The 144,179-nt window shown below is 37.7% G+C and overlaps 1 long non-coding RNA gene across 1 annotated transcript; it reads left to right on the top strand.

Moving 5' to 3' along the window:
• Nucleotides 1–63,503: 63,503 nt before the first annotated feature.
• LOC132010267 (uncharacterized) lies at nt 63,504–125,957 on the top strand. Its single transcript, XR_009402208.1, has 5 exons — nt 63,504–63,644; nt 119,311–119,401; nt 120,289–120,404; nt 123,929–124,103; nt 125,485–125,957. It is a non-coding gene; the product is annotated as an uncharacterized LOC132010267 (long non-coding RNA).
• The last annotated feature ends 18,222 nt before the right edge of the window (nt 125,958–144,179 follow it).

Here is a 144,179-nt window from a genome sequence, read left to right as displayed (position 1 = left end):
TTGCACCAAAGATGTCTTAGGAATTGTTTCTTGGTCATTGGCTCCGGACCTCAGCCCACGGAACCTCACCTAGGTTCTAGAACTTCATCAACTTCTTGGTGAGTTCTGGGTAGAGACTACACCAGGAGAGTTGTAACACAAAGGAGACTTTATCTGCAGCAAATAATGGAGGTCACAGGGAAAAACCTCCAAAGCTCTGACTACACAAGTGGCAGTGAGCAGGTTTCTTTTATTTAGGGTTAGGACCAATATTCAGAAAGGGGAGTTTTATCATTGCATGTGGAGGCAGACATTGAAGGTTGCACAGATGTACTTAGAAAACGTGCCTAAAGGTGTATCCTAGTTTATGTCAATGAACCTTTTGCTCCTCCTTGGGTGGAGATTTTAACATTATAATGAGGTAGAGCTAACTGTTGGATACTCCATGGTCCATCTGCACAGATGGGAGTTGGTGTGGAGTTCAAACTGGTCTAGACCACCCCAGAGCTCTTCCTGTTGTTTGCCTCTAAAAGATTAGGTTAATATTCCTGTGCAGAGAGGGGAGGTCAGTGGGGGAGGGGGGTTGCTGGTGACAGTTTTAACCTCATTAACCCTATGGGGAATGGTTCTGAATCTGGAACTCCTCTATACCATCACTCAAGTACTTCCCAAATCTTGGAGGATGTGTTTTCATTTCTTTTTTTTTTTTTTAAGACTTTATTTATTTATTTATTTGACAGACAGAGATCACAAGTAGGCAGAGAGGCAGGCAGGGAGAGAAGGGAGAAAGCAGGCTCCCTGCTGAGCAGAGAATTCAAATCAGGACTTGATCCCAGGACCCTGAGATCATGACCTGAGCCGAAGGAAGAGGCTTAACCCACTGAGCCACCCAGGCGCCCCTGTGTTTTCATTTCATATGAAGGCATTATTCTATGGGCTATGGGAAGCCTTGTACACAACTGCATCTTGCTTCAGCGCCTGTCTTAGCCTGTGCCTTCTGGCTACGGAAAACCCTCCCTCTACAATCCTCACTGCTTCTCTAAATCCTGTTTGTACTTCCCGTTCCACCTGCTTTGTGAGATCTCCTGATTGCCCTGGGGTTTCTTCCCTCCAGGCTTTGAAAACCCAAAGCACTCAGTACTAGTGCACTGAGTACTTTTCTGATGATAGCTCTTTCCCATCCTCCCTCTTCCTTCTTCTGTCTTCTCCCCTTCCTAATTTTTTCCTGTCTCGATTTCCCCCTTGTCCTTTGTCTCTCTCTTTTTAATCTACTTTTACTTCCATCTAAATACACATACTTAGTTTAAAACTAAGTATAACTCTCTTTTTAAAATATATTTTATTTATTTATTTGACACAGAAAGAGTGATCACAAGTAGGCAGAGAGGCAAGCAGAGATAGAGGGGAAAGCAGGCTTCCCGCTAAGCAGAGAGCCCCATGCGGGGCTTGATCCCAGGACCCTGGGATCATGACCTGAGCTGAAGGCAGAGGCTTTAACCCACTGAGCCACCCAGGCACCCCATGTTATAATGCTCTTAACTACAAAGAATAGTTTCATACTTCCATCCTTCAAGTTCTACAATTCACAGTGACAAATCCCTATTGCTTTGCTTGTTTCTTTGGCCATTTCCTTCCATGTTTCTATGCTTTTTGCTTATACTGTCTACACTGCTACTTCTAGACTTTCTTTTTCAAATTTATAAATTATTTCTTTCATTCCTTCTGAGAAAGAGTAGGACTTAGTACTTTTATGTCAATGCCAAGGTATATACTTCCCTTTCCCCCATCTTGCCATTGTAGTTCCATGATATTTTTAAAAATCAATATTTAGTGTGTTTTATCGTGTTTAAGATGAATTTTTGTTCACATTGAGTCTTGTAAACAACGTGGTCACGTTTCCTTTCTTGTATAATGTTTAGTTTTTCCTGGATTTAATCATTGTTTCATTTATTTGCTTTTATCTATCATTAATGTATCCATAATCTGTCTGATTGAACTCTAAATCTCAATAAATGCAGTCAGGCATACTGGTTTTATGGCTTTCTTGATGAAACCCCTCCTGGACCCTCTGTTTTCCTGTTCTGAACTGAACTGATTGCTCTATTAGCTTTAGCACACTTCTTTTCTTGGGACTTCCCTTCATCTCATCTTGGGAATTTCCTTAGCTTTTCTCCTACATTGACCCTAGTTGCTGATTCATTTGCTTCTCTTGATTTTTGTTCTGGATTTGGAACACATATGCCAGTATCCTCCCCAAAAAAGTGAGTGTGTCTGGTGCGTGTATGTGTGTATGTGGTGGGTGGGGGACATGGATAATTATTTAGAAATTGTGTTGCATGCCTGAAAATGTCTATTCTATCCTCATACCTGATTGATAATTTGGTTTGGTATAGAATTCCATGTTGTAAATCATTTTCCCTTAAAATTGTGAAGGTTTGGTCCTGCTGAATTCTAGTTTCCGGGGTGATTATGGGAAAGCTCAAAACTATTTGGATGCTGATCCTTTTCTGTAAGTTTTTAAGACACTCTCTAATCTCAGGCTTTCCTGATGAAGGTTCTTTTCATTCATTGCATTGTAGGTAAGTGGATTCTTTAGAATTTGTGTTCCAAACATTTATCAAGTTCTCACTCTGTGCGGGAGCTATTTTAGAATTCATGTCTGGAGTTCTATGAGGTTTTTCCTTTATAATAGTATGCATAACTATGTCCTACCTTCCACTTTCTAATTTTTTCAATTTCTGGAGCTCCTATTATCTGTCTATTGGAAGTTTGACTTAATTTTCTAATTGCCTTATCTTTTCTCTCCTGTTTCCGATATTTTTTTTCTTGTTTACTCTCCTAGTCAGGAGATGTTTTAAATTATTTTCAAATGCAGTTTCTTTTCTTAATTATCTGATTATATTAATTTAAAATTTTAAGGTTGTTTTTTTCCCCCCATTTTTCTTGTCTCCTCTAAGTTCTTTCTTTCTTTCTTTTTTTTTTTTTTTTTTTTTTTGGATTCCATATTTAATAACAGCTGCTTCTCTAATCACTGGCTATCACTCAATTTCAGAGTGAGGTTCTAAAGCATTGAGAACAAACTATGGGGACCAGGTGTGTGGATTTAAAGTGTTTTCTCTCAGACTGGTGAATTCTTCTAAAGCTGGTTCTCCCTTCTCCTGCCAGGTAGAATACAGTTCTGGCAGTCTGCAATCTGGGACCTCTAGGGGAAGGCATGGCCCAGGTATTTCACCATTTAGCATGCAAATGGTCACCTAATGCCTTCTTTCAGTGCTGGCCTCTCTTCCATGACCAGTGTGTCCGGTGTCCACCAGTTCCCAGCTTCATTTTGATGGGACTCTTCTTGACAACCTTCTCAGTTTCTTCCAGAGCGAGGGAGGGGCAACTGACCAGTTGTGTGAATGAGAAAAGGCATCTGGGGATTCGATCTCTTAGAGTGTTTCCGTTAATGCATCTGGGGTCAGCTGCATTCTCATCTCCTCCTCCTTCTGTGCTGCCTGATGCCTCCAGTCCCTGAAACTTCCCAGGGTCTGTGGTCGCTGTTGGCTTCTCTCCACCAGGCATTCCCAGAAATTCTCAGAATTCTCAAATCTCAATTCCCAGAAAGCTCAAATCTATGTGAGTTACCACTTACCCATGACTCATCTGCTTTTTTGTCTGTTCCTCTTCTCTTTGTTCTTATCATGTGGGAGCTTTGGAGAGATAAGATATGTGTTCAATCTGACATTTAATTTAATGTCTGCTGTATTGCTTCCTTCTAACCATTGGCCCTTTGGCCAAAGTACTTTCTCTTCCCCTTACTTCACTCTTCCTAGTATCCACTTACCCCACAGCAGTGGCTGTGGTCTGGTACAGGTTTGTGTAGGGGATAGGAGAGTCATGGCAGGCTTGTCAAAATGGCAAGGAATGAGGGAGAAGCTGAGAAGGGTGGCATGAGCTCAGGGACATCATTCTGTGCTCAGAGAGGCTGTGTGTATGGAGGATACACACATCTCCACTGAGAAGATACTGGACTGGGGTGGGGAATGGGAGGTAGCTAGTCAACAACGGTGACCCCAGGCTGGGGATTGCTCCAGCCTTCTTAGACAGGAACAGGTTAGAGATCGTCTGGACCTGGTCAGGGAAACATCTCAAAAACTCTAAGCAAATCCAGAGGTGGTCTAGAGCTCTGGGTTCACCACCAGTGGACATGCTGTCATGACACGTAAAACAACAAAAAGCAAGAGTGATCTCCAGAGTCTGTCTGCCACATTCACGTCAGAGCTCCATGGTCTGCTAGTCGCAGAGACCCTGGAAAACTTGCTTAACTCTGAGCCTCAGTTTTTACAACTGTGAGACGGGATCATTAGCCATACCCTCCTCCCAGGGTTGTTGTGAAGATTAAATCTGTTAATATACATAAAGGGCTTAAAATAGTTTCGGGTACTTAACAATGATCCAAGGAAAAATGAGGGGGTGGGGCTAATCCAGTCATGTTTCATGTCTGACACATTAACAGGTCCTCAACAAGTCTTTTTTGACTAAATAAGTGAAATATGTCTGGAGATAATCATATGGGACCATCTTTGGCTTTGAATTTTATTGTCAGTTTCTGTGCTTGGCAACAGAACTTTCAAACAACTATTTTCCTGGGTGCTTTTAGTTGGAATAATTAGCCTCATAGCACTGCAATTGAAGAGACATACACTTTCAAAGTCTCTTCCAATAACACCGCCAGATAGACAAATCATGACTGATTAACCAAGAGCTATGCTTTGTTTGGTCCAGTAACAACTCTGCCCCAGGCACGTCGGCACAGTCTTCCAGGACTCTGACTGATCAGCAAGGAACCAAATGGCTGGTAATTTCTAATTTATAAACACTGCTTGACGTAGGCAGTTGGGCACTCTGCCATACTGCTATGGCCTGAAATGGCCTGACCACTCTTCAAAGCACTAAAAGCAATTTCAAATGGCTTAATAACTCTTTACCCACCCCTCTGCTGGGGTCCACAAACACCATTGGATGGAGATGCATTTGAGTGGCCTCAGGACAAGGGGTTCAGGTTACAGCTTCATGGGGTTTCCAGCTGAACAATGAATATATTGTGAAGGCCCCATCTGTCAAAGTAATCAAAGTATAAAGAGGGAAATAATACAATTAAACCTTTAAGATGTGTACATTTATCTTTGGTTTTTCAAAACTGATCTCCATTTGGCAAGATTTCCTTTGGCAAAGAAGTCAGAAATCGGCATTCTTTAATATAAATTGAGATCTTGCCTAAAATGAGTCTCTGGGTACAAAGATGAAAATAAGGAGAAGCTGCTAGTACTATTGTGAGGGGCGAGCATATGTTTATAAACCAAGTGTACCAATAAGACAGATAACTAACTAGCTTAAATTAGACACAATTTTTATCATTAAAAACTATAAGACAACATTTCCTTTTGCGGATAGCATGAGAAAGCTACACATGGGGAGAAGAGGAAATAGAAATCATTCCTGATGATAGAAGAAAGCTGTCCTCTCTGGTTGCTGGGACCCCAACAGTATCACCACTGGAATCTAGGTTCCCCTAGTATTTCCCATCTGTTCTCAGGGCCTCACCTTCAGCCCAGTTGGCAGCTAGAGTCACCTCCTATACCCTTGCTGTCTGAGTCTGGTGGGATAGTCCTCTACCTTCTCTCTGGTCATTATCCATTTGTGTCATTATCCATTTATGCAGCAGCTACACACAAGTAACACTTCAGGGAAGCCATCCCACCTCTGTGACCTGAGCCCATGTGGCCACACTCAGATGAACGATCCTTGGACTCTGCCAGGGTCTCATGCTCTGGCCACATGATATGGGTTGTGATTTCCCCACACCTGATTTTCAGTGCATCGACAGCATCATTACCCTTCAGGCAGGAGAAGTTAACATCCTCTTCTATCTTCTCCATTCCCTTAGGCAAAACCACAGAAGGTATACCATCTAGGTGCTATGACCTCTTCTTGTTTCTCTGGCAAATGAATTATTGGGTATTCGGGGCACCTACAACCTTGTCTGGGTCTGGAAGGGTACTGAATGAAAGGCAGACACCCAGACATCCCTTAGCAACTCTGAATGTCATTAGACTGGTGTCCTTCCTTCAGCAAGGTACATTAGATCAAGGTCTTATGCTCATTTGTCTAGACAAGATCCTGATCTGTTTAATGAATCTAGTCTTACAAGAATCTCAGGTCCAAGCAAGGGTGCAACCCTAAGACCAACCCCCAAGAATGTGTGTTCAAGAATTCAAATGGAGTTTCTGGGCTGTGTTTTGTCTGGCCAATGTGGTGGCAAGTTGGTGACATGATATTGGCAGGATAACTCTAAATATGATTAGAGATATACAATAATCTGTGCAGTACATTCTTGATTACCATTGGCTTGTTTTCTATTTTTCTATATCTACAGGAGAAACAATCGCCTATAGATTGGGAAAGCAAAGGGTTTACCCAGTCCTGCTTCTGGCATTTAAAATCTGGGTTAGCACTACTGTGCTCTTGGTCTATTTTATCCTACCTAGAGAGAAACCAAGGCTTCTGACTCTGACGGAGGTAGGAAATTCCTTCCCAGCATTAAATGTCTTGAGGAGGCAACAATGGCCAAAGTCAATCACCTCACCCTGGAGTAGAACTTCCAATGATCAAGCCCTCTTTGGTCGCCTAGACTGACACCTCTTACAAGAGTTAAAGCAGACTTAGAAACTCAGGTTCCAAGGGATTAGGTCAACACTTTAAGGAACTTTATTTCTCCATCAGGTAAATTAGAAGCAGCCAACCAGGAAAATAGCATGTCTATCTAGGTGGACTATCTGGACAGGTTACTCCAATTCCAGAAATTTTCCATCCTTACATCTTTAAGCTATAGATGAATAAAATGACTCAGTAAAAGCAAATGATCATTATGCTCTGTCCCCGCTGGTCCCAGCCTTTTAAGTGAAACATCCACTCGCTCCTGGTTCAGAAATCATAGAAAGCACCTGTGAGCATCAAACCCATCTTAAATATTTTCCCATCACCCTCAGGCTTTCCTACTAGACCCACTATTCTCAGCTCTTCAATCTTCTGGTACTTCTGATTCCTAAAACCCGAAACTATAAGGCTTCTTGCTGTTTCTGTACTCCATGGGGACCTCTTTAATGTTTTTTTAACCTCAAGCTCCTCCCAAACTCTCGGGATCTCAGCAAGAATATTTCTTTATGAGTTTTGGCTTCATGGGGAGCCAACTACCACTCCTGTCCTCCCGTTATGGACTGATCAGCTCTCTTAGGCTTCTTTTTTCTTACTAGAGAAGAATGATTCTACATTTACTAAAACATATTAACATAAAATATCTTAATTTATTCTTTTTTACTTTTTGCTCTAACTGTATCCCCCCTCTCCCTACCTAAGCACACAGTGCTGTGAACTAACCTCACTTCGTTTTCAGAGACTTCATTTAGATGTGCTCTTGTAGTCTCTTATCTGTACATCCGTGGCCACATCCTCATGTTATTGGCCCTGAATTAAGCAATTCTTCAATATATGCAAACACAATCATAATTAAAAAAAAAAAACAAACCACACTGCTTTTCATCCTTAATTCCCTCTTGCCACTGTGTTGTCTTTGCCATATCTTGGTGATATGATTTTTGGCCATCAGTTTTTCCCAGGTTTTGTTAATTAGGTAACTTCTTCCCATTTCTATCATTTTCTCCCAGATGACTCCCTGGCCACTTTTACACAGCACTGAATTCTGCGACAATCCTAGGAACCAATATTGAAAATTCAGTGTTTGCTCTACAGGATAGAACCCAGGACAGATAAGGCAAAACTGTAGCAAAAACAATGGCATGTTACCATAAGGAAAATCTAGCCATGTAGGTAGGGTATCCTACCATGATAGTGGATGTTGCAGAGTGATGAACTCATCACCAATGAATATGTTTAAGTCTAGGCTGAATGACTAACACAACAGGAAGTTCTTTCTTTAGAAAGAGATACACTAGAGAGTATCAAAGAGATATACTAGAGAGCACTCTAATACTACATAAGAAAAATTCATTTAAATATTTAAGTATAACTGAGCATTAAACTCAGTTTTTTATGAGGTACCAACGGCTGAGAGTAAGCCGACCAAAGTGGGGCAAGAGGACAGACCACTTGCAAAGGACATGCTAAGGGAGTGAAACTGGTTAGGTCAGCAGATGGAATCACCACAGCCAGCCAGGAAAAGAGAAATGCTGATCAAGGAGAGATAATCAGAGTAGCCTGCTCCAACCTTCTCAAGCCAAGTCTGAGCCTTGAGTAGAGAGCTTGATTTATGTCCCTGGAGGTAGAGGGGAGCAGAGGAATGAGGAAAGGAAACAGACACAAACTTGAGACATTTAGACAAGAGTGACTAAGGCTATGCCCTTTACCCAACAGGCTTACTTTCCCCATGGGGCAAGTGAAGCTGGCCTTGAGCCATTCTGAAAGAGTCTCCATCCAAGAGGACTGCCCAAATAAAGAGCAAAGGATCATTAATAAAGAGAATCTGTATGTGAGGAAGTGCTGGGGTCCAGGAACTAAGAGAGGGAGGGAAACTGACAATAGGCCAAAACATCCATGTATCCAGTAATATTCAGTTGATAGACACACACCCCTATATGTGGAGGTCCTCAGTGTGGTTTGAAGATGAGTGGAATACATGGCCTGGAATGATGGTTGAGTTTGGGGAAAAATCATGAGGGTGTTATATATTAGGACCACACTTTGAAGAGCCCTGACTGCCAGCTTGAATCCACAGAACAAACCAGTAAGTGACGTTCAGTAGTTATTAGAGTGGAAAAGGTTTGAATGTGGATCATATTCTTCCTTGAGAACCACTTATTTCCCTATTATGGACCAGATTTCCCCAAACCTGAACTGGTTTCTATTGAGGTCTACTCTTCAATATTTTTTCCTGTATCCTTGTACTTAGCTTTCTCCCTTCCAAATATTTTGTTTGTTCATATGCAATGAAGTCATATTTAATCTTGTCTTCAGTGTCCGATGTTCGCATTATTTTGCCTGCTGAAATCATACCTACTTTCCAATACTATTATCAGTTTTATCAGGGATTCCTTGTCCACCTCTCATCCACCAACCCAAACTTCCTGTCTGATACCCTCACTCTCTTAAAACTTACTTGAGCCTTTGCAAACTCAACTCAAAACTTGGTTCTCCTATGATGCCTGTAAAGCTTCTGCAGAAATATGGACATTCTCCCAAAGGAAAAATTCCAAATTAAAGTTGTTGAAAATTACAACCATTCTAAAAAAAATTCGCTGTGATCCACCTCACTCCCAAATGCTATTTTTTCCATAGCTCAGCCTGGGCTCTTCTATGAAATTGGGCTATGTTTTGAAGATGTACAGTATACCTGAACAAATGTCTTACTATTTAAAATTGCTAACAATAAGGGTACCTGGGTGGCTCAGTTGGTTAAGCGTCTGCCTTTGGCTCAGTTCAGGATCCCGGGGTCCTGGATGGAACCCCAAAGTAGGGCTTTCTGCTCAACAGGGAGTCTGTTTCTCCCTCTGCCCCTCCCCCTACTCTCTCTCTTTCTTTATCTCTTTCTTTCAAATAAATAAATAAAATCTTCTTAAAAATTGCTAATGATAGTAGTAATTAGGTAAATGCTTTTGACAACTTTCTAGTTCCGAGGGTTTCTTAATAATAACAATTGATGATATTAATAGATAATCCTGAAAAGAATGAGCAACTTCTATATCTGTAAAACTTTATTTTTCAGTGCACATTACATTACCATGGTCTCTTGATACTACTTTGCATATTTTCATCTGTTTACTTGATGCTACAGTCCTGGAATTGCTCTTGCGGGACACATACAAGGAAAATGTCTCTGGTCTCTGAAGTCTTTCCTGATTCATCAAAATTTATTAGAGAAGTGACTATATTGGCAACGATCCACAGTATTGTGCCGTATTTGATTGGAGGTTTTTTTGTGGTTGTTGTTAAAACAACTCACATTTGAAATAAAACCTCCTATTTTATACAGTACTGTTTGTTACCCTCATTTCACCTAAGAACACCATGTAAGTGTATTTTAAAAATAAGTCTATAGAGAAAGATTTTATTTTTTGCTTTTTAGTTTTCATGGTTGAGGTTAGTATGTATTTGAATGTGTTTCTGTGTGTATTGTAATGATTCCTTTAGATTTATTCACCATATCCCTTTTTGTTGTTTGTTTGTTTGTATAACTATAAAAACCGATCATCATTTTCTGGCTTCATGGTAAAAAAGTTCAGAGAAAATGCAAAAGAAAGAAATTGCACCTGATACTTGGAGGTTGCTCTTTCTGACAGCATTTCATCTCCTCCCATGCCCATATTGGCTTTTCTCCTGGCCCATCCATTTCTTAATGTAAGTGTTATAAATTGCTCTAAAGTGCCATAAAGCATAATAAACACAAATCAATATTTCTTGGTTAAAAACTTAGAAATGCTGATCCAACCCAGGTTGGTTACAGAAGTCCTCAACCCATCACGTCCCCTGGTTATCTCAACCAGAAGCCACATCTGGGCACAAGAAGGCCTCTCTTTTTGTTTTTCTCTCTCCCTTAGTCACCCGGACACTTGCAGTGACACATCAGAACGGATTGTGGGGAAGATATCATCCGGCAGTCTTAGAAAAGCCCCATTCTTTTTCTTGTTGGCCTCTGATCTTGGCAACTTTGGAAGAACGGAGTGACATTCTCCGACAAAGTTAGACCACAGGCCGGCAATATGTCAAGCTCATCTGAGACAAATTCCAGTTTGTCGTGGGAAAAAAAAAAATGTTCATTTTCTTCTGAGACTCAGTGAATTAAGCAAAAGCCCACTTCTTCCGTTCTGGCTTGCAAATGTGGCATCTGATCTAAATGGAACACCTGCAGGCAGCTTAATGACAAAACCGACCCATTTGAATTTCTGCTATCTTTGGAATTTTTAAAACATGATCATATGCTGTACCCTCAGATATAAAACCACATCCCTCTCCTGGAAATGACAGCTTGCCCCCACAGCCAACTGATGCTGTTTATGTGGCATTGTTGTTATTTATTCTCATCTCAAAGGGAATGATTGAATGGCTTTGTGGTTTCTCCCAAGAAATTGTGGAGTTATGGAGTATGAAATCTGCAAGCTCAGGTGATCATCTTTCTTGAGGAGATTTTCACAGACAGCTCATTGGAAATTGCACGAAAATGTTGGTAGGACATTAGACAAAGTGGTTTTATTAGACTTCTTGACTCACAGCCTGCTTTTCATACAAATTGGGATCCAGGGCACACGGAAGGCAGACTGCCCTCTACCCCACACCTCGTCCTCCTCTGACCAATAGCAACACTCTTCCCACAACCCCCCGCACCCCCAACCCTGGAGATCTGAAAGCAGATTTTGCCCTAGGAAGAGGCAATTCCCTAGTTTGCTTATCATGGGGATCAAAGAGGGAGCATTAGATGGACCCCCTTTCCCTGATTATCTCTTTTCCACTTGCTTCAGGCTGAACAGCTGCCCTTAGCCATTCATTCCTTTCGATTCTGGAAACTTTGGGATCAATAGAAAAACAAAATTAATGACCTCTAAGTATATGAAAAGATGCCAAACTGTACACATAATAAAGGTAATATTAATTAAAAACATATTCAGGTAACATTTTTTACCAATGAGATTTGCAAAAACAAAATTTAGCACTTCTTTGGTGAATCTGTACAAATAGGCATTCTTACAGCATTATTCATATGTATAATCCTGGTGAAGGAGAATCCAAAACAGTTATCAAACTTACAAATGGAGTTACCCTTTGATTCCAGCAATCCCAATCTTGGCAACTGATTGCACAGTAAAAACCACACATATGAATGAAAAATGTATAAAGTTATAGATTGAGAAACACTAAATATCAAAATTTCAAAACAACTCAAATTCTATCACTATGGGACTAGTTAGATTGATCAGGGTGTATTACACAATGGAATTTTATAGAACAAGATACAAGAATGGGACAGCTCTTCGTATACTGGGGCGGAAATAAACCAGGGATGTCTTTTTAAATGGATAAATGAAGGCATAGAGCAATGCATATATGTTAATATATGTATGCATAGAAAGGGAGGAATAAAAATTCATTATTATTCTTGCTTGATATTTGCATAAAGATATACTGAAAACATATGCAAGAAACAAATACCAGTAGGTTATCTATCAAAAGTGGTAAACGGAAAGCAATGGATGGGATCAGAGAGAGGAATAGGAATTCTGGGCTTACTGATTCGGTTTTTGGGCCATGTGAATGTGTAACCTACTAAAATTTTCGTTTTTAATTAGAGGTCCTATATTTATGTACTTAAGTATTTATTTTGTATTTTATTTTTTATTGTGGTAAAATACAGATAACACAAAATTTTCCATTTTCACTATTTTTAAAGTGTCTGAGTCAATAGCATTACATTCATGATGTTGGGTCACCCTCAGTACTATCAATTTCCAAAACTTTGTCATCACCCCAAACAGAAACTCTGTTAGCCATTGTGCAGTATCTTTCTGTTCTTCCTTTCTCCCATTTTCTCGTTACCTTGAATTTTCTTTCTGTTTCCATGAATTTTCCTATTCTGGAAATTTCTTATTAGTGGAATTGTACAATACTTGTTCTTTTATGTCCTGTTTGTTTCATTTAGCATAATGTCTTCAAGGTTTATCCAAATTGGTCCATGTATCATAATTTCATTTGCTGTTATGCCTGAATAATATTCCATAAATATATATGTAACATTTTATTTACCCGTTCGTCTGTTGATAGACACTAAGGTTTTTTCCACCTATTAGCTGTTGTGTGTAACACTGCAATGAATGTTAGCATGTGAGTATCTGAGTCCCTGTTTTCAATCGTTTTGGCTATATAACTGCAAGTGCAATAGCTGGGTCATATGGGAATTCTGTATTTATCTTTTCAGGGAATTAATAAAGTTTTTTCTTAATGGCTGCATCCTTTAAAATTCCTACCAGTAATGTACAAGTGTTCCCGCTTCTCAACATGCCAACACTTGTTATTTTCCATTATTTTCATTGTAGCCATGTTAGTAGGTATGAAGTTATATCTCATTGGGATTTGACCTGATTAAAATTTTAAATTAATGAGAAAACTGTTTCATCAAAGTCTTCTACTAAAGTATAATAACTATGAAAAACACCACCTCAATTGTGTTATTAAGTCTAAAAGTTGGTTGACAGCTTGTAAGACTCTTAGCCCTCAGGGGCACGGACTGGGCAGACCTGTCTTCTGAATGTACATGAAAGCCACTCATAATTATGGTTATAATTATTGAATGTTTACCAAATGTTTACTGCTTTATGTAAAGTACATAGTACTGTGAGATAAATATTTTTATTCCCCTTTTTATAAAGGAGAGAACTGAGGGCCTTCTAGGATAAAGAACATAGCAAAAATCAGACCGTTAGTAAATGGCAGCACCAGATTTTGAATCAATATCTACTTGACTTCTGGTTCTATGCATTTTTCACCATAATCGGGCCTTGGAGGGGTGGAGGCCGCCAACAGGGGACAGAAGTTAATTGGTTACATTTTACCTGCTATAATTTTACGCACATCACTTTTTCTTGTCCAAATTTTGTTCCATTAAGCCAAGACTTTTCCTTTCTTTCCATGTCCATACTGTGGCATCTTTCTAACTTGCACCATTTTCTCTGGAATCTTAGACACACAAAATACTTTCAAAGAACACAGGTCTTCCTGCCAACCTGGCACCTGAGGTTCTCTCATTTCTCTGGTACCTGTGAATGTCCCAGGCCTCATACTTCTATTTCAAATATGCTTCCGGCCAAATGGCAGATTCCTCCAAAGAGAGGAGTGAGGTATAACGCAGAAGAGACAGGCTGCACTTCAGGCTAATCTGAACTGGGGCCTGACAGAGGGAGATAGGAGAAGCGTCCAACGGCCAGGCATTCCATCCATGATCTGATAAGTGGAATGAATGATCAACACCTTTGAGTGATATCATACCCTGCTCTGGGCATAGGGCCCTCATCTGTGAATAGCGACTGCCAAAGGCCTCCTCGGAGGGGCCCACCCTACCCGAGAGAGTTCACTGCAGAGCTAACCAATCACTTCTACACAGGTCCCTGTGTGGGTGTTGGCTGTTAGCAAGGCTGAAGCAGCCCATTACCACACAGAGAAATGCCTTGAACCCTGGGAAAATCTGGCCCATTATGCTAAGCTCTTTTCCTATAGAAACACAATGCAGTTTTTACCAATTCCTCTCAACACCAAGAAGCTTTTAATGGGATATATTACAATGGAAGCATTTCACCTGGAGGGGAGTACTCCAAAATGGATTTGTGTCCTTTGAATGATTATGTAAAAATAAACTTAAAAAAAAAATGACCCAATTTATGAGAAAGTCTTTTTGTATATTTTAAAACTACCCATTTAGGAAAAAAAAAATTCTGAACAAGTTGTGTAGGTTATAGATTTGGGCTCAAAGGGAAGGTCAAAAGAAAGTGAGATCTGAAGCTTCTTGGAAAGATGCGGAATACGTATGCCCCACAATTTCTTTCTTTGTGCTACTTGTAGCATAAAACCCAGGACTCTGCCATGACTCTGTTCTCACTGCCCCCCCCCTTTTTTTCAGGTTTAAGTATTTTTAAATTACTTTTAAATAAGAAAAGTAAAATGTGAGTTTATTTTCACTGTAAACTTTACGTAGAGAAAAAAATGAATCCTTCTTAATTCCGTCTCATGCCCACACAAGCATTGTCTATAACCAAGTTAGTGTGTATCCTTCTGGGTCTTTTATAAACATTTGCACTGACGTAAGTACATTGTGCCCCAGCTCTTTAATCAATGAACATCTATTCAACAGGGTTTTTTTTTTGTTTTTTTTTTTTTTAAATCACTTACTCTTTAGAAGGCTTTGTGTAGGCACAGGAGATGTGGAAAAATTGAGTCATAATGTATTAAACCCTTAATTACCTTATGGCAGGAATTTACATTTGGTGTTGGATTTAATCAGCACAAGACCTCCTGAAAAAATGTACTATCATTTGTCTTATAAGTGAGAAAACTGAAGTTCAGAGAAGCTAGGTAATACATCCGAGATCCCAGATGACAGAGTTCAGATTCAAACTAGCACTGGCTGTTTCGAATCCGTACCTTAACGTAACACGACAGTGCTCTGAAATGGGAGTTGGCATTCCTTCAGTGTGCAAGGCACACTTCTCGGGGTTTACCTTATATTGGCTCATTCAATTTCCACAATGACATGAGTACAGACTGTTATCACCCCCATTTTACAGATGAGAATCAGCGAAGTTAATTAACTTCCCTAGATCATGTCAGTGATAAGTGGTAGACCTGGGATTGGAATCCAGATTGCCTGGTTGCGTGGCTTCCGATCCTTCGTTATGTCACCAATCCCAATATTTTGTGCACAGAGGCAGACTCATGTTTACACACTATGTGGCTCTTAATCATGTTTGCTTAGAGTTTTAAACAACATGGAAAAATGCTTAGTTGTAATGTAAATAAAATAATAGAATTCAGAAGTGCATGCACAGTGTGATCCTAATGATATCAAACATATATGGCCTAAAAATTAAGCAAGAAATTAATCTGTTTGGGTTCCTCCTGCTTATGGGTGTTTTGTTTTGTTTTTTTCCTTGCAATTTCAAAAAGGTCACCAAGTCTCTGTGCTCTCTTTACTCAGTTTAGATTTTATGGGCCAAAAACAAAGTTGCTAGACACTCAGCAGCTCCCACACCCACTTTCCACTCACCCTCCTAGAGGAGATGATGCCAGGTTGTGGGGTCGCTGAAAAGCAAGTTTTTGGAAAGGAGAGGAGGTGGAAATAGGAGAATTGGCAGAACTTCTCATCACAGGAAAGCAGCTGTTTTTCCTTTTGTTTTGTTTTCTGGGTGGAGCCCAGTCCTCACATCCATGGTGACACCCAACCCACCAATAACATGACTGGAAGGATAGTGCAAGTGCATGGTGAGGGGCGGGGGGGAAAAGATGGGGGTTGGGGGTTAAGCATTAAGAACTGTGGACAAGGAGGCCATATCAAAGATCTCTGTTCCTGGCTTTAAAAAGTTGGATAACTATAGTCACCAGTATAGAATGACTAAAAGAATACCTTTCCAGAATATTCTTGACTGCAAAAGATTACATAAAACTTCTTTGGAAGACATCTCTCCACCTAGCTTCCACACATAGTATAGGGGTTAATAATCACTGAGATTTTCCTCCGACTTTGCTGATGGGGCCTTAGATTAAATTTGACTTGAAGACAAAAAGGAGCATGAGATTTTACACAGAGAAAAGAAACAGGAAAACCTCAACAGTTGTCTTTGGGTAGTGGAACTGTTGGTGACTTTTTTCTTTATAATTTTCTGTATTTTCAAGTTTTCTATGATTCTCACTTGTTACTTACAAACTCATAAAACCAATTACTTTTTTTAAACTCTTATTAATTATGTCACTTCCCCGTCCATCTGGCTTAGTCATGCTTTATTTTCATCTAGACATTTTTACACTGCAAATGTTTGTTACAAGTAGGACAGCTAGGATTTTTCTCTAAGATCCAGTCCTAGAATTTGCATTTAGATATATGTAAATTAAAGCAATTTAGGCCAACATTATTCTATATCCTACTTGAAAAGAATTTTTAAAGTGTTGAGGAAAACTAGAGGGATTTAATCAGTTTGCTCCACACGAAACTTTAAGTCTAGGATCAGGCACATAAGTGATGGCAGGGGCCAGGCCAGTGTCATGAATGAGAGAAGCAACACTTCAACTAATACTCCTGAGTGTTTATTTTGGCATCTAATCCAAACTTCTAAAAAAAGGGAAATTGGGCCAAGTATACCGCTCTAAGAGAAAACCTCTAAGGCTGCTTGCATAATGGGAGAAACCACTTTGCAACTTCTTGAGTCAATCAACTGGTTTACAGTTATAGTTATTCACTTCAATTAGATGTGAACTGATGCTAAAAATAAACACACTGTGTCAAGTTACTTTATCCCAGACTTTAGCAAGTCTATTATAAAGCTCTAGAAACTAGTGAGTTTTAAAAGACCATCTTGAGACAGATCCATCTTTAGCCAGACCCCCAAATGCAAACTGGATCCTTGTGCCTCAGATCAGCACCAGGTCAAGGTCAGGCTTCCCAGGTGCTCCCTACACTGATTTCATGTATCTGAGATTGTCGGAAAGATTCCAGTTGTTTGTTACCAATACATTCTTCTGGGTCACATAGTCTCACCTATAATTTACCTTCCAGTGTTTGCAAGAACTTCTCTCCAGAGCACTGTTTCCCATTGAGCCATGCTGGTGTTTTTAAGTTTATTGTCTCCTTGTAAGCTAGCTGCATACATACAAACTGGGTCCCACTGCTCAGCTTTGTGTCATTTCTTTGAGCCTACTAGCCTGCTTCCCCAACCTGCCAGACAGACCTTAGAGGTTTGCTTGGGTATGTGCTTGCCAAACATGGCCATGAACCTGGACCCTGCCTGCTAAAATATCTTGCCCTTGGTATCTCCTCCTATTCCATCTGTTTTGGTAATGAAAGATTCCTTCCTTCTACCCTTATCTCTCTGCACTCCAACACTCAAATCAGTTTTGTGTCTTGTGATTCTCACCTCTCATATAATTAAGTTCAATAAACCATTTCTTGAGTAACACCCTCATGTGAGTGCTACTTTAGGTATACAAAGATTAGAATTAGAACTTCGCTCCTGAGAGATTTAGACTTTAGCAGGTGTAATAGCTTCCTAGGGCTGCCTTAACAAAGTCCCCCCAAACTGGGTAGCTTAGAAAAATAGAAATTTATTGTTGCACAGTTCTGGTGGCTACTTCACAGCGTTGACAGAGATGGGTCTGTCTCGGGGCTGTGGGGGAGCATCTGTTCTTTATCTCTCTTCTAGTTTCTGACAGCGCGGACATTTCTTGGTTTGTAGATGGCATTCCCTGTCTTCACTTTGCCCTCCCTCTATATCTGCCTGTGTCCAAATTTTCCCATTTATAAGGAAACCCATCATATCGGATTCAGTCCCTAACCTACTTGTCTTAACTTAGCTAGGCTAAGTTACTTCATCCTAACTTAGCTAATCACATCAAGACAACCCTATTTCTAAATAAGGTCATAGTGAGAGACAGTAGAGGTTAGTATTTCAACACATGGATTTTGGGGGGCCACGATGCAACCTGTAACAGTAGGAAAAATGCACACAAATGAAATTAACTGAAATAAAGCCTGAGAAACTGAGGAGTAATGATAAGGGCTACGTGCTAGCAAAGCACAGAGGAGAGGTGTACATTGTGACTGGGATTGACTGGTCGACCATCTCTCTGCCAGAGATGGCTCACGGCAGAATGAAGCTGTCATTTGAGCAGTATGACCAAGGATTCTCCTGGTGGTGCTGCCACAGAGCAGAGAAGAATGTCCAGCTGCAGCTGAGCATATGAAAGCCTCCCGCTTCTGTGGGCAGCAGGCCAGAGTGGCTGGGCTCCTCAGGGCACACCTTTGACTTGGCTCCGAGTCCACCACAGAGCAAATGGTCTCCCCACAGCATACGCTGTACATCTAATATCTGGGTGTCAGAGTCTACTGCACTTACCAGATTTATTAGATGGAATTGCAGAGGGCGGAAGTACCAAAAAGTATGAGTAATTAAAACACTGAGCAGCAATATTATTAAAGGTATATTAAAATCAATGACATCCATTTGAAAAGATATATTTCACACCCTGTCCTCCACAGTGGGAGATGTGGCTGAGCAGAAACAGGTCAAGCAGGGAGTATTGTTAATGAAGGTCCTTGTGGAAAAGGCTGCCGGAGACAAAATGAGTTAAAATCTTTATTGTGTCTTGACAGCCCACATGAATCTATGATGATGATAAATGTTCTCATTTAGAACTTTTTCTTTTCCTGAGACATTTTACATGCTATCTCCAATTTGCTTTGAATTTCTCAAAAGACATATGTTCTCAAAAGAAAGTCTCTGCTTGCTTTTCATTAAGTAAGATCTTATCAGGGTGTTTGCATGTGGCATCACGTTTAAACTATTAATCTTATGACAAGATATTAAAAAGGGGGGAGGGGGATTCCTTAACAGGTTGAGGGCCATTACACTTGAGAAATAGCTCTCAGCACCCAACAACAAGCACCGGTCCAGAAACTCAAGTGCAATGATTAATAAGTGCTTTCCTGAAGCTAACGTTCCCAGCGAGAAGGTTGCTCCTCAAAAAGGGGCACAGTGGACAGTGGAAGCAAAAATGGCTTGTGTGCCACTGGGCTGGAACTTGGTGTTGCTGGATCATTGACATGTAGAATCCTGGCTGGGCTCCAGGGAACAATTGTTAATTCTCGGCAACATTAAGGCTTCTCTGGTATCAAGACATAAGCCAATGGGGTAACACAAGTTTGGGGGTAAGGAAAAAGATGATAATTCCCTACTTCTACTATAACACTTCCATAAAATACACAAACACATACACACCTATGAACACACACACACACACACACATCCTAACAGACCAACAGAAACATTGGCTTAAGAAACAGCTTTGAAAAAGAAAAGAAAGAAGAGAAAAGAAAGAAAGGAATAGCTTTAGAGTAAGTCTAGACTTGCTGGGCCATAATACACTATGATAAGGCCTTTGACATTTGTCCTAAGACCGTTGGGAAGTCCTTAGTGGATTTTAAGCCAGAAAATACACAATCATATTTGTACTCTTCAAAGGTCATTTTGACTGCAGTATGGGTAACAGATTTCAAACAGAGAAAGAAGACAGAAGCTATTGAAGGAGTGCGGGAGACTACCTTGGCCTAAGGCAGGCTGATGGAATTAAGCAAAGTGTGTAAATCCCAGCAATACTTTGGATGTCAAATCAAAGGACTTGATGGTGGCTTGAATACTGGGGAGAGAGGATTTCTGGGCATGCAACCAGATGGGTGGTATGGCATTTTCAAAGACAAGGAAGAATGGGGATATTTCAGATGTGATGGAGCAGGTCATGAGTTGGCTTTGGTGCGTTTGAGTTTACAGTGCTTCTAAAATATTTAAGTACTGATGTTAAATTGGGGATGCCCATGCTTAATGTAACCTGACATCTAATCTAGTCAGTATTATCTCATGACCATCTAGATAGCTTTCATTTGTTTTTTGAAGTCAGTCTTAAGTTTTTTTGTTTTAAAATTCAAACGTTTTTGTAACTGGAGAAAATAGGAGATCTTAGTTTGCATCATATTTGTAAATTAAATGTACACAAAATGTCCCTGGAACTGCTTTTCTCCCCACCCCTCTTTTTTTTTAGCCTGAAGAGGTGCTGTCATTTAAAGTAGTAAAAATCATACAGGGGTCAAAGGTCTACCAGAGCATAGGAAAACAAAAACAAAAACAAAACAAAAACCAACCCAGGTAAGAGAAATGAAGTTTGTCATAGTATGGAATCTGTGTCTTCTACTCAATCTTAACCAGCGTTTTCTATTCTTCTCCAGATCATATACGTTTGGTGTGTCTACTCAGCAAATACAGAGTATGGCCACATGGTACTGATCTGGCCAATATGTCAGGGTGAAGCCTGCATTTAGACTACCCACTGGGGGTTCAGAAATATGTCCACTCCATGTTCCCTCCAACTAGCTTGAGAAATGTCTCAGAATTTTCCGTGATATTATTCCGAATCACTCCATGAAATAAATGTCAAGTATTTTATCTCCATTTCCCTAAAAGAGAGAACGGGTTGCTAGGGGAAATGCCCAAGTCAGCCATAAAGCATTTCCAAAGGGAAGACATATTGAATGAAAATGATAATTCTTGTCTTGTTTAACAAGCTCTCATGGCAGCTCCTGGGGGTAGTAAAATTTATACCCCTACCAGGACAGCCCCAGAATACGGCATCAGCACACAATGGAGGGCAGTCCTGGGAAACTGAGAACAATGCTGTTGTCAGCTTCCCTGTACTCAACTGAATAATTTGTCTCTGTCGGATCTGGGAGGTTTGCACCTCATGGGGTAGGAGAGGGTGCGGTCAGTAAGAAATGTTTTACCTAGGCTTTTCTCAAGAAAAAGGATGACCGAGTATGGGTCAAAGTGAAGCAGAACTGAGTTTAAAATTTACAGTACCCTAAAACTGAAGCTGGGTACTGATAATGGATTTGTACTCTTTGAGATGCCCTGGGCTGAGAGAAACGGGGCAGCTAGAGAGATCCCAGAGGGACTTGAGGGAAGGAGGTGCAAGTCATCTTATGGCCTCACAGAACACAGAAGTGGGAAGGAACACGAGGTTGCAGTAAACGCTGGGTTTACTCCCATTCCATACTTGTGCTTTATGATTTTCGACTTTCTCATGAGTCACATGGAATCACTAAGACTTACCTTATAAGGTACTTGTGACGAAGAAATGAGTGAATGATGCCAGGGTTAGAGCGGCACCTGACACCTGGCAGGAGGGCTATACATAGTGGATGATTAATATGGAAGTAAAAGTTCAAGTGTTATTATTAGGAAATTATTTTGGAGCATAATTTGTATTTGTTATTGCACATGAGATTCTCATATAAAGAAAAAGATCCATTTAAAATGAAAAAAAAAGTGACACTTCCGCCTTTTGTCATGAGAGGCAATTCATGTTTAGAGAAAAATAAATCAGAATATTCTCTCATGCCCACAAAAACCAGTGGGTACGCAGGCTATGCCTAAGAATTTGTGATGATGTTTAAGGCAAGGCTACCATGTTCAGACCTTGAATACTGCCTTTTTTCTGACAAGCCCTTGCTGATCATTTCTGATTGGGTCAAGAAGAGTCCCAGCGTGGTATTTTGGAAAATTCTCTTTTAAAAAGGGAAAGTATCATCTTTTATATATTTTTCCTCCACCCCTTCCTGCTGCGTGAAATTTACATCTAATGGTGGGTGCTTATAGAACCATTTTGGGTCACAAGTCATGTCTTTAATGGAAATCAAGTGAAGTAAATCAACAGTATTGAAAGGTTTGTGATTTCAGATACCCGACTAGTACTATGCTAGCTTTGGACTGCTGTATTAATTGTGATAAAAGCCATGCTTCTTTAGAAAAAAGAGCCCCTCACTCTGATGACTAAAACAAATTAGAAATTGATTTCCTTTTCCTGGTTTGGAAAAGACCGAGCGCCTCAAAAATCACCCAGGGACCCAGACTGTTAGGGCACTCTGCCGTTCTAAATATGCGGTTTCTAGCTTGCTTAATTTTTATTATTTCAAGCCAGTGGAAAGAAAAGAGCACAAGGAGCACACACCCAGTGACAGAAGGCACATATCACTTCTGCTCCCGTGGTTTGGGTGAGACCATAGCCTTTCAGCCACACCTGCATGCCGGGAAAGCTAAGAAATTCTCAGCTGGACAATCAGCTCCTGTGCCCAGCGACCATTTTATTACAATAGAAGAAGGGTATAGTGTTTTAGTGAGCAAATTACGGTCTCCACTAAGACCGCTAATCCTCATATTCTGTCCAGATAGTAGAAAAATATCATCCATCTTGTTTAAGATGCATTTGGGGCTTTTGTTTTTCGCAGTTGTACATAATCTTAATCGATACTCTCTTTTCTCATTTCATGGTTTATTCAATGAACTTCTTATCTGTAAATCATATATTTGGATTGGTAGATAAATGTTACATTACATTCCAGCTCTAAAATTCTAAGAATCATCAATCCTTTCTTTCCCAATGTTCTTAATGAACAACTTACAGGTTAAAAAACAAGCATTTAATTTTTCCCCCCACCCTATGGCATTGTAGCAGTCACTTGCAGAGGGGCCCACGGTAAGCTCGTTTGTGTGAAGGTGAGAAGGCAAGCATGGCTGCGAGCTGATTCCACCAGAAGCTGGAAAGGATAAGTCTTTCACTGATGGAGGATGTGGATGGAAGATTTTCAACTACGGTGAAGAATAGCAGTTAGAATATCAGGTTGGAGAGTCTCTTGTTCTAGAAGGCTTCATCTTCTCAGCCTTCCTAGCAAAAGTCACTCCCACAGGATAAGGGGGTTATATTAGTGAGAACACTTTTGTTTGAAAGCGACTGAAAACGTTAGCCAAAAGGATTTAATAAGATATGACTGATGTTATCTGGAGATATATTTGTTTGGGGAGAGAATTATTTCGAGGAGAGCTTGAGTCCTGGTTCAGATGATGTCACCAGATATATTTCTTGGTTCTGTTTCTTTGGAGTTGGCTTCTCTCTTTCTGTCTCTCTCAAACTCTCTCTCGGTCTCTCTCATCACCACACCTCCTTCCCTAGAAGATTCGGGTTTACAACCACACAAAAGAGAGAGTCTGCCTCCCCATTCAGTAGTTTGAGAATTGAGTCTCACTGCCCTGATTAGGCAGCCTTGGTTTGTATCCCTGTCTATGGCCCATGCACTATGACCAGGAAAGTGGAACGAACAGATGACTTAGCTTTGTTTCCACACTGCACCCCTGAAGGACAGGCAGAGTAAGCTTGAAGCCAAGCACACAAGCTGAATGTGGGACAGTCAGGGCATTGTGGCCATAAAAAGAGAAAATAGAATAGTGAGTGTCAAGAACTCCATACATTCCTTTCATTTTTGTCCCAGACGTGAAACTTCAAAGGGACAGAGTTCAAGGTCTCTATCTAGTTAATGTTTCCATCTTCAAGTGCAACATCTCTGAGTAATGTACAGCCCTCCCAAGTCATGTTAAGATGTTGGTGCTCGTGGTTGGTTGACCCATGGTTAATGAGTAAGTTTAACTAGCCCAAGATACTCAGTGCACAATGGTAGTCTGTTGTCCATGACTAACTAGTAAGTTTAACCATCTCAACACATGCAGTGAACAATGGTGGAAAAAGGACAAGGTAACTGTAACCAAAACGTTTATTTAGAAAGCAGGGTGGGTGGAAAACAATGCACACTGAATTCCAGGTCATGGTATGCATGCATCTTAGTCTAGGGGCAGGGAAAGCAGTGACTCATTGCCTTGACAGGGAAAATTTTGTTCACTCGGTCTGGTTGACCTTGGTTTTATTCTCTGACATCATTGCCCATCATCATTTTTTTTTTTTTTTCTTATTGCTCCTGTTTCCAGTCTGTGGAAGGATCTCCTTTGTGCCTTGTCTTGCTCAAGAATTGGGTACTGGGGAAGATGCTCTTTCAAGATGCTTTTTTGGAACCCACTTCATTTTCGTATTTTCAGAGGTCTGGGAATTATTTTACATGTTAGCCAGAAATTTTTATTGACCTATCTCCTTACCTCAGTCAATGTCACATTCTAGCTACTAGCTTTTGCAAAACATCATTGAAGGAATTAACTTTAATATAACATTACTCTTTTACTTGAAAATGATTAGAAGCTCAACTCAAACTGGTTTAAGCAAAAGGAGAAATTTATTGATGTAGATAATTGAGAAGTCCAGGAATAGCATTGGCTTCAGGTAGAACTTATTATGTTCAGATGTACACTTATCTATCCATCTACTTCTTCTAGGTCCATTCCATTCTCAGACTTCATATGGGGGCTTCCAACAGCTTCAAAATCATACCAGAATATCTTGGAGGTCTTTCTCTTTCCAAGCCAATTAAGATAATTTGGCTAAATAAAAAAGGAACAGATTCTGAGTAACATAGACACTTGCATGCACACAAAACCCCACCATACAAATCTACTTAAAATGTGGGTGGAAATGTGGAGCTTACTGGTGTTTCCTCATATTCCCCATTTGAGAAGAAATCTGAAAGCCTGGATTCTCTACATGGGGGACTGAGTCTTAGAAAACATGTCGTTTAACCTAGATGTCACCAGCCCGGTGGAGAATGCCGTGTGAGAAAAGTTGCTTAAATAATTTATTTTTGATTTTGTTGTTCTAAGTACTTTTTGTCCCTGAGACTCCTGAAGAACAAACATTTACATCAGGGCAGCAACAATAACATAGTGACTGAGATGATAGTAGCTATGTAGCATTCTTTCTGACCTGATGGTTAATTTGTGTCAACTTGGTTAGGCCATATACCTAGGTATTCTTTCTAAACATGGCTTTGAATGTTGCCTGAAAGTTTTTATTTAGATGAGATTAACATTTAAATCCATAGACTTTGAGTCAAACAGATTCATGTCATAATGTGGGTGGGCCTCATCCAATCACGTGAAGGCCTTAGGGGAAAAAAAAGACTCAGGATCCCCTAGGAAGAGGGAATTCTACCTACAGAAAGTCTTTAGAATCAAGTTGCTGCATCAGTTCTTCCCCAGGGTCTCCAACTTGCTCGTCAACCCTACAGATTCTGGGCATGCTAGTCTCCACAATCACATGAGCCTGTTCCTTAAAATAACTTTTTCTTTTTGTCTCTGTCATTCTTCTTACACACACACACACACACACACACACACACAGACACACACCCTGCTAGTTCTATTTCTTTGGAGAATCCTACTACAGAGAATCCTACTACGTAGAGCTAATGTAGGTATGGTACTAATACATTGGGCAGGGTCAACTCAGTTTCCTATCGCTGCTGTAACAAATGACCCTCAATTTAATAACTTCCAACTGCATACATGTAGTTTCAGAGGTCAGAAGTCTGACACAGGTCTTGTGTGGCTAAATCAAGGTGTCGGTAGGCCTTCATTCCCTCTGGAGGCTCTAGGAAAGAATCGGTCTCCTTGCCTTTTTCAGCCCTAGAAGTGACTTGAATTCTTTGGTTGGTAGCAACTTCCTCCATCTGCAAAGCCTATGGTGAGGTATCTTCCAATCTCTTTGAGTTTGATTCGCCCGACTCTATCTTATAGAGACCCTTGTGATCACCTTGGCCCCACCATATCTCCCTCAAAATCCTTCATTTAATCACACCTGCAAAGTCCCCTTTGCCATAAATGACACACTCACAGGTTCTGGGGATGAGGACATGGACATTTTAGAGAATCATTATTCTACCTACCACAGCTCTTAAAAAAAGATTGGCATTTTGGGATGCCTCCAGTCACCCATTCAACAAGTACTTACTGAAGGCCTACTACAGGCTGTGATCTGGGACAACTTTGTGCTGTTCTGGAAGTTGGAATTTCAGCCAGCAGTACACAAGATAGATGCGGTTTTCACCCTGTTGGAGACCATACCTAGTAGGCCCTGACACACACAGATATGAAAATAAGCACATATAATCAGGCAATTTTAAATACGGATAAGAACCTGCAAAAAGAAAGAAAAAAGAAAAATAATAATATGGAGCAGTGGGATGTCTAGAGGTTGGCTGGATGATTTCTGAGGTGCAAGTTTTTGAGCTGCAACTTAAAATATAAGAAGCTGCCAGCCACGCCAAGATATGTGAGAACATCTCAGGTGGAGAAAAGAGCCATGGCACAGGCCTCAGTTAGTAATACATGTGGTATGTTTGAGAAAAACGTCATGCTAGTGCATAGGGAAAGCACGATACAAGAGAGTGTCCAGATAGAAGTAGAGACAGGTCCTGTAGGGCGGGGCAAGGAGTTCGGATTTACTAAAGGCCTCAGCAGGCAACATGTCTTCCCTCACAGAATGTTCCTTGGTAGAGAAACATGATACCAAGAAGGACCTGCTCACCAGGTGAGCTGTCAGTGACTCTTTTCTGGCTGAGGAAAAATTGGTCAAAAATCTTCTCTTCAGCACCTTATCCCTGATAGCAATTTTACTTTTTCCCAGAGAATATTTCTTAACCACACCAGCAGTTTGCCACAATCAGTACACGGGCAAAACTTAAGCAGAGAGCAACAACTCTTTGAGCTTACATATAAATATCTGAATTTGCTGATCCTTTTTCAAATGTGTTTTACTTGTGTGGAAATAACCCCTGAATATTCACAGAAAAAGAGAAAATTAGGTGTGTTATCTTTTAGCTGAATGATTTGGTATTAGTTTCTTTTCACTACCCAATAAAAAAGCACGGATGACTTCCCGGCTCTCCTGGACTCCAATTTCAACTATGTTTCAAGAAACTCTATTTTAAGTTTCTGCTCTTCACAACCGGAGAAATTCTCTGTGTTTCTCAACACATATAAACCTGGCATGGAAAGAGGGGAAAGGAAAGGGGAAAATTGCTTTGGTAATCCTGTAGGGTAATTCAGCTTGAGGGGGAAAAAAGAGTCACAACCTTATTTTTCAAATTCAAATAAAAAGAAATGTATCCTTTGCTGTGGTGGCAGGGAGGCCAGGATGAAAAACGGAGTTAAATAGCCACTGGAGAACCAGAGGCAGCAAAGAGCAATTAAACGAAAAGCATCATAAGAAAAACAAACAAACATGCAAACAACACACAAGGGCTAGCTTGATCCATGGTAAGAATATCAACCTTTGTCCCAGTTCTATCTAGAGTGCTGTCCGTACTAGACCTTTCTCTTGCCCCACAGCCACCCAGTTCATTAATTTATGGTTTATTCTTCCTAAATTTCTTGTAGCAAAAATAAGCAAACAGATTTGTATCCTTATTGTCTGTTCTCTCTCACCGAAAAAGGAAGCATGTTACCCTATGCTTTGCTTTTTGTCTACATAGCTTTTAATAACTCCCTATCAGTTTCTCTCTCTCTCTCTCTCTCTCTCTCTCACTGTGTGTGATTTCACACTCCATTGTTTCATGGTTCTACTGTCATTACTCGGTCTCCTATGAATGAATGGTCTTTTGGGTCATTTCCTATATTGCTATCGTGTATAATGATGAATATGTAACTTTGGTTTTGTATCTGTGGGACAGCAGCTTCAGGCAAATTCCTAGAAGTGGGGTGGTTGTGTCAAAGGGTAAACATGTGTGTAGTTTTGCAAGACATTGCCAAAGTCCTTCAAGTGAGATTGTACAGTGTTGCACTCCCACGAGCAATTTGTGAATGCCAGTTTCTCCACAGCCTCACCAAGAATGGGGTGGTAGTCTTTAAAAATTGTGCCAGTCTGATACTTAAGAAATTGTGTCACACAGCAGACTTAATTAGCGTTTCTCTTATTGTAAGTAAAGTTGAATACTTATTAACACCAGAGTTAAGTCCTTTTTCTGGAATTATGTTTCTGTGGTTTTTTGTCCATTTATCTCTAAGCTTTTGATATTTTTTCCTTTTTAGTGAAACATGTGTTCTGTATCTCTGTGACACCTGAGTTTGTTTTTTTTTTCTTTTGCAGTGTTTTCTTTTGTTTATTTGTTTATTTTAGGTTTGGCTTATGGTTTCTTTGATATGTGATTTGTTTCTGCTTAGTAAGATTTACCAGTCTTTTCTTTTATTGCAATTGGATTGTGAATCTAGTTGAAAAGGCTTCCTCTGCTCCAAGATTATAAAAAATTCACCCGTGTTTTCTGTTAATAGTTACATGGTCTCATTATGTACACTTCCATTTCAGATTCATTCGGTATTTTTCCTGGTGCATTGTGGGAGGTAGGAATCCATTTTTATCTTTTTTCCAAATGGCCATCCTGGTGACTTTTTCTTTATTTTTCTTCTTTTCCAGAAATTTCCAAGCTATTCTTTCATGTTTATTTTTTCATATGATCTTCAAAAACATCTTGATGAGGAGTGTGTTTGTGGAGGAATGGGGGGAATTGCACAGAATTTATACATTCAATTGAAAAAAATGATATCTTTATGATAATGGAAAGCATTCTATCCAAGGACAAGTACCTCCTCCCATTTATTTAAATCTCTGTCTTTATCAGAAATGTTTTTAAGTTTTTATCATATATATTCCGCCCATGTCTTGTTAAGTTTATTCCTAAATATTGGGACAGAGGGGGAAAAATTGTAAGAGAAATTTCCTATGGCAACTGTTATTAGTCATTGTCTATACATATAGAGGTTATCGGTTTGTAGGTAAATTTTATATTCTCTACCAATGTTGTTTGTGTTAGTTTTGTTTAGATTTTGAATTTTTAAAGCTTTCTTTGAGATATAGCTCATGAGTAAATTTGGTAAAAAATATATGTTAGAAAAAGAGGCATGTTCAATTTTTTAAAGTAGAAATTTCAATATACCTATAAACTGATGTTTAATAATTCTAATAGTCAATGATCTATGTTAATTTCTCTGTATTTGAATGGACAAAGCCTATTGATCTCTTTTAATATTTCCCAAACTAAAAAATTATATTTCTCTAAATTTCCTCCTTTTTTAAAATGAATTTTGTTCTGGTACTTTGAATCTGTTATTTGTCTCTACTGAAACTTCATTGTGCACTGTATTGTTGTCAAGGTAAATACATGGTTCATATTTTTTCTCAAATAAGGTTACCATTCTAATTTAATTTTTGTTTCAATAAACAAATTTTTGCACTTTTTTGTTTAAGTTCTCCACTTACTATTTGTTTTAAGTATTTTTCTTCTAAGGATACATTTATTTTTGTGGCTATCATATAATTTTACTACATGTTTTCAAACTTAATAGCTATCACTAAATTTTTCCCCAAGGTGGATGTAGTGTTTATTCCTACCAGCAGCCAAGGATAGCTCCAAGTGTATCATGTTTTTATAAAACTCTATAATTTATTCCCATCTGATGACCATTAAATAGATTCTCATTGTGAGGGGTTTTGGTTTTTTTCTTTCATTTTTGAACACATTTTTTAATATTTTCTTGGGAATATGTATGTCTTTCACTTCTGCAAACAACTTGTTCAGAGACTTGTTTCTATTTTCCTTATTAATATTTAAGACCTCTTGAAATATCCTAGATGCTAGTTCTTTGCTAATCCTATTCATCAGGAATATTTTCTACCAGTTTTTGGGTTCCATTTTTTTTTTCATCAATCTTTTCTTTTATGGCTTATGTTTTTGTTTGTTTGTTTGTTTGTTTTGGCTTATGCTTTTTTATATCTTGTTTAAAAATCCTTCCCTGAGGTTCTTAAAGATAATCTCCAATATTTTCTTCTGAAATTTTGCAGTTTCTTTCTGCTTTTAAGTTTTTGGTAGATCTGGGATTGACTTTTTTTGCATGGTGTGGAATAGGCATAAACTTTAATGTTTTCCTATAAGACTAACCAGTTTTTCCTGCACTCTGTACTTAATAATCAATATTTTGCCTACTGATCTAAAATGGCACTTCTCTTTTATATTAAATTTCCTTTAATGGTTTATTTATGCACTTTCTATTTTGCTTTATTGGCTTCTTTGTTTTAGCCCATCTTAAAATTATAGAGTGTTATATTTTATTGCTTTATAATAAAGCCTGATTTCTGGTGGGAAATTTATTTCACTTTTCTTGACTATTGACTATTCATTACTTTTCATGTAAATTTTAGCAACTTGTCAAGACATAAAAACACTTGTTGGGCTTTGTATTTGAATTTTCTTGTTTTTATATGTTAATTTGTGCAAAATAAACATCTCAACTGTATGAGCTTATCTTATCCATGAATATGGTCAATCCCTCCCTTAATTTAGGTTGTCTTTAATGTAATTTTCCCACAGGTCCTATGATTTTTTCTTAGTTGTGCTATTTGTCCTTATTTTGGTATGAATAGTCAGTTACCTTTTAAAGAAATTTAAAAAGAAATAAAATACCATATATACAAGCATATTTAACATTTCTGGTGTACTTCTTTTTGGGTTATTTAGTTTCCCACCTATTATTATTTTTCTCCAGCCTGAAGAATTTGTTTTTAATATTCCTTAAGATGGTGTTGTATGGGCAATGAATAAAATTGTTCATAATATTTTTAAAATTTTTTCCCATGAGTATAGGATTTTAGTGATTCCTCTGCTTTCACTACTAGTATAGATAACTTCTGTTTTCTGTTATTTTGTTCATCAGTCCAGCTAGACGTTTGTTAACTTGATTGATCTTTGCAGAGAACCAACTTTTGCTTTTGATGACTTACTATATTGTATTCTTTTTTACATTTCTTTGATTTTATTGTTATCCTTATGATTTCATTTTCTTCATTGTACTTACCTTATGTTTCTTTTGATTTTCTTTTTCCAATTTAAGTTAGAAGCTTAGATCATTTAGACTTTTCTACTTTATTTATGTAGATATTTAAGCTATAAATTTACCTCTAGGCCCTGTACTAGATGCATCTTATAAAGTTTGTATGTTGTATTTTCATTATCTTTCTGTTTAGAATTTTTTTTAATTTCTCTTGTTATTTTTTTTTTTGACTCATGAGTTATTTAGAATTCATTTAGCTATTTTTTTCTGAAAATCTTTTAAATTTTAATTATTGTGGACTATATTTGATTGCTGGATATAGTATTTAATTATAATGATACATTTTTTTCCTTTCAGCATTTTAAAAATATCATTTTGTCATTTCTTAGTTTGCTGTGTTTCCGGTAAGAAATTTTTTCTGTTTCCCTCTGTTTGTAATCTCTTCCTCACCCTCCCAACCTCCCTGCTACCCTGCCTCTGGCTACTTTTAAGATTTTCTCTTTGTCAGTGTTTTTAAGAAATTTTATTTTGATATGGCTTGTGGCTTTTCTTGTGTTTATTTTCTTGTGATTCAATGATATTCTTGATTCGATATATTGATATTTTTCATCAAATACAAAAAATGTTTGCTCAGTCTTTATGTTTTCTGACCCCTGAATACTTCATGATCTGATTACATGCTTGTTAGTTTGCTTCATATTATCCTACAGGGCATAAGTCTCTGCTTTTGCTTGTTCAGTTGTTTGTTTCAGCATTTCTTTTTCTATTTTCTTAGATTAGTTTCTATTGTTCTATCATCAAATGCTCTCCTCTTTTCTCTCACAGTATGTAGTTTGTTTTTACTATCTAGAAATATTTTCATTTCAGAAAAATATTTTCATTTAATTTCAATATCTGAAATGAACTTTTCAGCTCTAGATGTTCTAATTTTAATATACAATTTCAATTTCTGCCTTCTTTTCCTTTAAGGCTTGATTATACATATGAAATCTATTTCAACTTCAGCAGGCAATTCACTTATAGAACAGCTTGACCTTTTCAAGTTTTAAAAGAATGCTTTGCTATGGTGAGTCTAGTATAGTTTTTACTAATGTACTCCTTTAATTCTATATCTAACACATAAGCTTTCTGGTATCCCTACTGGATGCCCAGCATATTCAGTGAGCTCGCACCACTCTGGCTGGTTGGAACTCCAATGTCTCCATGTGCTTCTGGTCTGCAAGTTTCAATTGTCATTCAGTGCTATGGTGTTAATGTTTGTGTCCCCTCAAATTCATATGTTGAAATCCTAATAGCCAATATAATGGTATTAGGATGTGGGACTTTGGGACTGGGTCATGGGAACAGAGCCCTCATGAATGAGATTAATGCCTTATTAAAAGAGGCTCTAGAGAGATCCTTTGCCCTTTCCATCATGAAAGGACTCAATGAGAAGTCATTGCCCATGAATTAGGAAGAAAGCCTTCACTGGAATATGACCATGCTGGTACCTTGATCTTGGACTTGCCTAGCCTCTGGGACTGCAAGAAATAAATATCTGTTGTTTGTAAGCCACTCAGTCTGAGGTATTTTGTGATAGTATTTCAAATGGACTAAGAAAGAAAATTGGTATCAAGAAGTGGGCTTGCTTCTGTAACAAATATCGAATAATGGGGAAGTGGCTTTGGACTGGGTAATGGATAGAGGCTGGATGGGTTTGGAGGTACAAGCTGGAGCAAACCCTTGTTGTCATGAATGGAAGCCTAAATTCAATTCTCTTCAGAGCCCAAAAGGAAAAGAGACATATAGAGAAAGCCCAAATTTTCTTAAAGAATATGTAAGTGGTTGTGAACAAAATGTTGGTAGAAGTATAGATGGTAAAGGTCATTCTAATGAGGTCTCAGACAGAAATGAGGAATATGTTATTGAACATGGCAGAAATGCCATCCTTGTTACAAAGTGACAAAGGGCTTGGTTTAATTGTGTTGGTGTCCTAGTGTCTTGTAGAAGATAGAACTTGTGAGGGATGAAATTGGATATTTGGCTGAAGCTATTTTTTAAGCAAAGTGTTGAAGGTGCAGCTTGGCTTCTCTTGAATGCTAATAGTAAAATGAGGACAAAAAATGACTTGAAGATGGAATTACCAAAAAGGAAGCAGAATTTAAAATTTTAGAAATTTTTCAGCCTATCCCTATTGCATGAAATAAGAAAGTGTATTTGGAAGAGGACACTAAAAGTGTGACCAAGTGACCCTCTGATAAGGAGATGCATATGTGTGTGAACAGCAAACTTAATCAGTCACCCCAGCAGAAAAACAGCCAATATAAACTCAGGAGAAAGGAGACAGAAAGGACTGAAGGAACGTTGTCAGACTCATTAGGTTTTATAGGACAGAACCACAAAGCTACTGAGCTGTGAATGTGCAAAATTCTTTATGACAGAAGAAGAAGGATCCCAAAGGTGAATTAGAGGTCATTAGAGCTGCCTCATCAATTTCAAAAATGGGGGTCATTGCCTGGGTTTCAACAGACCAGAGAAATCACGCCCAAAGTTGTGGGGGTAAAACACCCACCCAGCAGAGTCATCGGGACAATGACTATCTCCACCTAGCTTTTGAAAGACATGTCTGCTTGGAACTGTGGGTAAGGGGGAGACCACTGCACAGAGGCGATACTCTGGGATGGGGCCACCCCCGGAATCCCACCTGGGAGAGCCATAGGCATGTGATCAATCCATGAGAGCTGCAAAGTGCAATAGAAGTTGTGCCCTGGAAAGCTGTTGGGGCAGGACAGTCTGTCTAATGGGTTTAAAAGGCTGAACCTTTGTCCCAGTGGGCCATAAAGTTTAGGATTTGCTAAGGACCTGTTACCTCTTTCTTCTTTTCTAATGTTCCCCTTTGGAATAGAATAGGAGTATTTATCCTGTGTCTTTGCTGCACCTGTATTTTGGAAGCACACAACTTTTTTGACTTCATACCTTCACAACTGGAAAGCAATTTGCTTCAGGATGAATCCTATTACTGGTATCTGACTTAGATAATATTCAGATAAGACTTTGACTTAGACTTTTGATTTGATGCTGGTGTAAGTTGAGACACTCAAAACTATTAGAACTGTAAGAAATAAGTTTCTAGAAACCATAGAAAATAAGTTTCTTTTATTTATAAGCTACCTAGTTCCTAGTTTTGTTATCATTCCCCAAATGGACGAAGACTTTCAGTTTATCATTACCTAATGAGTTTTCTTTCTCCAGGAGTTCTTTGTTTTGACTGTAGCACCTCACTGTACACAGTGCAAACTTTTTTTTTTTCTTTTAACATTTACCAAAAACTTGAGACTCCTTGCAGATTTGGGGGGAAATTTCTCTGAATAGTTTTTTTTTTTTTCTTTCCACTTAGCTCCACAGATTCTAGTTACCTAACCCTCCCCAAGTGCTGCTTTATGTTTCCTCAATTTAGGGAGGCTGCTGTGGTTCTCATTGGATTCCCCCCCTTTGCACCACAGCCTAGAGAATGCCTCCAGGAGAAACCTGGGGAAATCACAGGGCTCATCTCATCATTTCACTCCTTTCAGAAATCACAGTCTTGCAATGTTTTTTTGCTGTTGTTGTTTATTTGCTTGTTTGTTTGTTTTTGTCCAAAGTCTAAAATTAGTTGGTTTGTGTATTTTGTTCACTCTAAATTATTCGAATCTTGGGGCACCTGGGTGGTTCAGTGGGTTAAGCCTCTGTCTTCGACTCAGGTCATGATCCCAGGGTCCTGGGATTGAGCCCCGCATCGGGCTCCTTGCTCAGCAGGGATCCTGCTTCCCCCCCTTTTCCCTCTGCCTGCCTCTCTGCCTACTTGTGATCTCTGTCTCTCTATCAAATAAATAAATAAGATCTTTAAAAATAAATAAATAAATAAATAAATAGTTCATATCAGAAGGGCTGATCCAGTACTAGTTACTCCACCATGACCTGAAGCAAAAGTTTTCTGCCTAGCACTTTACTCTTCAAAGAAATAGAGACTATTATTGTTAGGAAAAAAGTCTAAGGAACAATAGGTCAACATGCCCTACTCCCATAGGAGTTTCCTTTTTGAAATATTCAATAAGTGGCTGTTTAGACAATATTGAATCCCCTCCAGTAATGAGGAGACCACAATTTCCAAAGGAAGCGTACATCTCAGGCTGGTAGGAAAGTCTTCTGCATCATAAGAACTCTGTCTCTCTGTAACTCCTCCATCATTCCTGTTTTATTTCTCAAGCGTGCACACAGAGGGTCTACCCTGTCTTCCACCAAACAGTCCTGCACACAGTTGGCAATAGTACCATGTCCCTGCAAGGCCAACACTTCTCCAAGACTAAGCCTGCCTGGTTTCCTCTTCCACATGCTTCCAGATTGAGCAGGTAAGGTGGAAAACCAACTGTTCATTATTCTCCTCCTTGCCCTTAAGTCTAGGCCCCAAGACTTTTGAAATCTCAGGAGAAAATGCCCTCCGAAGCCCTCTTGCACTCTTAACTTGAATCGGAGATGCCTAACTTGATCTACAGATCCCTCAGCTGTTGCAAACACGCTGTGTCCTTAGCATCTTTCAGCATCTCCGAGGACCATGTGAAAAGAGCCCTTTCTTAGCTGTGTGACCCAGAAAAACCACTCCTGACCAAGCTTTCAAATGGAGCTACAGAACAAGGAAATAACTGCTTCCTTAACTAAGAATTGGGAACTTGAGGAACAGGAAGAAATTATAATTCTATTGAAGTATAGGTTTCTGTTTCCTAAATGATAACTTAAGAATAAAATTGGAGATAAAATTTCAGTCCTCTAAAAGTCAGTAAACAAAGAGGAGTGATACTTAATGATTCTAATGTTATTTGTTGCTTTAGTTTATCCTAATATTGAGATTTCAGCACTTTGATTTTATTCTGAAGTTAGGATTAATCTTACTTAATAAATGTCTCATAGTCAAGTTGAAAAAATACATTGTCTTGCAAAACATGTTCACCTGCTTCTCTTCATTTCTAATAAGGACGTGTCTGGGGGCAGTGGGCTTCATAGCCCAAACCTGACAGTGGTTTTAATTGGTTTCTAATTCATTTCTTTAGGCTACGCCTTATTTCTTTTGGTCCCTAGGTCTGTACTAATCTGCATAACAGCATTAACAGAACATTGTGAAACATAATTCTCACTCATTAAAGAAATGCAGATGCTAAATGTCACACATTTACATTTTGAAACAGTGACTTCCTTCAATCTACTTTATCTTATTTAACTTTTAAAAAATGATTTCCCAAGGGCTAAAGTGTAGGAAAACCTTAGTAAGTAACTTTACCTCAGGCACTTTAAAAAAAATTTTTTTTTTTTAAATCACACATAGCAGTTCTGCCCAAGTGTCTCCTTATTAGCATGGGATGTTTACATGACTGCAATGGATTCTGCAACTGACTAGAACCCATACACATACTCTGTTTTCTAAGACAGAATAGTTGATGGCTGATCCTTGCTTTCTCTTCACGGGCTCTTTATTTGCCCAATTAAACTTGTCTCATAAACTCACTGCTTCTTTATGTAATGATTAGGCTTCAGGATTAGATCTGATGTTGGAGTCCGATCTTTGGTTATTCAGCTTTACTACACATAGAGAAGAAACATTTTTCAGTGGCTTATGGTGAAGAAAAGGAGAGAGAAGATTTGAAGTGTCTGATATTTTCTTGTCACTGCAAGCCATGAATGGATTTAAGCACACAAGCACACACACTTGTCACTGCAAGCCATGAATGGATTTAAGCACACAAGCACACACACACAAAACAATTGATCACAAGATGGGCCGGGGAGTTATCCTGAAAGAGAACTTGGCTAGATACTACAGGTTTCAACTGCAAGGGACCAGAAAATGAACAGCAAGGAGTAACCTGCAACTTCTATCCTCTGATCTTTGCCTTATTTTCCTAATACTGGCTGACTGTAAGTGACTGTGAATCCACAGGCACTTACCATCACCAGCTAGAGTTCAAGAGCTTTCTAAGTTCAGTGAATTTTCATTAGCTTCTTTGGCTCCGTTCTACTTTCAGCTTTTCCTTTTTCAACTTGCAAAATATATTGCATTCCTACCATGGGCCAAACCCCATGGTAGGTGTGGAAGATGCAAAGATAAATGTCAAAATCCCTTCCTTGAAAGAGCTCATAAGACAATACAACTGGGAGTTGAAACAGAGTTTAATAAGCCTTAGAATTGAGCTTTACTGGGTCCAAACCTAAATTTTGTTGCATCAGAGAGCTCCTGAAAGAGGTACTACGTGCACTGAATCTTAACAGATGGACAATTAGCAGGCAACGCCACTGGTGTAGGCTTCAGAAGAGTGAGAAAGGAGGCATCAGGTACAAGCATGTGGAAATCCAAGGAAATAAGATGAGCTCAGGTAATGCTGAGTGGTTTTGTGTGGCGGGGCCACTGGGCATTTGCACGTACATTTTAAGTGGTTTGTTCGGTGTCCTGAGGTGGTGACTGAGGCTGGGTTTAAACCGTATCTTCCTGAATCTAAAATCTGTTTTTAACCATGGCTATCCATACCATAAGATTTAAAAGCATACAGCCACAATTAGATATTTGGTAATATAAAGTTTATTATTGTCTCAATGGATCTTCTTTTGCAAATTGTCTCAGGCAATTTCATCTTGGAGAAGTAGGCTTAATTTTGCTGTTTATTACAAAGTTTTTTACTTTCATTCCTATAAAAAGTATTATTTGTCTAAAATTTCATGCTTAGCATTTAAAAATAATAAAAGGTCTCACTCAGTTTTATATCAATGACAGTTTAATTGCAAGGATCTACTTAAACTAGAGTAATAATAGGATTCAACTCAAGTAAAGAATGGAGAATTTGAGCTTTCACTCATCAATACAACTCTATTCTGTAAGGAAATAATTTTGTCATCAACTGCCTTAATCTTTTCTCAGATTACCTCAATTACATTTTGTTCATTCTATTATTGGGTTCTTCAGAGACTGAAAGGCACAATTTTGTTATCATATTTTATTTTAAGTAGATCAGGTTTGTAGACAATTTGGTTGCAGGAAACATCAACAGGATTATCTTCCCTATCAAATAAAGGGTGCTAATCTCAGATCTTTGAAGTGTGTAGTTCTGGAAGAATAGTTCTGAAAGCAGTAATAGAGTCTAGGGCGGGGTGAGGTGGTGATGGCAAAAGGCCATTGCTTTCCCAGAAGTTTTCTTCCAATATCTTAGACCTTGCACAGATATCCAAATACCATTAACCACAAGCAATTGGATTATTTGCAGTCTGAGCTGTATTTCAGCCAAGTTATTTGCTAATTTGCTTGTTCATTTTCGGATCAGTGTTTCATAAATTAAATCATGTTTATGCTAAGACAAAAGTTAAATTTATACTACTACTACAGAGCTGAAAATTTCTACAAAACCAGCTTTGAATTACTTTTTAGAAAATAGCAACAAAAAATATTTGTATGGCACTAGCCTCATACTTATCAGAGCCCAGACATGACTTCCGGTCAGTATAGCTCCATGAAAGAACACTATAGTGAATTAGGAGAGGTAGGTGCTAGTATCGAGTCTTTCAACTCTAACTGTAGGAAGTTGGAACAGATATTCACCTTCTGGGTTTTTGTTTTTTATGACAAAGACACTGACTAGGCAAGATGTCCCTGGGATCCATTCTAACCTTAAATGTTTACATTTCTGATCCAAAAGGAAGGGATTTAGGTATGACACTTCTATTTTGCTACATCCAACATCAAATGACACCCACTTACCTTGCAATGCTTAGGGGGTTCCATTAACTTCATGTTGTTTCACGGACTTTGGTGGTTTTCTTATCTAGTTAATTTATAAAAGGATGGGTTTGACATATATTTTGGAGATTGATTTGGCAAGATTTGTTGGTATTCTGACTGTGGGCAGGAAGGAGAAGGAAACATCAGAGATGCATGTCCACAATGTTTATGTTTCTGGTATAAACCACTGGGGGGATGTTGAAATCAGAAACACTGGAAGGAAACCATATTGAAGGACACTATCAAAAATTTAACTTTTGAGAATTTAAGTTTAAGATGCTTCCAGGAACTGAGTGTACATGCAGCTAAATATAAAAATCTACTGTTTAAAAGACGGATCAGGCAGAGAGATGATAAGTATGGAAGTCATCAGCATCATGACATCTTAAAATGTTATTTTAAACTGGAGATATCGATGAGATGGACTAGGGAAAGAGTGTAGATCGTAAAGATCTGGGTTTGGGATTAAGCCCCAAGAAATTCACACATTTAGAGTTCTAGGAGAGGAAGATAACTTGCAAGGGGCCAAAGAAATATCCAGACAGGCAGAAAGAAATCAGGAAAGTGAGTGTAATAAAAACCACTGTCAGAGAAGTATTCAAGAAGGGAAAAGCCAAATGTATTGAATGCTTACAAAAGGTACAAGCCAAGAGATCAAGGTAGAGAGTAAGCTTACTCTTTGGCATATCTCTTCTGATCCAAATGCATACGGAGATAAAATATAAGATGAAAGCTAAATACAGAGCCAGGCTCACAAACAAGGCAAATATGTACAAGTGAAAGACAATGCCAAGTGATGAGTGGGAAAAAAGCCGTGAGGAAGCAAATGGGCTAGAAGTCTAAGAGAGCTTATATGAAATGTCTGAAGTTTTGGAAGATTTATCAGGCTCACTTAAGTCAGGAGCAGGGGTGGGGTTGGAAATGTTACTCACTCACATAGTCTGAGACTCTGACATATTAAGCATTTAATCTAGGGTGGTTTAAGGACACCTAAGTTGAATAAGTGACTAAGGTTAAACCAGTATCTTATTATGAAATAGAAAATCCTGTCTACCACTATAAAACCCAGCTCTGGACTGACTTGCAGGAGCTAGGTGAACCTCCAAACACTGGAGTGCCCCAGGGCCCAGTCTTCCAACCTCTTGTCCGGAAGCATTTATTCTGATGACCTGGTCATGTTCATATTTTAAAATACCATCCATGTCCTGGTGACTCCCAAGTTTACACTGTCAGCCTGGACACTACCCTTTACTTCAGATTCACATATCTAGTTGCCTGCTTGTTATCTCTATCTGGATATTTCAAAACAGAACTCCTCATTTCCCCCTAAACCGTGTTCTACTCACGGTATTCCCCATCTGGTTTAATGGCAAATCTGTCCTTTTCAACATGGAGACTGAAACCTTTGGTGTGATCTTTTGCTCTTCTCTTTCTCTGAGCCCACATCCCATCTGCCAGCAAATCCTGACTTCTCTGCTTTTGAAACATATCCAAAATATGACCACCTCTCATTATCTCCACAATGGCTCCCTTGGCCCAAGTGCGCAATCTCTCACCCAGATCACTGCAATTTCTTTGGGGCCCCCTGGGTTGTACTGTTACCCTCCTATTGTCTGATAAGGATATGGCGACCTGAGGGAGACTTTAAAATATGTCAGTCATTTCATACCACATTTTGGCTTAAAATGTTTGAAAAGTTTTCTGTCTCTCCAGAATAAAATCTGAAGTCTTGATAATGCCTCATGTTCTAAAATGAAGAATGATGGTACCTATTATTAGGTACACATGTGTAAGTAGTAATAATATAAAGCCATACATAGGAATGAGGAGCTTGAATTGTTACCTGTAGTGAGGGAGAGAGGGTCCTGAGTTTCTAGACAAATATACAGGGCTTCAGTTTGCGCGGAAGGCTCGGTAAGGGGATAAGTGTAATGGGGCCTGTGCAATCTCAACTGAAATTGCCCTGAAGAGAAAGAGACATGGGGCTGATAGATGGGAGGGACCTGTGGCTCCAAGGCGTTGCAAGCCTGACCACTTGAGCTGGATGGATGGGGGTTGTGGTTGATTCACAGCTCTTTTTGTGAAGGTCTCCTCCCTCAAACAGGTGCACAAATTCTGTGGGACACTATCAGTGTTGCTAAGTTCTGGCCTTTGCACTTTCAAAGTACACACCTGACTTCTCCCAGGTTCTATAATCATCCTGGGGCCTGAGTAGGGAGAATTTCCACAGCAGCTGAGTACCTACCTGGAAAGTGTCTCATCTGTGTCTTGGTGATGAATCCAGTCTTTTGATCCACAATCTGTATTCCCTTAGAGTGAATTTTCTACCAGTCGTTATTGTCCTTTCTGCCTTTGGCCTGGTTTGGGGCCTTGTGTTTCAAAGTTTGCTAGACATACAATTGTTTCATCTACCTTTTAGATTTAAAAAAAAAAAGAAGTTGAAATGTACTTTGGGGAGACTATGATAAAAATATGTTCATGGAAGCAGCGTGAAAGCAGGAACCATACCTAGCAGATAGTCCAAGTGCAGTGACTTCTTACAGGCTTGTGGCTCGGCCACCACTGGAATGGCTGTCCCCTCCCATTGCAATAAAGGAGTTCCCTTTGCCTGTGGAGAGTGAAGATGTCTTAAATTACTAAGCAGGAATAGCTGTACCATGGACAAAACATCCCAGTACACTTTCATGTCTTTTCTTTCTTTAACTAAGACTCTCTTTTTTGCATTTCTGAAGTAAATTCTTATCCTCCAAAAATCAATATAAATGTCTTAAAGTTGCTACTACCTATCTTGCAGAGTTATTAGGTTATAGAAAATATACACCTACTTACCATATAATAGATAAATACATAATATATATAATATATATTATCATATAATGATAAATAGTATCATTTCCTAGAGAGCTTGTGATCTTTTTGAGTTATATATAGAGAGAGAAGTATATAGAGTGCATATATACATATGTATATCATAGGTATATGTATATTGTATATGTATACATACACATATATATGGATATGTACCTCATACACATATCTATATATGGGTGTATATATCCATATCTAGATATACCCATATCTAGAGATATATCCATATCTAGATATATATCCATATCTAGATATACAAGGATATATATGGGTGTATATATCCATATCTAGACATGGATATATCTAGATATGGATATATACACCCATATTTATCCTATATTTATGCACTTTCTTTACCACTTGGCACAATGCCAAGAAAATGCCAGAGCCTGGACAAATTTGGATGATTAATCTGAATATTTTCAATAGAGTACCTACAGACTATGCAACAAGAGACTAAGAGAGGTACTCAAGAGACCATTTGTAAGTTCACAAAGAATGAAAATAAAGTCCTAGTATCAAGTTGACCCTGACCTTTAGAGAATGTAGAGGGTAATGTGTCTTAAATAATGAGCTGTATTTGCACAATATCTGCAATGTGTCGGTCCCAGCCCTTCAACATATGGCACATTCCAGACCTCCTTGTTCTCACTGCCTTGTTCCTACGTGTTTGTTCTGTAATTAACCTTGGAAAAGTCCCCTCTCCATCTTTACTTCTCTCTATCCTTCCTAATAATCATTTTGCCAGCTCAGAGTTGTGGCTTGATCAACGTCTAAGGTTTTGATTTCTCAGACTCATTACCGGCTGGCGATATGCCATGGTCATCAACATTAACCATTTCTAGTGAGTAGGAAATTAATTTATCTACTTAAGAAATTCACGTTTGTTTTTTTTTTTTCTTAATTGAGTTCTGTTGCTCTGTTTGCCTGAGAAAGATTCAACATAAAAATCTCACTTCTTAAAATAGGAATTTTGATTTCAAAGTCTAAATCATTTCAACTCAGTCATAAAGATTTAAAGAGTGGAAGAATTTGGATGTCAGGAAAACATAGGCTTTGGAATGACAGGTGGATTTGAATTCCAGCTCTTCTACTCAGTGGCTCTTTTCTTTGGGTATATCCAGTGCTTTAAAACCTCTGTATCTCACTGTCCTTGTCTGATAAGCTCAGATAATAATAATGTTTGCATCCTAAAATTGTATAATTAAGTGATCTAAATAATCCATGTAAAACAATGTGCCTACTTTGAAGTTAGTTCTACATTAAAGTGTGAGTCCCTGCCATCATGGAAGTTACAATTTACTTAGGAGATAAATGAACATATTTAAAGCTGAAGAAAGATTTCTGGAGAACGGAGCTTGAGTGAGCACCTTTACTCAAGGAAAAAGATAAGGGCTGACATCTGTGATAAGGACTTAAGTTTTACCAGGAGGGCAGAAGAGGAAAGATCAGTGAGTGCCTTTGTAGTGAGCTTTATCACTCAGAGAACCTTAAAAGAGTAATCAACACTACAATGAAGGATTTGAGATTTCATCTGAACTCTGAGCTAGGGATCTAACTTGGGTAGATCCCTATTAGGCGAGCAGTGGAAGGGATGTCATGAGCTGCTATATTATAGCAATAGGAATAATTTTTTATCTATCTGGGAAGGAATGAGATAATCAACTGACTAGAACTGAAAGTTTGCTCAGGGACCAGCATAAAAAATTTGGAGAGATAGGTTACATCTATTTGGGGAAGATTTAAAATATGCAAAGTTACTTTTACTTTATCCTAATGGAATTTTGGAGAACTGGCAGGTTAATGATGTGATGGGACAAGGCTTTAGTCTGATTATCTCTGGCTGTTGTGTATGCAGGATGACATCAGATGTAGGAAACACTGGGGCAAAGCAGCTTGTTAGATGATGGCAGTGACACGGTTTGTGAGACCAGTGTAGTGGCAAATGTGAATAGAGGAGAAATGGCGTTCCCTGGAGCCACTCTCAGTAGAGCACTGGTGGTAGATTCCAAGCAGGAAATTAACAAGAGGTAACTGTCAAAGATGATCTACATAAGCATTTTTTCATCAAACCCAGAAGGTTTATTCCATTCACCAAAGAAATCTTTGAAAATGTCCTTTGGGAAAGCATTCACTGAAATCTGAATGACCAATGAGACAAAACAAAATAGTATGTTATTTTTAAGTAACCTATGTGTTGACTGGTTTATCCAGAGAGACCAAGTAAATATCAATGCCAGTATGCTTTGCCCGATACCCAATAACCTACAGAATTAAAATGGGAAGACAAAGATACCTTGTGTCTTATTTGCACCTTATGCTCTTTTGGATGGTGGAGTCAAACTTAGCAGAGATCCTAAGAGTTCCTGCTCTTCTCCAAATGTGGCTATGGCTTCTCTAACAAGAAACAGCTTGTTGGACTGTGTCAATTATCCTGTGACCTGAAAGTTCCTCCTGTGGTTGGCTTTCACCCCTTGTGCATATCTGACTTTACTCTTTCCCTTTCCTCGATGGTGGTTAATGCATTCACTCCTCATCATTGACAACAGGATCACATTAGGGGATGCACCCCAATGAGGAAGTAAAAGTAACACAAGGTCACAAAAAATTGAACTGAATTAAAAACGTAGTAAGGGGGCGCCTGAGTGGCTCTCTGCTCAGCAGGGAGCCTGCTTCCTCCTCTCTCCGTGCCTGCCTCTGCCTACTTGTGATCTCTGTCAAATAAATTTTTTAAAAATCTTAAAAAAAATAAAATAAAAATAAAAACGTGGTAAGTGGGAAAGTGTGCACATAAAATTACATCTTTTAGCACAACCTTTAAAAAATAAATTGCATCAAGAGAACAGACCTAGAGAGATCATTTAATCCATTCGAATGGCTTCTGGTAGAGCAATGGTTCTTGACCTTGACTGTATACGACAGTTATGTGGGGGAACTTCTAAAAGATACCAATTGCCAGATCTCGTTCCCATAGATTTTTTTTTTCCTAAAAAAATTTTTCCTTGTGATGAGAACTTGTAAGATCTCTTAGCAACGTCTAAATATATAATACTGTATTATTAACTATAGTCACCACGCTGTACATTACATCCTCAGAACTTATTTTATAATTGGAGGTTTGTATATTTAATGTTATATAGTGGGGTCCCTGCTATCCATAATGTTTTGAAGTTTCTCCAGGATCACTATCAAGTGCAGTCAGATTTTAGAGATAGCCTCCAGGAGGGTCAAAAACACCAATGCCTGAATTCAACTCTCAAGATTCTCAATTAAGTGCTTTTGGGTGGAACCCAGGCCTTTGGAAATTCAAAAGCTCTGCAGGTGATTCTTATGTAAAACCAGCTTGAGCATCAATGGGCTGATCTGTGGCTCTCAAACCTCAGAATCCTTTGGAGAGGTTGTTGACAAAAAGTTGCTGGAGCCCATCCCCAGAGACTGACTCAGTAGGCGTGGGTGGGGACAGAGAATTTACGTGCCTAGTAAGTTCCCAGGTTAGGTTGCTGCTGATCACACGTAAAGAAACACTGAAGCAAAAGTTACTCATGTTAAAAGTATCTCCAAGCAGTTATGGGGGCAGGGTTTGTTGGGTGGGGTTTGGTTAAATAGGCAACGGGGACTAAGGAGGGCAAGTGTTAGGATGAGCACTGGTGGTGTATAGAGGTGCGGATCATTATATTGTACACCTGTAACTACTATTAATTACACTTTATGTTAACTAACTGGAGTTTAAATTAAAACTTAAAAAATATGTATCTCTAAGCAGAAGATTATATAATATGTTTATAAATATGTTCTAATAACTTCTGTCTTGCCCTCATATAATCTAACTGCTTTCCTCTCTTTTTTAGAAGACTTTATATTTACTTATTTGAGAGAGAGAGAGAGCACGCACTTGGGTGTGTGCATAAGTGAATGGGGGGAGGGAGTAGACAGAGGGAGAAGCAGCTCCCTGCTGAGCATGGAGCAGGATGAGGGACTCCTTCATCCTAGGACCCTGGGATCATGACCCGAGTTGAAGGCAGTCATTTAACCAACTGAGGCACCCAGGTGTGATGAAGTTCTAGAACCTAGGTGAGGTTTGGTGGGCTGAGGTCCGGAGCCGATGACCAAGAAAGAATTCTTGAGATCTCTTTGGTGCAAAATGGTGGTTTATTAAAACACAGGGACGGGACCCGTGGGCAGGAAGAGCTGCTGCCCCGGGTTGTGAGGGTCGGCATGTTATATACCTTGCAGTTGGGGGAAGGTGAGGAGAAGGGAGGTTTCAACGGGAGTTTTCATATGCTAAAGAGGGCCTACAAGGTGCCAGGAAGTCGGAGGCCTACCGGAGGCCTTGCCCTTGCAGGCCTTGCCCTTGCGGCTTGATCAATGTTGCCTTCAGACCAGCCATTAACATTAAGATACTTGGGAGACTTTTTGGTGGGATGTCAGAATCCTGCGATCAATCGTCTTTGTTAGTGAGATTTAGGACATTTGTAAGCCAAGGGAGACTCCTGTCTAGCAGGATTGTGAGCTCTGCAAGTTAACTATTTGCTTATTGTTCATGGCAGTCCGGGCTGCTTGAGGGATGCTACACATAGGACTGAGGGGAAGTGGATGGAGGGGGTGTGTACAAGGCGCCAGCTTTTGCTTTGTCCTCAGCCAGCCTCGTGCTCCCTCATCAGGTGTCCCTCTAACTGGTTTCCTTAGCAATATTGTGATACAGTCAGGTTTTCGTTTTTTGCAGTTAAGAGGCTATTTAAAGTTGACATGATCAGTGAATCCATATTTACCCTACTTGTTAATTTCTTCACTTTCTATCCTAACCCCCTTTCAGAAGAGTGATTAATTATTTCATAATTTCAGTTCAGAAGAATCTAAATAAATAATTGCTAAGAATTCATAATTTGATTTCCTGCTAGCAAGGGTTAAGGTCCACTAATCCACATTAATTCTTTAAAAATTGTATAAACACCAAAGAGTAGGAGGCACTGATAAGACACAATTATAGATATCATATAATAAAACTAAGTTAAGGTCATGTTGACCCATAGTGTGAAAGAATGGCCATCCACTAAGCACAAAAGGAAACAAATTGTCATATTTTATTCCTTCAGTGGTTGTAAAGGGAAGAGGGTATTTGGAGGAACAGGATTAATAAAATATTAAAATAACTAGGAAGAAAGACCAATAATTAAAGATGATATGTAATTCAGACCCAGTCTGAGCAATAGCTCTTCTCTTTTGATTCTGCATCTTTAATTACAGAAATAACAGAAATAACAGTTCTCCCTAGATCAACCCTCCCCTGTCATCTCCAACAGGTATAAAGACAGTTTAAACAAACAAACAAACAAACAAAAAAACCCTTAAAAAACGATTCATGCTTTTGCTTCCCTTTTTTGCTTTTTTTCCACCTACTTACTCTGGAGAATGTAAAAGGGTAGCTGAAACATTGAGTGCACTGACTTCTACATGGCAGGTCCCTATCACATCCCAGTTGTCCGATTATTCCACAAATGATTCTCTCGACCACTGGCAGTGGTCTTAGAGGTAAACAAATCAGAGAGAGGCGAGGGGCGTGGCTGAAAAGCATGAGGCAGATGGAAATCTTTCCTCTTCCTTCCAAAGGCGGATTATGATGAGAAGGTAAGGGCTGCTCAATCCAAGAAGAGTTTAAACAAAAAAAAAAAAAAAAAAAAGGATTTTGTAAAAAAATACAAAAAAAAAACTGGCTCCATGACTCTAGTTTTTAATTATACAGAGACTTTATTCAGGGGACCAAAATGTGGACAGGGCAGCCAGGAGGAGGATATTTTCAAACAGGCCAGTGAGATTGACACCTTTTATATTAACACATATATACTAGTAGACTTGAAATTTGAAGTCAGGAATTTTGCTCAGTCAAGCCTCTATGTTTTGTTTGTATATTAAGGTCAGGTTATTAAATGAAAGAGCTCTCCATCCTGAAGTACTCTATTACACCACTGCACTTAATTAATCATGGACATTTTACATTGAGTTCCTTTGGGATATAAGAAAATTCCATAAAAAATATTTGGAAGAATAAATAATACATATCTTAGAAAACAAGGAGTAAAATGCAAGGAAATTTAGATGAGTAAGAAAGTTTTCATGATTCTTTAAATAAACAAATACATATAATAATAATAATTGTGGTACCCTACAATTGCACAGCACATTTACATTTCCAAATATCTTGTTTTATCATTAAAATAACCATGTGAATCAGGTAAATACACAACATTGACATGTATAAACTGGGGCCAGGAGAAGTTAAGTATGTATTAAAGTCAAAAAAAGCTTGTTGGTATTGTAACTGAGACTTGAAAACACATATTCTAAATCCCGGCATTAGTCATCTCTTTTCTGAAGATAGTGTCAGAATATAGAAGTAGATCTCAAACTGTAGACACTGGTCTGATGAGGGAGCACGAGGCTGGCTGAGGACAAAGCAAAAGCTGGCGCCTTGTACCCCCCCTCCATCCGCTCCCCCTCTGTCATATGTGTAGCATCCCTGCCATGAACAATAAGCAAACAGTTAACTTGCAGAGCTCACAATCCTGCTAGACAGGAGTCTCCCTTGGCTTACAAATGTCCTAAATCTCATCCTAAATCTCACTAACAAAGACAATTGATAGCAGGATTGTGACACCCCACCAAAAAGTCTCCCAAGTATCTTAATGTTAATGGCTGGTCTGAAGACAACATTGATCAAGCCGCAAGGGCAAGGCTTCCGGCAGGCCTGGGACATCCTGGCACCTGGTAGGCCCTCTTTAGCATATGAAAACTCCACTGACACCTCCCTTCCCCTCACCTTCCCCCAACCCCAGGGTACATAACCTGCCATCCCTCACAACACGGGGCCTGTCCCTGTGTTCTAATAAACCACCTTTTTGCACCAGAGACTTCTTAAGAATTCTTTCTTTAGCCCTCGGCTCTGAACCTCACCCCACCGAACCCGACCCAGGTTCTGGGACTTCATCAATTCTGCATTCCAATTAATTTTCCCCAAAAGGTGATTAAAATAAACCACTTAAAGATAATGCAAATAAAGCACTTTGTAAATGCCTGACACATAGCAGCATTTACTCTCACATTCAGTAGTCATTTTTTTTCTGACTTGACTAAACTTTTTCATATTCTATTAACTCACATTTATAATCAAGATTTAACATGAATGTTTCTGGGTCTCAAATGAGGCTTTGTTTGATTCAACAGCTATTTATTGAGAATCTCCTACCTCCAGGGCAAGGTTCTCCATGCCACAGATAGAAGCGTTAACAAAAGAGATGAGGGTTCAATTCTCTTGTCACATTCTTAAGACTAAAGGAGGAAACAAACAAACATATAATTAGAGATCATGATAAAGCTTTGAAGAAAATATAATGCTGATATTATAATTTAGAAATGTAATAGTGAATGATAGGGGAGGAACTTGAGAATCAAATTAGATGTGTGGGACGCCTGGGTGGCTCAGTGGGTTAAGCCTCTGCCTTCGGCTCAGGTCATGATCTCAGGGTCCTGGGATCAAGTTCCGTGTCGAGCTCTCTGCTCGGTGGGGAACCTGCTTCCTCCTCTCTCTCTGCCTGCCTCTCTGCCTACTTGTGATCTCTCTCTGTCAAATAAATAAATAAAATCTTAAAAAAAATTAGATGAGGGTCAGGTAAGGATCCTCTGAGAAGGTGACATTTGACATAAAACTAGAGGGCATGAAGGAGGTAGCTGGGTGCATATCACTGGGAGGAGAGCATTTCAAGCAGAAGACTTATAGAGATGAGGTACAAAGGCCTGGGGGACGGGGTAGTGAGGGTGGTCCTCAGCAAGAGAAGGATTCTGTAGTAGTCAATTAGAAAAATTCATGTTAAAAATAAGAAAAATTACTTAGAATTATTTATTGGGCTGTGTCAAAGTTCCGTCTATTATACATATACATGAAGGTTAATAGGTTGATAAAATTATCTCTACTGTAAAATTTTATAAGCCAATCTCCTTCAAGACAAAGGGGAATGCTGTTTGACCATTCACTCTGGAGCCTGCAACACTTTGAAAGTCAAGTACCCTGGGTTCCGTGAAGCAACAGAGGGCAAAAAAAAAAAAATGTAAAGGCTTTCAAATACCCCAATTAAAAAATGGGCAAAAGGGGGCACCTGGGTGGCTCAGTGGGTTAAAGCCTCTGCCTTCAGCTCAGGTAATGATCCCAGGGTCCTGGGATCGAGCCCCGCATCAGGCTCTCTGCTCAGTAGGGAGCCTGCTTCCCTGTCTCTCTCTCTCTCTCTCTGCCTGCCTCTCTGCCTACTTGTGATCTTCGTCTGTCAAATAAATAAACAAAATCTTTAAAAAAAAAAAATTGGCAAAGGATCTAAATAGACATTTCTCCAAAGAAGATATGCAGTGACTTATAAACATCTGAAAAGATGCTCAACATTATTAGCTATCATAGAAATGCAAATTAAAACCACAATGAGGTAGCACTTTACTCTCACTAGGATGACTGTTAATAAAGCAAAACAAAACAACAACAGACAGATAATAAGAAATTGGTGAGGATGTGGAGGTTTGAACCCTCATACATGTCTTCTTGGAATGTAAAATGATGTAGCCATTTTGAAAAACAATCTGATAGCTCCTTAAAAGTTTGAACATAGAATTACCATATGAACCAGCAACTCCATTCTAGGTATAGATACAAGAGAAATGAAAATCTATGACCACATAAAACCTTGTACATGATTGTTCATAGCAGCAATACTCATAATAGCCTGGAAAGGGAAACAACTCAAATCAATGATGATATATATATATGTTTATAAAATGTGTTACATCCATACAATGGAATATTTTTTGGCAATAAAAAGAAATGAAGTACTGATACATGTTATAACATGGATGAAATTTGAAAACATTATACTAAGAGAAAGAAGCCATAAAAGACCACATAACTTTCTGATACCATTTATAAGAAACGTCCATGATAGGCAAATCTATAGAGATAGAAAGTAGATTGGTGGTTAACTAGGTCTGGGGAATACCAAGGGATTGGGGAGTAATGGCTAAGAGATGCCGTGTTTCTTTTTGTGGTGATGAAAATGTTCTAAAATTGATTGTGGTTCTGGTTGCACAACTCTGTGAATATACTAAAAACCATTGAATTGTATACTTTCAATTAGTAGACTGCAAGTAGGTGAATTATATCTCAATAAAGCTGTTAAAAAACCAAACAAGCAAAACAAAACAAAACAAAAACAAACAAACAAAAACAAACAAGCATACTTTGTTTTGCGTGATCAGTCTAGGATCATTTATGCATCCTGAAGAGACAGGAGAAAATCTCTTCCATCTCCTTTACTTGTTTTATAGTTGATCTTCCCAGTTCTTAGGACCTGGAACTCAGGTTATTTTGAAGAGTGATTTGGAAAGTTCAAAAGATTTCCATCATTTACCTGACTTTCCATCATTTCCATCTAAATCCAGATGGAACTTTGATGGGTCAGAGTATTCTAAGTTTTCAACACCATATTGACATAAGGGCTTTGGACACAATCCTTTTACATAAAAGTAGAATTTATTTTATTTTTGTCCTCTTACCTGGATTCTTGTGCCACATCATCCCACAAGCAATTCATGACTTCAACTCCAGGCCACCTGATTGGTGGATTGAAAAACACTATAAGTGCTATTTATTTGACTCCTCCTCTTTTCTTTTTCTATTTTATTAAGGAAATGGCTCTTAGTATCTCTCCAATCCATCTAATTATTAGCTTAACTAGATATGCTGAAATTTATTTGAAACCATTCCCATACTAAATATACACAGACTTAGGTACAATTGCTCTCCAGTTTTAAAAAGTAACTATTATCTTAGTTGCAAAGACAAGCCAAAGAAGAGAGTACAATTTTATAAAACATACTTAAATAAATGTACTCAGGCATATTAAATGGTAAGAGGAAGTAATTTCATCAATTACAAGGCTGCCTCTTTTAAATTTAATTAATCAAAGATTACAAACTCTTTATTGGAAAGGTCTGATTTTTAATTCATATTTCTATATCCAGAATACCTTGAATATCTTGAATAATGCCTAGCCTACAACAGGGCTCAATGTGAATGAATGAGTAAACAAATGATTGAATGAAAGACTGAATTAGTCACGTCTTGTCTTGACTGGAGTCAAATAGGATCTGGATCCAAGACATGATTCTTTACTATTTGTGTGACTGTGTATCTAATGCAGTATATCTAAACTTTTTTCTCACCAGTTACAGGGGTTTGCTGATGTTGCAGTGAGGGTTAAAAGAACACACTTCCTGGAAAAGAGGCAACATTAAAAGCCACTCTAGATTATAGGTTCATAGGCGTTACTTCCAGTAATACTTGGATTACAAAAGAAATATAGAATTCACAGGTAGTCAGGAGAGAAAAGAGTAGAAGACAAAAACCAAGGCATTTTGCCAGTTAAACATATTTGTGATCAGCCTGAAATTTTTTAAAAAATTGAATGGTATTGAAAAAACCATGAGTAAAGAAGCCCCCAAATCATTGCAAACCGTCATCATGGCATCATGTCTTCTGCCATGTAAAACAGAAATGTTTTTCTTGCTGCCCTGACAACTTTGATGATGGCAATTTGCAAAGATATCAATTATGATTTAAAGAAAGGTCAAAAATAATAATTCCAGCTGTGGTTTGAGGAAGCTAATTTGAATTTAAAAGTAGAGCAAAGTCCTTTCTCATTTCCCTCTTGCCATACAAACCTTTTAATACTGCTGATTCCTAACAGATATAATTGCAAGGCATCAATGGAACACCCCAAAGAAATATTCAAAGAGGGGAAAATCTACCAGTAGCGTGAGGAAGACTCCCTGACTGACTGACACATCAGGAAAACAGATGAGGTATGATGGGTTCCCAAGCCCAAAGATTGTTCCTCTTCCAACATGGCACCCACACTTCCTTTTCTGCTTCCACTGCTTCATCCCGTCTCCCATGGTGGTTACCTATGGTTTTGAGTAACAGACTGTTCTGTTGTTCTGTCAGTCCTCTGGGGTCCACTGAGGACTCCAATCTGCTCAAGAAAAAATATCCTTTCATTTACTATTCATCATTTCTTCCCATATCTCCCATTTTATCCTTGAAGTTTTTGGGAGTCTACTAGAATGTTCACTCAACCTCCAACTGTTGTTACTTTTTGGTCATTTTGGCAAAGTAGGAATTTTCAGTTACATGATTGATGATTTTGCTAAAAATTTTTCTTGACAAGGAAAGAATCTTGGTGGAGATTATATGAAATAAACATATTTGGTCAACTCCCAACTTTTCTGGTTTGATTAGCTTCCTCTTGGGCTTATATGTCTGAACTTTCTGCCTAATGTTCGGAATACTTTTTAGAAAGAGTTATAGGAAAGACAGGTTATTTGGTAAAGTAATAATATTACTTAAAGATGTGAGAACGAAATTATATAGCCTACAGAAAAATAGTCAATACATTTGAATATGAGATTAGACATAGGAAGTCAATTTTGTTAATTTCTTAAAATTATGAGATAAATCTCCAAATATTTATCATGTGATGCTATTTACAGACGAATTTCTTATTCCTAGAATTATTATGTATGCTTCTGAAGAAATTTTAACTTCATACTCTTATTTGATAACTGGTATTTAAGATTGAAACAAGTAAACATCCTGTAAAGTTAAAGAAGTATTGAGATTTCTCTGTTTCTGATAGCCTTTTCGTTCTAGGATAGCATTCACCAAATAGATTATATATAGGAGCATAAAATGGCTTAATATTTCAAACAATTAATCCCATTTGGGTGTGTTTTCCAACTATAACAAAATTAAACTAGAAATCTAGATGAAAAAGATCTCTGGAATTATCCCCAAATACCTGGGGACCTAAAAAAATTAACCATTACAGAAGCTATGAGTCAAAGAAGAAATTAAGCATTAACTAACTAACTAACGAAATAAATAAATAAATAAAAAGAAAACATCAACTTTTAAGAGATATAGCTTAAGTGTTGCTTAGAGTTTTTGCCAAAACTTCTAGAATAAATATAGGACACACAATCTTTATATCATTGGGTAAGCAAAAATTCTTAGGACATGAAGAACATGAGTTTTAAGAGGAAAAAAATGATGAATTAGACTTCACCAAATTAAAAACTTGGTCTTTAAAGACACCATTTAGAAATTAAAAGGCAAGCCACAGATTGGACAAAAATATTGACAACACATATTTCTGACAAATAATTTATATCCAGAATACATAAAGAACTCTTACAACTCAATAAGACAAACAATTTTTAAAATGAAAAAAGATACAAACTTAAAACTCACCAAAGAAAATGTATAAATGGCCAATAAGCCCATGAAAAGATGTTCAGCATCATTAGTCATCAGAGAAATGCAAATTAAAAAGCAGCAATAAAATAGTATACACCTAATAGAATAGCTAAAATTGAAATAATGGCAGTGCCGAATGTTGCCAAGGATTTGGAACAACTGAAACTGTTATCATCATTATAGGAAAAGTAAAATTTACAATCACTTTGAAAAAACAATTTGGCAGTTTTTCTGTTTTTTTAATAAGGTTCAACATCCATTATCATACAAGCCTGCAACTCAGCTCCTAAGTATTTTTTCCAAAAGAAATGAAAACACATGTCTACCTGAAGACTGGTGATGAGTGTTTGTGATAGCAGGAAACTAAAAAACAAACATCTATCAGGAGGCGAATAAATATATTATAGTATATCCATGCCACAGAATACTTCTTAGAAGCAAGAAGGAACATGTCTCTGATATTTGCTACAACGTAAGTGAGTATCAAAAACATGCTGAGTAAAAGATGCATACATAAAGAAATATATACTCTATGATGCTATTTATATGAAATTCTGCAAAAGGGAAACCAGTTTATGACAGAAACCACACTGGTGATTGCCCAGGGCCAGGATGAGTAAGATGAGTTGAATTCCGAGAAATTTAAGGGAACTTTTTGACTTGATGGTGTTTGCTTTGGTGCATATGTTTCTCAAAACTCACTGAATTGTACACTTAATAAGGGTGCATTTTATTGTATGCAAATTAAGCCCCCATAATATCGATTTTTTAAGAAAGTGACCAAAACAAAAAAATCACCAAGACTGATTTTATGTTGATGGGCTAGAGTATGGGGAGTTTATATATTTGTTCTTCTCATTCATATATATATGTTTATATATATATATATATATCTCCAAGTATTTCTTCTATGATAGAAAAGGATCAATATATTCTAAATCTTTTATACAAATTTCCATACAGACTTACTCTATGTCATTTTATTCTGCCTATAATTACTTTGCTTTAAAAAACTGGAGCTCTAACAGAATCTTAGAGAGAATATTCAACATCTTTCCCATCTTTAGACTGGGAAAGTAAAAAACAATCCCTCCCACACAAGGTCCCCTGGATACATTACTCGCTAGAGAATGGTCCGAGCTGGAGGGCTCAGCAGAAAAATTGTTTACCATCACTCAGCGGGCTCATCCTGACCTCTCCTAATGAAAGTTCAGTGTCTTTGGAACATAAGGGATACTGTTTCTTTTAAGCATTTCCACAGGGAACTGCTGACCTCTCCTTGTTCTCTTTGTTCCTCTGGTCTAAAGGACACTTTAGCAAGGTTAATATTTGAAGACCAACTTTTATAGGCAGGCTGATTCAGTAAATTGTTGAAATGGTGCAAGAATAATTTTGGGTACATTAATTTCAAAAATTAAAAAAAGAATATCCAGGCACAGGGCCATGTTGCCCTTCACTACTTGGTAAATTGAAATTGGTCATTCCTAGGAGATATTTTGTGCTTGGGTTTGGAAAGATGGTCCAAGGAAGGCAGACAAAGGTCTGTTTGGATAAGTGCTCAATTAGATTTTCCTGTTGAGGTTGCACTGAGCTGATACACATTTTTGAGTGATTTAGTGCATTTTGATTTTCAATTTTCTGGGTCATGTTTTCAAGTGCTACAGAAGGCAAAAGAACAAACTTGATGAATGAGTGACATCAAAGGGGAAACAAAGCATTCCTAACAGATTGCAAGAACCCCAAGAAACATTCAAGGTTTCTTTTCATTTATCTTTCACTGGCAATTCTTACCGTGGCCATTCATTCCCTTTCTCATTCTTCTGTGTTCTGTCGTTTATTCACCTATCCATTTATTCCTTCATTTGTTGGCAAATTGACAAATATTTACTGAGTGTGTGGAACGTGCCCTCGCCTTGAGGATATGAGAGGAACAATAAGAGCTACCAGTACCTCAACTTCTTAGGTTTGTGGCAGTAGACACGTGTCATGGCTAATCTGGAGATGAGATATGATGTTATTTATTTTCTAGATGAAGAAAATGAGACTAACTCAGAATTTAAACTTGAATTACCACTGATTCAAAAACCGAGACTCATTTCACTCAACTATGCTGCCTCCCAAATTCCATCTTAAGGACAAACGAGAAAGGTCACCTAATGATCAGGACAGTTTAACAAGCTGGAAAGTAAGGGTTCTAGTCCTGGCGCTGACAAACTAGACTTATGATTTTGCAGAAGACACTTTATTTGTAAGAGATTTATGTATAAATCCTCTGTAAAGGGGAAGATGTGTTACATTATTTTTATGATCTCTTCCCTTCCAGTTATAAACATTTCTAATCCTATTATTTTTGCTTCAAAAATTATAAACAGTTGACTTAATAGTTCAAGTTTCAGAGATTCTGTAACTTTCTGAATTATGATTTTGCTTTCCATTTTGTCTCCTTTCTAAGCAGCTCATCAGTTAAGTTCCAAAATAAAAATGAGAGGTATTGGGCAGCTAGTCCGGGGAAGTCAGACATTGAATGGCCAACCGAGTCCAAATAATATCAAGCCACTTAGGAGACTGATGACTTTCAGGCTCCAGTTTTTAACTTTCTAGTTGGCACTGGTCTTTGAACATGCCAATATCATGACTTTCTCAACTGGGTGATTTTTACATATTTTAAACTTAATTACAGAATAAAGAAAAAGTTGTGTTTGCTGAGCCGGAATGCTCGCCAAGTGTGAAAGAACTATATCTCAGCTGTATGTCCTGTTACACAGTGTTCTTGGAACTTCTCATATGTCGTTCTGTCTGTTCATGTGCAATCTGAAAACTCACTACAATTAGCAAATGAAATATTTATATATGCTGCCACACAGTCAGTCCATATGTGCAAACTATTGCAAGTTCCTCCGTAGCATTTAGCATCACCCACTGGTATGTTAGTTTCTTAAAATAGCCCTTCTGGTGCCTTATAGGAAATAGACCCCGAAATCATGCATTTTTCTTGCTTCCCATGTTTACAGGCCCGCCTTGCTGAAGTAACCTGTCTGTTCTCCAACAAAATTCAGCACCACCGATGTGAAGTTCTCTCTTTCTACCCTCTGCGTTAGGCATTGAACTCACAAGCAACGTCGTGCTCCAAAGAGCGGAATTCATCCCCTTGGGCTAGCTGGTTAAGATTTTGTTTTTAAAAATTCCAGTCATTGGGGCACCTAGGTGGCTCAGTGGGTTGAACCCTCTGCCTTTGGCTCAGGTCATGGTCCCAGGGTTCTGGGATGGAGCCCCGCATCGGGCTCTCTGCTCAGCAGGGAACCTACTTCCTCCTCTCTCTCTCTCTCTGCCTACTTGTGATCTCTGTCAAACAAATTAAAAAAAAAAAAATTCCAGTAATTGTCTGAGCACAACGGATTGAGAGCACACACTGAGAGTCCCATAATGAAAATGTAAACCTTCAACAGATACACACTCTATAATCAGCACATGAACAGTAAGAAAATCTTGTTGACTCCTGAAAGCCTTTCCCGAAGCTGAAAACCCATAAATGGAAGGGAGGCAAGCCTCTGATTCACTTCTGAATTAAATCAAGGGACAGCCAGCAGTTGAAGGAATACAGGGCAGTTGCCCTCAATAAAATACTAGTAGGTAGGCTCCCGCCCCTCCTAACACGGATTGCATTACACTGAGTCAATGAAACGGAAAGGAAGTGAGTTCTACCTGCAGGCTTAGGTTTGTGTGCAGCTTCATCTGCCAGAAAACCTCAGGTCAATGAAATCACAATAAGAGGAAGAGAAAGACAGAGGGACAGAGGGAGAGAAGTGAAATAGGACAGGAGATGAGTGGTGAACCCCAGGGGCTGGGTTCTGGTACTCCACGCTCCTGGACTGATGATCGAGTCCATCCGAGTTGCTGAAGCGCGATGAGTGGAGAAAGTCCTGATTATTAGACCAATACAAATAAGATGGTCTCTAACCAAAACACAGCTCATGTCTAGTTCCAGGAGATATCGATGCCATCAATTTATGACCACTATGTTTTTTAATAATACGAACCTTGTTAACAATGCAAAATCTCTCGTAAGGTATAATTCCACAGCTCTTAAGAACAACCTTGAAAAGAAGGTGTCTCTAGTACAGCAATGGTGTTGCGTTGCTAGCGTTGGAAGCAGGGAGGGATGCATGATTTCCTGCATGTGTGGTGGCATGGTTGAAGCGGCTCCCGCTGTCTCGAATTGTTCCCTTCAAGCCCTGACCATGAACTGGGCACTGGCATGATTTGGACACTCAGCAGCCTCAAGGACACAAATTTCTCCCAACGTGGTAGGGAGAACGGGAAGGGAAGAGAAGAGAATTTTGTCATTGTGCATTACTACCACCAAGGCAAACCCAGAGCCCCGAAAAAGACTAAAAAGTGGAGATTCCAAGACTCAGTTTGCCGTGCTTAATTGTGTCCGTCTAAGTTAATGGCATCAGTTCCTACAAAGGAATAAAAATATGCAGCGCTATTTAAGCAATGGTTTAAACAAATATAGCTTATTGTCAGGGAAAAGTGCTAAGTTGGCCGTTCACAGCCAAATCTCTTTGCAGGGCCTGTCGGCTGCACTGTTTTCCCCACCATGACAGATTGGATTTAATTGAAAAGTTGCTAGTTTAGAGCTGTCGCTGAAAACTTGCATGGTGAAATGAAAACAGCCTGGTGATGGATGGTCCTTCAGTCTTTTTTTATGTATCTTCTTTATCCCGGTCATCGTTTTTTTTTTTTTTTTTTCTTTTAAGAACCCAGTATGAATATTTCCTAAAGCCATCAAAAATCTTGAACGAGGGGAAGTACTCTCTTCTTTTCTTGAAGTTCAAAGTCTCAAAGATTTTTACTGTTCCTTTATCTTGCCCCCCTCATTAATGAACTTCGTGTGCCCTGTTTATAATAGAGGAGGATTTTTTTTTTTTAAGATTTTATTTATTCATTTGACAGACAGAGATCACAAGTAGGCAGAGAGAGAGGGGGAAGCAGGCTCCCTGCTAAGCAGAAAGCCTGATGCAGGGCTGGATCCCAGGACCCTGGGATCATGACCTGAACTGAAGACAGGGGCTTTAACCCACGGAGCCACCCAGGCGCCCCTAGAGGAGGATTTTTTAAAAACTGTGTGAAGCCTAGTTAACTTGCAGTCTTAACGAGGTGAGCTGCGCAAACTGGAATGAATATTCTGTGGGACAGTCAGATAATGGAAGCTAAGGTTTGAAAGGCTGCAAATATTGGAGTCAACGCATTTATTTTCCCTAAATTTCTATTTCAATATACACTACTGTTAAAAGATAAGCGGAGGCATATTAAAAATGTTAAGGGTTTATTTGAGCAAAAATGAATTCAAATCGGACAGCTTCCAGTCTAGCAGATAGAAAGGGGTTGCTGCCCCAAATTAAAGACTTGTAGAGGCAGATGGGAACAGGAAGTTACGGCAGGCCATACAACGAGTTGGTTGTTGCAACTAACTTTACAACAGGAAAAACAAGGGTCTAGCGCGCAGTTTGCCTACTAGGCTGCTCAGGCAAGTCCTGATTGGCTGGTTTAAGATTCCATTTCTGTGAGTCTCTGTTGGGTAATGTGGGACTAGCATAAGTAACTCCGTTTGGGCCCTGTTTTCTTGTTTTTAACACAGGTACATGTGATTTTGAGTCTTTATGGACAAAAGAGGTCTCAGTAAATTATCATCTAATGATCAAAATTCCTTCACAAAATTAATAGGCGATTTCTGTGGTCAGAGCCACACTATATGCAATCTCTGTGAGCTCATTCAAGGTAAATAGAAAGCATGGCTGCTAGCGGGAGAACAGTAACTTGCCTGGATTTTCAGCAAATATCAGTGAGTAATTATGATGAATGAGATGCCAAGGAACCCAATGCCTTGCTGCTCAAATCTTCTTCCATGAACCAACATCATCAGCATGACGGGGGCGCCTGTTGGAAATGTGGATCATCAGACCCCTCCTCAGATTGATGGAGTCAGAATCTTCAGTTTAACAAGACACCCTCTCCCGCCCCCGCTACGCACGCGCACGTGCCACACACACACACACACACACACACACACAGTGATTTGGATGCTCTGAAAATTCCAGAAGCATCTCCCCAATGGATAGGTGAAGGACACCTAGTGAATTTCCTTCAAAAATTTAGGAAAGTATCCCTGACTTCAATTATTCTAGTTTTTAACCACATAGTTAAACATACAGAACAGATGGTTACATTTAGAAAACAAGGAAAGAGGAAGGAAGGATGGATGGAAAGGAAAGAGAGAGAGGGAAAGAAAAGGAAGAAAGAAAGAGAGGGAAGGACGAAGGGGGGAGGAAGGAAGGAAAGGAAAGAAGGAAGGAAGGAAGAAAGAAAAGAAAGAGAAAGAGAAAGAAAAGAAAGAAAAACCCGGAGAGCAGGGACTAAGGACCGTGTGGCATGATGACAAAGACAGCTGCACACAGGTGGAGAGGACACGTTAAGTAGCTATCACACTGACACGTATTAGCATCAGCTATGTAAGCATAATTATTGGTCAAGGGAAGATTGTTGTAAAACAGCTAATAAACAGGAAACATTAACTTCCCTCGCACAGGGCCTTTGCAAAACCAATATTAGGCCTATGTGCTCTGTACATGTATTTTCTCTGAAGCCAATTAACCTCTTTATTGGAAAACAAGGGCTTCGTTATTGTTGAACGTGGCAGCTAATCCTTCACAGTAGATAACTTTCATTGAGCATGAGTGGAATGAGCTGTATTTACTCCACTGACTGACATTCCTGTACAATTAAAAGATTAATTGTTTAATTTCCTCAGGATTGGTGCTCATGAAGGCGAGCAGATCCATAAAACTAAAAACTATGGTTTTTCTCTCCTCCAAGGCCAGGGGAGCCATGGAAATTTATATTTGGATGGTATATATATTTTTATGATCCTGCCCATGTAAGGATAGATGAGGGCTTGAGTATCTTTGTAGAATCAATTTTTATGCTATTTCTTCCACATAACTTTGAAGGTTCAGACTGAGATAAGATATGGGACCATAGATTTGTCACATCACTTTGATTTTTCAGACTTGGATTTTTTTGGCTGATACACAGCACATGGAGGAAGCCGACAGAGAAGAATAATGAACATGTAGGCAGTGACCACTTCAGTAGATATAAAACGCTGGAAATACGTTTAATAACAGCTTATATCATTCAAGTGGGTGCCCACCTGGAGTTTCAGGAAGACATTTCATGAGCAAGGGTGCCAAAGTCCATGACCTTGATGAACTTGCCTGGAAATCAGGTAAGAGACAGGTGGGCAGACCAGGGGGACAAAGCCTGAGGATGGCAGCCCTCTGTGTGGAGTGTCTATGTATATCCATGTGTGTGTGTGTGTGTGTGTGTGTGTGTGTGTGTGTGTGTCCTCACATGCTGCGGTATTTTTTGGTATTTCATATTCGTGTTTCATCACCTTCCCCAGTTCCCCTGACTCCTCCAACCTTTCTGGATCCCCTAACTCTACTTTCCCACTTCTCTCTTGATTTTCGTCTCCACATATCCAAGTTAAACTCTATTCATCTTTGTTTCACCTTGAGGGTTGAAATTTCTTTTGTTTCCTTTATTTTTTTTTTTTAAAGCCACTTCAGTGTGTGCAGTTGTAGGGATACAAATATCCAGGACAGGCCTCTAGGTCAGGGCTGCTCAGTACAAGGGTCATGTGAGCCACCCCTGTAATTTTAAATTTAATCGTCATCTGACATTTTCTAATAGCTGAGTTAAAAAGTGAAACAAATTTATTTTAATAATATTTGTACTAACCCAATATGCCCGAATTACTGCCATTGTAACATGGAATCCATATAAAAATATATTTTTTTGCAATTTGAAGTCCTCTGCCTATTTTATTTTAGATTTACAGCATCTCTCAATTCAGACTAGCCACATTTCCAATGGTCAGTAGCCACATGTAACTGGGGACTATCACTATCATCAGATGTTAAACGTTATGTCAAAGCGAGAGACTTAAACTTTTTTGCCATGAATGAGAATTGCTATTTACAAACAAGTTTGCATTTCAGGCCCAGAGAAGAGCCATCTTCAACGATTTTCATCAATGACTGTAACACGCAGGATGTTAGTGTATATGCTGAATGACTGTCAATGGAAAAGCTATTTTTTGGTGGAAGCTTTTTCTTACTATCTCTTATTCCAAAGACACAATTGTGTAGATACAACTATATATTTTGTTCCTCATTCATTTTTGGGGTGAGGATAGTTTCAGAATACATTGAAGCTGCTTTATTGGCTTTACTTCTCTCAAAAGGCTCCTGTACACACAACTTCTCATGTATGTTCTCCCAGAAAAATCAAGGGACTGGGACAATTCATCCTGAAAAAAATTAAAAAAAAAAAAAGCAACTTTCACCATTTATATGGTGCATTTCATTATAGGTTAAAAAATTCAGTTTTGTCTATGCTTAGAATGTTGTGATAGTTCTAAAATATTGGTGCTACCCATACCCTGTCTTCTTTTCAAAGCTCTCTTCTGTCTCCTGAGAAGAGATGTGCACAGCACACCTTATTAGGCAGAAAAGCCCATGGGATATCTTCTCTTTCAAGTACTTTTAAAAATCTCCTACTTTTGTTCTGGCATTTCTGGCTACCTTTATCAAGGGAGAGAACATAATTCTCAATGTCAACTCTGTGATCTAGATCACAGAACAAAGTCTGAAGTTGGTTCATCAATGACAGCTCATACTATCTGTTGGACACAAGTTAGGGAAACTCTAAGGGAATGGACAGAACCCCCATTTAAGAAGGCCTGGAGTATGAAAACCCAAACCCATTACACAGCTCCATTAGAGGGGCTTTCTCTAGAGGCAAAATGTTTCTTCTTTTTACCACAGGATTGCTTTCAACCAAAGTCTCTCCATCTTCCTTGCACTTATGTATTTGTTTATAAATCAATAACTACTTGAAAGAGAGACAGGAGAAATGAGAAAATGAAGAATAAGTGTTGGGGACCAGTGCCAAATTGAGAGCCATCAAAAATGAAGATAAACCATTTCTAAGGGGAAAATAAGGCTTACCGTTTAAAGCTTCAGTTTCTGTTTACTTGCCCCTTAATGGCTATCTGCACAAATTATGAAATGAAATTCTATAGTGACCTTATACTCCATAATGGCCTTCTTAAAATTAATGTTCATGAGCACCCCTACACACCCACCATTACATACAAACACAGAGAGGCATGTTTGCAGCTTCTTTCCAGACAACTCCACAATGCCCCCAGGAGGTGGTGACCAACTGATTAATGTTTGTCTGAGGAGCGCCACTGCACGTTTCCAGAGCTGCTGGAAAGCCAGTTCTTACCAAAACAGCTGCGAAGCCAGACTGACTTCTAACCTCCCCTGTTGAATACAGGAACTCTTGGCACAATTACAGTGCAAGTAGCACAGAACCTATGGGGTTACCATTATAGAAACAGACTTGGCCAGCAGGAAATGTTTACATCCTGCATGGAACCCTGATGTTCGACATGAAACCAGAGCGACTCATCATGGTTAGAGAAAACAAAAGCCTCCATCTTTGAACTTGCCTTGTAGCCCAAACAAACAAATATTCTCACTTCCTTATTGTCAAATGCCTCACTTCCAGCTACTTTCATTGAACTTTGGATGCTCCTGAGATGCAGGAAATTAACAATCCTGCTGAAATACAAGCCACTTCCACCAGGGAGAACAGTAAACGACACAGCCAAGAGAGATGGACCCTGGTTGATCTTTGCAATTCCTCAAACATCTCCTAGGTAAGTCCATTATCCATTAATAAAAATGAGCTAGGCTTCTTACTACAAAAGCAAGATAGCCAGGTTGTACTACAACTTACCAAATTTGAACCTTAGAACTCAAGAGGTAGTATTAACATGCTGCCTTATACTTGATTCTCCATGATCTAGATCTAGCCTTGGGAAGGAGGCTTAGGAGGACTAAAAGAAACATGGGTTGAAAGGTTGAGGATCTGGAAGAGAGGGGAGTTAAAGTCTTTTTCCAAGTTCCAGCAGCCCTTGGCAAAGGGATAGTACCAGAAAACCACCTGGTCACCCAGTTTCCTTCCAGTAACTGGACAGAAGACAGAGGCTTCTGTCTTCTTCATACTCAGAGAGTGTGGCTCTCTGAAGGACTGTTAATTAGTTTTATGAGAAACTTACGCCTGATGCCTTGATCATTTCCCCTCCTCCACTAGCCAAAAATAAAGGGACAGGAAATATAGAAGATTGTTTTGATTGTCATCTTTCAACATGGCTGATATGTGGTTTTTTTTTTTTTAACAGCAAATCATTGGTTTTACTCTTTCCTTAAAATTTTTTGCTTATGAAATGCAGAAGCTCTCAGAAGCCAAACAATTTTTTTTTTTTACTTCAGCAGGCTACTATGATTAGACTATATTTGTTTGTTCCTTTCTTGTGTTAAGATGACCACGCAAATGTACCCACTTCCTAATTGCAGAAGGCCAAGAGGAAATCAGGCAGTCAAAAAGAAATTGTGAATAACCATTCCACTTCCAGGCTTATTTGAATTTTATAAGCATATATGGACAAGGGAATATTGAAAAGCCTTTAAAGCAATGTGCAGGGGTGGGTTGCAGATGGGTTTTAGGACTGGGAACATTCTGATTACTTGGGTGAGTTTATGAATGTATTTCATCTCTGAGCTTCTGTTCCTTCTTCTACAAGATAAATATCTCTGTCTTAGGACAGTAGGGTATAGTGGATAAGAGTTCAGGCTGTTGCTGACACATCTGCACTTGAATATGAGGAAGGAAACTGCTTCTCAATTTAAAAAAAAATCTTAAAATTCACCATTGTGGTTGTTTCTTCATTCAAACGACATGATAAAATTTATTTAAATCATGACATTATGTATTAGATTTTCTATTACTGCTGTAACAAATTGCCACCAACTTCATAACTTGAGATGATGCAAATTAAATATCTTACATTTCTATATTACATATTACATATTTACATAATGTAAATATCTTACATTAGGTTAAAAGTTTGACACAGATATCATTAGGATAAAACAAGTTGTTGGTATGGCTTTATTACTTTCTGAAGACTCTAGGAAAGAATCTATTTCCTTCCCTTTTCTAGCTTCTACACTCCCTGACTCAGGACCCACTTTCTCCATGTTCATAGTCAGCAAGTTTTTTTTGTTTGTTTGTTTGTTTGTTTTAGTAAGCTCCATACCTAGCATGGAGCCCAACCTGGGGTTTTACTTCAAAGTCAGCAACTTTACGTCTCTCTGACTATAGCCAGAAAAGTTCTGTGATTTTTAAGGACTCATAATGATTCCACTGAGTTCACTTGGATAATTCAGGATATCCCCCCTCATCTCAAAGTCCTTAACTTATTCATATCTGAAAAGTCCCTTTTGCTATTATGTAAGGTAGTCTGTTCATAGTTTCCTAGGAGTACAGCGTGAATATCTTTAAAGGCTATTATTCTGCTTATCATATCCTGGGAAGTGGCAGAATCTTATAAATGCTCTTTGTTACTTACAAGAAAATATCTTTGCAACCTTTATTCTGTTTTAAGGATACACGTGAACAATTTTAGAACTAGTCCTCTGAATAGTTTCCTATTGTCAAAAGTGGTAAGTAATATGAACGTAAATTAATTAGTAAATGAAAGTAAATACATACATACAGTTTTGGGGTCAGGTTATGTTTAAGATATTTTCTTGATCAAACTGTTTTTCAAAAATTACGTAAAAAGTGTTGAATAATCAACAAATAATGTAATATAATATAATGTAGTAATAACAACTAACGAGTATACTATTCAAAAATAATAATACCAAAGTTATGTCCTAATCACCACCCAAATGTCATCAGATATATTTCTACCCCTTTTAAATTTTCCCACAATAATGAAATATATCAGTGACTCTCATATTCTGATTTTTTCTCACTATAAGTGTAGGCTTTTTTTTCGACTCAAATTGTTTTCAACTTATACCATCCAATTATACTCAATGCACAATGGAATCCTTTTGTAACATATTCTTCTCAGTGTTCTTTGCTGGATGCTCCCTGCATTACTAAAATTTAAATGCTAGTATTACCTAGGAGTCAGCGCTAGGGTACTGTTATTCAGTTATGCTTAATCAACAAAGAGGCTGATCACACCTGGTCCCATAGCTTTATATAACTTCTATTTCTGACCAATGACAACATTATATTCCTAGATCCAACCTCCTTCAAGTTCCCATATGACATTTCTATTGAGATGCCTAAGAACCTTCTGAAACCTACAACTTCTGAAGTCTTTCACATCTTGATAAATGGCAACTCTATTCTATCTGTCACCAACTCTGGAGTCCTCCTTGATGATCCGCTCTTCCTCTCGCAATCAACATAAATAAACTATGACAGTTCAACTTTCCAAATGCATGCAGAGTCTGACCCTAGTCATACCACCACGTTCACAGTTCCTCTAGTGTAAGCCACCACCATCTCTCACCTGGATTATTGCAACAGTTCCCCAATGGTCTTCCTGTTTGTATCCTTGACATCTCCTCTGCTCAGAAGCATGCCGTGGCTTCACAGATCACTCAGAAGAAACTACAACATCCATATTATGGATACAAGACCCTACATGATTTGGTGCTGTACTTCACTGTTCTTATTTCCTGCTGTTTCCCCATTTACACTACAAATTCCAGACACACTGGCCTTCTTGGGTCCTTCAAACTTGTTGTGCTGCCTACCTTCCATTGATCCTCCAGATCCACTCTTTACATTTCTCCCCTCTACTCTGTGCCCAAAGAGACAGGCATCTCTCTTCAATCTTTCTTCTACATCTCCTTGAACTCTACTTGCATAAAAGAAATGAAAGAAAAAACTGCGAAAGGTATAAATATTGCTTAAAGGTAGAATGAGAACTGAATCAAGTCGAAGACCTAGACAAACAAAATTTGAGTTGAGAAAGGCTGAAAGTTCAAGTAGCAGAATTTGACAAGCAGAATGAGGGCAAATCTAGATTTAGCAGAAGAAAAGCATTGTGCTCCAGAAACACCTGGAATTGATAACTGATCCATTTTTCCTCATCCATTTTCAGGGACAAAATAATAGGCTGGATTGATAAACAAAAGATATGTGTGTTCATAAATATTATTTATTCATTACAAAGTATATTTAAGACATAAATAGTGTTTATTGAGTAGTTTGTTTTCAAAATTGTGGAGCCAAAGCAGAGAGAGCATAAAATAGAAGTCAGTCAAGTTGCAAGAGCCAAAATCACCTTTCTGTCCTTATAATTATTAAGAGTTACAAACAGACAAAATGAGCAATACCACCTCAAATCACTGTGTAGCTTAATGGCAGTTGTGAGTTTCAGGAACTATACATGAATTTTTTTTTTTTTGTCAATTTCCCCTTACTTTTATAAATAGCATTCCCAAACATTTTTGCATTAAAATTGAAATTGAGGGGATGAATAAGAATTACCTAGTATTATTAAAAAAAAAACAAAACTGTTCAGGTCTTTAAATATTAAGACTACAGTTTCGGGATACCTGGGTGACTCAGTTGCGTAAGTCCCTTACTCTTGATTGCAGCTCAGGTCGTGATCTCAGGGTTGTGAGACAGAGCCCTGTGTAGGGCTCTGCAGGGGGCATGGAGACTGCTTAAGATTCTCTCTTCTCTCTCCCTCTGCTCTCCACCAACCCCCAGCACTTGTGTATGCTCTCTCTCTCTCTAGAAAAATAAAAGAGAAAAGAATAAAATAAAATAAATTGAATTTAAAAAAATAAAAGAGAGCAGTTTAATCCCTTCCCAAATTTATTGAGTATCTTCTATGTGTTACTCACTTATCTATATTCTAAAGATACATAGATGAGTAAGATTTCTGGTTCCTGATCTGAAGGATTTTATGGTCTAATAAAAAATAACAAGTATTTTGCAAATAGTGATTATTAACAAAGGTTTACTAATAACATGAATAAAACACCGTGGAAACCAGAAGAAGAGAATTGATAATAATATTTCATGGAGGAGAATCAGACTAGGAAAAGATCAGTGAAAGTTTTAAAGGAAGAAACATTTTAATTGAAACTTGGAAATGATTTTTGTGTTCAGACTTTGTTAAGAAACATCACTCAGGTAGAGAAAACAATGGATGCAAAAATGGGTTTTCAGAAAATAGTGAGAATAAGCAAAAGAGTGGATAGGCATAAAAAATAAGTGGCATTGAGGCTCATTAAGGCTAGCCTGACTCACATGAAAGATGGAGAAGGTCATTTGTGTTCTATACATAAAAATATGGAGGAATGGGTAAAAACTGACAGATTTGAAAGATTTCAGAGTTAGACTTGACAAGACGTAATGATTGATTGGATTTGGATGGAGAAAATGAGAGAAGTCAAAGCTGGCTCCTAAATTTCTAGCTTGAGGAACTAAATGAGTGATGGCATTCATGGATAAAATATTAATAGAGTATGAGGATCAAGTATGAAGACTTAGATGGTGGGGACAGCTTGGAATATGATCTAAATGAGAAGCTCTACAATTTCCAGGTGGAGGTGTCTGGTAGAAAACTAGAAACACAAATCTGGAACTTTGGAGTTTTCAGGACTGGAGAAATAGGTTTGAGTGTGATTATATAGGTAAAACTGAACACGTGGCTAATTCATGCAACTGAAGAAATCCACCATGGCAAGAAATCAGGAAAGAAGACTGGAGTCCCTAGACCAGAGACATATTGCTAGTAGGTGTTCAGCCACACAGACTTTGCCCTGTACAATGCTAGAGACATCATTCACTTGGACTGTGAAATGAATGGTGCCTACTGGAGTTATTCGGGGAGCTACCCTGACACTGGAGAAAATATACCAAGTATAATATTTCAAGAGGAGGGGGAGGGCACAGGAAAATCACAAAGAACACCAAATATCCGGAGCAGAAAGAAAAAAAAAATCAAAACATAGGACTGAATGGAAATTGTCAGAGAGATTAATAGGGAAACCAGAAGTACAGTGTTTAGAAACAGAGGAACCATTTTCAAAAAGAACATAATCTACAATATGAAATTCTGTGAAAAAGATCCAATAAAATGCAGGATTTAAAGATTTTATTTATTTATTTTTTGGTACCTGGAAATAGTAGGTGATTGCTGGTGCCAGCAAGACTGAGATCCAAGTATAAGTCACAAGTCAGAGTGTGGTAGCATTAAATAATGACTTGGAAAAGAGAAAATGGAAGTAATAAATGGAGACTGTACCTACAAGGGTATTCATTGTGTACTCCTGTTGCTCAGATAAGCATTTTATCTCCTTTTCTAAATTCTTCATCTTTCTAGCCAGAGACTATTTCTTTGACTCGCGCACAGAATCTAATGGTGCTCTTCAAAAACTGTATGTTTTAAATTAATGAGTAGGCATTAAAGTTTTGCTCTGATACTATTTACCTGACTCTACAACTGACATTTTACTAATTATTTGTTTACATGTCTGTCTGTTTAATTATAGTGGAAATATCTACCTCTAAGCCCTCTCTAATAGATTGCTAGTAGTTGTTTGAAGATCTGTGTTCAGAAGGATTCTGAGGTATTATATAAGCTCGACTCAAAAGTTGAAAAGTATCTGTCCCAGAAGGGGAATTGGGAGTGCAGCCTGCTTGTGTTGAGAATGGGGAATTTTTCCATCTGCCTTTATAGCCCTAAAACCCTGTACACTGTCTGGTCTAAGCAATGAATAAATCGTCAGTGAATGAATACACAAATGAATGGATATATTCTGCATTACAGTGGATTTGACTTGGGTCTCAGTAAGTAAGCAGGATTGAATTTGACTGGGTCAGTGCTTTCCAGCCAACCAACGTCATGATGCCCTACTTATGACATGGGCTACAAATGATTTGCTGTTAAAAATAATTTACAAAACCTTGCCAGTTGTCTCATCAAAAGCAATAGATTGAATTTATGGTGTGTAATAACTACATTCTCATTCGTATTCCGACTTGATTTCCTGAGTAAAAGATAAATGAGGAGGTTTAGAGCTGAATTTCTGGAAGCATAAGAAACTCTGTTTACATGCAGCTATGGTGGTGTTTCCCAACATAGGCTTTGTCCATCATGATAATGAGGTACAAAGAAAATCAGGAAAACTGTTGAATATCTACAGATAGCAGAGAGGAAAATGTCAGGGGGAAAGAAGATATCCTAGGATAGAGAATGATAGGAACCCAGAGGCCAGAATGTGCTTGGCATAAGAGAAGGTCGGACACTAGCCTCGTTAAGTGAGTTGAAATGTTCTGTGGAGATCCTGTCGAGATATGAGAAGATAAGGTCTCTGTACTGTCCCTCACTGGGTAAAAATATCAGAAAATAATGCTTTTCCTTTACCTGGAGAAAAGGAATTGTATTTCTACGTAATGAAAGATTCAGTGTGCCTTATTACCAAGCAAAAACATAATAGAAATAGAAATAATAGAAATAAAAAGCAGTTCGGTAAGGTGGGAGATTCTGGTTCAAGGAGGACAATGTCAGAGAAACATTTACTGGTCAGGTTTTTCAGTCTAGCCTCCTTCATAAATGAAATAGCCATTATCCTAACAGTGCATGAAATGCATACAATATCAGTAAGTAATATCGTTTTGCTATTCGAGGTCATGTTAACCTCCTTGAAGATAAAGCCAAGCACTCCCTAAGTTAATCATCACTTACTTTGGAGTTTGGTGGCTGTTTCAGCTTGAAGTTCTGTCCAGAAGAGGCGTGTGAAAGGCTGTTGAAATGCTATATTTATTTATGTAAGGTCAGACTAACCCAGAGTATTATGAAGTGAGAAAAGTTTAGATTGGTCCACAGTTGTGTGTGATTGTGCAAAAGATAAGCCATTCTTTGCCACCCTACGAGGTCACACTACTCTTAAATGCTGAGTGCACTTTACTGAAATAGTAACCATTCAACTGAATGTGAAATAGACTTGATGCCTAACATGTCTTGAAAGTTATATTTCAAAACATTCTTTTCAGTGTTTAAAAGAGTAAACTTATATACTGAGAGTAGTATCAAATCTTGAGAATTACTTCAGGGCATCACAGAGAGACCTCAATTATGAAGTTTAGTATTTCACTGACTCATGTCTAAACAATCAGCATATATCTTGCTGAAGAGCAGGCCACTGGCCTGAAAATTAACAATTAATTTTATATTAAGTTTGGCAGAATGGGAACGGCACAGTCAATACTGCTAGCAAACAGCATGATTTATATATCACTTTTAATTAAACATGAATTCTTTAAAGTTTTTATAAAAATGAACACATTAAATTTACTTCCCTTATCATTAATGTTTTAATAGGTATATAATGGGTGCATTTTTATACATGTGTATTTTTTTTAAGATATTGTCCATCTCTCGCACCTGTCTAAATGCCAATATATAGATCCAAGCAATGATCCCAAAGATGAATGACTCAAAGGAGACTTTCAGATCCACTGATAATGGAGCTGAAATAAATTTGATATTTTAAGTGATCTTTCCCAAAGAACAGTGTGCTATTTGGAAACAGCCATTCATATTTTTCTCAGCATTAAATGTTTGTCAGCTCTTATAATCGAAACTCAAGCTAAAAACTTATGACTAAGTAAAATTCAGAGGGAGAGAGGATATTTCTATATGTCTAGCTTGGATGAAGAATCTTCAATAGGAAGACTGCCATTTTTTCTTTTTCTTCAGATATGCACTTTTTTTTCTTAGTGAAAGTTCAGGTTAGAAATCTATAGAAGAAATTTAAGATGATTGGCTTTAAAATGAGAAACATAAAGTGAAAATACATGATCTCAAACATTGCTTTCTGTGAGAAACCCACAGTGCAAGATTTAATGTGGCAAAGGAAGCATGAATGAGAGCACAGATGACAGGAAAACATTTACTTCTAGAAATCTAACAATAAGCCACGAAACTTATTAAAGGAGAATCCTCTCACAAAGGAATACCATACTATATATATATACCATAGATATGACTTTAGAAATATAATAATGGCCCTCTAAAATCTAAGTCATATTCAATGTATTGTTTGATGAACATTTTATGTAAGCTGTAGTAATAGACCATTTATTAGTTTCCACGCACTGTGCTGGATACTGGACACACGGACACACAGAGGAGGTAAAAATAGACATGACTGTTGATCATCCAAAGCTTTACAGACCAGTGAAGGTGACAGACCATCATAAAATCACACTGGAGAGTGTACAATTACAAATGTTGCCTATAGGCTCTCAAGAAAAAGAACAGGGGTTTATGACAAAGAAAACTGGCTTGCACTGAGGAGTGAAAGAATGTTTGATTTTAAGGTTGAGTAGAAATTAACTAGGGGAAAAGGGCACTCTCAAATATTTATTGAGTGAATGAGAATAAATTCCAGGTAATTGTCCTGTGGCAGGAGGCAGCATGATTCACCTAAAAACTGAAAGTCAGGGAGGTTGGAGCACAGAGAGTAAAGTGTTAAATTGGTACAGGAGAAGTAGGTTAGAGAACAAACTATGCTGGGATTTGGTCTTTAACTCAAGAAGAAGAAGAAGCCTTTGGAGGCTGTGAGCAGAGTGAAATGATCAGTTTATGATTTCAAGAGTTCCCTCCAGCCACAGTATGGAAAATGGAGTCCAAAAGGCTTGACTATGGCTAAAAAGTTAGAAAGAGGGGCGCCTGGGTTGTTCAGTGGGTTAAAGCCTCTGCCTTCAGCTGGGGTCATGATCTCAGGTCCTGGGATCCAGCCCCACATCGGGCTCTCTGCTCAGTGGGGAGCTTGCACCCTAAACTGCTGGACTGAATAGAGTTAGTAGAAGGGAGCAAGACAATGAGGGGTAACTGTGGCATGCTCCTTCCTGGAAAAGTGATGCATCTCATTGGCCTTAGGTCTTTTCTGGGTAAAGGAAAGAACCAATATGTGGACAGGTAGGTAGATACCCTTGGGTCAGAATTTGAGCTAAGTTTTACCATCTTCCAACTTTTACCCCAATACATTTAACTATTGATGTCTCTAAGTAAGAAACTCTACCTTAGTTAAAATGAGTAAAGTTGAGTTACTATTACTAATCATTATTTATCTTTTACATCTTAATTGTTTAAAACTTTTTTCTTTTCTTTTTATAATATCTTTAGGAATTCAAAATGTGAATCTCTTTCTTAATCAAATGGGAGAAAATGACAGGTTTCCTCTCATCCCATCACTATGTAGGACTCTTATTTTCATAGCGCCTTTGGTAACTAACTAGATAAGAAACATTTTACTGCAAATCATTTAGGCACTTATCAATAACAGTTCAGAAAAATAAATACTTAGATACTTAGAATCACTGAATTTTTAAAAGGAAGTGTACATATATCTGTGGCATCTTTAAAGAACTAGGAGTCTATATGAGAAGGAGATTGAAAAGCTGTTCTCTGAAAATGAAAAATGAGACTGTAGGGAGTTGGTTTTAAGTAGTGTGTTTGAGAAAGGGCCATTCTTAAAAATAAAAGGGTACTCTAGCTCTTAAGTAACTTATAATAGTAATAGACATAGTGAAGGAAGGTGTAAATAATTGTACAACACAAATTAATCATATTTTAAAAGTTTTTTAAACTGATATAAATCACATAACACAAAATTCACAATTTAAATATTTTCAGCCCAATCCCTACATTGTATAATCACCATTATCTAATTCCAGAACATTTTTAACAGCCCCCCAAAACCCTATATCTATTAGACTTCCATCCCAATCACACCTCACCCACACATAAACAATTCTCTGACAACCATTAATCTATTTTCCATGTGTGAGGATTTGTTTGTTCTCACATGTGGCCTTTTGCACCTAGCGGATTCTGCTTTGCATAAAGTTTTCAAGGTTCATCTGTATCGTACCATTTAATAGTACCGTGTTCCTTTTTTGTGGTTGAATAATATTCCATCGTAGACACATATTATATTTGTTGATTCGTTCATCAGCCGATAAACACTTAGGCTATTTTTACTTTGTGGTTATTATGAATAATGCTACAAACATTGTACACAAGTTTTGGGGAGAACATATGTTTTCACTTTCCTTGGGTATATACTTAGGAGTGGAAATGTTGGAGCATCTGCTAATTCTGTGTTTAACTTTCTGAGCAACTACAAAATTATTTTCCACAATAACTGCATTATTTTATATTCCTGCCAGCAGTGTATTAGCATTTGACTTTCTCTAAATTTTTATTAACACTTGTGGTTTTTTTTTCTTTTTAAAAAAATTATCATTGCCAATCCTAGAGTGTGTGGAGTAGTATCTCATTGTGTTTTGATTAGTGATGAATTATACTGAGTATCTTTTCATGTGCTTATTCATTCCTTTCATATATTCTTTCTACAAATGTCTATGCAGATGCTTTGCCCATTTTTGGTTGAATTCTTTGTCTTTTTTATTGTTAATTATAAACATTCTTTATATATTCTAATTACTAGACCTTTACCAGATATATGATTTGCAGATATTTTCTTCCAACCTGTGGATTGTTTTTTCACATTCTTGGTAGTGTCACTTCAGCCTCAAAAGTATTTAATTTAATGAAGTACAATTTATCTATTGTATTGTTGCTGCTCATACTTTTGGTGGCCTATCTAAGAAACCATAGCCTAATCCAAGGTGATGTAAATTTATACCCATTTTTACTTGTAAGACAAGACAGACAGATGTAATCAAATGATAGATTTTGATAGAGATTGAGAGAGATAGGATCAGTGGATATTAATAGAGTAAAAAAGACGTATAAGAAGTTGAAACTCTCAAATCAAAAGGCAGATTCTCAGATTGTATTTTTAAAAAGCATATTCAGTAAAATGCTATCAATAAGAGATATACTTGGAAAAATATGCAAAAAAAGACTGAAAATAAAGGGATTGGAACAGATATAATGGTCAAATATGAACAAAAAGTAAAGATAACAAATTTTAATTAAAAAAGGTGTATATAAAGATATAATTTAATAAAAAATTTCAACTAAATCACAAAGATACTGGCGAAGGAAAAGTAGTTAAGAACATATAATGATCATCAAAATATATGTACCTAACAATATAAACATACTGCCCCCTTCTATATACATAATATAATTTATATGAGTTTATATATATATGTATATATATATATATATATAGTATAGAAGTCCGATATACTGAAGTAGATAAATGAGCAATTGCAGTTAGAATTAATGTCTCACTCAGAAATGCATAGATCTATAGGTAAAAATAAACAATTTATAAAGGATTTAAACTAAATAATCTATGAGCTTGAACTAAAATATATTGTGCAAAATATGTAAAACGTTCACACAAATGAACAATGCCGGTGGAATTTTGATTGGGATGGCTTTGAAAGTATAGATTGCTCTAGACAGTATAGATATTTTAACAAGCAATCTTAAAATTTGTATGGAACCAGAAGAGACTTGGAATTGCTAAGGAAATGTTGAAAAAGAAAAGCAAAACTGGGGCATCACGTTGCCTGATTTCAAGCTTTACTACAAATCTGTGATCACCAAGACAGCATGATACTGGCACAAAAACAGACACATAGACCGGGGTAACAGAGTACAGAGCCCAGATATGGACCCTCAACTCTATGGTCAAAATATCTTCAACAAAGCAGGAAAAAATGTGCAGTGGAAAAAAGACAGTCTCTTCAATAAATGGTGTTGGGAAAATTGGACAGCTATGTGTAGAAGAATGAAACTTGACTGTTCTCTTACACCAGACACAAAGATAATGGATACATGGATAAAGACATGGATGAAAGACCTCAATGTGAGGCAGGAACCTATCAAAATCTTAAAGAACAACATTGGCAGTAGCCTCTTTGACATTGGTCACAGCAACTTTTTCAAGACATGTCCCCAAAGACAAAGGAAACAAAAGGGAAAATGAACTTTTGGGACTTCATCAAGATCAAAAGTTTCTGCACAGCAAAGGAAACAGTCAACAAAACAAAGCGGCAACCCAGGGAATGGGAGAAGATATTCGCAAATGACACTATCGACAAAGGGCTGATATCCAAAATCTAAAAAAAACTCCTCAAACTCACAAACACACACAAAGAGGATAATCACATAAAAAAAAATTGGGCAGAGGACATGAACAGACACTTCGCCAAAGAAGACATAGAAATGGCTAACAGACACATGAAAAATATTCATCATCATTAGCCATCAGAGAGATTCAAATCAAAACCACATTGAGATACCACCTTACACCAGTTAGAATGGCCAAAATTAACAAGACAATAAACAAGTGTGTTGGAGAGGATTTGCAGAAAGGGGAACCCTCTTCCACTGTTTGTGGGTAACATGCATGAAAGACTTTGGACTCTGAGAAACAAACTGAGGGTTTTGGAGGGGAGGCGGGTGGGGGGGTTGGATGAGCCTGGTGGTGGGTATTGAGGGCATGTATTGCATGGAGCACTGGCTGAGGTGCATAAACAGTGAATTCTGGAACACTGAAAAGAAATTAAATTAAATTAAACTTTTTAAAATAAGAAAAATGCACAGTTCTCTTCAAATAGAAAAATAGTCCATGCATTATTTTCCAAGAAAAGGGTATCTTTGGGGCGCCTGGATGGCTCAGTCGGTTAAGTGTCTACCTTTGGCTCAGGTCATGGGACCTATCTCTGCATCGGGATCCTTGGTCAGTGGCGAACCTGGTTCTCCCTCTCTCTCTGCCTGCTACTCCACCTGCTTGTGCTCTCTTTCTCTCTCCGCCAAATAAATAAAAATGCTTTAAAAAAAAAGAAAAACTGTATCATTTAGTTCTGATTAACCACCACTTCAGATGTTATATTCCCTGATCACAATGTAATACATTAAAAATATGTAATTGAAGAATATCTTTTTGGGTGCCTGGGTCGCTCAGTGGGTTAAGCCGCTGCCTTCGGCTCAGGTCATGATCTCAGGGTCCTGGGATCGAGTCCCACATCGGGCTTTCTGCTCAGCAGGGAGCCTGCTTCCTCCTCTCTCTCTCTCTCTCTCTGCCTACTTGTGATCTCTCTCTGTCAAATAAATAAATAAGATCTTTAAAAACAAAACAAAACAAACAAACAAACTAACTAACAAAGAAAAGAATATCTTTTAAAACCACATATCTGCGGGGTGCTTGGGTGGCTCAGTTGGTTGAGCAACTGCCTTCGGCTCAGGTCACCGTCCTGGAGTCGCGGGATGGAGTCCCGCATCGGGCTCCCAGCTCCATGGGGAGTCTGCTTCTCCCTCTGACCTTCTCGCCTCTCATGTTCTCTCTCACTGTCTCTCTCTCAAATAAATAAATAAAATCTTTAAAAATAAATAAATAAATAAAAATAAAAATAAAACCACATATCTGCAAAGCTGAAAGACACCAATAAATAATCCATAGGTTAAAGAATAACCTATAAGGAATTTTTTTAATGCAAAGAAGAAAATGTCAATAAAAATACAGAACAAAGACAGAGCAGTAATTAGCAGAAAATTTAATGCTAAGTAAGCTATCATAAAATAATAGTCACTAAAAACCGAATAGGCAAATGACTAGCTGAACAATTTGGAAAAATAAAAAGAGCAACAGATCATACCCATAAAATAGGAAGAAAGGGGGGTGCCTGGGTGGCTCAGGGGGTTAAGCTTCTGCCTTGGGCTCAGGTCATGATCTCAGAGTCCTGGGATGGAGCCCCGCATCAGGCTCTCTGCTCAGCAGGGAGCCTGCTTCCCCCACTCTCTGCCTGCCTCTCTGCCTACTTGTGATCTCTGTCTGTCAAATAAATAAATACAATCTTAAAAAAAAAAATAAGGAGAAAGGGACAGAAAACTATGACATTGAAACAAACCAAAAGAATGAAGGAAAAATGAAGAGGAAAATAAAACCAGAAGTGATTTTTTTACTTGCATTTAAACTATAGACAATGGTATGATGGAGAGGTTAAAAATCAAAATAAGATACACATGAAACTAGTACTATACTGCATGTTAAAATAAAGATTGAAAGAGGATAAACAACTACAAATCAAAAAAGAAATTTACAATATGATAAAATGCCAGAAAGAATTATAAACTAATACATTTGGAATCACATAATAAACAGACTTTTGCATATTATAACATGTGAAAACTAGCAGAAAAGTAATACAATCTTGAATAAATTAATAACGAATTGAACAATAATCAATTTCCCTTTCTTCCCATTGAAATAAAGAAACCCTGGCCAAGAGAATTCTACAGGCAAATTTGATCAAAATTTTAAGGCACAAATAATCCATATTTTATTACAAATTCTTTCAGAAAATAAAGAAGGAGGAAACACTGACCAAGTCATTTTGACAGACTACTGTAACCTTGATTTCAAAAGCAGATAATGATAGTACATAAAAAAGAAAGATATGGGCCCATAACTCCTCTAAACAAAAATACAAAGCTCTAATTAAAATAATAGCTAAATATAATCCAGAGTTAAATAATAACAACATTAACCTATCATGATAAAGAGGGCTCACCCTAAGAAGACAGGACTATTTTAACCTCAGGAAAAAATCTGTCAGTCTAATTCAGCCCATTAATATGTTACAGAAGAAAGAGTCATGTGATTATTTCATAGATGCAGAAAGATTATTACAGAAATTTCACTATGTTTGACATAGACTCAGAAAATCACATATAAAATGAAGTATGATTAACATGATACAGACAATGTAACAAATCCAAGAGAGAACATCACATTAAGACAGAAACTTTAGATGCCATCTCTGGGAGACCAAAACAAGAGAAGGAAGATCATTACATTTCTACTGTTTCATATAGCACTAGATAATTCTCCACGGCATTTAGTCCTATGCACACAGACTAGACTGTGAGTATTGGTAGGGAAGAGGTAAAAATATCATTCTTTACAAAAGATATGTCATCAACTACATGGAAAACCCCAAAGAATCAATAAATTATAAAATCCAGGGATTAAAATTAAGTAACGGGCCAAATGAATGAGCAGTTTTCAAAATTCCGTAACATTAATCTATATTAGAAATAACTAGTGGGGAAGCAAGCAAGAAAAAAAGGAGAGAAGGGAGGAAGGAAGGATGGGGGGAGGGAGAAAGAGAAAGAGAGAAGATGCAATTCCTAATATTAACAGGATCTATCAAGGAAGGAAATCGAAAAGAGTCCATACTCTTTCAAAGAAGAAATGAGTTAAACTGTAGAAGAACATAAAGAAGATGATTATATGAAGAGGATGACATGTTTCTGTATAGAAGGATTTCATATGTTAAAGGTGTGAGTTCTCCCCACCTACAAGTCCCCCCAAATTTTCAATCAAAACATGACCAAAATTTTTTGAGAAATTAAACAAACTTATTCTACATGTATATGTAATTCTAAATGCAAATTAGAAACTCAGGCAATATTAGGGGGAAAGAAGCAGCAAACTAGGATTTATTGCATTCCCAGATAGTAAGACATAGTGATGACAACTGAAATACTGGCTCAGAACAGGCAACCAGTGAAACAGAATAGAGAGCAGAAATGCCCAGAAAAGGTGGCATTGTCAGCCAGGAAGGGAAGTGTGGCTTATTTAGTAACTGCTTTGGGAAAACCGACTCAGAGAGAAAAACAAACTTCACAGAAATAAAAACTTACATGTAATAGGTCAGCCAGAACACAAATAGTAGATTAAGAAATTATGATTGTGACCTGAAAGAAATTATGATTGTGGAGGAAAGTTTCTTAAACTAGAGCCAAAAACCACAAACCACAAAATCATGACACCCCAAACTGATGAATTCTGTGCAATGAAATACATGGAAGAAGAAATTAGCATTCCACATACCAGTGATAGACCGGGAGAAGACATACTTAGAATCCTAAACTATTAAGTGATTATTATCTAATCTTAACTATAGAAAGCATTTCTACAGATTGACAATAAAAAGATAGGAAACCTTTTTTTTTTTTTAAGATGGACAAAAAATATAGAATATGCACAAAAGGATAAACCTAAGTAGCTAACAAATGTTTGAAGAAATTCTCAAACTTTTTAGTGTTCACAAGAATGCAAATTTATGGGGTACCCGGATGGCTAAGTTGGTCAAACTTCTGACTTCTGATTTTGGTTCAGATCTCATGGGTCGTGGGATCAAATGCCACAATAGGTCTGCATTCAGTGGGGAGTCTGCTTAGGGATTCTCTCCTGCTCCCCATCCTCCCCCTCATTTGTGTTCTCTCTCTCTAAAACAATAAATAAATTTTTTTAAAGATGCAAATTAAATAAAAAAGAAAAGACAGCTAATGATTTTCTGATTGGCAATAAAACACAAATAAATACCAAACATTGGTTCAGGATGTGGGAAAACTATTGTGCTATTGCTTGAAGTGTTAACAAGTATAGGCCCCCTGGAGAACAATATGATCTTACTCACTAAAATTAAGAATATGTATTCACTATGACATAGCATTTCACTCTTGGAAGCATATTCCAAAGGCTCTCTAATAAGTCGATGAAAAAAAAAAAAACAAAGCAAAAACTGTTAGTGGATTTGTTTGTATCCATCACTAGGTGACAGATATTTAAATTTTGGTGACCATGATGGAATAATATGTAGTTTTCAGAAGCCATGAACTAAATATACAGAGAGCAGGATGAATACATGTGTTTAAAAATGTGTTTAAAAAAAGGTAAGAAAGAGAGTAAGATCTACTATTCTTATAAATTAAAGCCCATACATGCACATAAAGTATACAGCACACTACCTAAACCTTGTTAAGCCGAAAACATCCCTTTCTAATTTACAAACACATGCTTTTGCAAAAACATATAATGTGGACATGAGAGTCATTGTTGGGTTATAAAGACCAAGTGGGGATTAGTGATTAAAGTTTCGAAGGGAAAATAAAATAAATCAAATAGAACCCCTCAAAGAGCAATGAATAAATATACCATTAGTTGAGGCATCTGATATGCTCAACTAAAGAAAGATCTTCAGTAAAAGATTAAAAAAGAAAGAGGGACACCTGGGTGGTTTAGTCAGTTAAGCATCTGTCTTCGGCTCAGGTCATGGTCGCAGAGTCCTAGAATCAAGTCCAGCATCAGACTCCTTGCTTGCTCAGTGGGGAGCCTGCTTTTCCCTTTGCCTCCTGCTCCCCCTGGTTGTGCTCTCTCTTTCTCTCTCTCTCTGACAAATAAATAAACAAATAAGTCTTTTTAAAAAAATAGAAAGAAAATTAAGGGAATCACTAAGAAGCATAAAGAACAGCAGAAAGAATAAATACATTATTGTGGCAAAAATATAAATGAATTAAACTCAACCATTAAAAGATAAATGCTTGGTTTAGAAGTTTTAAGTAAAAGGAGTAAAAGTGTCCAAATATAAGATGTTTTCAAAAGCATACCTACAAAAAATATAGTAAAGAGTTGAAAGGAAAATGTATGAAGTAATATTAGGTAAACAATAAAGGAAGTGCATTATTTTACTTTAATAAAGGTTATAATTCATACCATCTCTTCCCCAGTCTTTCTCAAGGAGGTTATTAAAATAGGTATTGTAGTTAAAAAAATGAGTGGCAACCAGAATGTATAAGATGAGATAAAATTGTAGACTTAAATGTTTTTAGTAACAAACAAAAAATAAATGTACAAAGCACCCAGTTCAAAATTCTAGAAAAAATAAACCAGGAGAAACTATATGAAGCTAAAGACAAAATAAATAACATATGAACAAGAAAACAAAAATAGTCACAACGAAATTAATATTTACTGAACCCTGCAAAGCACTCTATTTTATGAGATTGATCTCACGTAATACAATAGTGCTTTTACATGAGAGCTATGTTCTCATCATAGATGATGAAAGATAGATTTATAAAGTTTAAATTTTTCCAGGTCATATATTTAGGAATAGTATAGACACAAACTTGGTCTCTTAACGGGGAAACAAGTGGTCATAGCCACTAATTTATAATGTATAATGGATATATGAGTATAAAACAGAGTATTTTATTTTATTTTCTAAATTTGAAGGATATTTTGTTCCACAAAAGGTAAGAGTATACAAACTCTGGGTTTAGTAAAACAAACACGATGAAGGTGAAACAAAGCTTTTAATGAAGGAAAAAACTGAGTATTTTAAAATTATGTTTGAAAAGAGAAAAAAATCTAGTTGGCTTTAGCTATGGAAAGGAAAAATTGAAAATTTACATAGGGTAAATACAATAAAGATTAAACTGTGAGTATAAAATGTACAAATAAAAAATTGATTGAAACTAAAAAAATAAACTAAAAAAATTGATTGAAACTATAATTTTCCATGAAAAGAAAAATTACCAAAATATATCTCAACAAGAGTTAAGAAAACGACACCTACGCAAGAATGTCCAAATTGTCTCCAAAATTGACTTAAAAAATGTTAGATCAAGTCATTACTGGGGAAATTTACTCCTCAAACTTCCAAGGGACATATAATTCATATCCAATACTAATTGCTTAAACAGTTTAACACTACAGATTAACCAGAATGGTTAAAAAGACTGGCCACACCAAGTGTCAGTGAAGATTTGTTTCTAGAACTCTTATATATTGCTAGCAAGGGAATAAATATTAAAACAACTACTAAGATAAAATATAAAAAAACTATTTTGGGGTAAAAAAAAACAAACAAACAAACCCAAACCTGGCAGTTTCTTATAAAATTAAACGTTATCACCCAGTTGTTCCACTCAGAATGTATTTCACAACAGAAATATTGAGTATTTCACAAGAGAAATTGAAAACACAGGTCCACAAAGAAACTTTGCAAGAATGTTTATGGAAGTTTTATTCATATTAGTGAAAATGTAGAAAGAGAACATGTGTTTCTCCACAGAAGAACGGACAGACTGTACCATATCCAAAAAAACAAAATATTAGCTAGGAATTTTACAAATTAAACTACTGATAAAAAAAACAACAAGAATGAAACTCTAAAATGTTTGCTGAATGAGGGAGACTTAAAAAGAAGAGTGCATATTATATGACTGCATTTATGTGACATTCTAAAACAGGTAAAACAAATCTGTGTTGGAAAGAAAATTAGAGTAGCAGTTGCCTCTTGTGGACAGGCAGAGAATGACTTAAAAGAGACACTAGAGTTAACTTTCTGAGGTGATGGTAATCTTCTGTATCTTGATGAGGGATTTGGTTACATAGTTGTATGGATTTGTCAGAACCCACTGAATGGAATGAGAAAGATTTATGCATCTTGGGGCACCTATGTGACTTAGTTAAGTGTCTAAGTCTTGATTTCAGCTCAGGTCTTGATCTCAGGGTCATGAGTTCAAGCCCCTTGTTGGGCTCCACACTGGGTATGGAGCCTAACTTAAAAAAGAAGAAGGAGGAGGAGAAGGAGAAGAAAATATTTGTGGATTTTATTGTGTGTAAATTTTACAGAAGGAGAAAGAGACAAATATTGAACCTTAGTAAAATGGATGTTGGTATAGCTAGTGGGAAGTGTACTGATATGTGAAACTTATTTCAAAAAGCAGAAAAGTAACAAATTAAAATATAGGTAAAAGGATAGGAATATGAATGGATAGAGAATAAAGCAACTATAAAAATATTAATTGCAGGACCTAGTAGTTACTGTACAAGCATTCAAGTGCAATTTTTATATACTTTTGTGTATGTTTGAATTTTTTCATAATAAAATGCTGGAGAAAGCATATTAAAACATGAAAATTGTTGCAATGTATGTTACCAAGCCATAATAACTCTGACAATGAAATCTGGCAATAATGGCATACACATGAATGTACACACACACACACACACACACACACCCCACAAAAGTTCCACAAAACCATCTTACTTGTCTATAATTCTTTTAATCTTAAAAAAACTAGGGGCTATAAAAATTTATTTTTAAAAAACTATGGTCAGATTTTATCTTAGGAATGTATTGGTTGTTTACTATTTGTAAATCTCTTAGTGTAATATGTCTCATCAGAGTCAAAGAAAAATTTTGTAATCATCGCAATGGATCTTGAAATGGCTCTCAATAAGTTTAGATCTAATCCTAGTGGAAACAAAAAAAGTTTCAGCATATTAGGAATAGAAGTATACTTCGTGAACATGTTTTTTACAAATCTATGACATGTCAATGCAGCTCCAAAAAACAAACAAACAAACAAACAAACAAACAAATCCTTTCTGGAATTTGACCATGTGATTAGACATTTTATCTCAAGACCAAAGAAGAAAAAAATAGTCATTAAAACAAAATAATGAGGTTGTACTAAAAGGAAATGAATTACTTGGTGAATGACTCGAGAAAGAATGAAAGTGAAACCAGTGCTTCTTAACAAGGTACCACGGGATGCCTGGGTGGCTCAGTTGGTTGGACGACTGCCTTTGGCTCAGGTCATGATCCCGGAGTCCTGGGATCGGGTCCCGCATTGGGCTCCCAGCTCCATGCGGAGTCTGCTTCTCCCTCTGACCTTCTCCTTGCTCATGCTCTCTCTCAAATAAATAAATAAAATCTTAAAAAAAAAAACACAAAAAACAAGGTACCTGCAAATCTTGGAGATCTTATTTAAATGCAAATTCTGATTCAGTAGATCTGAGGTAGAGTCTATGATCCTGCATTTCTAGAAAACTCCCAGGTGATTCTAATGCTCCTGCTCTGTGAATCACACTTCATGTAACAAAGCATTATATGATAAAGGAGGTATTTAAAATATGATTATTTAAATCATATGATCGACATTTGATCAATGGATATATACTGGGATATTCTATTATCATCTAGAAAGAATAAAATCTTTTTTTTAAAAGATTTTATTTATTTATTTGAGAGAGAGAGAGAATGAAAGTGAGCAAGCATTGGGGGGGAAGGTCAAAGGGAGAAGCAGACCCTCCCCTCCAGCCCACTGAGCAGGCAGGGAGCCTGATTCTGGACTCCACCCCGGGTCGCCAGGATCATGACCTGAGCCAAAGGTAGCCATTCAACCAACTGAGCCACCCAATCAAATTCTTACTTCAGGGGCGCCTGGGTGGCTCAATGGGTTAAAGCCTCTGCCTCCGGCTCAGGTCATGAGCCCTGCATCGGGCTCTCTGCTAGGTGGGGAGCCTGCTTCCTCCTCTCTCTCTGCCTGCTTCTCTGCCTACTTGTGATCTCTATCAATTAAATAAATAAAATCTTTAAAAAAAAAAAAAGAACAAACATAACAGATAAAAAAATTTCTTACTTCATATAATATATAAAAATTACTGCAAGTACAATAAAGTTTTAAAATAAGGTAGGTTTAAAATGTGTATAAAATATAGTTACGTTTAAAATAAGCTAGCCTTGGGGCACCTGGGTGGCTCAGTGGGTTAAGCCTCTGCCTTTGGCTGAGGTCATGATCTCAGGGTCCTGGGATCAAGCCCCGCATCGGGCTCCCTGCTCAGCAGAGAGCCTGCTTCCTCCTCTCTCTCTCTCTTTGCCTGCCTCTCTGCCTACTTGTGATCTCTATCAAATAAATAAATAAAATCTTTTAAAATAAGCTAGCCTTGTTTCAACTAGATAAAGGTGAATATTTATATATTTGGGTGTGAAGAAGGCTTAAGATCAGCTCTTAAGATAGAAACATAAAGAAATAAGATTAAGAAAGGTATTTAAAAATTTCTGTATGCCAAAAAATACTTAAAATATTAAGTCAAATAACAAATTATGAAAATATTTGCAGCATGCTTAATCTAAAGGCTCATGTATTTAATATATAGAAAGCTCCTACAAATAAATAAGGTACAAACATATTTAGTAATGGAAGAAACATAAGTAAAGAATATGTGCAAGTAATGATTCAACAAAGACATTTTAATGGCCAAACAACAGATGCAAAAATCTCAATTTACTGATAATTAAGAACAGCAAATTTAAAATATAAAATATTTTTCTTATTAAATTTGCAATATTAAATAAGGATAGCTTTGGAAGGAGTATAGGGAAGTGGCATTCTCATAACTGGGTTAACCATTCTTTTATTTTTTTTTTTTTTAGGATTTTATTTATTTATTTGATAGAAAGAGAGAAAGTATAAGCAGGGGGAACAAGAGGGGGAAAGGGAGGGGAAGACTCTCAGCTGATCAGGGAGCCCAATGCGGGCTTCATCCCAGAACCCTATGATCATAACCTGAGTTGAAAGCAGATGTTTAACTGACTGAGCCACCAGGCAACCCTGGCATAACCATTCTTTGGGATTATTGATCAATAGAAATAAGAAGACTTTAGGGGCGCCTGGGTGGCTCAGTGGGTTAAAGCTTCTGTCTTCGGCTCAGGTCACGATCCCAGCGTCCTGGGATCGAGCCCCGCATCTGGCTCTCTGTTCAGCAGGGAGGCTGCTCCCTCCTCTCTCTCTCTCTCTCTCTCTGCCTGCCTCTCTGCCTACTTGTGATCTCTGTCTGTTAAATAAATAAAATAAAATAAAATAAATCTTAAGGAAAAAAGAAAAAGAAAAAAAGAAAAAGAAATGCACATAAATATTTATGTCTGAAGATGTGTACCACCACAGAGTTTACTATGGCAAGTATATATGCACTTCTTATAGTCATAATATATGGATGCAAAATAAACAGTTTATAAAATTGTGTACTCCGTGGATCAGGTTCTTTGGCTACAAACACAAAAACCAGCTTTGTCTCAGGCACTTACAGATGGCACAGGTAAGAACGACCAGACAGAGGAGTCCAGGAAACAGGGTAAGATACAGATAGGACTGGAAATAGAGCAGGGATTTACTTAGCTATCTTTCCAACTTGTCTATCAAGACAAAGGAGTGCCAATGTTTTCTATGCCCAGCCCCATCGCACCCATATTTCTGTCACTTCACTTAAGATCCAAAGTCCTGGAAGGAAGAGACTAATTGTTCCATTTTGGGCCAACTGCCAGTCCTTGGTTGGGGGAGGAAAAGGCTTTTTGATTTATGATCCCTCCAAGACTATACACAATAGTGAGGTAATATTGAAATAAGGAATCAGGAGTTATTAGAAAGGAGAATAAATGCTAAATGAATCCAACTCATCACAAATATCCAGTTTTTACAGTTTCCTCTTCAAATATGGATGCGTGAGGGTCTATAGACTGTACATATAGAGAAAAATTCCAGAATATAGTAACATAATATTAATAGTAGTGATCTTTAAGTGACAGATGATGGTTGAATTTTATTATCTTGGTTCTTTTCTGTGTTTTCTAAACTTTTAAGTTTTTATTAAGAAATAAAAACAATAGATTTTAACACAGTTTGCAAGACATGATTAAAGAGATTTCTTTCAGTTGATTTTCAAATATATTAAATAAATGGAACTCTTATTCCAAGAGCTATATTCCTATACTGACTATTGGTATGTATTGCAATATTGTAAAACACAAAGTTTTCTTGATTTACATGAAATACCTCATAAGGTTTCCCCTTGATGCTGCAGAATGAAATTTAAAGCAGACTCATGAAAATGCACATTGCACTGAGGAAATTGCTTCAGTTTTGTGGAAGATTGGGAACAGTATCATCTATCCAACTAATAATTTTCTGACAATGAATTCTACAGAGAGATCATCTGTCTGCTGCTCGTTCTACAGAGAGCCCTGCATATCAGAGCCAAGAATGCAAACTTCCACATGTCTGGTCATAAAGTTCTGGGAACATCTCCATTTTACATGAATGTGATTTAGTTTTTACTGCATTAGGATTTTGAATTCTAAATCTACTTGTTCATAATGCAACCCCAAGCTCAGAGTGATTAGGATCAAAAGCAAAGACAGGATATGTGTAATACCAATTGTTATTCACTTTGTAAGTGCCTTGTTTCAAGTTCAAGTTCTTCAGTGATCATAGTTTAATAATGAAGGAACATAATAAGCAGGGTATATGATTAGAATTCTCAAAATTTTAGCAAGAAGTGCAAACACATCTATCTTCCATTATCAGCAGAATAATAAATATGTACCCATACATTAGAACATTTCACAGAATTTTGCTCTTCTCAAATTCTAATATCTTGAACAAATACAATATTCATTGAAAATAATTATTTTCAATTCCCAGAGATTAGATTCAGTGGTAAATGAGCATAATTACCAACACAAAAATGTTCTCTTTCCACGATTGTACTAAGTGGTAACTTCCAAATAAAAGTTAAAGAACACTTAAAAGTTCACATGATTCATCTACTTTCTAGAATGTTCAAGAACAAAAATGAACTTGTTAATCATCAAATTTAAAGTGGCAATAGCAGTCAAAATCAGTTTTGAATGTTATATGCAAAAATGATTTTATTCTCTTTCAGACAGAATTGGTTTGCTGTCTTGAGGCATAATTTAGTAAATGCCACTTTTTTTAGTCTTAATCTGTTAATGTGGTCTCCAAAAATATCTAGGAATAACCAAAGTGCTAAAAATAAATAAATAAGTAAATAACCAAAGTGCTCCAAAGACTTATTTAAGTAGATGCCTCAGTAAAAAAAAGAAGGAAGGGAAGATATGAACTATCTCAGGGAGGGCAAGAAGAGACGACAATTAATTTATATTAATAAATATAAAATAGCACTGTGAAAATTGGGGAAGGGGAGGCTTAATCAATCAATATTTGCCATTAAAGCCTTTCCAGAAATTTAATTTTGAGTGAGGTTTTGGCAGAAGTTAAGACAGAATTTAATTTAAAGTTTGTTTAAATTTCGGACATTTAGTGTTAAGAAGAAAAAAGAAAATATAGTTATCTATTGAGTTTGCTTATATGAGTGATCTATGTTACAAATATTTTAACCATCTTTTTATTCAGAGCTTTTCTTTGAATTTTTCCAAACCAAGTATTTCCAGTCAAATCTATAAATTGTCAACACATATAAATGTCTGATTTGCATTTATAAAATATCCAAACCTAGAAACAATGTGAGACTTTTTTTTGAAGCAATGTATTTTTGTTCCTAATAAGAGTGTTGAATTGAATAAATTAAAATTCACTTTACCTATTTCCATGCTCTCTGATATTGATTGATATATTTAATAACAGCACCCTAGTTCCTTAAAAATAAAAGAATTGTTCTCAGTAGAGCCACCAGAAAGTCAAATTAATCAAAATAATGAGAGAAGTTTACAGCAGTTTTGTAAAAACATATCTTTTCCAATGATAGATAATAAAACAACTCTCTTTTCCCTTTTTGTAAATCAATGCATTGTTAATGCATAAATTTGTTATTAGTTATATTAAGTAAACTCAGCTTTTGTGGACATTTGCCAAACTCCACAATGATGCTCAGAGAAGCAGTAACATTCAGTGGCTATGTTTCTCTTATTATAGATGAAAAGATTCCAAGCTTTTCCATTATATCTAGTTCATCTTGCTTGACTATACACCAAAGATGACAGCAGCTATGTCTCTTCTGGGGCATTTTGTCTTCTTTCAGATTATGAGCTCCAAAGGTTAAATCACCAGGGATAGATGGGAAGGATTTTGGCCTTTTATTCTAAACCACAAGTAAGCTTTCCAGCTAGTTTATGTCTGGTTTCAATAGTCTTCCAAGCCTGTTGGGGAAAAATCAAGTTGTTTGATTTAGTAAAAGGCAATGCCTTATTTAACCACTGCATTTTAGTTTATTGATTTGATGGGCAATTAATTCTGTTCATGTATTTCTTTTACTTCCATGACAATTGATTTTAATAACATTTATACAGCTCAGCAAAGCAGTTAGATATTTTGTGGAATTCCAAATTGGTGATTATTAATTGTGCTAATTATCTTATTTTTTGTGAAAATAACAAGAGCCCTGTTCTTAAATTTGGAAAACAATTGAAGCAAGAGGACCCCTCCCACCCCCTTTTTCTAAGTAAAGGCAGGATTAGCTTCACTGGGGTTAAAAGGTCAGAAGAGAAGGTCATCCTTTCTGTCAATATGCAAATGAAAAGCTGCCTCAGACAGAAGGATACAGCTTGATGGACCAATGAACTCGAGCATTATTGTACCAGCAGACATGTTCACAGTTGAAAACTGGTCTCTGAAAATGTGAACACCTTTTTAATGTTCTCTAAAAGCTGCATTTACTCTCTTGATAAGGAATTTAAATAGCGCTGTCACACACCATGCCAATATTAGCACTGACTACAGAACTTACATTTTACACCACACATTTCTGATGGTAAAAGTTATCAAAAGATACATGAGAAATATTTGGAAGTTGAAGCCTCCCATCTTCAATTTCAGATTAATGAAGTGGATAACAAAGGTCATATTACGGACCATATTTTGACTCTGACGAGGATGTCTTAGAAAACCACTTTAGACATAGGTATATATTCTCAAGGACTTGAGTCACAGAAACCTAAGGATCAGCCAGATCAGTAAGGTCAGCCAGAAATACTTTACCAGGCATCATAAAATGCAGACAACATATGGAAGTTCTATATGTAGCATACATGCCCTCTTCTACTGGTAACATTTCCCACAAAAGATTAAAATTTTATCTGGTGTGGGTGATTAAGTACGAATCCTTTTGTGACAATTTGCCTGTTCTTTAAAGTTGTGGGCCAATTACAACATTGTTTATTAATGGTAGACTCTGCAAGCATGAGCAATTCTAATCAAATTAAAGTTTATAGTGGTTAATAAATCACATTTAGTAATGGGCACATTGTTATTATCATATGAAAAGCCAACAAACTACACAGAGTTTACTCAAATGACTGTTAATTTTATACTGTCAAACCTTAAATTTTCACTTTCCTCTTTTTTTTTTTTCACTATATTTCTCCTGTTTCCATAATCAGGATCAAGACGGGGGTCAAACTATTTATTTCAATCTTCATTGTAGATGCTTTCCCACAGACACATGTGAAAATAAAAGGTCAGGGGTTTGAACTTTGGCCCCAGGCTGCTGGGCTCTGAACTCTTTCCAGTACTCTTCCATCTTCTCAAACTTCCGGAACATTCTGGGTCCTCAAAGGGCTCATTCAGCTACTCCTTCTGCACTCCAATCTCCCCACACCCCTACTTTCACTCCCGCAATCTATTCTCTACCTTCTGAAGGACGTGGGTTAACCATGTAACTGAACCACAAGGGTGCTTTTTGAACCTTGGGGTAACATTCTCAAGTCTACTTTTTCATTATAATGTGGATAATGCCATGAGAAGATATAAACATTTCGTCATGACTGATCAATGGAATAAATCAGATTCATCCTTAAAAAGAACCTTTGTATGGTATGACTTTGTGGGTTAATAGAAGAAAGATCCTGACAGATATCTCCTTCCCAAGGTGGCTGCTATCTGAATTCTTTAAAAGCGAGAAAGCTATCCCTTAAAGAAATTAGAAATCGAAGACTGAAAACAGCTCTATGAAGCAACAAGACAACTGAGTCAGATCAGAATTTCTTTCCTGGAGGGAGTAAGAGAACAAGAGGGATAGAAGGCTTCTGAAGCAGAGGAGACCCCTGGCACTGACAGATAGGATCTCTGGAAAGCTTTTGATTCATGAAAGCCCAGTTTAGTATCAACCGTGTTTAACACAAAAAGGAGTATTTGCATGTGCCATTAGTTTCGGTGGAAATAGTAGTTCTGGCCATATTTTTAGAGCCGTTCAGTACCTTTTTTTTTTTTTTTTTTTTACTTAAAATAGCTGCTTGTATCAAACATGCCGTTTTATGCAAACTTCAATTTATTCTACATTTTTCATTTTAACTGCCTCATGGAGCTCCACTTAGTTTCATTTCAACAAATGTTTGTAAAACACCTACTATGTGTCAGCATGTGCCAACAGCTGAGGATGAATGAATCAAGTTATATATGGCATGGATTTCCCAATCTGGTAGAAACAACACATTTTAAAAATAAGTAAGGTCAAAACCAAGTGATGCATAGTAGAATGCTGTATGTATCATGAAAAGAGTGAGGGAAAAGTGCAATTCAATTGCCTTACTGAGGCGGAGGGGGCTAACAGAGGAGATGCAGTTTGAAATCATTCATTCATTCCATAAATATTTATCAAGCACCTACAAATATTTGGAAAGTACCAGTAGGGGCAGAAAATATAATGGCGGACAATACAGGCAAAAATCTCTGCCTTTGCGGTACATGCATTCTAGTGTATAAGGCAGCAATTGATCAAGTTAAGTACTCTGTATTGCATGTCAGAAGTGAGAATGAAGGACAAAACAAAGAAGAAGGAAATGAAATGTTGAAGGGGATGATATTTTTTGAAAAGGTGTTCATGAAGAGCCTCCTTGAGAAGACAAGTTATAAGTAAATACTTGGTTGGGGAGAAATTTGCCAGGCAAATGAGGATTTGGAGGGAACATCTGAGACAGAAAAGAGAACATGTGCAAAGACATGGAAGCTTATAAGTCAAACTACGTTTAGGAAATAGAAAGTAGTTGGGCCAAGTTGTGTGTGTGTGTGTGTGTGTGTGTGTGTGTATCTGTGTGTGCGCGCACGCACGCACATACACATGTGCCCTTTGAAAGTTAACAAGAAAAGTAAAAGAAAGGCTGGATTGAGACCAAGATGTGAGAAACATATTCACTGGGCTAAGGAATTTGTACTTCATCAGGACAATAAGGCTACTGGACAAGTTTTGAAGCAAGGGGATGATGAGACTTAACCATAGAGTCGGTTGGCTGCTGCGACATCACTATGGCCTTAGGGCATGGCTAGCATTAAATTGTATGCAACTCCAAGCAAAGAAAGACCTTCCTGAATCATTGTAGGTTTTCCTCGCACTCATACATGATTTTATTTTGGACATAGATGCCAATGAGAGGAATTTTTGACATGTAAGAGGACCAAATGAGAAGGTGGTACTTTAACAGACGGAGAGGGTAAACTGAAGCTACAGAAAATAAGGGCACCTTGGGGACACCTGGGTGGGGCAGTTGGTTGAGCGTCCGCCTCTTGGGCTCCGCTCAGGTCATGATCTCAGGGTCATAAGATCTAGCCTACCGCCTGGGGCTCTGCAGGAGTCTGCTTGGGGTTCTCTTTCTGTCTCTCCTTCTGCCCTCTCCCTCAATTCTGTGTGCATGTGCGCATGCTCTCCCTCTCTCAAAAAAAAAAAAAAAAAAAAAAAAGGTAAATCTTTATAAAAGTAAAAGAGAAGAAGGGCATCTTCTTATGAAAAGAAGAAAATGACTGGGTGGTCAATGTTAAAGAAACTATGTTGGCTTGGTCATTAATTATTGTCTATAGAAATACTAGTGTTGTGTATTATAACTACCTACTCTTTAAAGTAGTCTTGAAAACAGAACAGTTTTGTTGCTGTTGTTTTAAGCAGTGGTTCTCAAATCCTGGTATGCACAACTTTACAGGTTCCCAAGACTTTTTCAGGAAGTTCACAAAGTCATAACTATATTTATAATAATACCAGGAAGCCATTTGCCATTTCACTGGGATGACATCAGAACACCTGGTGAGAAAGCGATGGTCCTGGCACCTTGGCATGAATCAAGGCACCAAATTGCACAAGAGACTGTTGTAGTCTTTACCATCACATACCCGTGCGGGAAAGAAAGAAAGCCAATTTCTCTTAAGAATCACTTTGATTAAGCATTACTTCAATTAAATCTCTACCCTAAAAACGTATTTTTTAATATCATGATGTGAAAATTGAAGTATACACAAAAGTACTTCTGCCTAAGTCTGATGGTGGTCTTAAGGAAAATGTTTGTGTTGCAAACTGAACGAGATGCTTTTTTAACGAGAATACCATCTCTACATGAGAAAATGACTGACTGTGATTGTTCAGACTTGGGTCTCTGGCAAACATCTTCTTGAAAAGAAACAAAATGTGTCCGTTAACTTTAGGGAAAAAAAAACTATTAGGATCTATTGTCAATGACACAATTTGAATTTTCAAGTTATAATTAGTATTTGGGAAAACATAAATCTACCATCTTGAACCCAAAAGCTTCTCAATGTTTAAGATTCTTCTGAGGTGATTGGTGGTAATATTAACCAATGTCGTCTCTTGATACTGTACAAAGATCATTTGAAAGAACTACATATATCGGTAAGCCAATCATTTCCCAAATGGTTAATGCCCCATAATGTCACATGGCAAGGATAGAATATCCATTCAGAGAGCTAGACAGATAAATGGATTTTACTGTGACAGTATGAAAAACTCTTGTAGTTTCTGATTCCTTATTGCAACCAACCTCTAAGAAATGATCAGTTATGGATTTGGGGTATAGATCAAAGGAGAATATCCATAGTTATCCAAAGAGGCATTAAAATACTATTCCTTTTTCTAAACTATATATCTGAATGAGGCCATGTTTTATTCAGATACTTTCTTTTTTTTTAAAAAAGATTTTATTTATTTAATTGACACACAGAGAGAGATCACAAGTAGGCAGAGAGGCAGGCAGAGAGAGAGGGGGGAAGCAGGCTCCCTGCTGAGCAGAGAGCCTGATGCGGGGCTTGATCCCAGGACCCTGAGATCATGACCTGAGCCAAAGGCAGAAGCTTAATCCACTGAGCCACCCAGGCGCCCCTGTTTGAATACTTTAAATGGGGCAACATAGTGCAAGAGATTCAATAGAGAATTAGTACGAGAGTCTAGCTGTCTTCTACTAAGCTAGATGTCAGAGAGATAGGCAGAAATGTAAAACCATTCCAACCCTTTCACTGTTTTTTAGGGAAAGTGTAATTATTTTTCATAAAATTGTGGTTTCAGTAATAGGTCTTTTGCTATTATCTTAAAATGAATTAATGAATGCAGATTTTAAAAAAAATTCTCAGTTTTAATTTATAATATGGAAAGCACTGACAAATATAACCAAATGGGGTAAGGTTGTCAGATTTAGTAAATAAAGCTACAGGACACCCAGTAAATTTGAATTTCAGATAAGCAATCAATAACTGTTAATATACATATGTCCCATGTAATATTTGAGATGAACTTATGCTAATAAATTATTCATTGTTTATCTGAAATTCAAATTTCACTAGGCATCCTATATTTTATCTGGCAGGCCTACTTGGGCATTCTCAATGCTTTTTATTTTTCTTTTTTTAAAGATTTTATTTATTTATTTGACAGAGAGAGAGATTACAAGTAGGCAGAGAAGCAGGCAGAGAGAGAGAGGAGGAAGCAGGCTCCCCGCTGAGCAGAGAGCCCGATACGGGGCTCGATCCCAGGACCCAAGCTGAAGACCATGACCCAAGCTGAAGCAGAGGCTTAACGCACTGAACCGCCCAGGGGCCCCTCTCAATGCTTTTTTTAGTATAAAGAAGTTCTAAGGCCCAATGGTTTGAAAACCACTGCTTAGATGCTTTTGACTGTTCAGCCTTTTTCCATTTTGCTTTCTTTTCCTTTCACTTACTCAAAATTAGTCGGGTTTAGCTATAATTACTTTAACTGTCTTATTACCTCTAGACTTACTTGCTATTGGACGTTATACTTTTTATAGTTAGTTACAGACAGGTTATTCATCTATGTATTTTTTGCTCAAGTAGAAAATAAATATGTTGTGGTAGCAGAACTGATAAACCTATCATATGTTTTATAGTTTGCTTCATGTAAAGCAATGACGGACCCATGCACACAGGGAGAGATATGATGGAGATATTCTCAGGAAGGTATTAAATGATGATGGAAATAGCTCCTACACTTATTTTATGTAGATTCTCTTTTTGTTCAACAATAGGAAATTGAAGTGTTTTGTCTAGAAGTCTTATATTTTGAGAACTACGCAAGTGTTCGAGCAGGACCTAGCAGAATATAGTGCTTCCCAGAGATATATCATAAATTTTTTGCTTAATGTTTACAAGTACTTTGCCTGTCTTGGATTGATTAAATGTCATATTTGCACTGCAAATAATAGCACTTTGCAGTTCTTGTGGAAAACAATAGCCTTCAAAACATGTTACAATTTAAAATTGTGTACAGGAGCCTGGGTGTCTCCGTTGGTTAAGCGACTGCCTTTGCTCAGGTCATGATCTCAGGTCCTGGCATCAAGTCCTGCCCCCTGCTCAGCAGTGAGCCTGCTTCTCCCTCTTCCACTCTCTCTGCTTATGCTCTTTCTCTCTGTATGAAGTAAATAATAAAATCTTTAAAAAAATTAAAATAAAAAAAATAAAATTGTGTAAAACTGAACCCACATTTATGAAACAAGTCAGTCCTATATGTGAGCCAAGAGAAAGGAAATCTATGAAGGAATCAGTGGCCTCCTATGGCTGTTTTCGGTAGAAAAATGAAATTCAGAGTGCCACAAAATCCCTAAGTAGTATAGCCCTGACACAACAAATTTTATTCCTAAAAATAAAAATGTGCATCTCAAACAAAACTGAATTGGCTTAAAAATGTAATCCAAACTTTGTATGTGTACAAAAAAAAAAAGTGATATACATTAAAAAAAAACTGATCCAGGTTATCTCAGGAGATGAGGATTATAGAGAACGTTGGCTTCCTATTTTCTATTCTTCTATCAACTCTATTTATACCTTTGGATTATATTTAAGATGAGAATTAATCCATAAAGATAATAATGCACTTAAAAAATTATCTTTCCTAAAGTAGGATCCTACTTCATAAACTGTTCTTGAACTCTTTGTTTATAATCTGTCTGGGACCTCTTTCCATGCCAGTATCTATAACCATATTTTAATTTCTTTTTAAGATTTTATTTATTTATTTGAGAGAGCAAGAGAGCACAAGCAGGGCCAGTGGCAGAGGGAGAGGATGAAGCAGGCTCCCAGGAGCCCGGTGTAGAGCTGGAGTCCAATGTGGGGCTCAATCCCAGGACCCTGAGATCATGACCTGAGCTGAAGGCAGACACTTAACTGGCTGAGCCTCCCAAAGGTGCCTCTTTTAATTGTTTTATAACATGTCTACACCAAAATCTTTCCCCTTTTCTGTATTAAAAAGCCCCTTTTTTTTGCTATTTCAAACAGGGCCACCATAAGCATGATGACACAAATCTCTGTGCAACTGTGGAAAATTCACAGTTCAGTGGGAGGGAGTAAGTGATTGTTCGGGGGTGGTGGTACTGGTGGGAAAAGGATGTATACAATCATTTTTACCATTATGCTATTTTGGGAGAGTTCTACAGAGGACTTTGTCTTCCTAAGAGCTCATGGAAGGTTTCGGAAATGCCAGAGAAGTCATCTTAATTGAGTCCACCTCCCTGTCATTGGGCTGTATTCCATACCTTTAATTGTTTTGTCAAACATCCATTTAAACCCACTGCTAACACGCAGTAGCTGGAAGGTTAAAACCATTTCTCAGACTCTTTGGGTGCTAGGATATGATTTGGGTTCCCCCATGCGCATATAGGAATGTTTAGAAATGGAATCAAGTGTAAGCAAAAGCCAAGTCTGAGGCCTATGTTTTGCTGGCAAGGATTAAGCCAAGGTGGAAGCTATGGCAGAGACTTCCCAACATGGTGGGTGAATTCCTGATTCAGCAGCTTCCTAGAACAGCAGTGGCAGATTTCTGGTTCCTGGCCCAGGAGCTTGAGACTCCAGCCTAGGAAGTCAGCACAATTAGCAGCAGATTCGTGATTTTTCGGCTCTCTGCATTTGTGATAGTGGTTTTCCTGCTCATGGCAAAGGTAGAGTAATTTCTGGAGCTGCTTATTGTTCCTGGTCGTGGAAGCTAGGACTGTTCCTCCATTCCTTCCAATAGTTTTGTATGATTTCAATTCTCAATATAAGATCCCTTTGATGCCAAGTGTCACCCACCATCTTGCTTTGGTATAGTCTGCAAGCTACAAATGGTTTTTATATTTTTACCGGATTGGAAGAAAAACGAAAAGAAGAATAATATTCTGTGATGTATGAAAATTTTATGAGTTTCAAACTTAGTATCCTTAAGTAAAGATGTATGGGAACGTACCACTCCCATACATTTGCCTATCAGCTGTCCTGGATTCTACACTCCAATAGCAGAATCAAGTCATTGCAACAGAGACCACGTGATCTGCGAAGTTTAAAATATTTATTATGTTTATTTTTGTATAGGATGTAAGAAAGGAAGGGGAGTTTCTGGGGGGATGGGTTAAATGGGTCATAGGTTTTAAAGAGGGTACTGGCTGTGACGAGCATTGACTGTTATATGTGAGTGATGAATCACTAAATTCTATACTTGGCACTAATATTACATTGTGTGTTAACTAACGGGAATTTAAATCAAAACTTGAAAAAAAATGTATTGTCTGGCCTTTCACATAGAAAGTTCACCAACTCCTGATCTAAAATGAATTCTCTTAGTTTAATTGAACTTTGAATAATCGATGCTGTTCTATTTAAAAATGTAAGAATATGGTGGCACAAACTGTAAACATTAATTATGCTGAAATTTTAGCCACTGATATCTTTTCTATTTCTCACATCCTGTCCATGTTGAAACCATAATGCAGAGTTACAGAGGGCTTACAAATTATGGTGGCCATTAGCACTGTTCACCAACTGTTCCTACATCTTCTTGTGGACATATGGCAAATTACACTTCTATGTACCCTTGATGTTAGATATGACCATGTGACATGCTTTAGCCAATAAAATTTGACCCCAGATTTTTGGGTTCTCTTGGCTCTTCCTTTCCATGTAGAGTTCTGAGTTGCTTTCTCTCACTCTCACCTGAAGTGCACAGATCTCTGTGAAGCTTTTCTTCAGATCACCTTCCTTGGCTTTTTCTATTCTACTGCCTGATGCCATGTTGACTGTGGCTTCCAAGAGACAACTTCTCTGAAAGAGAACATCCCTAGGACATGTCTAGGACTCCACAAAACTTATATGAATGTTTCTATGCCCTTCTGTCTTTGGGTTTTATGCAAATGAGAGGAGTAAGAGAGCTCTCCTTGCTTACTCCAGCTGTTACCTTCCTCCTCTCACTCTTAACCTTCTTCTTCACCTTCCTGTGGAGTCAGGTCATCCCACTTCCTCTTTCAGTTGGTGGAGCTTCCCTATGCTGCTACTGCTTTAGGTCTGAGTAATTACCCTTACCTTCTCCATGGCAATGTTAACCACAGGGATTGAAATTGCCTAACAAGAAGAGAATATATGCTTTTTCAAATATGTTATCCTGATTATATTACCCTCAATAGACCCAGTCACTTAAAAACACAAGTAACATGTATACTTGAATATAGGATGAGGTTTTTTTTTTTTTTTTAAATTATTCCTCAGAAACAAGAAAGTCATCTAATAGAATCTTAAATATTAAATGGAATTCTCTTATTTTAACAATAAAATTCTATTTGGGAAAGGTACACTGACCCAAAATAACTCAATTAATGATGGAATTAACTTCGTAAAATATGGCAAACAAATGTATGCATACTTGATAATTATTCTTACTTTCAAAAGTAAAGTATTAATGATTAAGTTGTTGAAATGATGACTATCAAATGGATATTTGTGGCTTAGGGTAAAATTTCCAATGGCCACCTTCTGCATAAGATGTAGAAGAGATATCTCCAACAACTTGGATAGAAAGGTGATAAATTCTTTGGTTTAGATGACCTACCAAGTGGTTGCACTTATAATAAAGACACTGGTTTCTGAAGGATAATTTCCAAAAAACCCTTTTATTTATATTCAGGCATTACTCATGCAAGTGATAAGTTTTAATATAGCTACTTCAGGGAATGAGAACATGGAAAAAAGTACCATTTGTTCATTACTGTATCATTTAAATAATATGCAATTTTAAAATTGTGTGTCCAAATACAATTTTAAATTTTATAAATAGCTTTTTAAGCTACATCCCCAAATGTATGTATGTGATTTGGAAAACCAAGCACAACAAAATAAAACAAAAGCCTTTTTTAGGATCTTCTCTTTGGAAAACAGATCACCTTGTAGTCAGGTTTGCTTAATATTCCACAAATCATACAATTTTAAATCTCTTTAACCAATATTATCCCTCAGGGGTATAGCTTGTACTGCTTAGGAAAGAATACACTTTCTTCCAAAGTTTCCAAATCTCTGCTAACTCTGATGAACTCTCTGTAGTTAGCAGACTGATGCAGATTTTCAGAAGTTTTGACATTTTCTACTATTTATTATATTCTATGCCCAAATCTCATTTTCTATGATCAGTGTTATTAGTAACTATCGCCTGATTAAAAAAAGGAAAAAATCCTTTCCAAATCTGGATGTACTACAAAATGATGCTATTCCAATTAGTTTTCAGTCCTAAACTAAATTCTAGGTAATTTAAGTGTGATATTCACTTCATCTGAACTAGTCTTTGCTGGACCTGCCTTTCATAAAATTGTACAGTGATTTCTGCTCTTCAGAATTAATTCCAAAGGGTACTTTTTTACATATCATTAAAGATAAAACAAGGGGGCGCCTGGGTGGCTCAGTGGATTAAGCCACTGCCTTCGGCTCAGGTCATGATCTCAGGGTCCTGGGATCGAGCTCTGCATCGGGCTCTCTGCTCAGCAGGAGCCTGCTTCCCTCTCTCTCTCTGCCTGCCTCTCAGCCTACTTGTGATCTCTCTCTCTGTCAAATAAATAAATAAATAAAAATCTTTAAAAAAAAAAAAGATAAGACAAGGAACCTCTGTAGTCTGAAAATAAGAACTATTCTACAATAGAGATGGGGAGGCAGAGGCAATGGGATGGGGGAGGGGAAAGGGAGAGAGTGAGAGAGGGAGTGAGGGAGAGAAAGAGAATCCAAAAGGAAGAAAAAAGACAACAACAACAGAAAGTGAAAAGCATGAAAAGTCCAGTAGGAAGCTGTGGACATTTGGTGAGAAACCAGGTTGCAGTGTCTAAAAATATGATTCCAAGTTTGGAACCACATTCATTTTCCAGAAATGGCAAATTTCTCCTTGAAGAGCTCTTACAAAATTTAAAAAATATATATTCTTAATTACTGATCTTAAATAAACTTGGAGGAAAGTAAGTATGTATTTCCTAAACCCAGGAACACTTTTGAAAATGACTTGTTCCTACTGTGTTTTCTACTTTTTAAAAGAATCTTCCTGTATCTCACCGTAGAATAGACACATCTCTTTCTTTCCCGAGAACATCGGTGGAAAATAGCAAGTCCAGTGACTTGCTCAGGATCATGCAGCTAAGTCAGAGGCAGAAGAAAGACTGGAACTGGTCCAGGATTCTCCCAACTGAGCTGAACTGATAGCTTTAGCTATGTAACAAGCCTCCCAAATTCTCAACTGGATTCAGCAATGTTAGCAGGAGAGATGCCTAATAACAGCCCTCCTCTAGTATTTTAAGTCATCAGGGCAAGGTGATGGTAATTTAACCTCAGCAATTTTTTCATTCTTACCTTTAACCTAAGGGATGAATACATTATTCCGAGAAGCCACTACTCCTTAGCTAGGATTGTACATTGCACTCCCAGGGTTGATGGATTACTACAGTGGTTTCTATTCTGGACGACAATGAATGGAGCCAACTCCAGTTATCATGCTGCACAATCTCCAGTACTGCAGAATCCAAATCTACTTACTTTTCCTACCTTTTCCCTCTGTTCTAGTATGCACAGGTACATCCAGCTAAAGTACCAAGAGCAGCCCTTCTGCAGAACTGACTCCTTACTCTTATCATGAGCAAATCTACATCCGGGCATGCATGGACAGAGCATTGCCTCAGCAAATTCTCATTTTGGACTCAGGGATTAAAAAAGATATGATCACGTTTTGTGGTATTCTCTGTGATTAATAGCTGATTTCTGAAATTAGCAAAATACGAAAGAGAAGAAAACATGGCTCCAGAGTTTTTCATGCCATTGAGGGTATGCTTTTGAATATTTTGACTGACGGGTATCCACAAGCATGAGGAAAACACATTTTCCTCCTCTTATTCACATTATAAATCACTCTGCAACAGTTCACAGGGTATGTTGATACTTGTTGGCAGAGGAGAAGTATATTCAGTTACATGAAGCATTTCCTAGCGATGTGTGAACTATGTAGTGAAAAATCATGATGAAACAAATGTGCTACCTTAGTCTCTGACAGGTGGATGTTAGTATTACTGGGTCAGTCAATCCCTTTTTTGCATAACTTCAACAAGGCTACATTCTTCTAGTCCACCTATTTCTCTCACAACTTCATTCTTTCGTTTAATGATTCCTCTTCCCACGAGAACATTAGATTCAGGATTCAGTCCTCTCTCCAATTTTTGTTCTTTACATTTTTTTACCCTCAAAGCTGTCATCTGTTCAATTGGCCATTACCTTTAATGGCTTAATTTTAGACCTTGAAGGCAGGAGAGGAACTTGGTCAAACTTTCCTAGTTGGAATGAATTCTAAATCTAAATTCTCTCCTAAAACAGTTTTCAAGTGGATATTTCCACCTTAATTGACTGCTTAGTCATTCACCTGGAATTCAACATCACTAAGACTAATCAGTGCTAAGACCGTCCCCTCCTCACCGCTTCTCAGCAATTCCCTCTTCATAGTTCCCCAATCTTTCCCTGGCAAAGCCCCCTTCATACTACTGTCTGATTAACCTACCTAAGGATAACCCATTCTCCTGCCAAGAACCCAACAAAATGATCCTCTGAGTCTCATTACTAGGACTATCTAGCCTGATGTATAGAATCTGGCAGAATCCAGTCTCAGTCTGTTTTTGCAAGCTCATCTCTCACCCAGGCCTGACATGAACTTTCTGTTCCCATCTCTTCAGTGTCCCCAAGACATCTTGAACTTCCACACTCTCTCTGTCCAGGCTCCCTCTGTGCTTATTCTGAGAACTCCTTTTCCTCCTGTTTTCCTGCTATTTAAATCTCACCCATTCTCTAGGACCCAAAGGAAAGCCCACCTCCTTCGGCGGGACTTACCCCAATCGTCCAGTGCTGAACAGCCTCTCCCTCTTCTGTCCTTCTCTGCTTCTCTTCTTTTGCTCTGCACCACACTCTAAACACTGATTATTCAGAGCCCATGTTGTTTGCTCTAATTTCATCTACATTCATAACATCTCCCCCATAACTCATATGCCTCCTGAGAGCCCAGATTACTAAAGAACTTATATATCTTTACATTTATGACTTTTCCACAATAAGGCATCATTGATTTGTTGATATTCATTTATATTACTGATAAACAAACATTGAGAATACATGTGATAGACACATATATGTTGAATTATTTGTACACTTGACTGTCAAGAATTTGGGTCAGATAAAATCAGAATACAAGCAGAGTTTGCAGGTATCAAGGGGAGGAGGACAATAATTTCATATCCAGCACAACTGAAAATAAGGGGGGAAAAGGATAGATAAATAGAGGAAACTATTATTCACTATTTATAATGCATAAAGGGATTAAAAAGGGAAGGGACAAGGAAAATTTGAAAACGCCCTGGGTGGCCAGGGGAATTATGTCTTTAAAAGTAATGCTAAAGATGAGAGAAAATGCAACATTCCTAACAATCAACTCCTGCAGAGGGGAAACAGGTGTGATACTATGGAGGCAATTCTGTATTTGTAAATTAATTAGTGTTTGCCTATGTAGCAATGTCGAAAACTACAACTGTAACAAACGTAAGTAGATTACTTAACATTACGTATATTTTCTCAATGCAGTAGCCATGACTGTTAGAGGGATGTACCGGAACTTCAAGTCTACTTTCCCTGTCAATCTTGCTGACACATCTCAATTTACTAACCCAAACATATGACTCTAAACCCACCCTGTTTTGGGTCATCAGCCTGTTTTATTGGATCTATCTCTTTTCAAAGTAAATAAAATGTGTGCTGTTAATTTTTTTTTTAACTGTTACCATGGAAATTTCAAGCTCCAACGTTACTAATGGGTTGTGCTTTTTAATTAACAGATTATTTGATTTTTATAAATAGGTGCATGACCTTCTTAATATTGTTTTAATTGATTTTGTTTAAATAGCTTTATTTCTAAAATTACAATCAATATGGTTCCTAGAAAAAGGAAGCAGAGCAAAAATACTGGATCTAAGCCATTTTACAAGATGTCTTTCTATTTAAGCAAGTTATTTAGAAGAAAGATGAACTTTTAATTACACTATTCAATTATATTTTCTAGGATACTAAATTTATTCCAGTCTGGTGGTTATAAAGCAGCCTTGCCTAGATCATTACAATGGTTTTCTCAAACATATGTTCAAGAAACACTTGTATAACGACCTGGTTCCCATTAATGAAAACGAAAACTACTACTGTATATAGTTTAGATCATAAGCACATGAAAATCAGATTATTTTTAATACTTTTTTATTACAAGTTAGATAAGTTTTTATGATAAGTACACTGGCCTTAAAAAATGCTCATTTAAGTGATTATGCCAGAGTATCTATAAATAGGAGACATCAGATTCAGTGAAAAATTCAGTTTTTCTAATTCTTTCTGTTTAGTTTCCTGTGTGTTTCATTTCAGTGGAAATTTATATTTGTGGAGAACTCTAGAAACAACTGATCATCAACCACAGATAAGATGAGATGAAGGGAAAACAGCCATAGAGAAATGTCTTACTGTTTCATGGTTATTCATAGTTATTCATCCCCCCCACCCAAAATTCTCTTATGTATTAGAGTATTAATGTCTAAGTCAGGGGTGTGAAGAGGAGGGAAGGAAGTGATACAGAAGGACAGAGAAGAGGCGGACCAATTCTCATGGCTTTGGGGATACATGGAATATTGATTATTGGCCAATCCTTCTGATGAATGGGGTATAACAGCCTATGGAACCTACCAGATAGTCCAAGTATTACAGATGGGTAAGAAAGGAATTGAATATGACTTAGAAACATGTTAGTGGTACTGGAAAATCTAATGAGGCTAATAAATTTTGCAGACAAAAAATAATTTTGTTGAGCCTAATGATCTTTGAAAATTACTTGTGCATCTGAAATAAACAACTTTTTGATACTCAATTTTCCTTAAAGATACATACTTAAGTATCCTTATTTTCCAGTGCTATATTTGGTCTCAGAAATTTTGCATATTTAAAGAATTCTTTGGTGATAAAAAGAAATGAACTATAAAACTATGAAGACATAAAGTAGCCTTAAAAGCATATTAGTAAGTGAAAGAATTCAGTCTGAAAAGATTATAACTATGATATCAACTAAATGATATTCTGGAAAAGGTAGAACTATAGAGTCAGCGGTCATCACGGTTTTGAAGGGATAGAGGAAGATGATGAATAGGTAGGTGAAATACGGAGTTTGTAGGGTGGTGAAATAATACATTATATGTTAATAAAAAAAATAAAAATAAAAGAGTGACATGAGGGGAAAAAATTGTAATGGTGGATTCATATTATTATGTACTTGTTAAAACCACAGAACTAAGCAATACAAAGTGTGAATCTTAATGTAAATAATAAACAATAGTTAATAATAAAGCATCAATAGGTATCGACTGTAACAAATGAACTACACTAATGCAAGATGTTAATAACAGGGAACATTGTGAGGGGTGAAAAGGGTGTATCAAATTATTTGTATTATCTGCTCAGTTATTCTGTAAATCTGAAACTATGCTATAAATAAATTTATTAATTATTTTAAATATAAATCTATTAATTATTAATTATGTATGATACTCTCATATATTTGATTCACCTTTTCTTTTACTAAAAGAAGAATTTGCATTTTTCTTCTCATGGAAAATGGACCATTTTTCTTCATAGATTTAGAAAAAGAACATACTTCAAACCTGGTGATTCACAGACCTGTACCCCTGGGGATAAAAATATATGTTTATAAAAAATAAAAAATTAAAAAAAAAAGAAAAAGAAAAAGAACATACTTCAGTTTTCATCCTGAATATTAAAAAAAAAAATTAGTTGTGTATTTGTTTTAATCATTTGTTCAGGGGTTAAAATGCCTACTGCTTGTTTATGGGACAATCGCCACATTTTCTCAGTGAAGTCAACTGTAGGATGACAATCTGTAATTTTAGGGAACTAAAATTGTCTTGGACAATTGTCTTGGACATAGAGAAGCCAGTGAGTAGGAAGTTAAGACTATCCCAGGCTGGAAATTTTTTTTTTAAATGTACTACTCCTGAATTAATGGGGATGCCACAAAAAGGTTGACTTTGTATAAACTGGTTTTCTAGTAGCTGAGGTCAGAAAGAGAAAAAAGAAGTCTTTGAAACAATGCTTGCTCAATATTTAAAGTCTGTTGAGCCAGATGGCTGTGGAACGCACTGAGGCACATTCACCTTTTGTCTTCTTTATGTTATGGGTTCTGATTGTTCTTAACAATCCCAGATGTGCCTTGCTTTGAACCTCTTTCTCTTCTCCTTCCTGACCTCACATCCTCTGTATTTCTTCTGGAAAGGTCTGTACAATTGCCTTTTCCATATTGTGACTAGGATTAAGTCTTTAATGGTGTGTTTCCAAATGACCACATCCCTTTTCTCTAAGTCTATAAAAATGTTTCCCATCTTTCCTGAGCCCACTTTTAAAAGGATCACCTATAATGGCTTAATTCATATTCTGAAAATAATTAAAATGAGGGCATCCTATTATAAACTAGTGCTGTGATGTGTGTGATTTCACTTATAGCTTCCTATTTCAAAAAGAATGTGTTTTTTAAACTCTTACTTTTTAATTCACTGTTAAAATGTATTACATATGACAGAATTTCCAAAGTGGTTTTAATTTTAAATTAAAATTGACCACATTTTTATATAAAATTGACCATATGAAATATCAGTAATGCCCTTGAAATTGTAATCTTTTGGCAAATAATGATTTAGTTATACAAACTAGTAAGTCTTAAGATACAGACATACAAAAAAATATATTCCACCTCACAAAAAAGAGGAAAGATGTATATTTTGGTTATAATATAATTATATATATAGTTATATAAGTAATTAGTTTAAATAAATATGTACTATAAATATATTTTAAGATAGGTGTTGAAGATTCATTGTAAGACACCATGGCAATTGAAGTCTTGAGAGTAAAAGAGTAGTTTTAAATGTTCCAGCAAGGTAGCAATACAAGATAACCAACTAATCAAGCAAATATCACACATCATTTGGTTATTGTTCTTAGAGTTTGCTGTGTCAAAATTGCACAACTTAAAGTGTTTAGTATAATAAAAAGTTGTCTCAAGTGACAAGACAGAGAAGAACACTTGTAAAGAAACTTTTCAAGGAAATAAGTATGTTTCCAGAAGAAATATAGTATTTCCATAGAGTCTTTTACACCCAATATATCAGCAAGATAACCATTGTTTTTACTGGAAAGCTGACATAAGTTTATACATTGTTCTTCCCATGAAAGAAGTAGTATTTGCTTCCCAAGTATGTAGCCTCTAGAACTTTTATCAACAACTTTTTTTTTGTAAAAGATAATCCTCTTAACATGAGGTTTTGGTTAAAAAAAAACACACTATAATTGTATATCATTTTCTGAAAAACAGTTTCAGATTTAAGCATACACATTTAATCTTATTTTTTTCATTGCTTGAAAGTAAAATTCTGTCAGCACAAACAAAAGCAAAGCAACTGTGAAAAAAAAACTATTGCTTCCAAAACACAGAAGACTTGTCTAATAGGTATTAGACAAAACCACTCATCTCATTCTTATGACTGACTTGTCTGTGTGCAAATTCAATGTTATTTCTTTTTTTTTTTTTAAAGATTTTATTTATTTATTTGACAGAGAGAAATCACAAGTAGATGGAGAGGCAGGCAGAGAGAGAGAGAGAGGGAAGCAGGCTCCCTATTGAGCAGAGATCCCGATGCGGGACTCGATCCCAGGACCCTGAGATCATGACCTGAGCCGAAGGCAGCGGCCTAACCCACTGAGCCACCCAGGCGCCCTCAATGTTATTTCTATACAAAATTAACACATACCTCAGTGGATGTGAAACACTAAAATGGAAAAACTAGAAGGACAGCAGGCATTTGAAACCAGTAGAGATGGCAGCGGAGGGAGGAAGGGGTGACAGTGATGGTGTGTCACAGAACAGAAACAAAGACCATCTGAGATAAGAGTGTAGGGATGGTCCTTGTGAACTCAGAATATAACCAGAGAGAAAAAATGTAAAAGTATAGCTGTCTGGAAAATGGGAAAAGTTCACACAACAAAGAGTGTTTTTTTCTCTTTTGTTTTTTTTTTTTTAAATTAGAAACTGAGTATATAAGGAGTAAGCCAGCATGAAAACTCATATTGACTAACGCTAGCATTCTAACAGTTGAAAATGCTTTCAAGTGTTCATTCATTGAAATCCAGAGGGTTTTTTTTTTTTTTTTTTGATACCGATTAAGAACTTTCGGGACCTGGACAAGCCACTGAAGATACCCACTGAAGCAGTGTCACCTCCCATATAAATAAGTTAATAGTGACTTGACAAGATAAATTTGAAAAGGGACACACAGTAATGGAACAAACCAGGCTCTTCAAAGAAATTCAAAAGAATGATAGAACATCTCGGGGCGCCTGGGTGGCTCAGTGGGTTAAAGCCTCTGCCTTTGGCTCAGGTCATGATCTCAGGGTCCTGGGATCGAGTCCCGAATTGGGCTCTCTGCTCAGCAGGGGGCCTGCTTCCCTTCCTCTCTCTCTGATCTCTTCCCTTCCTCTCTCCTACTGTGATCTCTCTCTGTCAAATAAATAAATAAAATCTTTAAAAAAAAAAAAAAAAAGAATGATAGAACATCTGCTTCAGCTTTGTAGTGGACATGCCAAGTCTGAGAAAGCCTGTCACACACATTCCCCTTAGAGGGAAACATCTCGCCTGCATCATTATTTCTTGAATAACCCTGCTTTCCACCCACTGAACGCCAGTTCTCCCAGCCACTGCTGACAAGACCAGATCAGGGCACTGACCACAAGGCTGGTTAGAAATTATGGCATGGCCTGTGGTAAAAAAGGAGCTAGTCCACGATTTCCTCTCAGAACATATATGGTAAAGCCCTGAGTGAGGAGTAAAAGCAGGAAAGGTATCATGGAAACACAAGACGTGTCTCAGAGGACATGATGCCACAGACCTGAGGTAAAGTTGTCAGGAGAAAAAAAAAAGCCCATGAACTCTGGAGAAAGTCACTGAAGTGGAGAGAATAAAACAGAGTGTTAAAGGAGAACAAGAATGGCTGCACATCCACAGTCTGACCCTGAGACAGCTTTGGCCCAGATACATTTACAAAGAAGGTTCTAGGCCACATGGAGACTTGAAGTAACTCAAGATTATAGAACCAAAGGATTTTAAATAGAATAATCTCAAATCAATTTAGCATACACATTAAAAGAAAGATTCTAAAGTCAAGCTGACTGGTTCAGATCCCTGCTCATCCACTATTATCAGCAAGAGGGACTCAATGTCGTATCTGAAAAAAGTGAAGCTATTTATCTTCATGGACATTCAAGCTGTGGGACTCATTCAAATCCCCACAGCAGGTCAATTGTTTAAGTTATTTTCTACTGATATTTCCGGGCAAAATACTTTGGGAGATGATGATACTCAGAATTCAGCTCTTCACAACATTAACTGGTTTCACTTAGGGCTGTAGTGGATGCGTGGAAGCGTGCATTGACATTTTTTCAGGGTACAACTACTGGCTTGTCTCTGGCTGTGCTACTCAGATTGGAGAAGTGGGCCAGGCAGTACTCGAAACTGGTCTATAAACAAGGCTTATCTCTTCTTACAGTTTATTTAACACACTTCTTAAAATACACTTTTTTAGAAGAGCTTTAGGTTTATGGCAAATATGAATAGAAAGTACAGAAATTTTCCATATATCCCTTTCCTTCACACAAACATAGTCTCCCCTATTATCAACATCCCCCACCAATGTGGTACATTTGTCATACCTGATGAATCTACATTTAAACACATCATTCTCAGGACACCTGGGTGGCTCAGTTGATTGAACATCTGACTCTTAATTTAGGCTCGGATCGTGGCCTCAGGATTGTGGGATTGAGCCCCACATCAGGGTCTGTACTTGACAGGGAGTCAGCTTAAGATTCTTTCCCTCTCCCTATGGGGGAGGGTCCCCCACTTTACCACAAACTCTCTCTCTCTCTAAAGTACATTAATAAAATATTTATAAATAAATAAATAAACCAATCATTATCACCCAAAGCCCATAGTTAACGTTAGGGTTCACTCTTGGTGTTGTACATTCTACGAGTTTGGGCAAATGTATCCACTATTACAGTATCATACAGAGCATTGTTGGTACCCTAAAAATCCTAATCATTCCTCTCTCCCCTTGACCCCTAGCAACCACTAATTTTATTACCATCCCCATACTTTCGTTTTTTCCAGAATAATCATACAATTGAAATCATACAGTATATAGTCCTTGGATTCTTTCATAGTAATATGCATTTGGGATTCCTCCATGTCTTCTCATGGTTTGATTGCTCATTTGTTTTTAATGCCAAATCACATTCCATCGTCTGGATGCACCGTGGTTCATTTACCTATTCATCTACTAAAGGATATCTTAGATGCTTCCAAGTTTTGGCAATTATGAATAAAGTTGCTGTAAATATCCATGTGGAACTTTTTGTTCTTTTCAACTCCTTTGAGGTTAATATCAAGAAGTGTGATTGCTGGTTTATATGATAAGAACGTGTTTAGTTTTATTAGTAAATTCCAAACTGTCTTCCAAAATGTCTGTACCATTTTATGTTCCCCCCAGTTGTGAATGAGAGTCCTATTTCTCCACATCTTCATCAGCATTTGATACTGTCATTATTTTCATATTAAAATAAAACAAACATTTAATGGAATAATAATGTGTACATATTTTGAAATCTCAAGTTGAGAATTTAAAGAGATTGTTGACTTATGGAACAAATCTTTGGGAATTTATCCCAAGTCTTAGTGCAAAGAGTTTAACTTGACCCTGCCATTACAAGGATGAAAAAGACTAAGAAGCTTGCCATATCGAGTAACCCCTTCATATCCCACCATCTTGTGGCGTGAGGAGACTCAGACCCCAACACTGGTTCAGGTTTTGGAATTTTTTTTATTATATATTAGTCTTTCATTTCCTTGTATAGATTCTAAATCTTACAAGACTATTTTTAACCATAAACAGCAAAACCTCAAAACCCTCACTGAGGGTTATTTCAAAGAATCCACTGCTTCCAGCTCCTAACAAATATGAAACTTCAGCAAAGAACCAGTTTAAGCCTTTTACAACTGCCGGCATCCTAAGTTCTACCTTTGGATCAGGATTGAACACATGCTGGCATCTCATTCGCTGGGTCCCTCCCAGAACTGTCTTCCTCCCTGGTGTTTTAATATTATGCCTTCAACTTTTATTGAAGGCCTTTACAAGAAAGAGCCACATGAGGCCCATTTCTGCATTTGCTGTGAAATTGGTATAAGGACATTGTCCATTAAATTACTCAATGTTCCCTACCTAAGACCCACATGAGAACTTGCTCTGAGTTTAGTACCAAGAAAAAATGTGCCTTCTTTGAGACAGTAGTAAATTTTCTTCTTTTCTCTTAGTGAGTTATGTAACCCATTGTATTTTTCCTCCTCCTCCTCCTTCTTCTTCTCTCTAGGTTTTATTATTTTTATTTATTTATTTATTTATTGGCTTAACTGCCAAGAAACATACAGACAATTTTTGTGTATGATCATACCCACCGTGTTGGCCTTTGTGGTTGGCATGTTGGTATTTTCTTTTATTCTTAACCTTCTGTCTTCTAATTTATTCCAATAAAACTACTGTATAAGTCTTTTTATGTAAGTCAGCCAAAATCTATATTAGAAAAAGGCTGAGCATACCCAAATAAAACCTACAGATGCACTGCTTTACTTGATACAGATTTTTTGAGGTATTTCCTGTTTTGTTTTACAAAATGTTATTGAATTCAATATAGAAGCAATTGAATGCAAAACTGAATTCAGTTTAAGGATAGACACCTTGTTCAGTGTATAATTAAGTGTGATTTAATCATAAGCCTTTGGCAAAATTTTATAGACATAAAGTTACAAATCAGGGGAAAAAAATCTCAGGGACATAATCACTGTAGCCATAGAGAAAATCAATTCGTTCATTCATTGTATTAGTAAAGCCCAGCATTTATTCAACAAATGTTTAATAGTGTTAGCTTTGTTCAAAGCAGCCCGCTGGTTGCTTTGGAGAATACAAACTTGGTTTAAAAAATGGATCACCCTCAAGAAATTTATAGTTTAGCAATTAAGAGCCAGTGGGTTTACCAATCTTACTTAAAGATAGGAGTAAAGTATTTCTTGTCCAGCAGGACTGTAGGTCACTATGCCAGGATTCTGCTTTTTAATGTAATTGAAAAAGAAGTCATAAAGATGAAACTCTGGGGGCACCTGGGTGGCTCAGTGGGTTAAAGCCCCTGCCTTCGGCTCAGGTCATGTTCCCAGGGTCCTGGGGTGGAGCCAAGCATCAGGCTCTGTGCTCAGCAGGGAGCCTGCTTCCTCCTCTCTGTCTGCCTGCCTCTCTGCCTACTTGTGATCCCTGTCTGTCAAATAAAAAACTAAAATCTTAAAAAAAAAAAAAAAAAAGATGAAAACTATGTGATGGGAGAATTTTTTTTATGAAGAAAAGAAAAACTTTACGTAAAATTATTATTAATAAAGCTGCTCTCGAATTGAAAGTTGCTGAAGAGGATTATTGGAAGTAAAAAAAAACTAAGCGTGACTTTATTATGATCTGAAAGTGGCTATGAGTGCAGGATTTCTTTTATTTTCATATGAGCAAGATTTTTTTTTTCAAATAACTCTTTCTTAAAAGCAGAAGGAATTACTGACTGCTACACGTGGGCTGACAACATAAACATTTTATCAGTGTCCTAAACTCCCACACAGGAAGTAGGGTTATGGGAATATTTTCACAGCTTGCTGTTGGCCTTTCAAGAATTGAGGGTTGAAGGTTGCTACAATCATTTGCTTTTCATATTCTGCTTTCTTCATGAAGTGAATAATGCAAGAGTCTGGAAACTAACGCTGAGGTGGGGGTTTTGCCTCGAGATGTGTTTAGATTAGTTACCAAGCTTCCCAGCTTGTGGTCATTGAAGGTCACTTGGTTGATAGCTAAAATTTCAATTGGAACCTTGTCATATAATCAGGATTTAAAGCCCAGCTGAGACTTTGTCTTTCCTGTGAAAGGGGAGGTTGTTTTATGATTAGCTTCAGAATGTTAAATTAGGTGTTGGCAATTATGAGCCATTTTTGTAGTTTAAATTGCACTATGGAAACACCTGTCCAGAATAGCAAAGGAAGGCAAGTTAAAAAAAAAAAAAAAAGTCTGATTCTATTATGCATGAATAGTCCTGCTTTTATTATCAAACCCTAGAAGCCCACTTAACCACTCTTGAGAAAGAATCTTTTTTGTATCCTCTAACAGTGATTCTCAAGAACAAGCACCTTATTAAAGATATCTTGTGTGTGTGGCACAGAGAAATGATTTATATAAAGAGGCCATTTCTAAAATAACTGAAATGTTTTCCAATTTATTTTCAATAATTTCTTTTTTCTTCCAGTGGTCCTTACGTTCTTAGAAAAAGTCTATTGAGGACCTATGAAACCATGTCCTAAAATGGGCAAGGTTTAACAAATTCTCTTGCATAACTATAACAAATTATTATAAAGGAGACTTGGTACCTTTGAAGAAGAGAATTGAACAAAAAGGTGATTGAGAGGATAGGAAAGAAACTGAAAAAATTTCAAAATCACTAAAGTTCTTCTGGTCAAAATAATATACCAATTTTTATCCCATCACACTGGGATAGGGGCTTGGCACAGAAAAAGAGTAGTAATTTTTTATATCATAATATAGTAAACCACCTTCATGCTTTTCAATATTGCCTCATATTGAAAGCATATTGAAGGCCTCATATTGAAGGTCATACTGAAACATCCAAACAAAACTTTTGAACAAGATAATACATGATAAAGGGCCCCTGGGTGGCTCAGTGGGTTAAAGCCCCTGCTTTCGGCTCAGGTCATGATCCCAGGTTCCTGGGATTGAGCCCTGCATCAGGCTTTCTGCTCAGCAGGGAGCCTGCTTCCTCCTCTCTCTGCCTGCTTCTCTGCCTACTTGTGATCTTTGTCTGTCAAATAAATAAATAAAATCTTTAAAAAAAAAAGATAATACATGATCATATTTCCTATAAGATTAGAAAGTCTATAATAGTACTTTCCCCTAAAAATTTCATAGTTGATATTTGCTTGGATTAAAACATAATACAGTACTCAGATATACATGCATATAATATATGTACATATATATATAAAATGAATACAGTAATTCATATATATGTGTATATATATGAATTCATATATACAGATGTGTGTGTGTATATGATATGGACATGTAGATTTCTACCTCTGGCTAAGATGAAGTCACAAGGACTGAATTCACTCTCCTACCCGAAACAACCAAAGGAGAAGAAGAGGGGACAAAATATGTGAGTTAACAATGGACATCAGGCAACAAAGGAAGTGATCCTGGAGAGATGAGCTTCATAACAGACCCCAACTTACTGATTTGGGAAAGTTCTCAGGCTGCAGGATAGGGGAGAGAGCCCAGGAGGACCTGGCAGAGGGATAGAGTCTGGAGGGACAAAGGCAGCCTGAATTCACTAGCCATAAGACAGGAGAGGATAGAGATGTATCAGGAAAATAAACCAAAAGTCTGCAGAGGGTTCATCCCAAGTAGCATTCAACATAGTATTAACCAGCACAGGCATGCAAGGAAGCTACCTGAGGCTCGGAAAAAATCATCTGAAAAGATTTGAATGGCATTTGGTGCTCACATAGGTCCTGGAATTGCACATGTTCCCATCAGCCATACTGGCAAACCTCATAAGTCACAGGGCATGGGGTAGCTCAGAAGACCCCTTCCTCAGTCATGGGGAATAATTAGTCCTAGTAAACATTACTCTGGTCCCACCTAATGATTCTTAAAAGCAAGACCTGATGAAGTCAAGCCACTTCCAAGGAACTTAACCATGCCCTAGCACAAAACTCAAGAACTTTTATAGGAATACAAAAATAACCAGCATCATATAAGATAAAATCCACAATGTCTGCCACTCATCAAAGATGATTAGCACAGAAAGCAGGAAAATACAATCAGTGATAAAGTTCAATCAATTGAACCCGCCCAGAACTGATACAGATGTTAGAATTAACTTACACAGGTATTAAGACAATTAGGATTATATTCCTTAGTTCAAAATGTTGAATTAAGGCCCAAAAATTATTTTAAAAAGACCCAAACTGAATGTACAGAGACACTTTCTAGAAAACTACAATGTGTGAGATGAAAAATACACTAGTTGGTGTCCTGCAGATTAAATGCTATGGAAGAAAAGCCTAGTGAACTTGGAGACACAGCAATAGAAACTATTCAAAATGAAGCAGGGAGAGAAAAAAAAGACTGGGAAAAAAAGTGAACAGAGCATCATCGAGTTGTGGTACAATCTATCAACTGGTGAATTTTAAATTATGCAATTTTTTATCAGTTATACTCCAAGAAAGCATTAACAATATAAATATCGGTACCCGAGGGATTTATAAATCAAAAGAGATTTATGAACAATGTGATACATTGCAATATTGACTGGTATCACCCTCATAAACACGAATTTAAATAAGTAGTTTGGAGTAATAAATTTATTCACTCAGAAGAATTGTTACTAATAAAACTAAAAAGTATTTTTTTCCATACAGAGAACATTTTTAGCATCTTATACTTTTTTAATACCTTAAACTTCTCTGCATATGATAACAAATCTAATGTTACTGAAATAACATTTGGAATAACCTCTTTTAACCTTTCCAGAGTACATTATCCCAATTCACTTTTTCAACATACAATTAATTTTTTTAGAGATAAAACTTTGGAGTTGATTTAATTGCCAAAATAACTACCTAGGAAATGGAAATAACCTTCAATTATGAACTATGATCAAAGAGAGCTTTTTCATTTTTCACATTGTTTCATGAAATGACTTTCATTCCACCCATCACCTTTTAAGTAACTTTGACATAACATTTTATTTTTCATCACTGATAAAATACTTTCACTTGAATACAGTTTAATGAGACAAAGCCTTTGGCCAATTCTAACACAAATAGATTTATGTTTGGAGGAAAAGTGTGACCAGGTGCTAAAACGAAGCTTTCTGGTCTTGATCTTGTTTGAAAGTTTAAAGTTTTATATGAGTACTTCAGTCTGACTCCATTTGGCAACATTGCCAGGTATGAAGGTGATTTCCTAAAGCAAATTTGTAAATTAGTGACAATGGGACATCTCCTCACATTGATTCAATTGATAATGCATGTATTTCTTACAGAATTAGAAAGCCAAATATATCTCATTCTGACCCCATTCTCAGAAAGCCTTGCTTAATTGTTTCCTGAACAAGTGAGTTCTTTTTTTTCTAAGAATTTATTTATTTATTTGATGGAAAGAGAGAATGCAGGAGCAGTGGGGAGGGACAGGAAGAGAGGGAAAAGCAGCAGCCCAATGTGGGGCTTGATCCAGGACCCCAGGGTCAGGACCTGAGCTGAAGGCAGACACTTAACCAACTGAGCCATCCAGGTCCCCCAATTAATTTTGATGGGAAATAAAAGAAGAAAGTGGATCAAGAACATAGAAGCTGTGGACTAACTGCTAAAAGAAACCATCTCTGAGAAATGTTTTTGGAAGACCCACAGTCTTCTTTTACCACATCTCCTCCATTCTAAGATTTCATCAACTGAACAACGCATCATCAATTTAAAGACAACTTTCACATTTATGCATCCATATAGATGGTAAACTGCATCCCAATTTCAGAAACATTTGAGTCTTTGAATCAAGGAAATGTACTACTTTATCATAAACAATCAGAAACTTAAAATGTCATTATACTTCAAACAAATATATATGAAAAGCACATTAACAACAATTAAATGACAGCTAATGGTAAGAAATTGATTTTTATTCAATTCATCTTTGCAGGTAAGTTTAAATAAACTGTCAAGGAGATTATTATTGCCCACCTGAATATTTTTTTACTTCCACTCTTTCCATATATTTAGAAATTTTAAGGACATGGTGAAACAGAAGGAATGAATTTCTGTGGCCAGGAGAAGTATAGTTATTATTTGGTAGATTATATTTTCAATTTACCATTAAATAATTATTTACTGAAATTTGCTTCTATCTGGCTAACTGGATGCTGCCTAATTCTGCCTCAGGGATTTAGCTGAGGGTGCATTTTAAACTGCAGGGTAAAATCTCAGATTGCATAGAAAAACTACAGGGTGGTCTACTGAGAGACATAGACAAGGTAAGATTTAAGCTTTCTCAAAATTAGAAATAAAGTATATAAAGTGATACCTCTTTCATTAAATCTGCTTTCAATCAACAATCAGCTCATCGATAATTACTCACCAGAACTTAACATGTGCAAAATATCTCATTACGCTTTCATCAAAGTGTAATGATAAAGTGGGTGGTTTAACAGACCACCCAGTGACTCAAAAATCGGCAATGTGAATGCATTGAACATGAATATTGGAAGTTATTTCTTTATATAAATGATGTCAATCTCATGGCTCTGCAGCCAACACCTAGAAAGTAAAAACATTTTAAGCCTAGAGGAATGAAATGGGGATTCAGAGCTCCCAGGGGTACATAAAAAAGCTTGAATCTCTAAGAAGGAGGTTTTGCCTCCATCTACTAAGTTATCTTAGATATGATTCATTCAATAGTCAAATGGTGGCCTAGAATGTGACTTAAAACTGAGGGAAAATACTGTCACCCTCCACTATTCATTTTCAGTGCCAAATGTGCCTGTTCTGCCTGTTTTCTCTGTTCATTAAAAGGTCTGTTCATTTCCTTCTCTTCTGTTTTCTTGCTTGGCTCCCATCAATGCTTCACTTCACACTAATTGCAATTCCTATCAACTTCCTCCAAAGTAGCTGGTGCATGTAATTTGGAAGAGAGCTCCTAAATCCTTAATGCTCACACTGATTTTAAGTTTTCCATTGATTTACTGTAAGAGAACACACCAGGATTTCAAAAAATTTGGAGGACCTCTACTATTGGTCTTGAGTTTGAAGGACATGGGTTCCCCTAGAACCTATGATTTTTCTTTTCTGTTTAAGACAGTTCTCCTAGATTAGTGTATATAAAATTCTCTGTTTTTGTGCATATTTATGGGAAAAAGTTTCATAGCTTTTATCAGCCCCACACTGATTTTTTTTTTTTGCCACCCAAAAGGATGAAAAACAGGGGTCTACATACTTTATACATTCAGCTAACATTTATTAAGACTGTAATATTTGCCACATATTACACTAAATACTGGGGACCAGAAATGAGTAATAGGTCTTTTCCTGAAGGCATTTATTGGGTCAGACAGACACAGACCACCACAGTAGGTGCAGCAAATTCTGTGATAAAATTAGCTGAGGGGCACCTTCATGTTATGCGGTTAGTTAAGCATCTGACTCTGGGTTTGGGCTCAGGTGTGATCTTAGGGTCATGAGATCGAATCCGTGTCTGGTTCCCTGCTCAGCTCAGAGTCTGCTTGAGTTTCTCTCTCCCTCTTCTTCTGCCCCTTCCCCCTTCATGCACGCTCCCCCCACCACTGAAAGAAATAAATAAATCTTTTTTTTTTTTTTTAAAGTAACTGAGTACTCTTTGTGCAAGGAAGAGGGAGAAAATGAAGTTAGGGGAGGTCGGAAAGAGTTCATTCAAATTGGGAAATTGTTCATGGGTCTTAAAGCCCAAGGTGAAGATGAGCTAATATTGCTCCATCTCCTGGATCATTGGTGGATTAACTACCCACAGCTGTTGGAGGTTTAGAGCCCAGTGATCCTCATCTGTCACCAGGACTTTAAAAGAATGCAGCCAAAATTCTAACCTGTTCCAGAGATTCTACTGACTGATCTTACTCAAAATGTCTTTTCCATATCTTAGTATTTGTAAGTTTCCCATGATAGTGTTCTGCATGCATTTTGAAATGATTCTGCTGGGCCATTCATCTCAGGCTTGCTCATTTTGTCCCAGTGCTCTTGCTCTGCTACTAATGACCTTCAGAAAGTCTCTGTTCTGCTGAACACATTGGCCTGCCAGTGACCACAATGCTTCCTCTATTTGAGACCAAAGTCTTATACATCTTCTCAGTTGCTAGTGGGACTAGGCATGACCACATGTGGCTGGGAGAATTTGCTACATTCCAGAAGATGGTTTGCAACATACTGTTTTATGACCACTGTATTTATATCGGTAATCTGATAGCCAAAAAGATATTTCTCAGGTATATTTGGTCTTCGGTGGGGATCTTGTTACAAATGAAGGTGACTTCCATAGCCCACCCAAGGTGGGGGACTAGTTGTAAGAAGGACTAACCATGCGATTAGAGGGTTGGAACTTTCCAACAAACTCAACCCCCTAGGTCCCTCGGAGGAAAGAAGAGTTAGAGGTTGAATCAGTCAATGACTAACGACTTAGTCAAACATGACTATGTAATGAAGCCTCCATCGAAACCCAACAATTCAGGTTTTTTTTTTCTTTTTCTTTTTCAGAGATCTTCCACTCTTGGGGGTCCCAAGCTCCAGAATACAGAAACCCCTTTGTTTAGGATCTCATCTTATGTATTTCTTCATCTGGCTGTTGGTTTGTATTCTGTATCCTATCCTTTAATAAACTGGTACACTTGTTTCCCAGAGTTCTGTGAACCACTCTAGCAAATTAATGGAACCTAATGGAAACTTGTTTCCCTGAGTTCTATGCACTACTCTAACAAATTAATGGAACTCTAGCAAAGTCACTGGAACAGCCAGTCTATAGCCAGTTAGTTAGAAGCACAGGTAAACGCCTAGGGCTTGTGACCGGCATTTGATTTGGGAAGAAGGGTCAGTCTTATAGGACTGAACTTTAAACTATGAAATCTGATGCTGTGTCTGAGTAGAAAGTGCTGGAATTGAGTTGAATTTGTGGATATCCTTTCTAGCGCCGGGAAACTGCTTGGTGTCTTGTGTGTGGGAAACACCCCCTCTCCAACATACACATACCTCCTTACACATGTTGGAACTGAGTCCAGGAATCTTAAAAGATGCTTGTTCCAAAAGCTGTCACTTCTCTGTTCTTCTACTCCTGCTGCTTGCAGTGGAAAGGGCAAGCTCTGTGATTATGAACTCCTTTTCTGCTTCTCCATAACCAGGAATAGTGGAGATTATTCATGTTCTCCATGTTTCTGTTGCCAGTTCTAAATGTGCATTCACAGCTCTGCCTTTTACTCCTAACCACCTGCACCTGCAGGTTTCCCAGACAATTGTTCTTTGGCTACGGAAGCAGAATTGGAATTCACAAATCCTCAGTGCTCCCACTTTCATCCAGCTGCTGCAAGTAGACATAGTTTCAGATCCCTTGCCTCCAGGAAGGACATTGTGTGAGGGAGATTTTACCCACAGGATCAAGTCCTGGCTTGCACTTCACTTGAAATCATACCTTTGCTCAGCTTTTCCTGTTCACACATCCTGCTTTTCCTGTGTCCTTTCCAGTTTCCCCTCAATAAACCACTTTCACCCAAATCCTCTCACATCAGAGTTTGAACTGTGGAAACCCAACCTAGGATGCCGGGTCAAACCCACTTCTGGAAGTCACCAGGCCTGAGAAGGTAAAACTTTTCTCCAATACTCGGTTCAAAGATGCACCTTATTGCTTACTCCATATTGAAGTTTTCAGGATGTTTGACAATGATCACTTTTTTTTTTTTAGAGGGAAAAAAAAAAACACAAAAACTGATTCTCTTAGGGTATATCTTTGTCCCAGGATACCAACAAAATAATCTTGAAAAAAGTCAGATATTAGTATTTCTCAATCTGGGTTATATAGTCTTATACATAGTCATGAAATGTGTTTCATGAAGGGAAAAATCTAATAACACAAATACAGCAGAAAGAAAGATTATGATAAGAATTCTAGTATGGCTAAAGAACACTATACAGTCCTGAAGAGAATATGAGCCCAGATACTGATGGGCTTCCCATCCGGCTGGAATTTGACCTTAATCCTATAAACACCAGAGATATTTAAATGAGGTAATGATATGAGACCAAAAAAAAAAATTTTTTTTTTTAAGACGAAGTTCTAACAGACTGAAGGGAACGACATGGGGAGAGGCTTGGATATACAGATTGGGCAGTCAGTTACATACGGAAATACAGCTTGGAATAGAAGATACAATTTGGGGTAAAGATGGGACTCTAAAGAAAATAAATGGATGTCAGAAGAGTATCCATTAAATACTGAGGAAACAAACCCTACAGTGCAATGGGTGGGCTAAAGGGAAGGAAGAAGTACAGTACATCAATAGAAACCAAGAGACAATAGTACTCAGAATCCATGGAGACACAATATCAAGCATCAGCATCTGCAGAAAAAAATCCAGTAATGTGAGAGCAAAATGTGATTTGGCCATTAGAAGGTCATTTGTGGTCAGAGAAAGAAAAATCTCAGTAGGTTAATGAGAGAGGAAGCCAGATCATAGGCATAAGATAAAACATTTTTGAGGGTGAGGGAGACTGGATCACATCGATATACTCTGGAGGAAGGATTCAGGGGGAAAAAAAGCCAAATAAATGCAAAATAACTACAAGATAACCAATATCCTAGAGGATGGGGAAGAATGCCATAGAGAAAAGGCAAAGGGATACGTTGCTTGGAGACAGGAGGGAAGATGGTTCAGGATGGGTTCCATGGTCAGGCTAGGGTGCCAGGGAGAAAGGGCAGCTGCTTGGAACAGTCGCTCTTCAGTTTGAAGAATAGAGTGAACTGCTGGGGGTCAGGAAGATGCAAATGGCATGAGTGCTATGAAGAAGGATGTAAAAAACCTGCAGAGCAGCAACAAGAAATGTAAGAGTCATAATCAGAGGCAAGAGAAAGAATTACCCAGCGGTATGGAAGGCCTGTTGGCTTCAAGTGCCGTTGTCCTCTTCAACCCCATTTCAATGAATGTCAATGTTCAGAGACAACTAGTAAAGAGAAAGAATGATTATAAATAAAAAGAATGGGTAGAAGGGTAGATTAATCTTTGGTTGCATATCGTCATGAGGGTGGCTGGGGTGGATAATGCCTTAAAAAAAGAAAAAAGACAAAATAAGAAAGAAATTGAGAGGGCTGGTAAAGGGGCATTTAAGTGATTCAACCACGGTGTTTAGGTTGAGTGGAAAAGGAATTGGTAACAACAGGAAGTTGTCAGAGTCATCTTGAGCTGGGCAAGTTCCAGGGTCCAAGCAGGGGCATGGGGCGGCAGGAATGCAGACCCAGACGGGCAGATCAACAGCTCCATCAAGCCTCTGGCTCTGATCCGCCATTGTACCAGGGGTGCAATCAGGCCTGTGTCTGCTTGCCTCTTGAGTAGACCAGCGATCCCATCTAAACAGCAGCTCTCCACTCCAATGGCCCGACACCCAGTCTGGTATTGTCTCCTGGGACATTGACCCAGTTGCCAAGTTTATGGGTGCTGGAGCTGCCACAGTTGGTGTGGCTGGTTCAGGGCTGGCATTGGAACAGTGTTCAGCAGCTTGATTGTTGGCGATGCCTGGAGCCCATCTCTTAAGCAGCAACTCTTCTAAGCCATTCTGGGCTTTGCCCTTTCTGAGGCCAGGGGGCCCTTCTGTTTGATGGTGGCCTTCCTCATCCTCTTCTCCATGCGAGGCTCCCTGGGAATCACCCACCCATCCCGGCTGCCCTGACTTCAGGCCGTGCCTGGTGTTGGAGTGTACTAAGCTTTCCCTTGAAACACAAGCTGTCTCTTAAAAAGAAGAAAACGAAAAAAGGAAAAAAAAAAGCAACAGTCAGATCTGGGTAGAGATCTGGGAAGTCGGATCTAGGGTCAGATTTGGGAGGACAATTCAGGCAAGAAGAAAAGTATAAAGAAAGCTCCAGAAGCAGGATAAGCCTTCACAAAGTGTAATGCCAGTGCAAAGAGGCCCCTTGAAAGCAGAGAATGTGTGCTGGGGATTGGAGGTGGACAGCTGGTGGGATTTGAAAGCCCAGTGGAGCTTAGAAGCGAATGGCACGCACACGGGGGAGTACATCTAAGCTAATCTTTGAAAAAGGTGAGAATGTGAGGCTTGATAGAAGTTGGGACATAGAGAGTATTGGCAAGAAGCAGCAAAAATGATCCTACTTCTGGCCTCTTGCCCTGAAAACTAGAAGGATAACAATATCCTTGACAAAGTGGATTAGGTAAAAAGGAAAACAGGTCCAAGTGGAGAGGGAGACGAATTTAATGTTAGTTACGATGAAACATGTAAGTAGGAATTTCCTCAAGGCTCCGGGAAATACACATTTTAAAATATAAGCTGAACAATTTGGGGGTCAGGCCTGGAGTGTTCTGGTTTTAGGTCTCAGTATTATGTGTGAACCCGCTGTCACTAACCCAAACTCCTCCCCACCATCGAGTTTACCCCAATAATTTCCGAGTCAGAATCTATGCGGCGGTGGTCAACTGGCATAATTTTGTTAAAAAGCTAGCATGTAGATAGAGAGAGCATTAAATCACAGGTGGTATTCGGTAGAGTTCTTCTTGAGAAGTGATTTGATCTTTCAATTGATAAACCCAGCACGGTGCTTTTTGGACCGGGAGAGCAATTCACACACCCAGGGTGGTGGGAGACAGAGACGGTAGAGCAGGAGAATAGGGCCTTGCCAGGCTTGGGAAATTCTTCAAGTACTGATATGAATCACAGTCCAGCTCGGTCTGGGGGGGCGGGTACAATGATGCTGGGTATGGCCGAGCACATTAGTTCTAACCATTAGTGTACTTAAGACTCGAGGCCATGAAAATGACTTAAGAAAAAATATGTAACCTCAGGGGCAGATGGAGTTAATCCTCCTTCAAAAACCCGGATTTTATTTTTCTTTTTAAAACAAGATCCTGCTCATCATACTGGAAAATAATTTATTCATCATAAGTACATATGTATTAGTAATTTATGGCTTACAAATATTGTCTCTGAGGCTCTTTTCTTATCCATAGTGCTGTGTAAATTGCCTTTATTAAGCCAAGTCCATGAGATGTTATCTGCTAATTCTGAGGTTAATGCAAGAAACAGGTTGGTTTGCCTCCCTTGATCCTCTTAAACAATATTCTCTTCTTTCTATCTCAAATTTTATTTTCTTTTCCTCCTTGAGCACCATCATCTTGGCACAACCAACTTTCACATCTCATAAGAGTAGAAGCAAAGACTTTTTTCCAGAAGAAAAGAAGACGCAAGTTTCATACACTGTTCATCTTGCATTGTTCCTGCTGCTCACAGTGCGTGTGTGATGTCTTGTCCCCAAGGACGTGTGGTGATTATGCAACATGGTAGGTGTAATTTATCAGCTCCCCCCCACCAAGTATTTGAAGAAACAATTCTACCCACAGTCCAATAAAATCCCTTTTCATCACCGAGGATGTATCTATGGCACCAGTGACTGACCAAGCACAGGTGGTATTTGCTAGGACTTAGAAATGAAATGCTTTCCCCAGAGTGAACAGCTTCTTACAAAAATATTCAGGGTACAGTGTGTTCCTGGCGTGTAGCACCTGTTACCCACTCGTTTAAATGTCTCATGAAGGGGACAGAGAAAAAAATAGTTTCTCCCTGTCTCTGGGAACATACATAAATTTAGCCTACGATTCTTTTTTGGCCACTGAAAAGTTTGAATTACCTTAAGAAAGGCCACAGGATATAACTTCTTGAAGATGCTCTTCACATTAGAATTTAATTACATAATATGACTGAGAGGCAATGGTGGGCAGGAGAGAGAAGGAGAAAAAAAAAACAGAGATAAAAGAAATGAAAAATAAAATGGAAGGCAATGTTATAAATCCAGACATGAAATCGGGGTAAAAAACAAAACTTACCCATTTATCCTTACTGCGAATGTTTGCATTATGTCAAAATATTTGGTCCTCCGTCTCTATTTGATTATGAAATGTGCAATTTGGACAACAGTTTTTTAAATATTGAAAACCCACCTATCTAGGTGTGAAGATGCTATTGACCGACTTTCTTTAGGAGGTAAACTGAGTTTATATTATTTTTCCTACATTTTGAGATAAACTCAGTCTAAATAGCAACCCAAATGTTGCTTCCCTCCAGACAGCTGGTCTTGACTCTAACATCAGCCACAAAAATACACTGGCCTAACGTTATTTTATTCAATAGCATCATTGACATTGCTGAAAACACAGGAAAATTTGAATGATTTTGGAAACCAAGTTTTGGTTTCCTTTGTACCATACTCTTAAATGAGCATCACTTACTACAAAATGCACGTCTTGCAAGTACTTTCAAAGCATGTGTGAAGGGATTGTGCATGTGGACACAAGTGTGTGTGCTCACAGGGACACAGACCCACACTCCACCGCGCTCACACAAAGCTGTGGACGTTATGCACCTGACCTCTTCAGCAGTCTGTGACTGTATTGCAATGAAACACCTGTCTGCACGCTCTGGACTACTGCAACTTTCAGAGCACGGCTTATTAATAGCCACCCTGTGAGTAGTCCCCCAGCCTCGTGAGGCTGCTTTCAGAATTACAAACATACTCATAAGAAGGGAATTCAAGGTCAGCAGTCTGTGGTAAGCAAGTCCTATATTTATAAAGTCGCTAGAAATGGAGAACTTATCATTCTTGCTCTCCATGCTTGCTGGACTCAGGACCAGCCACTATTTTCACAGAATCTTTTTTTAACGCAGGGATGAACCTCTAACGTGCATCTGTGGTTCCAGCTCACCCTGAGGGTTTGCAACTTTAGTGACTGGCCAAGGACTAACACTTTGGAATCAGTCCTACCTTCTCTTCTTACCTGGCGGGCTTACCTCAGGAGCAGGTGCTAAAGATAGAGCCCCAACGAGCCTCAGAAGAACTCATCATTGTCCCTGCAGCTCTGTTCCAAAAGTCGGAGAGCGTGCAGTGATTAGAAACGTGCATTTGTTGCGGTGTATGTGTATGTGTGTGTTTTCACGTTGCGGCTTAGACAAAAATGGGGGTTTTCGGGCTTTTCATCAAAGTCCAGTGAGGGCTTGTGCTTAGTTTTGAACTCTGACCAGCTCTTTTAAGACCCCTTTAGATACAAAGATTCCTTGTTTTTGTAGGAAGATGAGCAATGGGGATTTTGCACAATGCTGAGTGTGCAGTTACCATAGAATATGGGTAAAAAAAGATTTATGTGCAGAATTATGAACAAATTCAGAAAAAAATAAAAATATAAAATATAGAAATCATAAAATGAATGTGGGCAGCCACAGGTGAAACTCTTTCCAGAAATAATTCAAGTAAATAATGGGAAGCTCTTTAATTTCATCCAGAAACTAGGTACTTCCCTCAAAGCTCATTAAAAATGCATAAATTTAAATGTAACAAAGATCTGACAAATAAGGAGATAATAATAATAATAACAATAATAATGCATAAGCCACAGTACTATACATGGCACTGAATGTTTGTTCCTTCCTCACCCAAATAATTATAAAATGTAATGTTTTAAGGATAGGTGTCAGTAGTCTGTATGAAGAATAGAGGGGAAAAAAAAAAAAAAGCCTCTTTCTGAGTATTACCAGAAATATCCAATGGTGAGAGTTGCCTAGCTGCCCTATGTAAACATTCTGTTTATCTTGGCAGGCACTTACTTATATGGGGAACCTGGCATTAGTGCAGGATAATGTGATAACATTAACCAGAAAGATTATTTAACTTTCTCTACACGGACTCAATACCCACCAGAAATGTTTGGACATCAGTTTTTTTTCTTGACTTTCCTAATAGGACAAGTTTGCTTTTGGCAAACACTAGAAATATTCTAATTTACTTTATGATATTTTTGCCAAGTACCAATTAATAGTAATTTTCTTTCTAAATTAACATATAACGTATTATTTGTTTCAGAGGTACAGGTCTGTGATTCATCAGTCTTACATAATGCCCAGGGCTCATTACAACACATACCCTCCCCAGTGTCCATCACCCCGTTATCCCATTCCCTCCACCCCACCTCCCTCCAGCAACCCTCAGTTTATTTCTTTCCTATGATTAAGACTCTCTTATGGTTTGTCTCCTTCTCTTGTTTTCTTGTTTCTGTTTAAAGACACATTTTGATAAGTTTTATAATAAAGAGAATGTATGCCTCAAAATTTGATCACCAGATTTATGATTTCGAGTTGGGAGAATCTTTTATCACCTCTCCTCTCAAAATCCAACTCCCTAAAATCCATGAAGACAAAACAAAAACAAATAGATTAAAACAAGAAAATTGGATATCTTTTTTTTAAAAAAATCAGTCAGATATCTGTAATCCCAAGCCATCATGCTTAAAGACTGAAGGACACAGAGGACTATCTTAGATGAATGGAAGGAGTAAAATCTTGCATGTGCATCTACGAACTCATTTGTCCCTGACAACCCAGAAAGCCTTAGAAATTGGAATTACTAAGAATAATTTGAAGAGATTGAGGAAAGTATTTGAATAAACACCGAGGGATCAGTTAATCCCACATCCCTGGTCCACATTCCCTCTGAGAGCCTTCAAATGACTATCCCTCTTCTAGCACACCTGCAGGCATAGGCCACAGCAGAGAGCAAGATACCATACTAGGGGAAAATGTAGAATTAAGTTAAAGTTGGATTAATAAATTTTCGATCTGAGACTTCCCATTTCACCAAATTCCAGAAAGCTGGTAGCCATGTCAATTTCCACCAGTAGGTGTAACAGAAAATATACTGTACTATACGGCTTCGCAGAAAATCCCAGGAGGAACAGACATTTGGGGATTTTACAACGTAGAAGCTGACCAGTCAGTCATGGTTATTAACACAGGAGGTTCAGCAGTGCAGAAACACAAGCCACACCCACAGAACTTCCTATTCAATTTTTAAGGCCTTGATCTTAATTAGACACAAAACCAAAGAACTGAAAGCTTCTAAAATTAAACTGAGAAGAGAACCAAAACAAATTCAGGAAGAAGAAAAAATACTGTAATTAATATCCTTGGAGAGATAAGAGAAGTATTGAACCCATGGAACAAAACCAACAGGCATAAAAAGAAACATTCATGGAACAAGAAATAGATAAATAAAAATTGAATAAAAATTCAACAAAAGAATTGGAAGATCAAAAATGCAAACACATAACCAATAGGAGTGAAAAGATGAAAGAAAAATAATTAAGCAAAGAGGCCCAACATCTGACTAACAGGAGTTCCATAGAGAAAACCAGAAAATTCCCACCTCTGAAGGATGTAAGTCTCCATTTTGAAAAGATCTACCATCAAGTGCCTGAAGCTATACATGAAAAGGGGGAGGAATAAAGAAGAGACCCTCTAGAGTAAAAGGGGGTACACACAAAAATATCAGGAATAAAAATTGCTTTTGCTTTCTAAAAGCAACATAGAATGGGAGAGGAGAGCAGTGTGATGAATTTCAATTTTTTTTTTTAAAAAGAGAGAGCACATGATCAAATGGAGAGAAGAGCAGAGGTTGAGAAATTTCAAGCAGGCTCACCACTGAGTGCAGAGTCACACTTGGGACTTGATCTCATGACCCTGAGTTCATGACCTGAGCTAAAACCAAGAGTCAGGTGCCTAATCCACGGAGCCACCCAGGTGGCTCTCTAATTTTTAATGTGTATGATAGCCAACATGGTAGTCTCCATCCAAACACATTATCACCCACATATAATATTAAAAATGACATAAGCATTTTAAGAAATGCTGTGTCTCAAAAATGTTCATCTCTCATACTCTGTTTCTCCAGAAGCTATGGTAGATTCCATCTGTAACCAGGGATAAACCAAGAAGGTAGAAGACCCATAATCAGGAAACCAATCCAGAATGGAGGGATCAAAAATGGAGAGGAGCAAAAGGAATTCTCCAAAGACTGCAAAGTATCCAAGATGATAGTTGGGCAGAAGCCTGCTCACAGAGCAGAGCACTTCCAGACTGGACAGAAGACCCCAGAAGAGAAGTTTCCGGTGGAAATAAAGATGAAGAAGAAATTGATAGATTAACAGATTTGGATTCATGGGGATTTGAATGAGGCAATATTTTAGATAGCTACTAGAAAGTATATGATGACTTAGCTATAATTTTAAGATAAACTGAGAAAACAGTAGAAAAAGGTTATTAATTCCAGGGAAAATTCTATAGGAATGCAGTATAAATACAGCATGCTACTTGGTTCAACAGCGAATAGTGTTTGCCTTAGTCACACTAAAGATAACATTGACTGTGGCTTTATTGCCAAACTGTGAAAGAGTTGGATAATGGTTAAAGTTAATAATTAGGGGCACCTGGGTGGCTCAGTCAGTTAAGCGTCTGCCTTCAACTCTGTTCATGATCCCAGGTTCCTGGGATCAAGGCCCAAGTTGGGCTCCCTGCCCAGTGGGGAGGCTGCTTCTCCCTCTCCCTCCTGCCGCTCCCCTTGCTTCTGCTCACTTGCTCTATTAAATAAATAAATAAAATCTTAAAAAAAAAAGTTAATAATCAAAATCAAACAATATTGTATACTACTTAGGAAGAAAGATACCAGTACCAGAAAAGCTAAGAAAGGTGGTATTTCTTATCTCCAAAGGAAGATCTCTGTGTCGAATAAGCTTTTGGTAATGGGAAAGGGGGATAGACACTACTATAAGCTTTCAGCGATAGTTTACTTTGGAAATAAAGAATCAACTTAGAATTAAATTTTTAAAAAGCTTATGACCCCACTAAAACAACTAATAAAAACTGATTTCCAAACACACAATGAAGACACAGACTCTGAGCCCTACCATACTCCAGATGTTCCAGGAAGTATAGCTTTAAACAGCCCATTAGCTCCTCCTTCATTTATCTGGAATTTGTCATTGTTGTGCATTCACCATGTCACTGAAGGCGAAGTAGGGAATGAACTAGAAAATGTCCTTGCCCTCATGCAATGTATATCTCATCCGGAAGACATTAGATATAAAACATTGGTTCTAATTCAAGGAGGGAAAGGGTGAGAGAGAGAGTTCTTGAAGGAATCCAAGGGACTGATGGAACAAATGAGTTTGGGTTGAAAACACTTTCAAGATCCAAATAATCCCTTCATGTTGAACACATTTTTAAAATGAGTTATATAGAAATATCCAAGTTTTTGGAGAAAGGTTGTTTTTTTGTTTTGTTTTGGGGTTTTTTGGTTTTTTATTTTCATATTTTCTTGAGAGAGGGAGAACAAACAAGCAGGGAGGAGGGTCACCGAGAGAGAGGGAGAAGCATAGTCTCTGCTGAGCAGGGAGCCTGATGTGGGGCTCAATCCCAGGACCCTGAGATCATGACCTGAGCCAAAGGCAGACCCTTAACCAACTGAGCCACCTAGGTGTCCCAGGTTGTATGTTTTGTAATATACCATATCAATTCCATGGTAATTTCACGGGGGAAGGAAAGAATGCATGCTATTGTTTCTGAAAAGTTAGACATAAAGTTCAAACACTTTTGTGTCAAACATTGTGGGACAACTTTTCCCTAACTTTAGCCCTAACCATAATGAATTCTCTTCTGGGAGAAAAAGAACCACCAAAAGTCATAATGTGTCAACCGAGGAAGGCTATGCCAAAGTTATATTTAATACCCCATCCTTATTATATTCACAAAATGAATTGAAATTCACTGTGCATGACCATAAACAGGGCTGTTGTCAGAGGGCTTCCATTCCCAAGCTCTCTGTCTACTGAACGCATCTGAGCTTTAATCAACAATAGCATCTTACATTATGTTTCACTTGTGAACATGATGCAACAATGATGCTATGGCATGACTGTTCCTGCAAAATATTCATTTCACGTTTTGTCCATTTATTGAACATTTTTGGACCACTACAATGTATAGGGCCCTGTTCATAAGCATTCCATGGTAACCACTATGAAACTCACATTCAAAGATGAAGAAACAAAGAATCTATAAAGCAGTAAGTGAATATCCTCAAAATCTTCCAACAGAGATAATCTCTATAAATAAAATACAACACAGAGAAGGAAGATGCTGATTAAAATGGAGTGGGTCAAGAACATGCTCAGAGCAATGGGAAACCCATAGCATCCCTTGGTCTAGTAATAGGTCTGATAGGTTCCTTGCCCTTGGCCAGAGAATTTCCTTTTTTTTTTTTTTTTTTTTTGATCACCTAGTAAGCAGTTTGACAAGTTATCATTTTATCCCCATGGTCCAACATAGAAAGCATTTCTTCCCCTGTTCTCTGGACTTTCTCCTCTGATAATCTGAACTGCTTGTTTGTTTTCATCTAGACCTTATTTTTCCACATTCTTTACCTAGACATCAACCTCCTGATTTTGAACCTAACTCACATGTGATATGATTCCTGTAAAACCCCTTTTTGGAACTCAATTCCTTTGGGACCTGGAATTGTATTTCTGTATGACCACAAAGAAGTGCACTCTGAGTGGGAGACTGATAGTTTTCTCACTGCAAAGTAGATGAGAGGTTGTTTTTATTTTTATTATTTATTTATTTATTTATTTTTGTTGAGGGGTGCTGCTTTCCTTTGCTGGTTCAGAACACTCTCAAATTTCCCACATGGTATTTGGCCCTTTCTAGCATACAGGACGATAAGACTTCATGTCTTCCGGGCTTCCAATCCTCAAGGGACTTGAAAGTCTTTGAAAATCCATTTTACTAGCAAAAGGAATTTTATTTTATTTTATTCTTGTGGGTTTTCTAATATTGATGCTAGGTTTAATTAAAAGTGAGGAAATCCTGAAAATGAGTTGTACCAGTTAATTTTCTGTTCTTATACAATTACTATAACCTAAGAAATAGCTGGTGTCTGAAATGTGAGAAAAGGAGACTGCAGTGTAAATAATTTTCTACATAAAAGATGCTAAATGAAAAGGGCAATTCAGAGTTTTATAAGCTACCTACACAAACACAGTCCACCACGAATGCCCAGGCAGTAGCTAAGTACCGCTCCCAGGCATGTCATTGGCTAATGGGCTTCCTAACCCCAAATTCTTCTCTGCGGTTCCACAAGGAACATAGTCATGATCTCATTTAGGTCTCCCTGTTGTGTCTTTGCCACAAAGTATAATCTTTTCCTGTCTGGGGTTCTTTTCAAACTGCAAGCCACTGCACACTTTCTTTTTACAGGCTGGATCCCAGGTCTGCAATGCTAGCTCCTGCTGTGTTGAACATCTGTTTGGAGTCTTCCTACTTATTTTTCTTTCCCTACTTGCTTTCCCGCTGGTTATTTCCCACACCCAAATTCCTTGACAAAATGGGGTTAGCAACATCAGTTTGCTTACTTCCCGGGACTCAAGTCTTTTACATTTTATAATATCCCACACACAGAGAATAATAGCATTCTTTTTTTTTTTTAAGATTGATCTAATTTTAAAAATATATATATATATATTTTTAAATTTTTAAATTTTTTAAAATTTAAAGAGAGTGAATCTCAAGCAGACACCCTGCTGAGCGCGGAGCCTGCTCCTCTCAATCCCCTGAGATCATGACTTGAGCTCAAATCAGGAACTGGAAGTTTACCCAGTAGAGCCACACAGGCATCCCAGAATAATAGCATTCTATGCATGCTATGATTCAACAGTCTGTTGAAAGAAGCCATGGAAGGATGGAAGCCTCCTTTTTTTGACTCCCATACATGGCATTCAACAGAAATGACCCTGCCTTCATTGAACAAAATGTTTGGACTCCATCACCTTATATATTTCCTGTTGAACAGAAGCAGGGTTTGAAAGGGCCTAGATTGAGTCATATTATCCATAATAATTGAAAAAGGGGAGCAGAGTAAGTGGGGAAACAAGGTATTTTATATAAAGCCATGTTGAACAAAGAAAGATTGGACTGACTCTAACACCGCAAGAACATACCAGAAAGTGCTTTAAGCCAAGTGATTCGAAGTACAAGAATAGAAAAGGATGTTAGGGTTCTTTTGAAAAAAGCAAGATGGAACTATGGCCATCAAATCATTGCTCAGTGTTACAGTAAATCAAGTACATGGTCACAGTCCGGAGAAAACCTAAAAATCATACAAGATGTTATTAATCAGGAATAGACAATCCTCTTTACAAAACAAAACTCCTTAAATAGAAAATGCTCACAATTGACATATTCTTCTCATTTGAGATATCAAAAATTCAAAGCATAATTTCATAATATATGAGAGGAAAGAAGGCTTTCAACAGCTCCCTTTGGCCCACATCTGTATCCCCATCTGCAAAGCAGGTTATGGAGAATCTTCCCTCCATTTAAACTTTCCTTTAGGTGCATGGGTGGCTCGATTGGTTGAGCGACTGCCTTCGCCTCAGGTCAGGATCCTGAAGTCCCAGGATTGAGTCTGCATAGGGCTCCCTGCTCAGCAAGGAGTCTGTGTCTCCCTCCACCTGCCCTTCCCTGCCTTGTGCACACACACACACACACACACACACTCTCTCTCTCTAATAAATACAATCTTAAAAAAAATTAAAAAAGAATAAACTTTCCTTTACAATTCATGAACATAAAATGTAGAACTAGGTTCAGTGTAAACATTATCAGGCAAACCAGATCAGTCTTTTATTTCTAATCTTTGCCTTAACATGTTTTAACAAGTGCTCATCACTTAAAAAAAGTGATTTTAGAATGAATTTACATACTAAATATCTAGATCTGACCATGAAGTGCCAAGCAGAACTTCCAAAGGCACTCCTGGGCACACTTTCGTCACTACTTGACATTGGATATACTGCATTGGGGTTCCCCATTCACTGTAGCAGGAAAAGCTGCACTTTAAGCCCCAATTTCCAGGAGTGTATCCCCTCACTGAGCAGATGTAACGATTTTCCATTGGTTTTTAAGTCTCTAGGAGCCGAGCTGTAACAGCTGGCAATTAACCTGCTAGTGGCTGAGGCCAAAATGCTTAGTCCTCCACCAGAAGGGAAACTCGTGAATATCAAAAACTTGCCAAAACATCTAGTCATGGGCTTTGATGAATTTCTTACGGAGGCGACCCACAGTACCTCCCCTCAGGCCTGAGATAGGTGTCCCTTGATCCTATTCTAGAGCTCCTCTAACAGAAAGAGAAGCCGAGTAACAAGAACTGCAGGGTACATGGGACAGTTCTTGGCTATTTGGAGACCGAACCCGATGTGTTACTATTTCCTTTTTTTTTTTCCCTTTAAGCAGATGATTCCAAGACATGTGTCATGTGGATTCTCAGGCCATTCCATAGTACAGAGCAACTCATCAGTCATAGCAGTGGCCAACTGAAGAACTCAGCTTGGGTCATTTTTCCTTCCATATATTTCTCTGCCTCTCTCTTGTTCCTGCTTCCATGGATTCGGACTCTCAAATAGGCTATTTAAACATAAGTATTTGGTGGATGGAACTAGAAGGTATTATGCTAAGCAAAATAATTGTCAGAGAAAGACAATTATCATACGGTTTCACTTGTATGTGAAATTTAAGAAAGGAGAAAATAAAGAGAGACAAAATCAGAGAGGGAGACAAACCATAAGAGACTCTTAATCATAGGGGACAAACTGAGGGTATCTGGAGGGGAGAAGTTTGGCGGGGTGAGGTAACTGGGTGATAGACATTAAGGAGGGCATGTGATATAATGCGCAATGGGTGTTCTCTAAGACTGATGAATCACTGAACTCTACCTCTGAAACTAATAATATATTATATGTTAATTAAGTGAAATTAAAAAAATAAAATAAACATGAGTATTTGAGGCTTTCAGGGGAACCCAGGCTGATGGGGTCATTCTGGTTACACTGTAAGAAGTAGTGTCACAGGATGTGAGCCCCTGTGAGTCATTATGAAACCTTGGGACATCTAGAAACCATTATTACTATCTCTCACATCTTTAGTGAGTATCATTAGCCTACCTAAGGAGATAATAGATAAAGCCCGTAGCATGATATGAAGCCCATGAGAAGCCTTCGTTAAACTTTTGTTTCCTTCCCCAACTACCACAGTAAATTATGGTTTTTTTTCTCCAGCTTTGTGGAAACGAACTGAAGAATAGACTTTCCTGAGTAGGACATACGTTCAGAAGTTTGCATTACACTTTGGTGGTCCTATTAATGTCAGTGAGTTTCTCCAGAAACCAGTATTGATGTCATTTAAATATTTGAAATGGTTCATTGGAAACATAAACAGCACCAGTAGGTTGATTCTGTGTTTTTTTTTACCTAGATAATGGATGGAGAACTAGGTCCTAGCTGATTTTCTTTGTTCTTCTACTCTAGATTCTTAAATTTCAGGTAGCACATCAGAAAACATAAAACTTGTTAAGGTCCTTATTATAGTCTAATCAGCTTTAAGGATCTGGAATGCCTTAGGCCGAAAATTCCTTAGAAACTGATTTTTACTTTTCCTCCAATTTCTCACTCATCACTCAGAACAATCTTTCTCTGCCAAAATCTGCCAAGAGCTGGAGATGAGCAAAAGAACCTTTATTTGCTCACACATAGATGACATTTTTCTATTGTCCCATGCATGTGGCCACATGTGGCACTGTGATTTTGCTTGTAATAATATTGATTCGCCACCTATGCCCTCTGGAATATACCAGACTATGGAGAAGTCTTGTAATTTCTACTCAGACCATCACTACAAATCTAAGATAATACCTACTGGTTAACATCCTGCATTTCCTTATGATCAATTCAATAGATTTCAAGCTTGAATCAAGGTCTTTACGAATCTCATTGATCTTCCACTTGTACCCATGAGAAGAACAGGACTTATCTTCTTCACCGTACAAATTATTCTTCTCATAATGACACCTGCTCTAGTTCCTTGATGGAAATAATGGGGTTATTTCAAATGATGGTCTTGAGGGGGTCCTGGGTGGCTCATTTGGTGAAGCATCTGCCTTTGGCTCAGGTCATGAACTCAGGGTCCTGAGATGGAGCCTCATGTCATGCTCCCAGCTCAGCAGGGAGTCCACTTCTCCCTCTGTCCCGCCCCTTTGCTGGCATTCTCTCTCAAATAAATAAATAAAATCTTTACAATAAATAAAATAAAATGATGTTATTCAGAATATGTTGAGTTCTGACGCCAAAATATTCACCATGAGCAGACAGTAACTACACTCACAGTGATGAGCGTTTTGCAATATACACAACTATCATTTCACTATGTTGTATACCTGAAACTAATACGATATTACATGCTGACTTCACTTCAAGTAAAAAAAATATTCACAGTGAGGTTTGGTTTCTGTTCCATAATAATGAATATTATTATAATGCATGGCCAGAATAAAACCTCACCATTGTGTGGACTCCCTGAAGCCATATTCTTTAGAAAGTCTTTGGGATACAGCAGAATATTACTTTCAATAAATCAGCCTATTCTTTCCAGTGTATATTAATATTAGCTGCTTGTTATATTTATATTTATTTTTCTGATGATGTGTTTCACTATCTGTATTTCCCTATGAATTATGTTATCTAAGGGAAGGAAATACACCTTACCCATTTAAATATTTATAGCTTTGAGTGTATACCAAGCTTTTTAAATGAATTATTGATTTGATGAATTTGGTTTGGTCTCAGTGACACAACTCGGAATGTTAATACAAAATGGAACAGCTTCCCAAACTGAATTTTTGGAAGATCATGTATATCCTGAAAGTTGAATATAATCAACCTCATTAATTCTAGGATTACTCTCCCTATTAATCAGTAGTTCATACATAAAATAAATATCATGTACGAAAAGCGCAGATTCTTCTATCTCAATGAGTCTTTCTCCAAATATATCCTAGGAAGAGGCTCATTTAGGGGTGATTGTTAAAAATCAGTTCAGATTACTTGGCCCGATTCCAGACATTGTGATCAGAATCCCTAGGGCTAGAAGCCAGGAATTTTCATTTTTAATAAGCTCCCTAGTTGGTTCTTCAAGCCACTAAAGAATGAGAACCGCTCATCTAAAAGCTAACATAAAATAAGTTTAAAACTCTGCTCTGATGGTAGCAAACTGTCACTTTGTTTTCCACACTGGATCTTTACTCTGAAGTACTTTACAAGATGAGAATCAGCATTTTTTTTTTTTCCGAGTAAGACTCCCCCCTATTTGCTAAAGTAAATAATAGCAAAATTAAGAACGAGCTATAAATTGTGCTAAATGCTGATAACTTGAAATCTCCAGAATGGAATAAATTACTGACTATTGCACTTTAAATGGACATTAAGAGTGTTCCAAATTACCAAATGTTTTACCATTTTGATAAATTGGTTTTAATTTTTTATCAGACTATATTTAAGCAGCATGCGCCAGACAGTTCCATTAGGCATCCTCAATGGCATTTATTTTCCTTAATGTATACTACAAACTAAAGAGAGTTTAGAAAGCCTGATGCTCTCCTCCAGTGCACAGCTAGGAATACTGCCCCCTGGGTGTGGGGCTATGTTTACACTATGAGCCCCAGGAAGTAATACGAAAGTATGAGAGAAGCATAAGTTAGAGCATCATTAGTCTTTGACTTGATTTTGCAAACCTTACTCATGAATAATAAAAAAAAAAAAAGACAGAAAATTGCACCTGGTTGAAATGAAACAATTTGATAAGGCAGGCAGAGAGGTTTCTTCCACTTTATGGAAAAGGAAGGGGCAGAGAACATATAATAAAGGCAATCATGTCCTGAGAATCTAAGAGAAGCATAATTAACTCTTTGGCACCATGAGATAGACTCTCGCTGTGTATGGTTCATTGCCATTAAGGACATGCCTGGAGCCTCTGGCCAAGAAGAATTACAGGCACTTGTTATTACTTGAAAATATTCATGTTTCAGCTACAACACCACACATTTTCAATTGACAACTATGGAAAAAAACAAACACACAAACAAACTTTTTTCCTCCCTTTCCTGGCATAAGAACCCTACATAATTAACTATTTCATCTAACAACACTGATAGTTCCCATTACAAATATGGACTTCTGGCACTCTGTATCTTGAAATCAACATATTACATGAGTTTATCATCTTATTTTAACCCACATGTTAAGATTTATTTATCTATTTTAGAGAGAGAGAGAGAGAGAGCTGGGGGAAGGGCAGAGGGAGAGAAAGAGGGAGAAACCTCAAGCAGACTCTGCACTGAGCACAGAGCCCACATGGGGCTCTATCTCACAATCCTGAGATCATGACCTGAGCCAAAATCCAAAATCAAGAGCTTGGACATTTAACTGACTGAACCACCCAGGTGCCCCATTTTACCCACATTGGGAGAGTGAATTTGTCCACTTAGAGCTGATTGATGCAAATTAATGTGTTTTGATTGAAGACTGAACTCTGATGTTGAGAACCATGGCTTGGGTGGAAGGAACAGCCCATCCAAGCTTGCTCCCAGAGAAGCTGAAAGTTAAAAATGCACAAAAGCCAGCGGTCAGAATTTTGAAAGCTTAAGAGACTTGAAAAACAAACCTGCTGACAATGAGAGCCTAAAGACAAAGAATGTCATCTGGAAAATATCTGCAAAATAATAGTGACAATATAGAATTTATACACACCTAAGCAAAAACCATGCTTGAATTTCTTCTCTCATCTTTCTTTGTGTTGAAAGGAAATTCCTTCCTCTTTTGCATAGAAATGGGAATAGTTTTAATTTCATAAGAGCCAGATTTAATGCACCTCTGAGACTCAGCGTTAAAGAAGAAGGGGAAAGTTATGTAATGTGAGTTTTCTATTAGGGTACTGGTTCATCACTAGTGACACCGGGTGCTTTGGGTATCAAGACTGAGAAAGCAAAAATCACTGTTTGCTGCATGAACTATGTATTTGCAAAGTAGGCCTGTAGCTGGCAAGATTATCTCTGAAGTAGACGTACAAGGATAACATTCCATTATTTAAATTTGTTTTTATTATGTTCAATTAGCCAACATATAGGACATGATTAGTTTTTTAAAAAATTTTTAAATTATGTTTTTAATTTCTTTTCAATGTTCCAGAATTCATTGTTGATGCACCACGCCCAGTGCTCCATGCAGTACATGCCCTCCTTAATACCCACCACCAGGCTCCCCCAACCTCCTCCCCACCTCCCCTCCAAAACCCTCAATTTGTTTCTCAGAGTCCACAGTCTCTCATGGTTCGTCTCCCCCTCCAATTTCCCCCAACTCACTTCTCCTCGAACTTTCCTTCTCATTCTCTGAATTTATCTCCTTTATCCCAAGTTTCAGGAGGACCACTTGGGACCTTTTCCATACTGGCCCTCCCCACTACCACCCAATCTCACCATATGACACAACCCAACAGCAGATCTACAAACATATTGCCTTAATGTCTCAGAAGCCAGTAGAGTGACTTCATATGCCAGACGCTTGCCACATGCAGGTTACATTGAAATTAAGTATCTCCTTTCTGCAGAAATCTGCCACATTTAAACGATTAAAATTTCTCCAATCCACTCTATCCACAGAACAGATCCTTTGTCAGCCTACTTTATAACATTTTATTAGGCTCTTAACAAAACTTGTATTTTTTATGTATGTTTTTGTCACTAAATATACTTAATGATGTGTTCCCTTGTCAAAAATACTAGGTGTGGCCATTCAGGAAACGTTGCACTTGTTTTCCAAAATTACATGGTTATTACTTCCTTTCAATAAGGTACACACAATTTAAATTCAAAATGTGGTGTTGGCCGCTGAAAATAAACAACTCAGTAATAATAATTAACTTAGCATTTCGAGAGAAGTTGAAAGCTTTCGAGGCTTCACGTGATTACTTTCTCTGATAATCTTAATGACCACTTATAACATATACAACACTGACATCATCTCCATTTAAGGAGGAAATAAAATATTCTAGTGGACTATACCATAACTGTACACTAATTTATCTGTGCAAAATGAAAGGGAAATTTTCTGAAAATTTCCCTTAAAATTTCTTTAAAAATTTTCTGAATTCACCTCTATTTTAACTAAATGTGACACTCCATTCTTCACAAGAGCTATATGTTTGCTTGTTTGTTTTATAAGAGTGGAGGTTTCTACCTCAAACATTCAGAAATTCTGGGGTTAGTCTATGTGTGTCCTTTTTTTTCTTCATTACTTGGAAATAATTGGCCTATATTAATTTTTGAATGGAGGCAGGATGATATGAAACACTTATTCACAAGATTTCTGGTAATGGTTCGTTAGCCCATGCTTTCTCTTAAGGAAGATTACAAACACTGGGAATCAAGGACACATTTTCTTTTTTTAATTTATTTGACAGACATCAAAGTAGGCAGAGAAGCAGGCAGAGAGAGAGGGGGAAGCAGGCTCCTCACTGAGCAGACAGCCCAAGGCGGGGCTCGATCCCAGGATCCTGGGATCATGACTTGAGCCGAAGGCAGGGGCTTTAACCCACTGAGTCACCAAGGTGCTTTTTTAAAGTTTTTTTTTTTTTTTTTAAAGGACACATTTTCTAAGGAAAGAGGGGATGGGTAATGAGTTTTGTGATGTTTTTATTTTATTTTTTCCCAAGGGCTTATTTAAATTCCAGTTAGTTAACGTACAGTATAATAATAGTTTCAGGCCTGGAATCTAGTGATTCATCACTTACTTAAAAACACCCAGTGCTCATCACAAGTGCCCTCCTTAATCCCCATCCCCCATTTAACCCATTCCCCTCCCCACCTCCTCTCCAGCAACCCCCAGTTTGTTCTCTATAGTTAAGAGTCTGTCTCTGTTTGCCTCACTTGTCATCCCCTATGTTCATTTGTTTTGTTTCTTAAGTTCCACATATGAATGAAATCATACAGTATTTGTCTTTCTCTGATGGACTTATTTTGCTTAGCATAATATTGTCTAGCTCCATCCACATTGCTGCAAAGGGCAAGATATCATTCTTTTTTATGGCTGAGTGATATTCCATTTTACATCTCTGTGTCTATGTACCTCTCATCTATTTATCCCACACACACCACATCTTGATCCATTCATCAGTCGATGGGCATTTGAGCTCTTTTCACTCTGGAAAACAAATATCCTCAAAAAGTTAAAAATAGAACTGCCTTACAATCCAACAGTTGGCACTACTGGCTATTTACTGAAGGATACAAAAATACTGACTCGAAGAGATACATGCACCCTAATGTTTATAGCAACTTTATCAACAATAGCCAGATTATGATGTTTTTGATTTCAGATTTTCATTTCAAAGTCTTTTTATAAGATTTTGTCTAGCTGAGAGAGAGAGAGCATGAGCATGGGGAAGGGCATGTGCAGACCTCCTGCTGAGCATGGGGCTCGATCCCAGGACCTAGAGATCGTGACCTAAGCAGAAGGCAGACACTTAACCAACTGAGCCAGCCAAATGCCCCTCAATGATTATCTTTCAAAATCAATTTATTGGTTATAAACCCATGTAACTCCTTCTTTTAAGGAAGAATTTATAACTTAAAACTTCTGTTTTAATCAGCTCACCTGCCATAACGAAATACCATAAACTTGATGCCTTAAACAACAGAGACTAATTTTCTCACAGTTCTGGAAGCTGAGGTCCAAGAGTAAGGTGCTGACCTATTGTATTTCTTTCCTTGCACCTGACCACATTCTCCCCATCTTCCCATGGCCTTCTCTCAGCGCATACACACAGAAAGAGAGAGCTCTCTGGGGTTTCTTCTTATAAGGATACCAATCTTATGAGAGGGGATTCCCACCCTTATGACTACATTTAGCCGTATTTATTTCCTTAGAGGCCCCATTACTAACTTGGGGTTGGTGCTTTAATAAATGAATTTGGTGGAGGACACAAACATTTGGTCCATAACAGCTTCTTTCGAAGAATGTGATTTTAGGTTTGGAAGCCATTACTTTTCAAAATGAGGAGTTTCATGCAATTTTTACCTCTAACAAGGTTTTGTATATTACTTAAACTTGATAAAAATTAGATCATTATATTGATGCATTCAAGGTATGAACTATAGCATAGCATGGTAGCTAAGAGTATAGATACTGAGAACCTGCCTATCTGATTTTACATCCTAGCTCCATCCCTTCCCAAGTGTTGAGGGAAATCTGCCTAATTATCTCATCTCAGTTTTCTTAACTATAAAATAAAAATAATAGAGGGTGTCTGGGTGGCTCAGTCAGTTAGTTGGGCCTCTGCCTTCGGCTCAGTTCATGATCTCAGGGTCTTGGGATCGCGTCCAACCTTGTGCTCCCTGCTCTCCAAGGAGTTTGCTTCTCTCTCTGCCCCTCCTCCCAATCATTCTCTCAATCTCTCTCTCAATAAATAAATAGAATTAAAAAAAATAAAAAATGGAAATAATAGAAATAATCTACATAAGGTCATGGTAAGAATTAAATGAAATCATCCTCAAATGGATTTAGCAAAGTGATTTGGCATATCATAAGCACATCATGCTTATTCATTATTGTTTTTATCAAAATGACACTAATATTTTTGCTAAAAGCACAACACCGGGTTTGCAAGATACATACATGGTCACCTTGATTGGCCAAAATTTCATTTTCACTTTTCCTGATTCACAAGTTCACTCTTCATTGATTCTCCATTGGAAATTATTTTCCATCAATTTCATTTATAGGCTGATTCTCTTAAATGACTCCTTGGTAGACGAAGTTATTCTTTTTCTATAGAACTACCTAATGTCCCTAAATATTCTTTCCTTTTGATAGGTGGCTTTCAAATGTATTCACATCAAGGATGATCAGACATATTCCCAAGAACTTATGGAATGACTTGAAATTTTCCCAGTCTGTGACTAAGTAGCAAAAGTGGGCTGTGACCCATGAAAACCACCTGGCTTTGGCATCATGTGAAGTAGCCTTATTATTTGGGGATCTTAATACAACATGTAGACATTCAGTAAGAACATTCAAACACTAACCACTTTAAAAGATCGCTCAGCAAGGGGCACCTGGGTGGCTTAGTTGGCTGTTTCTGATGCTTGATCTCAACTTAGGTCTTGATCTGTGCTCAGGTCATGATTTCAGGGAGTTGAGTTCAAGCCTTGCATTAGGCTCCACACTGGGTGTGAGGCCTACTGAAAGAAAGAGAGAAAGAAAGAAAGAAAAAAAGAAAGAAAGAAAGAAAGAAAAGAAAGAAAAGAAAGAAAATAGATTACTGAGCACATTCTCCCAGTTAAATGTTAAGAAGGATTTTGTATAATAATGATACTTTAGTCTAAATGTTTTAATCAGCACTTTGTTTAGCCTGTGGATACTAAGAACATTCTTAGCATATCACATTCTTAACAAATCAAGGGCATCTGTAATATAATTCTTTGACTTTTGAGTCTCCTTTCTCTAAATACCCATCTACTATCTATCTACTCATCTAAGAGTTTCCTTCTTCTGTCTCCTATTTATCTCTATTCTAAGAAGACAAATGGATCGGATCTGATAGAATAGCTTTGAGGTAGTTGTATAAGTGTCCAGTGGGTGTATGGGGTCTATTATGTTATTGTTTAGCCAGTGTTGAATTTTATCTTCTCTCCGTGATGCTATTACTGCCTAGGAGATAGGTGGATGGGTGATTTCTCCTTTATGAACTACATACCATACATTCATAATCATTTTTTTTTCCTACACTCTCTCCAATTTTCATGTCAAAAACATATAGGAAATGCTGTCAAATAATTTCTTCTCTCTGGGGCGCCTGGGTGGCTCAGTGGGTTAAAGCCTCTGCCTTCGGCTTAGGTCATGATCCCTGGATCCTGGGATCAAGCCCCACATCGGGCTCTCTGCCTGCCTCTCTGCCCGCTTGTGATCTGTCAAATAAATAAATAAAATCTTAAAAAAAAATAATTTATTCTCTGGCAAAGCTTTCCATCCATGCTTGATTCATTGTAGCCTAGCATGCAAGTACAGAGTGAGGTATGTACCCCAAGTCTCTATCAGGTAAAATAATGTGACCTGGAGACCACAGAGCACAGAGGGATATCTTAGGCATATCTAGTCATTAGGCCTGGATTCATGCATTTAAAATCAGAAGGACTTCCTTATTCATCAGATATTTGAATTTCTGTTGATTTTGTGGACATTACCTTTTAGGTTTTCTGCAACCTGAACAGACCAAGGACATCCATCATAAACCTTCTCTTGCATTTCTCTTTGTGAATCTTCCCCATGCTGTCCTCTTCTATCGGCCCCTCTCCCTTGCTTAAGATCTCCCCAATCTTTCTAGCATTCTGCTTTGTAGATATTGCTGAATGCCAGAGACCCAGGTTCCAGTTTCCCCTACATCCTTTATTGACATATGATCCTAGGTTAATTATTCAATATCACTAGAGCTTGGCTGTCTCATCCATGAAAGGAGAATACTTTATTTGCCTAAAAATAGCACCAAATAATGTATTGGCTTCTCTTTGATCTAACATATTTCAGTTATCTGTTTCCACATAGTGATTCTTTACCTTCGGATTTCTGTGCTCTAGTGGATTTAGGTTTTTATTTGCATCA

Source organism: Mustela nigripes, chromosome 2 (assembly GCF_022355385.1).
Source record: "Mustela nigripes isolate SB6536 chromosome 2, MUSNIG.SB6536, whole genome shotgun sequence".
In the NCBI taxonomy this organism is placed as follows: Eukaryota; Metazoa; Chordata; class Mammalia; order Carnivora; family Mustelidae; genus Mustela; species Mustela nigripes.
This window is presented reverse-complemented; position numbering and strand designations above follow the sequence as displayed.